Below are 143653 nucleotides of genomic sequence, written 5' to 3'. Positions count from 1 at the left end.
AAGAATCGGCCTGCCCTCCCCAGCCTTCGCGCCGGGAGGCGGCCACCCCCTCCTACCAACGTCACCTTAGCCGAACCCAGAAAAAAAGCCCCGCTCCGGCGGCGGGAACTCCCGTCCCCTCCATTCTCCCCTCACCCCGGTCCCTCGCCGGCGACGAATACGCCGTTCCTCGGCCCCGCGGCTCCATTCCTTTCTAAAGTCCCGCCGCTGGGGATCTTCCTCTGACTGACCGACCTGCCCGCCCCTTCTCAGGAGCTCCCGGTCACTTTGGGAGGTGCGCGCCGGAGTCCCCTGCGCAGTTTTTGAGGGGGCTCGGGCCCCCTCAGGCCCCATGGAGTCGCCGCCTATGGTGACCCCGTGGACCAGAGCACGCCAGGCACTCCTGTCTTCCACTGCCTCCCGCAGTTTGGTCAAACTCATGCTGGTAGCTTGGTGCTGGAGGAGACTCTTGAGAGTCCCATGGACTGCAAGAAGATCAAACCTCTCCATTCTGAAGGAAATCAGCCCTGAGTGCTCACGGGAAGGACAGGTCCTGAAGCTGAGGCTCCAAGGCTTTGGCCACCTCTGGAGAAGAGAAGACTCCCTGGAAAAGACCCTGATGTTGGGAAAGATGGAGGGCGCAAGGAGAAGGGGACGACAGAGGAGGAGATGGTTGGACAGTGTTCTCGAAGCGACCAGCATGAGTTTGACCAAACTGCGGGAGGCAGTGGAAGACAGGAGTGCCTGGTGTGCTCTGGTCCAGGGGGTCACGAAGAGTCGGACATGACTAAACGACTAAACAACAACATTACTTCCCTTTATCTGGACACTAGACTTCTGTTGTTGCAGCCATTTTTCTCTTTTTGCTTCTGAATCACATGCTTAACTCTTGTTCAGCTTGTGGTCCACCAAGACCCCTAGATCCTTTTCACATGTACTACTGTCAAGCCAGATATTCCCCCATCCTAAATTTGTGCAGCTGTCTCTTCCTGCCTAAGTGCAGAACCTTGCATTTGTCCCTGCTGAAATTCAGCTTCTTAGTTCGGGCCCAATTCTCCAGTCAGTTAAGGCAATATTGAATCTCGATTACCTTCTGTGGCATTAGCTACCCCTCTCATATACGGGCATAAAATTGATTTAAACAAATACATTCTCCTAGTCTAAAGCCTTTTAACAAGCCCTCTCTTAAACCAGAGAGTTTTATGAGCTCATTCAGAGAGGAAAGTGAATGCCTTTGGAAATATATTAAAGGGGATATGTAGAAAAACACCCTCGTCCTTTCCAGCTAAAGATAAATGGGGGTGCATTCCCCCTTACGAAGCACTAGGGGGCAATGCTTCTCTTTGCTGGGCTCCTAAATCGGAACTCGGTACCTATTAGAGATGTTCAAACCCCCTTGGTTCCTTTGCCTCCTTTTAAAAGGTGAAATTCCTTGTTAACAGAGATTTAAAAACTGGCATCTGTACAAATGGCAGGCAGATGTTACTGCTATTTCTCAGTTTTATTATTAATTCAACCTGTTAATCATCTTATACAGGGGGGGTCTCCTTGCCAGCGTTTGGCAACTGGGTGCCATTGAGATGCTTTGGACTACAGCTCCCATCAGCTGGGGCGCCCGGTTGCCAAAGGCTGGCTTAGATAGTTTACAAGCGAGTTCGAAACACCCAATCAGCAAATGGACTTGATTTGCTCCTCGCAAAGCAAGAGGGAGCGAGTGTCTCTGGTGCATGTGCAGAGTTCTCATGCAAACACACTCAAGGGTCCCTCGAACGCCTCCAGAAACAGAAGGAAGGGAGGCCAGTCTAAATGCAAAAGGGATCTTATCTAGCTAGTGTTATGTGCTGAGCTGAATCCTAGAACAATAGGATCCAGAATGCAGCAGTCTGATTGGTCCGCAGGAGCCATCCAATCCAGCTCCAGGTGGAAGTGAATCTGCAACCTGATTGGCCTGCAGGAGCAGCCAATCAGGCTTCTGGAGGAGGTGAATCCGCAACCTACAGGAGCAGCCAGGAATTAGCCTATCACGCAGGGCCCCCATTGTGTAAATAATGTATATATAGCTAGACGTTTAGGGGAAAGTTTCATTCATTGCAACTATGAACTGAATAGGTAAAGGAAAAGGGACCCCTGACCATTAGGTCCAGTCGTGGCCGACTCTGGGGTTGCAGCGCTCATCTCGCTTTACTGGCCGAGGGAGCCGGCGTACAGCTTCCGGGTCATGTGGCCAGCATGACTTAGCCGCTTCTGGAGAACCAGAGCAGCGCACAGAAACGCCGTTTACCTTCCCGCTGGAGTGGTACCTATTTATCTACTTGCACTTGGACATGTTTTCGAACTGCTAGGCTGGCAGGGGCAGGGACCGAGCAACAGGAGCTCACCCCGTCGCGGGGATTCGAACCGCCGACCTTCTGATCGGCAAGTCCTAGGTGTTAGGTTGTGGGTGAACATATCAGACAACACAGCGATTCTTCAAACAGCTCTTGTTTATTCAGAGGTCAGAACAGAACTGAACTGAAGGGTTCAGCCAGCCTGCGTATATAGAGCTCCAGTACAACGTAACTGTAACCACTTTCTGTAACTATCCAATCACTGAACGTCACTTTCGATCCCTTATTTGCATATGTGGACCTGAACTATCTACAGTATCCCCCTGCTGGCCCAGGGTGAGAACTTCAGTACATAACACTAGGCTCTGTGTTTAACCCACAGTGCCACCTGCGTCCCTATGAGCTGAATAAAGAGCATGAAATTCACACTTGACTCCGAGTATATTTCAGATAGTATTCAATCCCTTCCCGTGCTCTCGCACAATTTGAAAAAGAGTTCACCTTGCATGCTCCAACTTTCAAAATCTGGCACACACACAAACACACACCCACTGAGCTAGCCGCTGTGCCCTTCCTGGAAGCAGAGCCAGCTCTGCAGAATGGTTTGACGTTCCCGTTCAAGTCTCTAGCCCTCAGTGCTCGCCTGTCCTTTCCAAAGCCGGAAAAGGCATCAAAGGGTGCTGGTTTTTTTTTTTTGGGGGGGGGGGGTATTACAGTAGCAGTTGAGAGCTGGGATTCCACCGCAAGCTGCCATCCCTGCGTTGGCACGCCACTCATCGCCGGATCCAAATCGAATGAGACAGGCCAAAAGCCCCTCCGGGATGCTGAGTTTCTGACAGCTGCCAATCAATCACTCGAGCCTCCGCACCGAGATCTTCAGAGTCGCAGGCCGCTCCGTCCAATCGATGGTGCGCTAATTAAGACGCCGCGTTATCCATCTTCATCGGGGCCCAGCACCTGCCGCACAGACACAGATCCCTTCGTTAACAGCTCTGGGCCATCAGGAATTAATTTGCAGTGAGGGGTCTCCAGGCCTGGGACATCTGATGTGCAGCTAATCTCATGTCTCTCTCCCACCCTTGACTTGCCACCCAGCAATTTCCTACCACACTCCATCTCCTAGGGAAAGGCGCTTTCACATTCTCGCTACCCGTGTCCTAGGAGTCTCGCTTCCACACTCAAAGGGAAGGACTTCTGTACGTGCTCAGGGGAACTCAGACACAGGGGTTAGAGCAGAGGTCAGCAAACTTTTTCAGCAGGGGGCCAGTCCACTGTAACTCAGACCTTGTGGGGGGCCGGACTGTATTTTGAAAGAGGGGGAAATGAACGAATTCCTATGCCCCACAAATAACCCAGAGATGCATTTTAAATAAAAGCACACATTCTACGGAGATATCTGAGGGCTCCCTTGGACAAAAAACAAGGACACCAGCCAGGAATACCAGAGCAAAAGAGCAGCCAGTAGGCTTGGTCTTGATTGAAGACTATCGTGACAGGACTCCCACCTGCCACCAGGTGGAACAAGATGGAAGCCCTGAACAAGAGCACCCAAACTTTTATTAGTTACTAATAACTAACGTTATTAGGACGCGGGTGGCACTGTGGGTAAAACCTCAGTGCCTAGGACCTGCTGATCATAAGGTCGGCGGTTCGAATCCCCGTGGCGGGGTGAGCTCCCACTGTTCGATCCCAGCTCCTGCCCACCTAGCAGTTCAAAAGCACCCCTAAGTGCAAGTAGATAAATAGGGACCGCTTACTAGCGGGAAGGTAAACGGCGTTTCCGTGTGCAGCGCTGGTGCTGGCTCGCCAGCGCAGCCTAGTCACACTGGCCACATGACCCGGAAGTGTCTCCTGGCCTATAGAGCGAGATGAGCGCGCAACTCCAGAGTCGGACACGACTGGCCCGTACGGGCAGGAGTACCTTTACCTTTACCTTTTTAATCCCCCAAGCTACACCCCTAGAACTACATCACAACTACATCATGACTACATCATTGACACATCACAAAAAGGAGGGGTTGAGGGAGGAGTTGTGGAGGTAACCTGAGTGTCTTGTCACCTGGCTGGTTCCTCCTTTCCCCCTCCCCATGAGTCATTTCCAGAGGACAAAGGGGAGTTGGCAGTTTCCTGCCCCCAGAGGGAAGAGCTGATCATTGTCCTTTGTTCCCGTCCATGTTGAATCCACTCCCATATGCAAGTCTGTTGTGTCCTTGATGGTCTTCTGCCTGGGCAGGGCTCCTGAGTACGTGTTGGTACGATTAAGGGATTATGGCCGTCCTGTATCAAACCACCCCCCTTTGATAGTCCTTCCTTCATGGAGTAAAATAAAAGTGAACCGGTGTAAATCCGATGTATGGTTGATTTACTATGAATTTATAACAGAAACGTTGCGTATGTCGTGTGTGAGTGTGTCGTGTTTGTACAAACTGAATGATTGGGGGGGAGCATTTCATGCAACACTACTCATGTAAAAACACGCTGATTCCCAGACCATCCGTGGGCCGGATTGAGAAGGCGATTGGGCCGCATCCGGCTCCTGGGCCTTAGTTTGCCTACCCATGGGTTAGAGCGTCGAGCAAGGTCCTGGGAGAGATATGGGTTCAAATCACCCCCTCGTGAGCTTGGGCCAGTTGTTTGTTCACTGCCCAAGCCTCCCTTGCAGGACTATGGTACAGTTTAAATAATGGGCAGGCCAACTAAGGCCCGGGGGCCAGATCCGGTCCAATTGCCTTCTCAATCCAGCCCGCGGACGTCCGGGAATCAGCGTGTTTTTACATGAGTAGAATGTGTGCAATCACTGCAGATGGTGACAGCAGCCACGAAATTAAAAGACGCCTGCTTCTTGGGAGAAGGGCAATGACAGGCCTAGACAGCATCTTGAGAAGTAGAGACGTCACCTTGCCAACAAAGGTCCGTATAGTTAAAGCCATGGTTTTCCCAGTAGTGATGTATGGAAGTGAGAGCTGGACCATCAAGAAGGCTGATCGCCAAAGAATTGATGCTTTTGAATTATGGTGCTGGAGGAGACTCTTGAGAGTCCCATGGACTGCAAGAAGATCAAACCTCTTCATTCTGAAGGAAATCAGCCCTGAGTGCTCACTGGAAGGACAGATCGTGAAGCTGAGGCTCCAGTACTTTGGCCACCTCATGAGAAGAGAAGACTCCCTGGAGAAGACACTGATGCTGGGAGAGATGGAGGGCACAAGGAGAAGGGGGCGACAGAGGATGAGATGGTTGGATAGTGTTTTCGAGGTTACCAGCATGAGTTTGACCAAACTGCGGGAAGTAGTAGAGGACAGAGGTGCCTGGCGTGCTCTGGTCCAGGGGGTCACAAAGAGTCGGACACGACTAAACGACTAAACAACAACAAGAAGAAGAATGTGTGCTTTTATTTAAAATGCATCTCTGGGTTATTTGTGGGGCATAGGAATTGGTTCATTCCCCCCCAAAAAATATAGTCTGGCCCCCCACGAGGTCTGAGGGACAGTAGACCGGCCCCCTGCTGAAAGAGTTTGCTGACCCCTGGTTTAAATTAAGACGAAGCATGTTGCCGTGAGCTCCCAGAACAGCGGCATATCAGTGTAAAGATCCAGTTAATATTTCAGAGATTAAAAGAAGAACAAGATTTGTATCTTCACTGGGCTTCATTTTGGCCACCGCCAGATAGGGTTGCCAACTTTTGAATTGGCCTCTGCGCCTATGCCTTTCATGATTACTTGAATGTGGCTGTCTCTCTCCTTTAAAACACCAGCTTGAGCTCAAGGAATTTGACCAGTAATTGGAAGAAAGTTTATTTTTTTAAAAAATGCCGCCAGCTGAAAACATTTATGTTTCGAGAAACCTACCCAGATATTTAGAGAGTTGGTGTGAGTTTTAATCTGCTTCTCTTGTTATTTTAACTTTTCAAAGGCCTTAGGTCATTCTTGTTAATCTTTCTTTTTGATAAATTTATTGTCTTGCGTTCTCTGTAAACCGCTTTGAGGGTTTATTTTTTAAACAATCAAGCAGTGTATGAATTTTATGGAACGAATAAAAATTAATGTCTCCAGCCAGGTTCTCCGGGCAGGTTTTACTGGCTGATTTTTCCGCAGGTCATAGCCCTGAGAAAAGTTTCAGGAACTGGACGGGTTGTGGCAACAACTGAAGCAAGGGGTGGTATTAATTTATCATTCATTCATCGCATTTTTAGCCGACCTTTTTTCTCTAAGGTGTAGTCCATTGTTCTCCCCATGGAGGATGGATGGCGGCTAATGGATTGAGGTAGAATCGTGACAAGACAGAAATACTGTTTTGGAGGGACAGGAGGCGGGCGGATGTGGAGGACTCCCTGGTCTTGAATGGGGTAACTGTGTCCCTGAAGGACCAGGTGCACAGCCTGGGAGTCATTCTGGACTCACAGCTGCCCATGGAGTGCAGGTCAATTCTGTGTCCAGGGTAGCTGTCCACCAGCTCCCTCTGGTACGCAGGATGAGATCCTCCCTGCCTGCAGACTATCTCACCAGAGTGGTGCATGCTCTGGTTATCTCTCGCTTGGACTACTGCAATGCGCTCTACGTTGGGCTACCTTTGAAGGTGACCCGGAAACTACAATTAATCCAGAATGCGGCAGCTAGACTGGTGACTGGGGGCGCCCGCCAAGACCACATAACACCAGTCCTGAGACCTACATTGGCTCCCAGTACGTTTTCGAGCACAATTCAAAGTGTTGACCTTGAAAGCCCTAAAGGCCTCGGTCCAGTATACCTGAAGGAGCATCTCCACCCCCATTGTTCAGCCCAGACGCTGAGGTCCAGCTCCAAGGGCCTTCTGGCGGTTCCCTCGCTGCGAGAAGTGAGGTTACAGGGAACCAGGCAGAGGGCCTTCTTGGTGGTGGCGCCCGCCCTGTGTAACGCCCTCCCACCAGATGTCAAAGAAATAAACAACTACCTGACATTTAGAAGACACCTGAAGGCAGCCCTGTTCAGGGAAGTTTTTAATGTGTGACATTTTAATATATTTTTAATCTTCGTTGGAAGCCGCCCAGAGTGGCTGGGGAAACCCAGCCAGATGGGCGAGGTACAAATAACAAATTATTATATTATTATTATTTTCCTCATTTATGCTTACAACAACCCTGTGAGGTGGGGCAGGTTGAGAGGCAGTGCCTAGCACAAGGTCATCCAGTGAGCTTCAGGGATGTGCGGGGATTCGAACCCTGGTCTCCCAGGTCCTAGTCCAACCCTCTAACTAACTGCAATGCAACATTGCTTGTGATCCAAATACCACCACTAATACCAATTACTGAAGGCTCTTTATCACCTCCCGAACTCTTTGCCAATTTCCTCCATGGCTGCAGCTTTAAAAGCTCCCAATCTTGCTTCTGGTTTTTCCACCCCCACCCCCAATTTTTTTAAAAACAGCCCTAATGGTCTTACAGCTTGTTATCAACAGTTCGAAAAGCCTCTCCGCAGCCACAGTGTGTGAAATTGCAAGGTTTGTGCCGCACAGCAGCATGAGAGCAGGGAACGAGAGAGGCAGCTGTCCTGCCACTCTGAGATTTAACCTCGTGAGAACCCAGAATCGTAGGGTTGGGAGGGACACCCGAGGGTCATGGAGTCCAACCCCCTGCAATGCAGGAATCGCCGCTGAAAATCCCTGACAGATGGCCTTCTGACCTTAAAAATATCCAGTGCAAGACCCTTTTTTCATGCAGGGCAGGGATGAAACTATGGAACTCCCTGCCACAGGAGGCAGTGAGGGCAAGGCTTGTTTTTTCCAGGCAACTAAAGGTGCTTCACTAAAAGCACCTTTAGTTTGGGGAAAAGGGAAAGCTTATAAAAGAAGGAGCCATCCTTTGTTCTGGGCTTCTTCCTGCTTCTTCCATGGGGTGGGTGGAAGTTCTTTGGAATAAAAGTCAGGCCTACAGGCTGCTGTTTTGCTCCTCTGTTCCTGGCTGGTGTCTTTGTTTGACAATCCAAAGTGATCCTTGGAGATTTATAAAGAGACGTTGGACGGCCACCTGCCAGATGTTAGCCGCTTTGAGACTCCTTAGGTAAAGGAACCCCTGACCATTAGGTCCAGTTGTGACCGACTCTGGGGTTGCGACGCTCATCTCGCTTTATTGGCCGAGGGAGCCGGCGTACAGCTTCCGGGTCATGTGGCCAGCATGACTAAGCCGCTTCTGGCAAACCAGGGCAGCGCACGGAAACGCCATTTCCCTTCCCGCCAGAGTGGTACCTATTTATCTACTTACACTTCGACGTGCTTTCGAACTGCTAGGTTGGCAGGAGCAGGGACCGAGCAATGGGAGCTCACCCTGTCGCGGGGATTCGAACCGCCGACCTTCTGATCGGCAAGTCCTAGGCTCTGTGGTTTAACCCCCAGCGCCACCCGCATCCCTTGAGACTCCTTAGGGTAGCGATAAAGCGAGATATCAAACCCAAACTCTTCTATGTCCTCATGAAACCTCCATGTCCTGAAGCAGTCTACCTGGATCCCTCGGTTTTTAGGGGGTATTTGGCCCTGCGAGAACAGGACGCTGGACTAGATGGGCCTGATCCAGTCAACCCTCCTTCGGTCCTCACGTTTTCTCGCTTGCTCTCTCTCCTTCCTAGAATCATAGAATCATGACAAGGACTCTGCGCTTTTCTGACAAGGCGAAAGGTCAGCTGCCTGATTCGGTTTTCGCAGCGCGGAGAAATGGAGAAAAAGTGATGTGGCAGTGGGGAGCTTGGATTCCCACCCCCCTTTCTATCCCCCTGCAAGCACCCCACACCTCGCCAGCCTGCTCGGCTGATTCTCCTCCTCCTCCTCCTCCTCCTCTCTTTCCAACCCCCCACCCAACCCAAGACCCTATCCCTTGAGCCCCAGAACGGCTGCAAATGTCTCCGCAGGAACGTTGTTATTGTTGTAGGGTCTCTCCCCCCCCCCCCGCCCCGGTCCCCGTGATGGGAGGAAAACTGGCGGGGTTGCCTAGCAACCCCCAGGCTCAGAGCTGCCAGCCGAATGTGGGTCAGCGCAGAGTGGCCGGGGAAAGCGCATCCCGCGGTTGCTAGGAAACCGCCGGGCGCTCCTGCATCCTTCCTGCCGCCAGAGGGGGGAGCGGGGCGAGGGAGCCCCCGGTAGGTCCAGGTTGGGGGGCAAAGGGAGCCAGGTAGGGACCCCCATGGGCACCAGGGTGGGGTGGGGGGTGTCAGTTTATCATCTTGCGCAACTGCAAAGCGGGTACCAAAGTTGCTGATCCGAAGTTGCCTTCCCGGATCAAAAGGGAGTCGGGATAATTCTCCGCATCGTTTTCTGCCTCTCTCAAATAAAATAAAACAACCCGTATTTGCATTTTGCGTGTTTAATTTTATTTCAGTCGTCGTGTCTTCTTTCCTTCTTGTGCGTTATTAGAGCGTATGTCCTTTCTGAAATAAATCTTTTAAAAATAAATAAATTCAGAAGTTGGATGAAGGATGATTTAGCTGAGATTCCTTCCAACTCTTACGATTCTATGAAGGGCAGGAGGGGCGCCAAGGAGGAAAGTTCTTTAAGGAAAGGCTGTGTTGTTTTCTTCATCTGTATTTTAATGGATTTGGGAGGTTTTTTATATTGCTTTAATTCTACTGCAGTTTAATTAGCATTTAACGGTTATCTTTTACATGGCGGTGGAGGTGTAGTGATTTAGAATGTCAGGCCAGGGACTCCGCTCCACAGCTGCAAACAAAACGTTTTTATTTGTCTTTTTATTTCCTTTCATTTGTCTTTTTAGGGCAATATACAATGTGACAGTAGATGGCGATGGTGAGTCTTGTGGGAAATTCAATATACCCTTAAAAACGCGCTTTCTTTTCTTTTTTTCAGAACGTTTTTTATATGTACGTTTTGTAGATTCCACTGAGGACCTGGGAGACACCGGGGTTGAAATTCCCCCACTGAACCATGAAAGTCACAAGGTGTGACTTTGGGGCCAGTCGCTGCCTCTCAACCTAACCTACTTCACAGGGTTGTTGTGGGAAATAAATGATGACTATGAGCTTGGAAGTAGGGATGCGGGTGGCGCTGTGGGTTAAACCACAGAGCCTAGGACTTGCCGATCAGACGTTCGGCGGTTCGAATCCCTGCAATGGGGTGTGCTCCCGTTGCTCGGTCCCTGCTCCTGCCAACCTAGCAGTTCGAAAGCACGCCAAAGTGCAAGTAGATAAATAGGTACCACTCCGGTGGGAAGGTAAACGGCGTTTCCATGCACTGCTCTGGTTTCGCCAGAAGTGGCTTAGTCCTGCTGGCCACATGACCCGGAAAAACTGTCTACGGACAAACGCAAGCTCCCTCGGCCAGTAAAGCAAGATGAGCACCGCAACCCCAGAGTCGTTTGTGACTAGACTTAACTGTCAGGGGTCCCTTTACCTTAGGAGCTTGGAGAGTCCAGGCTTAAAATTCCCTCATCCAGCCATGGAAGGGCAGACCTGGAGCTGGGGCTACTGAGCATGCACAGAGTGTCTTCCCACAGTAGCCCAACGCAGCAAAGACAGCCAGGGTTAGAGAGAGAGACACTGACTCCTGGAAGACCTCACACCTCTGTGCCACCCCCCCCAAAAAAAAATCACCTTTGATTTTGGAAATCAATAGCATTCAGGAACATTTTCCTTCCATGATCTTCCAGGACATCCTCTCCCCATAGCTCCCCCTACTTGAGAGTAGGAATGGGGGCGGGGGGAGCATGAGGGGACGAGGTGTACCAGACAAGGGGCTGCGTTGTGAGTCTGAATTCGACAGCTGTGTCTCCTTCTCCCTCTGAGCACCTTAACAGATATTTTCATCAGCGTCTCCATGGCAACCGGCAGCACTCACATCTTCCATGACATTGCAGTTTCTTGCGCTCATGCTTCCTTGGAGAAGGATTGCGGGGATGGGGGGGGCGGCGAAGTGTCTGGGGGATGGGGACTCCTGAATCCAATCACAGAATCGGGGAATTGTAGAGTTGAAAGGGGGACTCCTGAGGGTCATCTAGTCCAACCCCCTGCAATGCAGGGATCGCCACTCCAGAATCCCTGACAGGCGGCCATCCAGCTTCGATTGGCACAGCAGTTTCCTATCACCTTATGGCCTTGGGGAGCCATGCCACCCGGAGCTGACAGAAGTACTGTTCTTGGGGGACAGGGGGCGGGCGGGTGTGGGGGACACCCTGGTCCTGAATGGGCCAGGTGCGCAACCTGGGAGACATTTTGGACTCTCGGCTGTCCATGGAGGCACAGGTCAATTCTGTGTCCAGGGCAGCTGTCTGCCAGCTCCATCTGGTATGCAGGATGAGACCCTCCCTGCCTGTTGACTGCCTCGCCAGAGTGGTGCATGCTCTGGTTATCTCCCGCTTGGACTACTGCAATGCGCTCTACGTGGGGCTACCTTTGAAGGTGACCCGGAAACTACAACTAATCCAGAATGCGACAGCTAGATTGGTGACTGGGAGCAGCCACCGGGACCACATAACACCGGTCTTGAAAGACCTACACTGGCTCCCAGTACATTTCCAAGCACAATTCAAAGTGTTGGTGCTGACCTTTAAAGCCCTAAAGGCCTCCGTCCTGTTTACCTGAAGGAACGTCTCCACCCCCATCATTCTGCCCAGACACTGAGGTTCAGCTCCGAGGCCCTTCTGGCTGCTCCCTCAGAAGCCAAGTTACAGGGAACCAGGCAGAGGGCCTTCTCAGTGGTGGTACCCGCCCTGTGGAAAACCCTCCCACCAGATGTCAAAGAGAAAAACAACTATATGACATTTAGAAGACATCTGAAGGCAGCCCTGTTCAGGGAAGCTTTTAATGTTTGATGTTTTATCGTGTTTTTAATATTGTGTTGGGAGCCGCCCAGAGTGGCTGGGGAAACCCAACCAGATGGGCGGGGTATATATAAGTTGTTGGTTGTTGTTGTTATTTGTTGTTGGAACTGGAGTCCCCAAAAAAGTTCTCAGATATCCCCTTCCAAGCACAGCCCGTCTCTCTCCACACACACACACACACACACAGACACATATACAGTGGTACCTTGGGATGTAAACGGGATCCGTTCTGGAGCCCTGTTCACATCCTGAATGGAATGTAAGAGGCAACAGCCTGTCTGCGCGTGCGCAGGTCGCGTTTTGTCCCTTCTGCGCATGCGCGAGCGGCGAAACCCGGAAGTAACACGCTCCATTACTTCCAGGTTGCCACGGAGCGCAACCCGAAAGCGCTCAACCTGAAGCACATTCAACCCGAGGTATGACTGTATATAGACGGCATAATTGGAAGTAATCACTTGTGGGCAGTGACTTTTCAGGGGGTTGGTCTAAATGACCGTTGGAGGTCCCTTCCAACTCTACACTTCTACGATTCCACTGGCAAAACCCAGCCGTAAGTGGAGCTCGGGGGTGTGGGGAGCGCTTACTCTGTGCCCGAGGAGAACTATAGCACCGTCAGAACCAGGGCGCCCATGAGCTCGCTAAGCGGCCTTTGCCGGGCTGAAAAATGCTTCCCCTGATGGGGAGAGACAGACAAGGCCCGGAGCAGCCAGGAAAACTATTCCGTGCCTCTCGCTGGCAGCTTGGAGGTGGCTGGCTTGCTGACAGCCCAAATCTCGACACTTCACGCAGGCACAAGTGCTCCTATTATTGCACCCTGACGTCTCCCACCTCCCGTTTGCCAAGCCCAGGTGTTGATTTATTCCAGCATGAATCCAGCCTTGAAAGCAGCGTATCCTGGCTCACGCCGGACTTCAGCTAAACGGAAATCCATATACCTATTTTGCCAAGCCGAAAACTGACCCCACTGGGCGCCTGAGAGCTGGAGAAACAACGGTTTAGTGAATCTGTTTGACCCAGAAGGTGGGAAGCAAATTCTGAGGTCAAGTGTGCACAGACGGCGGCTTTTGAAACCTCGCCGATGTAGAGCACGGGCTTCAGTCAATGGATTAACAAGGCCTCCCTGGTCTTTGGGCTCAGCGGCGGAGATTACAGAATGTTTATGAGCATCCCAACTTCTCAGAAAGAAGGTCGCTTTTTTAATAAGAAGAAAAAACTGTCAGCACACAAGTTGGAGGGGCAGAAGGACAGGAACTCAGTAGGTAGAGGAGGGAGCAAGCCGTGTGTTGTGTGAGCAGCTCACACCTTGATGCGTCGGTCAAGGTGGTAATAAAGGTGTTAGGATTGAGGGGTCAGTCTGGATGGCCCCCCGGGGTCCCTTCCCGACCTGCAACCCTGTTGGTGGTGAGGTTAGAATCTACAAGAGGAAACCTGGCGAAGCGGTTGTGATAAGAATTTTAACGTCTTAGATATATAATAAATGTTCATAAATGTACCAACCAAGCATGTACATAGATCAGCACAGGAAGAATGACCTGAAACCGATTTTGATTCCCAAACTGACCAAATGTTTTCTCTGCAAGGTGAAAGGAAAATGGAAAAGCCTCCCCATTGTCTTTTCCTTCACAAATCCTGTCTGTGTTTGAAGAGGGTGAGCTTGTGACCTGGCTCAGGAACTAAGTATTTATCATTAAAAAAAGACTGGCCAGGCTCCCCAGGGTATCCAATCAAGGGAGCATTAACAGGTGACCTGCCAGACACGAGATAAACAACAGATTTCTGGTAAACAACCCACTCGGATTTCTGTTGTAGACCACCCCTTTCTGTGATGTATGTATGATGTATGGGGGTGGTGGTCTTGAGCTCCAGGGCAGGGAATTTAAAATGTCTATATAAGGGTGGGCACACCTTGGTTCTGGGTCCTCCTCCTTTCCTGCAGGTGAGGGGAGCACCCTGTTGCAACAGATCAATAAAGATCAGGCTTACGAGCTGCTTTGCTTCTCAATATTCTCTGCTTGGCCTCTCTGACCGATGGAGAACCTACGAAGGACTCTATACGGGCTCTTGGATACTCCATAAGGGATAAAGGGCAGATTTTGTTTACAACACAGTCAGGCTGGTTGCTTTATGAAGAGACCGCTGGATCAGGCCAATGGCTTACCCAGTCCAGCATCAGTGCTCAGGCAGATGCCCAGCAGGAAAAATGAAATCAGGATCTGATCACAACCATAATATTCTCCCCACCTATGGTTTCAAGGCCACCAACCTAGATAGCTTTAAAAGAGGATTTGCCAATTTCATGTAGGAGGCTATCCAGGGCTACCACATTCCCTCCCTCCCCCCCCCCATTTATCAGATGAAAATAGCGGGATCCTATTTAATAATAATAATAATGATAATGTTACAGATAGGTAGCCGTGTTGGTCTGCCATAGTCAAAACAAAAAAATTCCTTCCAGTAGCACCTTAAAGACCAACTAAGTTAGTTCTTGGTATGAGCTTTCATGTGCATGCACACTTCTTCAGATACACATGTGTATCTGAAGAAGTGTGCATGCACACGAATGATAATGTTGTTATTTAGTCGTTTAGTCGTGTCCGCCTCTTCGTGACCCCCTGGACTAGAGCACGCCAGGCACTCCTGTCTTCCACTGCCTCCCGCAGTTTGGTCAAACTCATGCTGGTAGCTTCGAGAACATTATCAAACCATCTCGTCCTCTGTCGTCCCCTTCTCTTTGTGCCCTCCATCTTTCCCAACATCAGGGTCTTTTCCAGGGAGTCTTCTCTTCTCATGAGGCATCCAAAGTCTTGGAGCCTCAGCTTCAGGATCTGTCCTTCCAGTGAGCACTCAGGGCTGATTTCCTTCAGAATGGAGAGGTTTGATCTTCTTGCAGTCCATGGGACTCTCAAGAGTCTCCTCCAGCACCAGAATTCAAAAGCATCCATTCTTTGGCGATCAGCCTTCTTTATGGTCCAGCTCTCACTTCCATACATCACTAGTTGGAAAACCATGGCTTTAACTATACGGACCTTTGTCAGCAAGGTGATGTCTCTGCTAATAATATAATAATTATATTATAATATAATAGTAGTACTAGTAGCAGTAGTAGTACAACACACTGTCCATCTGACTGGGTGGCCCCAGCCACTCTGGGCGGCTTCCAACATATATATAAAATTATTGTAAAAGCTTCCCTGTGTCTTCTAAAGGTTGTACAGTGACTTATCTCCTTGGCTCGGGGCTCATGTAACAACTCCATGCCCTCCAACATTTCTCCCGTGAAAATAGGGATCTCGCCGCCTCCACAGTGCCCACCTTTTTCCCCTTCCACCAGAAAGCATCTTTCTCTCGCTCGCCGCGTCCTTCAGGAAATACGCCAAACTTCCAGCACAGAGAAAACAGTTGTAAATAATGCTGCAGGTCTGGAAAAATAAACTGCGCCAGTAAATCTGCCCGTCTGGGAGTCTATCGATGCTCACCTCTTTTTTCCCCCTGTTACAGACAGTAAATCATATTGACAGCTGAATAATAAGCAGCCGAGCGGCTATTAATGCAGACTGATAATTATTTGCTGCAAAAAAAAAAAAATAGACACACACACAAAAACCCCCAATTAGGCTTGATTGCTAGGGGCTTTTTTTTTTAAAGAAAGGTGGGCGGCGATCAATCATTTTTTACTTTTCAAAGGAACAAAGGAAGGTTCAGGTGACCGCCTCTGCGCCAAGGTAGGTTCGCGACCCGTTGTTTATTGGGGGGGGGGATGCTGAGTATATAGAGCCTGTACAACAGGGAGGAGAGGGAAATGGAGAAGGGCGATGACAGCCCTCTGTGGAAGGGGGTTGGGCTGGATGACCTTTGGGGGTCCCTTTCCAACTCTACAATTCTTGGAATACACCCATGAGCAACATTTCCACCCAGTTCAAATTCTGTACGATTCGATTAGAGCTCATCCAGACATTTGGAAGCCGGGTTTAAAAGGGATTGTTCTGCGGCCCTGTCCTCGGTGACAAAGCTCCCAGCATGCTCGGTTTGGGTTCCCACCCATCGGCATGGCTCACTCACTTGAGCCCGTAGCTGTCAACTTACAGATTTGAAAATAAGGGACCAGCAGCCTCGAGAATAAGGGATCAGCAGCCAAAATAAGGGATTTTCTGGCCAGAGGTATGTTCAACTTCTGAGCCCCTCCGAGCTAAAGGCAGAAAACCCAGCCAGCAGCCAAACAAAGCGTTATTGGGTGAGCAACGCAGCCAAGCAACACAGTTGGAGCCTCCCTCCTCCCTGGCTGGGAGGGAGAGGAGCTGCTTCCTTTGAAACCCGGGAAATTTAAGGGACATCATCAGTAAGGGACAGCAGCGGGATGCAGCGCTGGGATAAGGGAGTTTTCCGCCAAATAAGGGACGGTTGACAGCTATGCTTGAGCCACCTAGATCCACTTGCACCTGGCTGCTGGATTAGGGCAGTAGTCCTTCCTGTTCTCACAACGGCCAACCAGGTGCCCCAATGGTAGGGTAGCCATAAGTCCGGGATTTCCTGGACACGTTCTCTTGTGGGGGCGCAGCGTTCCCCTCTGGGTGGATTTTTGCAATTTACATGAAATGTCCGGGGGCTGTTATTTTTTATTTGGGGGGGGGGATTATGTGCTTTGGAATATGGCAACCCTAAAATGGGAAACCAGCAAGCATGACCCAACACAAGAGCGACTCTCCCCTCCTGTGGTTATGTATTGTTTGTAAGCAGCTTTGGAATTATTATTATTATTATTATTATTATTATTATTATTATTAGTACCCCGCCCATCAGGCGGGAGGCAGTGGAAGACAGGAGTGCCTGGCATGCTCTGGTCCATGGGGTCGCGAAAAGTCGGACACGACTAAACAACAACAACAATATCTATATATCTATATCTATCTATCTATCATCTATCATCTATCATCTATCATCTATCATCTATCATCTATCATCTATCATCTATCTATCTATCTATCTATATCTATCTATCTATCTATCTATCTATCTATCTATATTTCAAATACAGTGGTATCTCTGGTTGCAAATGCAATCAGTTATGGAGGCCCGTTCACAACATGAAAAGAGCAGAACCTGAAGAGCTGTATCTGTGCAGGTGCACGGTGCGATTTGGCGCTTCTGCGCATGCGCAAAGTGCGATTTAGCGCTTCTGCACATGCGCAAGCGGTGAAACCTGGAAGTAACCCTTTCCAGTACTTCTGGGTTGCCGCGGGACGTAACCTGAAAGAATGTAACATGAATCAAACGTAACATGAGGTATGACTTTTGACCCATGGAACAAATCTGTTGCCAACTTCCCAATCACACACAAACACGTTTAGCACCTGCCTCTCCAAAGCAAGCTGTCTCAGAAGGCAGCGGCCTCACCTTTACTGGAAAAATTTAAAGAGAGCTTGGATGACCACTTGTCAGAGATTCCTGCACTGCAGGTGTTATGTACTGAAGTTCTCACCCTGGGCCAGCAGGGGGAGACTGTAGATAGTTTTCACTCAGGTCCACATATGCAAATAAGGGATTGAAAGTGACGTTCAGTGATTGGATAGTTACAGGAAATGGTTACTGTTGAGTTCTAGTGGAGCTCTATATAAGCAGTCTGGCTGAACCCTTCAGTTCAGTTCTGTTCTGGCCTTTGAATAAACAAGAGCTGTTTGAAGAATCGCTGTGTCGTCTGATATGTTCACCCACAACTTAACAGCAGGGGGTTGGACTAGATGACCCTCGGGGTCCCTTCCGACCCTACAATTCTAGGATTCTAGCGTTAGCAAAGCTGGCTGTGTTTCAACGCAGCCCCCGCCCCCACCAAAAAGTAAAATCCCTTTTCCTACTCCAAATGCATAATTCCTCCTGGTCTCTCGGCAGCTTGATGAATAGGGGTCTTTATGGCCTGACCTTCCCTCTGTTTCTGCAGAAAGGACTCTTTCCTCAGATGCTCATCTGGGGTGGCAGGGCCATTTGCAGAGAACCTGTCCCTCGGGGGGGGGGGGGGGCAAAGAGAGAAGATGCTTCCATGATGTGGAGAGGGAGCTGGGCTGCGCAACCGCAGGGAGACAGGAGTTGTAGCAAACTGCAAAGCGGAGGCGTTTGAGGCAGGAGAAATGGACCCTGAATCGAAGTGGCGAATAAATTGTCCGCCGGGTCCTCTCCATCTCAAAGGCTCCAACGAAATACGCACAAATTGTCTGGGGTTGTGCTCTCAGTTTGAGAGGAAACAGAGGCTCAGACATTGGAAAATGTGGTGGTGTCAATTTATAGCTCACCTTTTTCAGCAAATAGCTTAAAGGGGCAGACAGGGTCCACCGCTCCCCATTTTTACCCCCCAAAACAACAGCCCTGTGAGGCAGATTGGGCTGAGAGGCAGCAACTGGGCCCTCAAGGCCACACAGAGAGCTTCATGGCTGTTGCGATTCCTGCATTTCAGGGGGTTGGACTAGATGGCCTTTGGGGGTCCCCTTCCAACTCTGCAATTATATGGTTCTATAACATAACCGGTAGGAGTTGGCGTCTGCATGCAGAAGGGAGGTTGCCGTTCACCCAAAACCGCTTCTAGGACCCACGTACCTACAGGACCGTCTCTCCTGGTATGCCCCACAGAGGACTTTAAGGTCCACAAATGACAACATTTTGGAGGTCCCAAGTTGCAAGGTGGTTAGATTGGTCTCAACCAGGGCCAGGGCCTTTTCAGTACTGGCCCCGACTTGGTGGAACGCTCTGTCACAGGAGACCAGGGCCCTGCGGGACTTGACATCTTTCCGCAGGGCCTGCAAGACAGAGCTGTTCCGCCTGGCCTTTGGTTTGGACTCAGTCTGACCCTTATGTTTCCCTCCCCTTACGGTCCTGATCTATGGGCTACAACTAAAATGAGGCTGCATTTTAAATTGCATTTTAACCTGTATTTTGAATTATTATGTTTTTATTGTAATTTTATTGGTGTTAGCTGCCCTGAGCCCAGCTCTATCTGGGGAAAGCGGGCCACAACTAATAATAACTATTGTTATTTATTATGCTCCAGTTTGCAAATGTGCCCCTGTGAGCCCAGCAAAGGCAAGCGATCCAAATATTTTGATTTAGACCTCCAGCATAAGAAAGAGTCCACCTTCACATGGTTTGTGCATGTTTTATGCAACGCTAAGGCTTTGGGAGTGTGTGAACTCAGGGATGCTTCTGACCATGTGCAAAGGGCTTCTCCTGTACGCTGAGAAACCGCACCCAGAGCCAGAATCTGGAAATCTGGAAAGAAGTCTTTCATTCAGAGCCCTTGAAGAAGAAAAGTGCTCAGAGGGAAGAAGAGTTAACAGAAGATCTAAGTTCCTCTAAGATCTCAGGTTCAGCAAAGCCACTGGACTCCCAATTTGAGCCTGAGCTGGCAAGCCCAGCATAGTTTATTGTCTTCCTTGGTCCTTTGGATTTATATTCCAGCTGCCAAATACAATGATTTTTCAGCTGTGATTCCTGCATTGCACGGGGTTGGACTAGATGACCCTCGGGGTCCCTTCCGACTCTACAGTTCTGTGATTCTATACAAATGCACCTGGCTAGTGGGAATTCTCTGCCTCCGGGGTCTTTTTCTCCCCTGAAAGTAGGTCAAATGCTTGCAGGGCAGCCAGGACCTTGCCAGCCAGATGCGGATCGCCACCACAAGCCACTCAGTGACCTGAATTTAAATGACAGGTGTCGGGGAAAGCGAGGGCTCAGTCTGACGATAGGCGGAGAAGGAGATAAGAGAAACTAGACCAGGCCAGGCACTTTGGAGAGACACGATCGTGGCAGGGTTTGTCCTCTTTCTTTTGTCGCAGGAATTTATGTATAGGTTGGGGGGGGTTGCCCCTCCAGCAGATATCATGCACATGCAGCCCACTACCAAAACCAGCACAATCGCTTTTGTGATTTGTCCCCGCAAAACACTTCATCACAGTTTCTTCCTATCTATTCAAAGGGCCTTTGGTGCACGATACCAAATGTAAGAATTCACTGATCAATGTATCTATGTACTGGCTCACTGGGGAAACTTCAGAACTTCATATAGACATGTATGTGAGCTCAGCTCCTCAGCAGCCCCTCTGCCTGAGTGATAATCCCTGGCATCCTGATACCTGAGTGCCAGACAGGTAACCATTCCAGAAAGAACAAACCCAGGTGAAGACAAAAGGGTGTGGTGAACTTGGCTGGGAAAGAGGGAAATGAAAATATCTCTTTTGTTACACTTGATGGGTGTTTGGAGGAGGGCAAGGGGAACCATGGGGCAGGGTCCAGGATGCTCAGATTACGGCCACCAGACCTCCGCTTTCATGATGTAACCATGATGTATGAGTGATGTAGTTTGGGGGGGGTAACATGGGGATTAGGGACGCGGGTGGTGCTGTGGGTTAAACCACAGAGCCTAGGACTTGCCAATCAGAAGGTTGGCGGTTTGAATCCCCGCGACGGGGTGAGCACCCGTTGCTTGGTCCCTGCTCCTGCCAACCTAGCAGTTCGAAAGCATGTCAAAGTGCAAGTAGATAAATAGGTACCGCTCCGGCAGGAAGGTAAACAGCGTTTCTGTGTGCTGCTCTGCTTCGCCAGAAGCGGCTTAGTCATGCTGGCCACATGACCCGGAAGCTGTACGCCGGCCAGTAAAGCGAGATGAGCACCGCAACCCCAGAGTCGGCCACGACTGGACCTAATGGTCAGGGGTCCCTTTATCTTTAACATGGGGATTAGCAGCTAATAAAAGTTTGGGTTCTCTTTTGTTTGGGGCTTCCATCTTGTTTCACCTTGTGCCAGATGGGAGTCCTGTCGCGACAGTCTTCAGTAAAGACCAAGCCTAGTGGCTGCTGTTTTGCTCTGGTGTTCCTGGCTGGGGTCCTTGTTTTTTGTCCAAGGGAGCCCTCAGATTTCTCCGTTAACACTTTCTAGAAACTGGAGTTTGGTTTGAAGAAGGAATCCGTCTATTTGTAGCCAGCCGGCCTTCCGCAGAAATTTTGAAGCTGAAAGGGAACCCAAAGGTCATTTAGCCCAAGCCACCTGCAGCACCCTCTTCTCCCAGTGGCCAACCAGCTTGCCAACCCAGCAAGCAGGATTCGACCACAAGAGCCCTTCCTGCGGTTTCCAGCAACTGCGATTCAGAAGCGCTGCTTTCCCCGACTGTGGAATCCAGCCTCCCTGAATTTGCAGCAAGGCAAGCGACAGTGTGGCTGAGCCCTTACTCAGAGTATGCCCTGTGGAGTTGAATGGAGCTTGCTGCCAGGTGTCTTAAGGTTAGGATTCCAATCCTGGGGCAGGATCCCACCAATGCAAGGATTTCTTCTTGCACATCAGGGATTTCTCCGTCCCCAGAGGAACCCCAGAACACATTTGGGGTTGGGGTTTGCAAGGTGAGGAAAGGGAGACGACCCCCATTGCACAAGCGGAAATATTTGCGCTGATGGGACGCATTTTTACAGCGCTACGTTGGACGCAATCCTGATTCTTCTCAGCATCACCCAGAGAGGGTAGCAACGCTGCGATAATGCCATTGCAGTAAAGGAAAGCAAAGGACTTCTGGCTCCTTTCCAGCTACGTGCGACAGAAGCAAGGCCATTTTTCTCAGTCGCACTTCATCAAGAGAGGCAGGTTTTAGTCACCAAACATCTCTGCTGCAATAAATCTGCGGCTGTTTAAGGCTCCGGGGGGTTCTCAGTCGCTTCGGCCTCCAGTCGTATTGATTTGGGTTCTGCTGCGTATATCTCTGCAGGAGCGGGGATGGAGATGCAGGATTAAATGGTTAATGACATAAGGAGAATAACTCTGCAGGATCAGGCCCATTCAGCCCAGCATCCTCTTCTCACCATGGCCAATCAGATGCCCATAATGGGAAGCTCAACATCAAAAAAACGAAGATCATGGCCACTGGTCCCATCACCTCCTGGCAAATAGAAGGGGAAGAAATGGAGGCAGTGAGAGATTTTACTTTCTTGGGCTCCATGATCCCTGCAGATGGTGACAGCAGCCACGAAATTAAAAGACGCCTGCTTCTTGGGAGAAAGGCGATGGCAAACCTAGACAGCATCTTAAAAAGCAGAGACATCACCTTGCCAACAAAGGTCCGTATAGTTAAAGCCATGGTTTTCCCAGTAGTGATGTATGGAAGTGAGAGCTGGACCATAAAGAAGGCTGATCGCCAAAGAATTGATGCTTTTGAATTCTGGTGCTGGAGGAGACTCTTGAGAGTCCCATGGATGGCAAGAAGATCAAATGCATCCATTCTTAAGGAAATCAGACCTGAGTACTCACTGGAAGGACAGATCCTGAAGCTGAGGCTCCAAGACTTTGGCCACCTCAGGAGAAGAGAAGACTCCCTGGAAAAGACCCTGGTGTTGGGAAAGATGGAGGGCGCAAGGAGAAGGGGACGTCGGAGGACGAGATGGTGGGACAGCGTTCTCGAAGCTACCAGCATGAGTTTGACCAAACTGTGGGAGGCAGTGGAAGACAGGAGGGCCTGGCCTGCTCTGGTCTAGGGGTCATGAAGAGGCGGACATGACTAAACAACAACAACAAATGGGATCCAAGCACAAGAACCCAACTGTGGTTTCTAGAAAACAGTATTCAGAAGCACTGCTAACCAGTAGCCATCAGTAGCCCTCTCCTCCATGAATTCATCCAATCCTCTTTTAAAGCCATCCTTCTTTGTGGCCATCACTGCCTCCTGTGGCAGGGAGTTCCAAAGTCTGCCTATGCACTGCGTGAAGAACTCTTTTCTTTGATCTGCCCTGAATCCGCTAACTTTGGGCTTCCTCAGATGTCTAGCGTCACAAGAGAAATTTTTTCTCCTATTTATTTTCTCTGCAACGTGCATCAACTTATAAAGTTCCATCATGCCACCTCCTACTCAACTTTTGATTTTTTTTTTATTCCTTTACTGTCTTCTGCTGAGTGCAACCACAGAGCCAGGGAACCAGGCAGAGGGCCTTTTCGGTGGTGGCGCCCGCCCTGTGGAACGCTCTCCCATCAGATGTCAAGGAAATAAAGAACTACCTGACTTTTAGAAGACTTCTGAAGGCAGCCCTGTTTAGGGAAGCTTTTAATGTTTGGTGTTTTATCATGTTTTTGATACTCTGTCGGAAGCCGCCCAGAGTGGCTTGGAATGCCCAGCCAGATGGGCAGGGTACAAATAAATAAATATTATCATCATCAGGGCCCTGCAGGATCTGATTTCTTTCCGCAGGGCCTGTAAGACAGAGTTGTTCCGCCTGGCCTTTGGCCTGGAATCAACTTGATTCCCTCCCCCTCTTTCCTTTTTCCTCCTGTGATGGAACTCCTATTTGGGGACTTCCCTGTCTTTTTTCTGGCCCACGTCGGACCAGTCTGGATAGTTGGCCTTGGTGAAGACTTGACGTTTTCATGCCCAAAAAAGTTTTTGATTTGAGTTTCTGCTGAAATGAGGCTGCATTTTAATGTTGTATTTTAATCTTGTTTTTAAGTTGTATCTTAATCAATTGTTTTACCGTATATCTGGTGTCAGCTGCTCTGAGCCCGGTCTTGGCTGGAGAGGGCGGGGTATAAACAAAATTTATTATTTATTATTATTATCATCATCATGATAATGATAAGCCAATGCAATTCTGGGCTGCATCAATAGGAGTATAGCATCTAGATCAAGGGACATAATAGTGCCACTGTATTCTGCTCTGGTCAGACCTCACCTGGAGTACTGTGTCCAGTTCTGGGCACCACAGTTCAAGAAGGACACTGACAAACTGGAACGTGTCCAGAGGAGGGCAACCAAAATGGTCAAAGGCCTGGAAAGGATGCCTTATGAGGAACGGCTAAGGGAGCTGGGCATGTTTAGCCTGGAGAAGAGGAGGTTAAGTGGTGATATGATAGCCATGTTCAAATATATAAAAGGATGTCATATAGAGGAGGGAGAAAGGTTGTTTTCTGCTGCTCCAGAGAAGCGGACACGGAGCAATGGATCCAAACTACAAGAAAGAAGATTCCACCTAAACATTCGGAAGAACTTCCTGACAGTAAGAGCTGTTCGACAGTGGAATTTGCTGCCAAGGAGTGTGGTGGAGTCTCCTTCTTTGGAGGTCTTTAAGCAGAGGCTTGACAACCATATGTCAGGAGTGCTCTGATGGTGTTTCCTGCTTGGCAGGGGGTTGGACTCAATGGCCCTTGTGGTCTCTTCCAACTCTATGATTCTATGATTCTATGATCATAATCAAATCATAGAGTTAAAAGGTACCCCGTGGGTCATCTAGCCCAACCCCCTGAAACGCAAGAATATTTTTGCCCAGCATGGGACTCGAACCCACAACCTTGAGATTAAGAGTCTCACGCTCTACTGACTGAGCTCATAAAGTCCTGTGCACGTTTTTTATAAGCCAACCCACGAAACCCCCGTCCCAAACAGCCGTATGTTTCTCCCAGCCTGGGCGCTGCCTTTCAGCAGCCGAGCTGAAACCTGGCAAGACAGAAGGGATTTTAAAACTATTTTTCAGAGTCCTCCATTACATTTATTATTTGTTTAAAGCTTGCTTCATAGAGGCTGGCTTTGATGCAACTGCTCCGTTGCCGCGCTGCCTTTGGGGACTGGCTAGAAAACCAAATAAATGATGGGCCACATTAACTCCTGGCACCGGGGAGGGGGGAGAGGGGGAAATGGGGGCAGCGGAGAACCCAGAGACTTTTCCTTGCCTTTCCACCACGCTGGAACCATCACGCCTGTCAGCCCAGCTAATTCATCCAGACTGCTTGCGTTTCAAAGCCAGCCAAGTCGAAGGAGGGCTGCCACCTCTGGGAACCCCCCTCTCCCGCTCCCCACAGACCCCCTGGGGCTCTCCACCTGTCACGGCAAAGCTTTCTGTGGGGCTCCGGCCCCCATAGCTGCCCCGTTGCCTTAGAATCACAAAGTCATAAGCGGAATCAGCGCAGGGGGGAGGATGCAACTTCAGTGCCCAAAGCAGGAATTATCCTTCGAAGCATCACGGGGTAGGAAGAGCCTAAAAGGGCCTGTGGACAACTTGGCGTGCGGTCCGTGCCAAGAAAACTCAGCCCCGGGTTCAAAATTCTGAGCAGAAGGAAAGAAAGCGAAGTCTCTGTGGCGGGGAGAGGAAGAGAAGCTGGAGACTGTATTTACAGCAAACTAATTTATTTATTGCAAACATGCGCCGGATTATGGAGAAAGCTAGAGAGTTCCAGAAAGACATCTACTTCTGCTTCATTGACTATGCAAAAGCTTTTGACTGTGTTGACCACAGCAAACTATGGCAAGTTCTTAAAGAAATGGGAGTGCCTGATCACCTCATCTGTCTCCTGAGAAATCTCTATGTGGGACAAGAAGCTACAGTTAGAACTGGATATGCAACAACTGATTGGTTCAAAATTGGGAAAGGAGTACGACAAGGCTGTATATTGTCTCCCTGCTTATTTAACTTATATGCAGAATTCATCATGCTAAAGGCTGGGCTGGATTAATCCCTAGCCAGAATTAAGATTGCTGGAAGAAATATCAACAACCTCAGATATGCAGATGACACAACCTTGATGGCAGAAAGTGAGGAGGAATTAAAGAACCTTTTAATGAGGGTGAAAGAGGAGAGCGCAAAATATGGTCTGAAGCTCAATATCAAAAAAATGAAGATCGTGGCCACTGGTCCCATCACCTCCTGGCAAATAGAAGGGGAAGAAATGGAGGCAGTGAGAGGTTTTACTTTCTTGGGCTCCATGATCACTGCAGATGGTGACAGCAGCCATGAAATTAAAAGACGCCTGCTTCTTTGGAAAAAAGCAATGACAAACCTAGACAGCATCCTAAAAAGCAGAGACATCACCTTGCCGACAAAGGTCCGTATAGTTAAAGCTATGGTTTTCCCAGTAGTGATGTATGGAAGTGAGAGCTGGACCATGAAGAAGGCTGATTGCCGAAGAATGGATGCTTTTGAATTCTGGTGCTGGAGGAGACTCTTGAGAGTACCATGGACTGCAAGAAGATCAAACCTCTCCATTCTGAAGGAAATCCGCCCTGAGTGCTCACTGGAAGGACAGATCCTGAAGCTGAGGCTCCAAGACTTTGGCCACCTCATGAGAAGAGAAGACTCCCTGGAAAAGACCCTGATGTTGGGAAAGATGGAGGGCACAAGGAGAAGGGGACGACAGAGGACAAGATGGTGGGACAGTGTTCTCGAAGCTACCAGCATGAGTTTGGCCAAACTGCGGGAGGCAGTGGAAGACAGGAGGGCCTGGCGTGCTCTGGTCCAGGGTGTCACGAAGAGTCGGACATGATTAAATTACTCGACAACAACAACAATTTATTCTACTTCTCTTTCCCATCACTGCATAATTCTCTCTGCTTCCAGTAATCTTGGGGAGACGTGATTGCCAGCAGGGTTTGTCTCCACTTGGGGAAAACGTGTTCACTTAGTTCCCCCCTCCCTACATCTCCCATTTTTCTCCAGAGAGAAGAGGCAGCTGGATTACGCCAAGTATCCCTCCGCCCATCCCAGCACCCTGTTCGCAGTGATCAGGTGGGATTGCTATGAGGAATTATAGAAAATATGGAGCAAGCCATTTGTGTCAGCAAGGAAAGCATTGCGTTGACTGGGTTTGAGCCATTTTGATATGATTTCTGATCAACCCACGCCTCTGCATCCCTGTCCTATTTCTCTTGCTTGACAGGCACGTATAAGCATTCTGAAACACAGGCCAGTTGCTTCATCAGGCATAAAGGTAAAGGGTAAAGGGACCCCTGACCATTAGGTCCAGTCGTGGCCGACTCTGGGGTTGTGGTGCTCATCTCGCTTTATTGGCCGAGGGAGCCGGCGTCCAGCTTCCGGGTCATGTGACCAACATGACTAAGCCACTTCTGAAGAAACCAGAGCAGCGCATGGAAACCCCGTTTACCTTCGTGCCGGAGCGGTACCTATTTATCTACTTGCACTTTGACATGCTTTCAAACTGCTAGGTTGGCAGGAGCAGGGACCGAGCAACGGGAGCTCACCCCGTCGCGGGGATTCGAACCGCCGACCTTCTGATCGGCAAGTCCTAGGCTCTGTGGTTTAACCCACAGGCATCCTGGGTCATAAATATGATAGTCAGCTTTGATGTAGCTATCGTTAGGTTTATTAATCTTAGGGCCGGGAAGAGAGTTCAGGAAGAGAGTTCACAAAGAGATGGTAAATACTACCCATCCTTCCTCTCTTGTTTATTGCTGTTTGTGACCTCCGGAGTTTCCTAAAAGCATTCCTCCTCGCTTCCTCTTTTATTTACTCTGAATTGCATATGCATGCTCAAGTAGGAAATAGTTTCTTTGTAGTTAAAAGAATTTCTTCTGATCTGACTTTGTCCCACGTGGGGTTTTTGAAATGCTCAAAGGAAATATGATTGGTTCTTACGAACACTGTGTAAAAAATTCTTTTGTGAGTAAAATGACCTGGGCTAAGGGGTAGAGAGAAATTATTCAAAGTGTTGGTGCTGACCTTGAAAGCCCTAAACGGCCTCAGTCCAGTATACCTGAAGGAGCGTCTCCACCCCCATTGTTCTACCCGGACACTGAGATCCAGCGCCGAGGGCCTTCTGGCGGTTCTTTCATTGCGAGAAGTGAAGTTACAGGGAACCAGGCAGAGGGCCTTCTTGGTGGTGGCGCCCGCCCTGTGGAACGCCCTCCCACCAGATGTCAAAGAGAAAAACAACTACTGGACTTTTAGAAGACATCTGAAGGCAGCCCTGTTTCGGGAAGCTTTTAATGCTTAATAGGTTATTGTATTTTAGTGTTTTGTTGGAAGCCACCCAGAGTGGCTGGGGAAACTCAGCCACATGGGCGGGGTATAAATAAATTATTATTATTATTATTATTATTATTATTATTATTATTGGCACCTCCTCCCAGAGTCTTGCTGGTCAAGCCTCATGTGTATTCTATTAATCAGAGTCCAATCCTTCCTTGTTTTGGGAACGCTACACTGTTGTCGTCAGAAGAGTCCTTCCGGATCACAGACGCTCCCAAGCGTCCCGATTTCCCAGGGACAGTCCCCGGAATCACAGACGCCGTCCCGGTTTCTGATTTGACCCCAGACTGTCTCTCTTACCCTTTCAGAGGGTCGTCCCTATTTTTCATCTGAGAAATGTCGTAGAGGCTGCAACATTCACCCGAGGAATGTTGGAGAGGATGGGCTCATTCCAAGGGCCGTCCAGCATCCTCTTCGCAGAGCGGCCAACCAGAGGCCTGTGGGGAACCAGCAAGCAGAATTCGAACGCAAGACTCCACGCCTGCAGCTTCCAGCAACTGGCATTCGGTTGGTAGAGCATGAGACTCTCATTCTCAGGGTCCTGGGTTGGGGGAAAGATTGCTGCATTGCAGGATGAGATTCTGTGATTCTGTAGAGTTGAGAAGCACTGCTGCCTTCTAGGCAAAATGTAGCCATTGTGGCTAGTAGTAGCCACCTTTAGCCCTCTCCTCCATGAATTTTTCAATTCTTCTGTTAAAGGCACCTGAGGAATGTGGAGAAAGGCAGTGACTAAGGGAGTGAGGGACACTTAATGAGGTTGACAGTGGTACCTTGGTTCTCAAATGCCTTGGTTCCCAAACACCGAAAAACCAGAAGTAAGTGTTCTGGTTTTCGAACTTTTTCGGAAGCCAAACATCCGATGCGGCTGTCGGCTATTGTTTCCGGGGCGCCTGCACCAATCAGAAGCCGTGCCTTGGTTTCTGAACATTTAGGAAGTCAAATGGACTTCCGGAACGGAAGTTATCTAGTTATCGCTAGTTATCTCCCGCTTGGACCACTGCAATGCGCTCTACGTGGGGCTACCTTTGAAGGTGACTCGGAAACTGCAATTAATCCAGAATGCGGCAGCCAGACTGGCGACTGGAAGAGGCTGCCGAGACCACACAACACCGGTCTTGAAAGACCTACATTGGCTCCTAGTACGTTTCCGAGCACAATTCAAAGTGTTGATGTTGACCTTTAAAGCCCTAAATGGCCTCAAAGGCCCAGTATACCCAAAGGAGCGTCTCCACCCCCATCATTCTGCCCGGACACTGAGGTCCAGCACCGAGGGACTTCTGGCAGTTCCCTCACTGCAAGAAGTGAGGTTACAGGGAACTAGGCAGAGGGCCTTCTCGGTGGTGGCGCTTGCCCTGTGGAATGCCCTCCCTGCAGATGTCAAGGCAATAAACAACTATTTTACTTTTAAAAGACAACAGAAGGCGGCCCTGTTTAGAGAAGTTTTTAATGTCTGATGCTGTATTGTTTTTAATATTCGGTTGGAAGCCGCCCAGAGTGACTGGGGAGACCCAGCCAGATGGGCAGGGTATAAATAATAAATTATTATTATTATTAAGTTTGCCGCTTTTGTTTTTGCTATCTATTTTGCATTTTTGTTTTAGACGCTTTTTCTGTTCATTTGTTTTTGTGACTGTGTGGAACCCAGTTGAACTACTGATTGACTGAATCTGCGACTGCAGAAATGGATAAATAAAACCCCATCCAAACAACGACTATCATCAGTGCAGGTAAGAAAAAGAACTATTTTTAATTTTTATCATCTACAATACTACCTTATTTATTTTATAGTACAGTACATTGATTATTGCTTTCGTTTTATGGCTCGACGGTCTCGTTAGATAATAAAATTCATGTTAGATGGCTGTTTTGGGGGTTATTTTTAAAAGTCTGGAACGGATTAATCCGTTTTGCATGACTTTCTATGGGAAAGCGCGCCTTGGTTTTGGAACAGACTTGTGGAACGGATTAAGTTTGAGAACCAAGGTACCACTGTACAGACATATACAGCGGGCTGTGTCACATGGCCAAACGGGGGCATGGCCTACTGCAATGAACCCGCCCCCATTTTGGTCACATGCACAGGGCTGCAGTGTTTGGGAAACTTAGGAGGCAGGGAGAGAGGATGCCATTTTTGTGGACAGTGCAAACTTTTTGCTGATTTGGTTCTCCTTTTATTGCCAGGCTTGAGCCAATGGAGTTTGGGTGGGTCATTATTAAGAAACAGCTTGGTTCATGTTATCCTTTACTCGTTCTGGAAAGAACCATAGCTGTCAACTTACAGATCTGAAAATAAGGGACCAGCAGCCTCAAAAATAAGGGATCAGCAGCCAAAATAAGGGATTTTCCAAGGGGCACAGCTATGTTCAACTTCTGAGCCCCTCCAAGCCAAAGGCAGACAGCCCAGCCAGCAGCCAAACAAAGCCTCAAGCGGTGGTTCCCACAGCGCAGCAACCTGGCAAAGGGGATGCAGCAAGGAAAACCACCGTCACCTCTCCGCTGGGAAGCGCTGAGCAAAGCTGAGTCCCCAGGCAACGTGGCCGATTTGATTGGCACAAGGCATGCAAGCTCCTCCTCCCAGTCGTTCTTAGACTCCTTATTGGGTGAGCAACACAGCCAAGCAACACAGTTGGAGCCTCCCTCCTCCCTGGCCGGCAGGGAGGGAGGGAGAGGAGCTGCTTCCTTTGAAACCCGGGAAATTTAAGGGACATCATCAATAAGGGACAGCAGCGGGACACGGCACTGAGATAAGGAACTTTCCCACCAAATAAGGGACGGTTGACAGCTATGGAAAGAAGCCACACAGACACAGACAGACACCCCTTTTTAGGGAGCTTCCCGTTGCCACCCTGTCCGTCGCTGGTTTCCAACTCTGTTTATTAGAAAATTGCGGAACACGGTTTAGAAAAACGGGAGCGAGCTTCGTAGAAAAGAAAAGTGGGGGTCCACGAATGAGAATCCAGTAGAAACAGCACATGGGTGAGACCTCGGCAGGCGCGGAGCCCAACTCTCCCACCCCGCGGGAGGCGTGAAGGAGGGTCTGGGGCAGGGGCTGCTGGCCCCACCCCTCAAATTGTGATGGTGTGATGGGCAGCACCATTGTGATGGGAGAGAGAGCAGAGGAGTGATGTGCAGTCCGGAAATTCAACCTGGGGAGGGAGAGAAAATAGGAAAAGGCCATTAGATCCCGTGATGCTCTAAAATAAATAATAATAACATTAATAATAATAACATTAATAATAATAACATTAATAATAATAATAATAATAATAATAATAATAATAATAATAATTTGTTATTTGTACCCTGCCCATCTGGCTGGGTTTCCCCAGCCACTCTGGGTGGCTTCCAACAGAACACTAAAATACAATGACCTATTAAACATTAAAAGCTTCCCTAAACAAGGCTGCCTTCAGATGTCTTCTAAAACTTTGGTAGTTATTTTTCTCTTTGACACCTGGTGGGAGGGTGTTCCACAGGGAGGGTGTCACCACTGAGAAGGCCCTCTGCTTGGTTCCCTGTAACTTGGCTTCTCGTAGCGAGGGAACTGCCAGAAGGCCCTCGGTGCTGGTCCACAATGTCCGGGCAGAACAATGCGGGCAAAAGTCACGGAAAGCAATTTTTGGGAGACAATGTGAAAATCTTCCCGTATTAAGAATCTGGACTCTCCCTCTCTCCTATAGAGGAGGTGCAATGAAGCTGAATGCTGAAATATTCAGGACAGGTAGCACAACGGAATTCTTCACGGAGCACAAACTATGGAACTCACTGCCACATGAGGCAGTGACGGCCACTGACCTGGATAGCTTTAGAAGAGAATTAGACATGTTCATAGAGGAAGCCGCTATGCTTCTGAACACGAGTTGCTGGAAACCGAAGAGGAGAGTGTGGGATGTGAAACACAAGAGCAGTCAAGTACAACCTTCCTAGAGGGAACATGTTTACGCATGGGGAGGAATGTTTGTCCTCTGCATGTGACTAGACGTGGGCGTGGCCTCTCTTTTTGACTACATGCATCGAAGAAGCAACATCTGCTTAGCCAAAGATGCTCTCTTGGCCTCCAGCCAAGAGAGGACAAAGGGACTGTCTCCTTAGGAGATAGTTTCCAGGTGTATGTTACTTTTCTAAGGTAAGTCTGCCTTCTGGAATCCAACTGTGAACAGAATGTGAGTGAGTAAACTCTTTTTATACTTTTATAGAAGACTGTGTCGTGTCTTATCTTTTATGAGGGAATAAGGGGGAAATACCAGAACAGTTATTATAGAGGCTTTAGCGAGCCTGAGCAAACGCATCCGCTGAGTTTAAAAAGGGGAATGTTACTCTGCTAAATTGTGAACTTGTTAACACAAGTTGGAAAGGCTATAATCAAACAATATATCGTCTCCTGCATCCCTGAACATTCCCACACGTTTTAGGTTTTCGTTGCTCTGAATCTAGATCCCAGAAGGCAGACTTAGCTTAGAAAAGTAACATACACCTGGAAACTATCCCATAAGGAGACAATCCCTCTGTCCTCTCTTGCCAAGAGAGCATCTTTGGCTAAGCAGATGTTGCTTCTTCGATGCATGTAGTCAAAAAGAGAGATGGCTGCCCTGCCCTGTGCTTTTGTCTTTAGCTGCACAGGTGAGGCCACGCCCACCTCTAGTCACATGCAGAGGAAGTCTGTCCCAGCCCAGAAGGAAACAGGAGGTTTACCTGCTGGCTGGACAAACATTCCTCCCCAGGTGTAAACATGTTCACTCTAGGAAGGTTGTACTTGACTGCTCTTGTGTTTCACATCCCACAAAAGCATGCAATGAAACCATTAAAAAGATAAAAAACAAGTTTCTTCGTAAGGGAGCCGTTCCACTCCCTTTTTTTGTTTCGGTCACCCTTTTCTGAGCCTTTGCCAACTCCACAATATCCTTCTTGAGATGAGGCGACCAGAACATTGCCCTCCATATTATTTTGGGCTACCACCAGCCCCAGCTGGCACTTGCCCCGAGGCATTGTGGGAAAAGAAACATGCCACGTAGCACAATATGGCCGACAGAATGGTCAAAGCGGCCCCCGTGCTTTCTACCCACAATGCCATGGGGTGAAGGAACTCCTGGGGCACTGCGTTCAGGGCAGGCTTCGCACTCGGCACCAGAATTGCCCTTCTGTGTTGCACGGCTGCAGAATCACAGAGAACCCAGGCAAACCGATGTGTCGCATTTCGAAAACGGGACCCAAACTCACCTCCCAGCCTCTTTGCGTGGCCCCCCCTGGCAGCCCCAGCTCAGCCCCCGATCCAGTCCACGAAGGCAGGACTTTACTCCTGCTGCTGATTCGCTGCCTGGCGAGAGGCCGGGAGGTTGGAGGGACGCGCAGGAGGGGTGAGCTGCAAGTCCTAGCTCCGATCTGAGGAAAGAAAAAGAGAGAGCGGTTGTTTTAAATCTGGGAGTGGGGTGGTTTAAGTCCCCCTGAGAGACTGTTCCTCGAAAGCCACTTGCCCAGAACTCCAGCACTGGCTACATCATCATCATCATCATCATCATCATCATAATAATAATATATTATTTATACCCCGCCCATCTGGCTGGGCTTCCCCAGCCACTCTGGGTGGCTTCCAACCAAGTATTAAAATACAGTAATACATCAAACATTAAAAGCTTCCCTAAGCAGGGCTGCCTTCAGATGTCTTCTAAAAGTCTCGTAGTTGTTGTTTGACATCTGGTGGGAGGGCGTTCCACAGGGTGGGTGCCACCACCAAGAAGGCCCTCTGCCTGGTTCCCTGTAACTTGGCTTCTTTCCATAGCTGTCAGGTATACTGGACCGAGGCCGTTTAGGGCTTTGGAGGTCAGCACCAACACTTTGAATTGTGCTTGGAAATATACTGGGAGCCAATGTAGGTCACAGAATTGACCTGCGCTTCCATGGACAGCGGTGAGTCCAAAATGACTCCCAGGCTGCGCACCTGGTCCTTCAGGGGCACAGTTACCCCATTCAGGACCAGGGAGTCCTCCACACCCGCCCGCCCCCTGTCCCCCAAAAACAGTACTTCTGTCTTGTCAGGATTCAACCTCAGTCTGTTACTCCTCGGTTAGGAAAAGGAACTTGGCACATGCCCAGAGTTGCCTTAGAAATGTAGAGTTGGACGGGACCCCCAAAGTCGTCTAGACCAACCCTCCTGCCATGCAGCAATCACGGCTGAAGATTTCCTGACAACTCGTAGAATTCTACCGTTCTGTGATTTGTTTGATTTGCTTCAACAAAATCCTTGAAAAACCAATGAATATATTTTAAAATAATTGTTTCCCCCAAAGGATTCTGGGAACTGCAGTTTACCCCCCACAGCGCTATGACTCCCACCCTTAACCAAACTAGAATTCCCAGGATTCTTGGAAGGTAAAATGATATGCTTTAAAAGCATGGCCATCCCATGCCAGCCTCAATGCAGTTTAGCTTTTAACGCGTTCTTCTCTCACGAGGCTCTCTTCTGTTATTTGGGTTATATGGGTAAGATTTAATAAAAAAATACTTTTTCCCTTTTTATTTTAAAGGCCCAAAGGCAGGAGAAGGAAAAGAGCTGCCTGGAGGCAGGCTTGAAACCAGCCCTGGTCTTCCATCCCTCAGTGAATAGAGATGGCTGAAACCTTTTCCATGCCTGCTATATTCAATTACCCTGCAATAGCCCGTCCGCTATTGATTTAGAAGCCAAGAGCGGGGTTGGTCTGGGCACTGAAACTCATATATATATGAGCAGCGAGCGCAATTCTCCACGTACTCTTCTTCATGTGGACAAAATGATGTCACCAACCCACAATGGGGAAAATAAACTCTGATGCTTGCAGAAGTACAATGGATGGATGGCGGCTAACAGATTGAGGTTGAATCCTGACAAGACAGAAGTACTGTTTTGGGGGGACAGGGGGCGGGTAGGTGTGGGGGACTCCCTGGTTCTGAATGGGGTAACTGTGCCCCTGAAGGAGCAGGTGTGCAGCCTGGGAGTCATTTTGGACTCACAGCTGTCCATGGAGGCACAGGTCCATTCTGTATCCGGGGCAGCTGTTCATCATCTCCATCTGGTACGCAGGATGAGACCCTACCTGACCGCAGACTGTCTCGCCAGGGTGGTGCATGCTCTAGTTATCTCCTGCTTGGACTACTGCAATGCGCTCTACATGGGGCTACCTTTGAAGTTGACCCGGAAACTGCAATTAATCCAGAATGCGGCAGCTAGACTGGTGACTGGGAGCGGCCGCCGGGACCACATAACACCGGTCCTGAGAGACCTACATTGGCTCCCAGTACATTTCCGAGCACAATTCAAAGTGTTGGTGCTGACCTTTAAAGCCATAAACAGCCTCGGTCCTGTATACCTGAAGGAGCGTCTCCACCTCCATCATTCTGCCTGGACGCTGAGGTCCAGCTCCGAGCGCCTTCTGGTGGTTCCCTCCCTGTGAGAAGTGAGGTTACAGGGAACCAGGCAGGGGGCCTTCTCGGTAGTGGCACCCGCCCTGTGGAACACCCTCCCACCAGATGTGAAGGAAATAAGCAGCTATCTTCTCTTTAAAAGACATCTGAAGGCAGCCCTGTTTAGGGAACTTTTAAATATTTAATGCTGTATTGTTTTTAACACTTTATTGGGAGCCGCCCAGAGTGGCTGGGGAAACTCAGCCAGATGGGCGGGGTATAAATTATTATTATTATTATTATTATTATTATTATTATTATTATTATTATTATTATTAATTACAACAGCATATTTTAGAGGGAGGAAACTGGGGGGTGGGGGTGGGGAGACCCTATAAATCAGGGGTAAGCAAACTAAGGCCCGGGGGCCGGATCCGGCCCAATCGCCTTCTAAATCCGGCCCGCAGACGGTCCAGGAATCAGCGTGTTTTTACATGAGTAGAATGTGTCCTTTTACTTAAAACGCATCTCTGGGTTATTTGTGGGGCATAGGAATTCGTTCTTTTTTTCCCTTCAAAAATATAGTCCGGCCCCCAGCAAGGTCGGAGGGACAGTGGACCGGCCCCCTGCTGAAAAAGTTTGCTGACACCTGCCCAAGAGGCTCAGTGGTTTAGACCACAGCGCCACCCATGCCCCTCTATCTTAAAATATCCGAAGGACTGTCACATGGAAAACGGACCTGAACCAATGGATTCAAATCATGAGAAAGGGGATTCTGACTACGCTATAGGAATGACTTTCTGCCAGCTGTTCGACGGTCAAATGCCCTCGGAAAGCGGCAGACTCTCCTTCACCGGAGATTTTTAAACAAGGGTTTTGGTGTCCGACTGCCAGGGATTATTTAGCTCTGATTCCTGCATCGCGGGGGGCTGGACTAGATGAGCCTCGGGTCCCCCCCAACTCAGCAGTTCTAAGATTCCAAAATGCATTATCATAGAATCATAGAGTTGGAAGAGACCCCAAGGGCCATCAAGTCCAACCCCCTGCCAAGCAGGAAACACCATCAGAGCACTCCTGACATATGGTTGTCAAGCCTCTGCTTGAAGACCTCCAAAGAAGGAGACTCCACCACACTCCTTGGCAGCAAATTCCACTGTCAAACAGCTCTTACTGTCAGGAAGTTCTTCCTAATGTTTAGGTGGAATCTTCTTTCTTGTAGTTTGGATCCATTGCTCCGTGTCCGCTTCTCTGGAGCAGCAGAAAACAACCTTTCTCCCTCCTCTATATGACATCCTTTTATATATTTGAACATGGCTATCATATCACCCCTTAACCTCCTCTTCTCCAGGCTAAACATGCCCAGCTCCCTTAGCCGTTCCTCAAAAGGCATCGTTTCCAGGCCTTTGACCATTTTGGTTGCCCTCCTCTGGACACGTTCCAGTTTGTCAGTGTCCTTCTTGAACTGTGGTGCCCAGAACTGGACACAGTACTCCAGGTGAGGTCTGACCAGAGCAGAATACAGTGGCACTATTACTTCCCTTGATCTAGATGCTATGCTCCTATTGATGCAGCCCAGAATTGCATTGGCTTTTTTAGCAGCTGCAGACTGCACAATCCTTTAGTCTGCATGCACAGACATGCCCCACTCTGAAATTCAACTTCGGAAGGCTCCAGGGGACTTGATATTGTTAAGAGAAGCGCTGAGATATTGCAAATGGAAATGTCGGCAACAGGATTTGGGCTGCGGATGCTGTTGTTCCAAAGAACTTTATTGGATTTCCCCCAGCCAAGGGTACATCCAGATTAAATTGGTGGAGAGGGAAAGAAGTAGCGTTGTCTATTATTATTGTTTTATTGCATTTCTGTCCCAACTTTTCCTCCGAGTAGCTCAAGGTGGTTTAACGTGGTTCTCCCCTCTCCGCATTTTATCCCCACAACACCCCTGCGAGGTAGACTGGACTGAGAAGCATCAGCCGGACCAAGGTGGTCAATTTCATGTCTGAGGGGGGTGGGATTCGAACCCTGGCCTCCCATGTCCTAGTCCAGGGGTCAGCAAACTTTTTCAGCAGGGGGCCGGTCCACTGTACCTCAGACCTTGTGGGGGGGCCGGACTATTTTTTTTTGGGGGGGGGGGGGAATGAACGAATTTCACCTTTGACTGGACTTAACCATCCAGGGGTCCTTTACCTTTACCTTTTATTTTAAGATATCTGTAGATATTGATGTTCCTCTGGCAGACAGATGTTGCAGGTTTGTGTGGCACATTCTAGCGCAGGATTCCAGTACCATACCCTCCAACATTTCTCTGACGAAAATAGGGACATCCTAAAGGAAAGCGGGGTATTCCCAGATCAAATCAGAAACCAGGACGGCTTCTGTAAATCTGGGACTGTCCCTGGCGGGTTTGGTATGATCTAGTTGAGATTCCTGCAATGCCAGGGGTTGGAATGGATGGCCTTTGGGGGTCCCTAACAACTCTTCAAATCTGTGATTCTGTTACTAGATGGGCCACTGGCCTGACTCATCAGGCTTTGCTTAGGTGCCTAGGATACTGTGGCTGTTTATAACAGGGGTCAGCAAGCTTTTCCAGCCGTGGGCCGGTCCACCGTCCCTCAGACCATGTGGTGGGCTGGACTATATTTTGGAGGGGGGAAAGAACAAATTCCTGTGCCCCACAAATAACCCAGAGATGCATTTTAAATAAAAGGACACATTCTACTCATGTAAAAACACGCTGATTCCTAGACCGTCCACAGGCCGGATTTAGAAGGCGATTGGGCCGCATCCGGACCCCGGGCCTTAGTTTACCTACCCATGTCCTAGTTCAGGGGTGGCAAAGTTTACCAGCCATGGGCTGGATCACTCCCACGGCGGTCGTCCGTGGGCTGGGGCGGTGCAGCGCAACACCGGAAATTGCACCTGCGGATGTTGATGGTGCCGGAAATCGCTTCTGCGCATGCCCAGACAGCGAAAATCACACCTGCACAGAAGCAATTTTTGGTGTCTGGACATGCGCAGACGTGATTTTCGGCGCTGCTCGGCGAGTCCCCACACCACGCTGGGCCGGTTTAGCACAGTGCACGGGGGACTCACCGAGCGGGCGACTCGGTTTGGGGGCGGCTCTTGGGCTAGTAAAACGGTCTTTGTGGGCCGCACCTGGCCCACGGGCCGCACGTTGCTGACCCCTGTCTTAGTCCCACGATCTGACCACTACGACACACAGGCGGGTTTTTTGTTGCCCAGAATAGCAAAACCCTTGCGCACTTGGGGAACATTAAAAATTTTAAAAACTCATCTGTAGAGAATTTACCCCCTTCCGCAGGACAAATACAACTCACCACAACAAATCGGGTTGAACAAAATTCTACGATTCTATGGCATTACTAAAAATATGGCATTTTCTGAAAAAACCATGGGACTGTTCCTAATAAATGCCTTTGGAAGATGGACGGAATAAGGCTTCGATTGCTAAATTTATGGGGCTCGGGCTGCTGCGAAAATGGATGGATGTGGGAAGCAAAAATAGGATTTGCGCTCGTGGAAGAAAAAGACCATCCCAGCCAAGGGGAACATCGTAAGAACATATAGGAAGAGTGTACACTATGGGATCAGATGAATGGCTCAGCTAGTCTAGCCTCCTCTTCTCACAGTGGTCAAATACACCTAAGAACTGAGGGATCCAGATAGACTGCGCCGAGACCTGGAGGTTCCATTAGAACCTAAGAAGAGTCTGGTTGCCAGCGCAGGCCAAAGGCCCACCTAGTCCAGCCTTCTGTTCTCGCAGTGGCCAACCAGATGCCCCAATGGGAAACCCACAGGATTCGAACACAAGACCCTCTGCCCCTCCTGTGGCTTCTGGCAACAGGGATGCAGAAGCATCGCTGCCTCTGACGATGGAAGCAGAGAACAGCCGTCCTGGCAAGCAGGGTGGATAAAAATCAATGTTGGTTTTTTTTAAAAAAAAATAATTGTATTTTTAAAAAAATGTAATCGGATTTTTTAAATTTTAATCAGTTTTTTTTAAAAAAAAAACAACCACAGATTTTTAAAATAAAATGGTTTCGGAGGGAAAAATCTTTCTAAAGATCATTTTCTATTTAATTTGCATTGTAGTCTAAAAGCTATTCATCAGGAAATCAGGATTTGTTTTAAGTTATCCTTGTGTGCTAAAACTCAGTCTAAGGTGTGTGTTTTTTAAACCACGTCAGTTAACAAACATGGATGCATACACTATAATGCTATTGCTTTTGTTAAATGTTTAAATTGTTATTAAGGAAATGGTTGGTTTTCTCCTTCCAATAAATTACAGCAGAAAAGTTGTCCAAATATAAACAGTGAACTTATTAAACCTCGCCATAATTTCATAATTATCTGGTCTATGTATTTTCAAATAGTATAACCAAATCAGTAATTTTTGATAGTGCCGTAAAAACTACTCTGAAAATTTATCGTTCCTTCATCTGGTTGTAAATATTAAGATTATACCAGCAAGAATGAATCTGTAAAAAGAAAAAAGATTTAAATCAAGTCTTACTGACTAGTGATTTAAATCATGATTTAAATCGATTTGATTTAAATCAAATCCACCCTGCTGGCAAGTAGCCTTTGATAAGCCCTTTCTTCCTCCATGGATTTGTTTGATCCTCTTTTTAAGCTGCCCAGGTTGGTGGCTATAGCTGTCTCCTGTGGCAATGAGTTCCGCAGTTCAACTACGCTCTGCAATATTCCTCTGCAGTGGTGGATGGGATGTGGGGAGAGAGAGAGAGAACTTCCCACCTCAGGCTCCGGTCTGGCCATGCCTTGTTCCCACTGGGGGCCCCCAAACGGAGCTCAGATCTTGACGTCCGTCCATTCGCCGCCATTCTTCCTCTCGCCAGCAGGTGGCATCAGCTGGGGATCTGTAGAGAACAGAGACAACCAGGTGGGGGGGGGGGTATTAGAGGAGAGGCCTTGGGTGCCCCCCCCCCCTTTGAAGGGTGCACCCGGACTTGCAGCTTCTCCCCCTTCGCACGGTAAAGAAACAGCACCTGATGAACTTCTGCCTGCCTTACAGACATTAAAGATTCAAGAGAGCTCTTCAAGCCAGAAAGCCACACAAACATCAAGTTTCTGGTCCATAAGCCCCGGGGATCTCTTCCCCCTCGTCTATCCTTCTCACTTCTTCCATCCCCGGCCAAAGAATCGCATCCCATTTTCTCTCTGCCCTGAGCCCACCCCAATTCTACACTTTGCAACAATTTCAATCAGCTGCAATCAGCTCCAATTTTCATTAAACTGCCTTGGCTGGGACGGGGCGATATGGGATGGGGGGGGGCAACTCCCATCTCTTGCAGGGGCGCAATTAGTGCCAGCACCGTCCGTTAAGAGTGTAATCTTCGACGCCTCCCTTTCCATGGAGACGCAGATTGCAGCTATAACAAAGGCGACTTTTTTTCATCTCCGCCAGGCTAAGCAGTTGGCTCCTTACCTCTCTCGCCCTGACCTAGCCACTGTGATCCATGCGACGGTCACCTCCAGACTGGATTATTGTAACTCGCTCTACGTGGGGCTGCCCTTGAGACTGACCCAGAAACTCCAGCGGGTGCAGAATGCCATGGCGAGACTCCTTACGGGGTCCTCGCTGCGAGATCACATTCATCCAGTGCTATACCAGCTGCACTGGCTCCCGGTGGAGTACAGGATCAGGTTTAAGGTGCTGGTTTTAACCTTAAAAGCCCTATACAGCCTAGGACCCTCGTACCTATGGGACCGCCTTTCCTGGTATGTTCCACGGAGGAACTTACGGTCTTCAAACAAAAGCATCTTGGAGATCCCAGGCCACAGAGAGGTTAGGCTGGCCTCAGCCAGAGCCAGGGCTTTTTCGGCTGTGGCTCCGATCCGGTGGAACGCTCTGTCACAAGAGACTAGGGCCCTGCGGGACTTGACATCTTTCCGCAGGGCCTGCAAGACAGAGCTGTTCCACCAGGCCTTTGGTCAGGGCACAGCCTAACTCTCTCCTTTGGCAATCTTCACAGAGCTCTGGCCCAGCGGTTACCATCAGTTTGGTTTGATTTGAGTTAATTTTATAATGAATGATTTTGGTATGTTGTACTATTTTATTGTTGTTAGCTGCCCTGATCCCGGCTTCGGCTGGGGAGGGCGGGATATAAAGAAATTATTATTATTATTATTATTATTATTATTATTATTATTACTTTTGGTGTGGCTTTCCCTCTCCACAAGCAGAACTGCATTGCTTCTAGAAATTCAGTTCTGTGAAATGCTCAGAGCAGCAACAGGTATTTAAAATCACAACGGAAAAGCAAAAACGTTCGGATTTTGAACCTGGTTTTCCCCCAAATGGAAATGTACAAATGCAAATGTTTGAGAGCCTTCGACTCGCAGGCCTCTCGTGAATAGTTTGGGCAGGATTCACGTATAAAACCTTGCACGCGGTCGGGTGCTCAAATTCCGGGTGCTGTTGCATGTCAGTCATAAAAAAAATATTGAAACCCAGTATCACTGCAGGTCGAATGCAGCCATCAAAAACTGAGTGAATGTCTTTACCACAGCAGCGCGTGGAAGGTCTGAAGAATGGGGGAAAGGAGGAGAAGGAAAGTGTAAAAGGAAAGGGAGCAGCCATATTCCACATCTCCAATTGCAGCGAGCCGTTCAAAACCACTTGCCTTGGGACCAGGGGAAGAGAGCCATTCAAAGAGGGCCAAATTTGGGCCAGAGTTTGCTGGTTGCCAACCCCCTGAACCAAGAAAGAATCATGTGGGAGGCAGTGTGACCTATCACCTGTCACAAGAGAGTGCCGGTCAGCAAGCACACAGTTCAAAGATGGAGTTAACTCGTTATTAGCAAAATATATATATCCACAGACTTGACTGAGTGTCAGGATTAATGAGCAGAGCAGCTCATTCCTCCATGAAAATCAGTTGCCAATACTAATAATAATAATAATAATAATAATAATAATAATAATAATAATAAATTTTATTTATATCCCGCCCTCCCCAGCCGAAGCCGGGCTCAGAGCGGCTAACAACAGTAAAACGATAAAACATTCTAAAATCATTTCATTATAAAATTAATTCCAATCAAATTAATGGCAACCATTGGGCTAGAGGTTCTGTGAGGATTGCCAAAGGAGGGAGTCAGACTGTGCCTTGGCCAAAGACCTGGTGGAACAGCTCCGTCTTGCAGGCCCTGTGGAAAGATGTCAAGTCCCGCAGGGTCCTAGTCTCTTGTGACAGAGCATTCCACCAGATCAGGGCCACAGCCGAAAAAGCCCTGGCTCTGGTTGAGGCCAGCCTAACCTCCCTGTGCCCGGGATCTCCAAGATATTTTTATTTAAGACTGTAAGGTCCTCCCTGGGACATACCAGGAGAGGCAGTCCCGTAGGTACGAGGGTCCTAGGCCATATAGGGCTTTAAAGGTTAAAACCAGCACCTTAAACCTGATCCTGTACTCCACCGGGAGCCAGTGCAGCTGGTAAAGCACTGGATGAATGTGATCCTGCGGCAAGGACCCCGTAAGGAGTCTCGCCGCGGCATTCTGCACCCGCTGGAGTTTCTGGGTCAGTCTCAAGGGCAGCCCCACGTAGAGCGAGTTACAATAATCCAGTCTGGAGGTGACCGTCGCATGGATCACAGTGGCTAGGTCAGGGCGAGAGAGGTAAGGAGCCAACTGCTTAGCTTGGCGGAGATGAAAAAATGCCGCCTTTGTTATAGCTGCAATCTGCGCCTCCATATAAAGGGAGGTGTTGAAGGTTACACCCAAACACTAATTGCGTCCCCGCAAGAGATGGGAGTTGCCCCCCCAATCCCATATCGTCCCGACCCAGCCAAAGGACCTCCCCAAAGCCTTCTAAGTCCCCTCCTCTCCGGGGCTTTCCCCAAGCAAGCAGAGACTGCGCCTGCATGAAGCCAACCTCTCCTCCGCTCTCTTCACGCCTCTTCTGGCTCTGGGATACAAGAGGGGAGGAGAGCTTCAAAAATGTACCAAAACGAAAACAAAGAGTGTTGGAGATGTGAAACAGAAGGTACGTTCTATCATATGTGGTGGGATTGTAAGAAGGTAAAATCCTACTGGGAAATGATATACAATGAATTGAAGAAAATGTTAAAAATAACTTTTGTAAAAAAACCAACCAGAAGCCTTTTTATTAGGTATTTTAGGTCAAGACATACCAAAAGAAAGGAGGACTTTATTTATGTATGCCACTTCAGCAGCATTCTTCATTCTTTTAAGAGGGATTTGAGGGAACTGGCCAGGAACGTACAATTTAATGTGAGACAGACTGAATTGTATAATAGTGAGAGACTCACACGAGCCTGCGACCAGCTATCTGCTGTGCATGTAAAAAGGAAAATGTAAACTCTGCTAAGTAAAGGAACTTGCTCTCCTGCCACCCTGAACATTCCTACATTCCCGACTCGCTTACCTTGCTCTTCTGCCCTGGACACCTCTCCCCCAGGCCCAGAGGGGTTGCTATGGAGGTCCACATTAGTCCGTGACCACCTCCTTCTCCGGGGAGACGGCGCCTCCTCGGCTCCCGTCTCCGAGGGGTGGCTCCTGGGGCCTTTCTCGCTGTCCTTGCCCAAAGCCACCACGCTGCAGTCCCTCCTCACCCGGGCGGCCCCCGAGCCGTCCGCGACCCCCCACCCCTCGGGTCTGGAGGCCGAGCAGGGCAGGCCGGCTCCGTGGGGCTGGTTCCCGTTGGTCTGCGAGTAGACGTTGCTGACTTTGGCTTTCTTGTGCTCCTCCTGCCCGCTGTAGACTTTGTACCGGATCATGAGGATGATGATGAAGACCAGGACGGAGGCCACGATGATGCCCCCGATGATGATGATCATGGTGCCCCCCAGGAACTGGGTGTGAAGCGAGTGGCACTGGGGGGCGTCCTGTGGGGTGCTGAACTGCACACAGCCCAGGCTGCGGGTGGCCGTCAGAGACGTCACCCCGTCGTTGTAGACCGCCAGAACGCACAAGTTGTAGTCCCGCCCGGAGGCCAGGTCCTTCACCAGGAAGGCTTTGCTGGACGAAGGGATCATTCTGAGATAGGGGGAGAGAGAGAGAAAAGGTGTTATCTGATGGACTATATGGAACTGGGGAAATGACTGGCAGAATCCGAGACCAGGGAGAAGAGTCGGTGGAAGAAGACTGGAAAAAGTTTAAAGACTATTTACAGAAACATTGCAAAATTAATGAATGTTAGAAGAATGTTGGAATGAAGTTACATGGCTATAGTAGAAATGTTATAAGGAATTAAGTATAAATAGATTAATAGAATATTAAAGGAAAAAAATAAGGTTAGTTTGTGTTAAGATAATTATAGGATAGAAAACAGAGGAAGAGGGAAAGGAATTGCTGAAATAAATTAATAGAAGTGGAATACGAAAAGGGAGGTGTGAGGAGGTCGTTGAAATATGTGAATGAAAGATAAGATATTGAAATTTCTTTTGATGTGTTTTAAATTGTTTCTGTTTTGTCTTGTCAGTTTATTGTTTTAGTGTTATGTAGTGTTTTTGTATTGTATCGTATTGGTTTCTTTTCTTTTCTTTGTAGTGTTTAAATTGTTGTAAAAGTAATAAATATTATTTTTTTAAAAAAAGAGAGAGAAAAGGAGTTATCAGGGCTCATCCAAACTTACCTTTTACCCCACGCCATCTAGGCACAGGTCCGCACCTTCCTGGTTTGTGGCCAAGCGTTGTATTATTATTATTATTATTATTATTATTATTATTATTATTATTAAAATTATTTTCAAAAATAGACAAACAAACAGACATTTGACAATCTCACATACATAAACACAAATGAGGAAAAAAGAAAATAATACACTCCTGAGCCAGTGTGGTGTAGTGGTCAAGAGCGATAGACTCGTGATCTGGGGAACCGGGTTCGCTTCCCTGCTGCTCCACATGCAGCTGCTGGGTGACCTTGGGCCAGTCACACTTCTCTGAAGTCTCTCATCCCCACTCACCTCACAGAGTGTTTGTTGTGGGGGAGGAAGGAAAAGGAGAATGTTAGCCGCTTTGAGACTCCTGAAGGGGAGTGAAAGGCGGGATATCAAATCCAAACTCCTCCTCCTCTTCTTCTTCTTCTTCTTCTTCTTCTTCTTCTTCTTCTTCCCTCTCCCACAGCTCGTAGTCTCTTAAACTTAGAGCTCTTATTGTATATTGCATCTTATATATCTTAACGTTAATGTTCTTAATACAGTGGTACCTCTGGTTGCGAAAGGGATCCGTTCTGGAGCGCCATTCACAACATGAGCAGAACATAACCCGCGTCTGCGCATGCACGTGTTGCGATTTGCCACTTCTGCACATGCGCGTGATGTCATTTTGAGCGTCTGCACATGCGTGAAAGGCAAAACCTGGAAGTAACGCGTTCTGTTACTTCCGGGTTGCCGCAAGACGCAACCTGAAAACACACAACCTGAAGCAACTTTAACCCAAGGTATGACCGTATAGGTAAATTTTTCTTATTTCCTTTTACAAGCTTAATCCATACATACCAACATTTTGTCCTTAGACCAGTGTTTAGTCATGTACTCTACATAGCATTTCCATTCTGCCTTCAGTTTCTGATTTGTCTGGTACCTTATGGCTGCTGTTAGTCTCGCCATATCAATAAATTAAGATAATTTACAAATCCAGTCCTCTTTTGTGGGTATGGTGTTTCCGTTTCAATTCTTTGCAAGTACAGTGGTACCTTGGGTTATATACGCTTCAGGTTACATACGCTTGAGGTTACAGACTCCGCTAACCCAGAAATAGTGCTTCAGGTTAAGAACTTTGCTTCAGGATGATCAGAAATCGCACGGCGGCAGCAGAAGGAGGCCCCATTAACTAAAGTGGTGCTTCAGGTTAAAAACAGTTTCAGGTTAAGTACGGACCTCCTGAACAAATTAAGTACTTAACCTGAGGTACCACTATACAAGTCTAGCTGCAGCTATTGCATACAAAATAACCCTTTCTTATCATCATCTTCTTCTTGTTGTTGTTACACCATCACTTTCCCCAGGAAAACCTGCTCTTTAATGCTGAATTGGAGCAAAAGGCAATTCAAGTTTTTCTGCAGGTTGCCCAGAGAGTTAAAGAGCGGCTGACTGGAAAACTCAGGAACCAAGAGGACAAAAACTTTACAAAAGAACGGGAAAAATTTATAACTTATCTAAGAGACCACTGTAAGCAGATGGAAACATTGGCAGGATTTTTATTTCACTTGCAGTGTAACAATTACCATGGATAATATAGATTGATATAGTTACAGATAGGTAGCCGTGTTGGTCTGCCATAGTCAAAACAAAAAAATTCCTTCCAGTAGCACCTTAAAGACCAACTAAGTTAGTTCTTGGTATGAGCTTTCGTGTGCATGCACACTTCTTCAGATACACTGAAACAGAAGTTGCCAGATCTTTCTATATAGTGAGAAGGTGGGGAGGGGTATTACTCAGAAGGGTGGTGGGAATGGGTGATTGGCAGATAGCTGAGATGAGCAACATCCCACCACCCTTCTGAGTAATACCCCTCCCCACCTTCTCACTATATAGAAGGATCTGGCAACTTCTGTTTCAGTGTATCTGAAGAAGTGTGCATGCACACGAAAGCTCATACCAAGAACTAACTTAGTTGGTCTTTAAGGTGCTACTGGAAGGATTTTTTTTTTTGTTTTGACCATGGATAATATAGATTGATATAAAAGTTAAGAGTTTGGAAAAAGATGCGGTTTTAAATGTTTAAAATGGGACTCCAGGGGTGGGGTGGGGGGGGAGTCCTGAGATTCAGAGAAATCTCAGTATATTGTTATATATTTGGAGGGCCAAGTTTGGCCGTGCCTGCCCTAAGAGGAAGGCACGCTTGGCAAATCCGCACCGGGATCAACTCCCACCCGGAAACCTATGTCCCCACTGTGGAAGGACGTGTGGATCCAGAGTCGGCCTCCACAGTCACTTACGGACTCACTGTTCAAACCGCGTTTATGGAAGACAATCTTGCTCAGCTACAAGGGATCGCAGAAGAAGACGCTTTTTCTCTTAGCTGCAGAATTCCCAAGTGCTACAACCTTTCCTCCTTGCAGAGTCTCTCCATAACCCTCGATCAGTTTAGCCACCCCTTCATGAACCTGTGCCGGGGGTGAGACAAGCTAGAGCCATCAACATCTCTCTAAGTTTAAATGTTTTAAAGTTATATTTTAATCTGGTTTTCCAAGTTGTATTTCAATCAATTTGTTTTTATATCGGTTGTTAGCCGCCCTGAGCCAGGTCTTGGCTGGGGAGAGCGGGGTATAAATACAAAATTTTATTGTTATTATATTATTATTATAAGCCTCATGCATCTTGTTGCAGGTAAAGGGTAAAGGGACCCCTGACCATTAGGTCCAGTCGTGGCCGACTCTGGGTTGTGGCGCTCATCTCGTTTACTGGCTGAGGGAGCCGGTGTACAGCTTCCAGGTCATGTGGCCAGCATGACTAAGCCGCTTCTGGCGAACCAGAGCAGCACACGGAAACACCGTTTACCTTCCCACCAGAGCGGTACCTATTTATCTACTTGCACTTTGACGTGCTTTCGAACTGCTAGGTTGGCAGGAGCTGGGACCGAGCAACGGGAGCTCACCCCGTCACGGGGATTCGAACTGCCAACCTTCTGATCGGCAAGCCCTAGGCTCTGTGGTTTAACCCACAGTGCCACCCGCGTCCCATCTTGTGGCAGAGAGATCCACAAATCCATTGTACCCTGCTCAAAGGGAGAGTTCCCTTTTCACTCTCCTGCCAGGATGCCCGCATTGGTGTCTCACTTCACAAAAGAGGAGAGGAATGACTTCTCCCTGGACATTTTCCAACTCCACAATGCCCTTTTCTGAGGCCGGGCGACCAGGTCTCCCCCATTTCTGGCCTGCCTCCCTCCCCACCGCCTCGCATCAACACAGCCTCTGGAGTTCTGCGTTCCCACGCCTGCAACCGGGATTTGGAGAGGCGCGCAGGCAACATGGCTGCGTTCCGCATCGTAAGTAGGTCACTTAACATTAGCCGTTTCTTTCCGGCCAGCCAGGCAGACAGGCTAGTTCTGGGCCATCTGCCAGGGCGCAGGGGGAAGGGGAGGCATGGCTACCCAGGGGACAGGTTCTGACAGCCTCTCTGCCTCCTTGCAAATAAGAGGAGCAACTCAGCAGCTTCGAGGGGGGATGCGTGCAGGAAGGAGGAAAAACAGAAGAGGACGACGGTGCAGGGAGGTGGGGTGGAATATTCCACGAAAGTCTGGGCAGAGGCACCCTGTTTGCTCAGCGGAAGAGCGCACCTGCCTTGCATGCAGAATGCCCAGGGCCCAAACCCCTCTGGCAGCCTCTAGCTCCTGGTCTGAAATCCTAGGCAATTCTCTCAGTTCCTGCAGCCGCTACTGGAACAACAGAGTGGCATGCTCTAAGGTCGCGTCCCCTGTTCCTCTCAACTGTTAATGGAGAAATCTGAGGGCTCCCTTGGACAAAAAAACAAGGACCCCAGCCAGGAATACCAGAGCAAAACAGCAGCCAGTAGGCTTGGTCTTTACTGAAGACTGTCGCGACAGGACTCCCATCTGCCACAAGGTGGAACAAGGTGGAAGCCCAGAACAAAAGAGAACCCAAACTTTTATTAGCTGGGTGGCGCTGTGGGTTAAACCACTGAGCCTAGGGCTTGCCGATCAGAAGGTCGGTGGTTTGAATCCCTGCGACGGGGTGAGCTCCCGTTGCTCGGTCCCTGCTCCTGCCAACCTAGCAGTTCGAAAGCACGTCAAAGTGCAAGTAGATAAATAGGTACCGCTCCGGCAGGAAGGTAAATGGCGTTTCCATGCACTGCTCTGGTTCGCCAGAAGCGGCTTAGTCATGCTGGCCACATGACCCAGAAGCTGTACACCGGCTCCCTCGGCCAATAAAGCGAGATGAGCACCGCAACCCCAGAGTCGGCCACGACTGGACCTAACGGTCAGGGGTCCCTTTACCTTTACCTAACCCCCATTTCACACACCACCCCCAAACTACATCACTCATCCAACATGTTTACATCATGGAAGGGGAGGTCTGGTGGCCGTAATCTGAGCATCCTGGACCCTGCCCCATGGTTCCCCTTGCCCTCCACCAAACACCCATCAAGTGGAACAAAAGAGATATTTACATTTCCCTGTTTCCCAGCCAAGTGAATCGCACCCTTTGGTCTTCATCTAGGTTTGTTCTTTCTGGAATGGCTACCTGTCTGGCACTCAGGATGCCAGGAGGGGTCAAGTTCACTGCATGTATGGTGTTAAAGGAAAATGTTATGAAAATGATGTATAGATGGTACTTAACCTCTGTAAAACTAGCAAAGAGCTACCATAAAAGTGATAATCTATGTTGGAAATGCAAAGAAAAAGAAGGTGAGAGACTTCTGGGAAAAGATTTATAATGAATTGAAAAAAATGTTGAAAAATACATTTATCAAGAAACCAGAAGCCTTTCTACTTGGAATAACAGGTTTGGAATTGCCCAAGAAAGATGTCAGATTGTTTTTGTATGCCACAACGGCAGCTAGAATTTTGTTGGCCAAAAATTGGAAATTACAAGACGTACCAACAGTGGAGGAATGGCAGGTGAAGATGATGGGCTTTTGGGAGCTAGCCGACCTGACCAGAAGAGTCCGGGACCAGAAGGAGGAGGAGTACCAGGAGGAATGGAAGAAAATTAAAGACTATTTATCTAAATATGCTAAGATAAATCTAAATAGAATTGCTTGCAAGTATCAGATTGGCCTAGGATTTAAATATGGGATGTTATAGAATAATGTGTTTAAAGTTAAAATGAAAAGAAAGAAAGATGTTAGTTGACTATGTAAATTTTATGTGAAAATAGTTTTGGAAAACTGCTACAATGATATATATGGAAACTCAGCCAGGGGGATTTGAGGAAGTCACCTAACAATGTTAACAAAAGAGGAATTACAAGAAAGAAACCACAAGAAAGATGATTCCACCTAAACATTAGGAAGAACTTCCTGACAGTGAGAGCTGTTCGACAGTGGAATTTGCTGCCAAGGAGTGTGGCGGAGTCTCCTTCTTTCGTTAAAGCTACCCATATTTGCTGGCCATCCCTGCCTCCTGTGGCAGAGAGTTCCACAGGTTAACTAAACGTTAACCTTCCTTTTCTCTGACCTGAATCTTGCAACGTAAAATCCAGGAGTTCTGGTGTCACAAGCGAGGGAGAAAGGGGGCTCTTTTTTTCCATTCCAGGCATATCCAGCTGAGAAACGACTGAGTTGTCAGCGTCACGGAATCGCTCCATCACTCTCAAAGGAGACGGAACGAGCCACCTGTTGGGTCTCTGACTGAGTCACTGTTCCTGTCAGGAGGCACATCCAGACAGGTGACTCACACAGACAGAGGGGGTGGGACGCTCTGGGGAGAAGTTGTTTTCGTCCTCACACACATCAGAAGCAACCAGTTTCGGGTTTTAAGGGTGACGAGGGACCGATAATTTCAACGCAGGGTAGATCAATCCCAACGCCGCCGTCTGAAGTTCTGGGAATGCTACCTGAAATCACTCCATGCTGGGGGTCATTAGAAAAGAAATTGAAAATAAAACTGCCAATAACATAATGACTAATTCAGCCAGCTAGCCCTGGTGATTATCTAATGCTTATTAGATGGATTTCCCCTAAATTGATTTCTGAACTTTGAATTTTATTGTTATTCGTGTTTTTATACTGTATTTTATGCTGCTTTTGCAATAAATTTGTTGTTAGCTGCTCTGAGCCTGGTTTTTGAACCAGAAGGGCAGGGTACAAATAAAAATTATTATTATTATTATTATTAATACTACTATTATACAAATTTCCGGTGCGACTGCATTTGGAGAACTTTGCACATAATTCTGGTCGCCTCCCCTCAGAAAGGATATTCTAGAGTTGGGAACGTTTCAGAAAAGGGCGACCAAAATGATGGAGGGAGTGGAGTGATTCCTCTGTGAAGAACAGTTGTAGTATTAGGGACTTTTTAGTTTAGATAAAAGGAGAAAGGGGCGAAAAGATGGAAGTTTATTAAATCATGGCTGGAGCAGAGAAAGAGAGGTATTTTTCTCCCTCTCTCCTCTAGAGGAGGCGCAATGAAGCTGAATGCTGAAATATTCAGGACAGGTAGTACAAAGGAAATCTTCACAGAGTACGAACTATGGAACTCATTGCCACAGGAGGCAGTGATGGCCACCAACCTGGATAGCTTTAGAAGAGAATTAGACATGTTCATAGAGGGGGCAGCTATGCTTCTGAACACGAGTTGCTGGAAACCGAAGAGGAGAGTGTGGGATGGGAAACACAAGAGCAGTCAAGTACAACCTTCCTAGAGGGAACATGTTTACACATGGGGAGGAATGTTTGTCCAGCCAGCAGGTCAACTTCCTGTTTCCTTCTGGGCTGGGACAGACTTCCTCTGCATGGGACTAGAGGTGGGCGTGGCCTCACCTGTGCAGGTAACGACAAATGCACAGGGCAGGGCAGCCATCTCTCTCTTTGACTACATGCATCAAAGAAGCAACATCTGCTTAGCCAAAGATGCTCTCTTGGCCTCCAGCCCAGAGAGGACAAAGGGACTGTCTCCTTATGAGGTAGTTTCCAGGTGTGTGTTACTTTTCTAAGCTAAGTCTGCCTTCTGGGATCCGACTGTGAACAGAATGATGTGTGAGTAAACTCTTTTTATACTTTTATAGAAGGCTGTGCCGTGTCTTATCTTTTATGAGGGAATAAGGGGGAAATACCAGAACAGTTACTATAGAGGCTTTAGCGAGCCTGAGCAAATGCATCCGCTGCGAGTTTAAAAAGGGGAATGTTACTCTGCTAAATTGTGAACTTGTTTACACAAGTTGGAAAGGCTGTAATCAAACAATATATCCTCTCCTGCATCCCTGAACATTCCCACAGAGAAGGCACTTGTGTTCAAATCTGGTATAAGGGTTTCCCACTACAGTGGTACTTTGGGTTACATACGCTTCAGGTTACAGACGCTTCAGGTTACAGACTCTGCTAACCCAGAAATAGTACCTCTGGTTAAGAACTTTGCTTTAGGATGAGAACAGAAATCGTGCTCCGGCGGCGTGGCAGCAGGAGGAGACCCCATTAGCTAAAGTGGTGCTTCAGGTTAAGAACAGTTTCAGATTAAGAACGGACCTCCGGAACGAATTAAGTACTTAACCTGAGGTACCACTGTAGATGGGCCATTGACTCGCTCAAGTACCCAGGGCTCTTCTTATGGAACCTCCAGGTCCAGAGACAGTCTATCAACATTCCTAGATTCTTAAATGTAGTAGGCCACTGGATGCTGGACCAGATGGGTCCTTGGTGTGATCCAACGGCCTTTTCTTATCTTCTTATCTTATCTTAAGCTCCCACTATACGTTTTCTCTGTTCCTGCAGAGCTGCCTTCATAATTTAATAAGCCTCCGCCGGGTGCTCCCTGCCTGCCCCGATCAATGCCGCCTTCTCTCGGAAGGAGCAAGGAGACCCTGTTCCAATTAGTTTATTTAAGAGCCGGGCTATTATCAGGACCGATTGCAGCAGCTGCTTGTCTCTGATACGCTCTGCTCTCTCTCGGCTGCTGAAATCTGCTTTTTTTGTGGGGCATCTGTTTTATTTATGCTTATTCCTCTTCTAATGTTTAGCGTCCTATTGTTTCCCCCCAGCTGTCTCTCTAAGTCACCTTGAAGACTTTTTGCACGCTGTCAGGAATAAGGGGAGCAGGCTCCACAACTTGGCCAGGAGGAAAGCGCCTTTGGGAGAGTCAACGTGGAAAGCTAGGGAGATCCTTCGTGCTGAATCAGAACACTGGTCCATAAAGCCCAATACTGGCAACACAGACTGGCAGAAGATGTCCAGGATTTCAGGAAGGAGCCTGTGCTGGTCCCATGGTTTTCCGTGAGGTGTGGTCTGAGTCCAGTCTGAGGTCGAGGGTGCAATATTGAGGCCGTCCATCAAAGCTGAAGCTAGGTCCAAGGCAGGGAGTCGGGCGAGGTCAGGAGATCCAGCAGGACAGGGTTCAGGCAGGAACTGGCTACCAACAATGTTGCTCCCGCAACTTGGGACTGGGGCTGGCTGGCTTTTATCTGCCCCGAGGCACAGGGCGGCCCCGGTCCACAGATGACTCGCCTCTCCTGGCCTGGAGGCGAGCACTCCTCCTGCGGGAACTTAGTTCCCTCCGCCTCTCTGCCCTGAGCCTCTGCAGCTCAGGAGAGGCTGGAGGGTTACCAGACCCAGAGGCGACCTCAGCTTCCCCTGACGGGGCTGAGAGTGGAGCACCTGCAGGCAATGGGTCCTCCATCACCTCAGGAGCCAGAGCAGACTCAGCTGGTGCCTGCACCTGAGGATCCAGCACAGGTGAGGACCCTTCAGGCTCAGGCCCCAGCCCCGGCTCAGCTGGTTCTGGAGGCGGGGACTCCTGTGCAGGCTGGGATTCCTCAGGTTCAGCCTCCAAGTCCGAATCCCAGGCCATCACAGAGCCTCTGCCATCGTTACCTGGAGATTCCAGCAGGAATTGAACTTGGAATCTTGCAAGACAGATTCTCTGCCACTGAGCCACCGGTGCCCTGTGTGTGATTGTGCACGTGTGTTCAGCAATTTTCCAGAAGCCGCGATCAAATTCCGTGCCTAAATCCAGCACCGTGATGAAGCTTGATACGGTGACCTGCATTAAAATCATGCAAATCAAGGCCCTGATTGCCTTTGCATGAATTATCCTTCCTTTTCTTCTCGGCTTCTTTGCATAATTCATTCTGCCTCCGAAGCGCTAGGAGAAGGAGAACCGCAGTCTCCTGACCCCCAACCACGAAGCTTACATAAACAGCTCCTCCTCAGGGCTTCCGAGATTCAAAGCCTGCCTCTGCAAACCTAGGGACTAGAAGCTTCGTGTTGTTGTTTTTAAAGGGACAGAGATCCTTCGGAAACTGAATTGCTGCATTTGCCCCTCAAATCTTGGCATATGCCACCAGCATAAGAACATGGGTACAGCCTATATGGTCCGTATAGTGAAAGCTCTGGTTTTCCCAGTAGTGATGTATGGAAGTGAGAGCTGGACCACAAAGAAGGCTGATCGCCGAAGAATTGATGCTTTTGAATTCTGGTGCTGGAGGAGACTCTTGAGGGTCCCATGGACTGCAAGAAGATCAAACCTCTCCATTCTGAATGAAATCAGCCCTGAGTGTTCAGTGGAAGGACAGATCCTGATGCTGAGGCTCCAAGACTTTGGCCGCCTCATGAGAAGAGAAGACTCCCTGGAAAAGACCCTGATGTTGGGAAAGATGGAGGGCTCAAGGAGAAGGGGATGGCAGAGGACGAGATGGTGGGACAGTGTTCTCGAAGCTACCAGCATGAGTTTGACCAAACTGGGGGAGGCAGTGGAAGACAGGAGTGCCTGGCGTGCTCTGGTCCAGGGGGCCACGAAGAGTCAGACACGACTAAACGACTAAACAACAACAACAACAAGAGCCGGTATGCTGGACAAGATCTACCCATCCTGGAAGAATGGCAGATGAAGGTGATGGACTATATGGAACTAGCGGAGATGACTGGCAGAATCCGAGACCAGGGAGAAGAGTCGGTGGAAGAAGATTGGAAAAAGTTTAAAGTCTACCTACAGAAATACTGTAAAATTAATGAATGTTAGAATGATGTTGGATAAGAAGTTAAGTGGTTTTTAGCTATAATGCTATAAGGAATATGAAAAAATGGATTATTAATAGGTTAAAATTTAAGGTTAAGATATTTTAAGATTAAAGATTAGGATAAACAAAGAGGGAAAGGATTTGCTGAATTAACAAATTGAATTGGAATACAAAAAGGGAGGTGTGAGGAGGTCCAGGAAACAAGCAAACGAAAGATAAGTAAGGAAAGATGGAATTGTTTTTAACTATTTTTATTTTGTATTTTTCTTTTTTCTTTTTTCATTTTGTAATATTTTGAAAATCTTAATAAATATCTTTAAAAAAAAAAAAAGAGCCTGTATGCTGGATCAGGCCAATCTTGTCCAGTATCCTGCTCTCGCAGTGGCCAAATACCCCTAAGGACCAAGAGATCCAGATAGACTGCCTCAATGCCTGGAGGCTCCGTAAGAACCTAAGAAGAGTCTGATTGCTAGCTCAGGCCAAGGGCCCGTCTAGTCCAACGTCCTTTTCCAGTGGCAGAGTTGGTTAGAGCGTGGTGCTGATAACGCCAAGGTTGCAGGTTCAATCCCTGCATGTGTGGGATGTAATACCACCGAAGCAGTCAAATGCAACATTTCCTGTTTGCCCAGGATGGACACGCAGGGGAATGTTGCTGCAGCCAGAAGGGCTTCCTGCCACACCTGGTTCGGAGCATTCTTCCTCTGCATGTAACTCACTCTACGTGGGGCTGCCCTTGAGACTGACCCAGAAACTCCAGCGGGTGCAGAATGCTGCGGCGAGACTCCTCACAGGGTCTCTGCCATGGGAGCATATTCACCCAGTGCTTTTCCAGCTGCACTGGCTCCCGGTGGAATACAGGATGAGGGATAAATACGCTTCAGGATAAGTATTTTCAGGTTGTGCTCCGCAGCAACCCGGAAGTAACGGAGCACGTTACTTCCGGGTTTTGCTGCTCGCACATTCGCAGATGGTCAAAATGATGTCACGCGCATGCGCGGAAGCACAGTTGCTTCAGGATGCAAACGGGGCTCCGGAACAGATCCCATTCGCATCCTGAGGTACCTGGAAACTATCTCATAAGGAGACAGTCCCTTTGTCCTCTCTGGGCTGGAGGCCAAGACAGCATCTTTGGCTAAGCAAATGTTGCTTCTTCGACAAAAATAGTCAGAGAGAGAGAGGTGGTGGCCAGTCCTATGCGTTTGTTACCTGCACAGGTGAGGCCCCGCCCACCTCTAGTCCCATGCAGAGGAAGTCTGTCCCAGCCCAGAAGGAAACAGGAAGTTTACCTGCTGGCTGGACAAACATTCCTCCCCATGTGTAAACATGTTCCCTCTAGGAAGGTTGTACTTGACTGCTCTCGTGCTTCACACCCCACACTTCCAACTCTACAATTCTATGATTCTATATGATTATTTCAGTGGCCAAATACCCCAAAGAACCGGGGGATCTAGAGAGACTGCCTCATGACCTGCAGGTTCCGTAAGGAAATTTTCAAAAGCCTGGCTGCTGGATCAGGCCACTGGCTGTTCTCACAGGGGCCAAATTGATGCCCCAAAGGGAAGCAGGATACGACCACACCCTCCTCTCCTGCAATTCAGAAGCATCACACAGCATAGCCCTGTCCACAGTTCTTGGCATTTGCTGGATCCTTTCAGTGCTGACCGAAGCCAAAAATCCAGCTCGCTGACCGCACAACCTGCCCTTCCCCTCCGGCAAGGATAAACCATCACAAACACGGAGATGTCTTTGAGATGAAAAGGACCCCGGAGCTCCCCCGCTACCGGATTTCCACTGATCGCAGCGTGGTTCCCCTGCTCCAGCAGCTTATGAATTATTCTCCTTCAGCCTCCAGAGGGGAGGATTTCAGAAGGTAAAACAGCAACTTTATCTGAGACCGACTTCAAAAGGCTGGAGCTGGACACCCAAAGCATGACGGGTACTCGCTGCTCTCGTTCGCAGGCTGCCGCGGTCGGCGGAGCCAAGGTGAAATCGCGCACGGCGGAAAGGGGAAAGCTGTGTTTCGGGGAAACTCAGCCAGCGTGGGGCACCCACAGGTTCTGACTGCGTGGCAGTTTTTTCGCCAGCAACGGCTTCTGTGCCTCTAAGCAGAAAAACCTGACCTTCTGCTGATGGCAAGAAGGGGCAAGGGCTTTCCTCTATGTTGCAAAAAGTGTCACCTCGAATAAGATTCGGGATAGGTAAAAGAAGCAACCTGTTCATGCAGTGCAAAGTTAAACCGTGGAACTCACTGCCACAGGACGCAGTGTAGGAATGATCGCTGGGTTGCGGGGCACACTCCCGCCAGCGGGCAGCCTCAGCTGTCTGCATGTGTGACCTTGGGGTGTGGAGCACACTCCCCCTCACAGATAAGGCCACAGCTGTCTGAACATCTTGCCCTCTGTCTAACCTTTTGCAGTCTCAGTAGTCTGCCATGTCCTATCTGTGACCCTTGTCTCTGAGACCTTTCACCAGTGCAAGGGGGAAATGATGCGGTGGAAACAGGTGCCAAAATAACTTTGTACCTCCCCACAATCTCGGGACTGGAAGATGTGCAAGGGTCACAGCCCCAAAACGTACCGTATTTTTCGCTCCATAAGGCGCACCGGACCATAGGGCACACCTAGTTTTTAGAGGGGGGAATCAAGAAAAAAAATCTGCTTCTCTCAAAGCCGCTGAGGCTGCCGGGGGAAGCCCGGGTTCCCTCCACCCCAGCCCCCAAGTGCAAAGAAGCCAAGACAATTTTCGCGGCGATTCGAACCACCGACCTTCTGATCGGCAAGTCCTAGGCTCTGTGGTTTAACCCAGTGTTTCCCAACCTTTTTTGGGCAAAGGCACACTTGTTTCATGAAAAAAATCTCGAGGCACACCACCATGCCAGATGGGGAAAGGTCACTTTTTACTTATGTAAAAAAAAATAAAAAAATAGTAACAGCATAGAAGGTAATGGTTATCTCTTTGATGTCTGATGGGAGGGCATTCCACAGGGCGGGCGCCACTACCGAGAAGGCCCTCTGCCTGGTTCCCTGTAACCTCACTTTTCACAGTGAGGGAATTGCCAGAAGGCCCTTGGCACTGGATCTCAGTGTCTGGGCTGAACGATGGTGGCGGAGACGCTACTTCAGGTATACTGGACCGAAACCGCTTAGGGCTTTAAAGGTCAGCACCAACACTTTGAATTGTGCTTGGAAAGGTACTGGGAGCCAATGTAGGTCTTTCAAGACTGTCGTTACGTGGTCTCGGCGGCAGGTAGCAGCGCTCACAGCTTACGGACTGCACCGTGTAACAGGTGTCTGGCCCAGCAGCCCAAGGCGGACAAGCCACTGAAACAGGCATTCAGAATCCATTCATTTCATAAAACCTGCAGGGCTCAATCTCTGTGTTTGTGTATGTGTGTGTTTCTGTTTTGCCCAAGGGTCTGGGGGTGGGAGAGAGCTCTTTAGCATGATGCTTTTAAAACAATTAAATTATCAACAAACAAACCTGATGATACGAATAGCAACGTCAGGTGCTACCGGGGGGGGGGGAGAAGGGGGCCTACTCGGAAGTAAATACTGTTGGGAAACTGCCAGGGAGATATTGTCCATCATGGCCCCAAGCCGGCTGCCGAACGTCCATCGATCTCCCGTAGCCAGGCAGAATGGCAAGGTAGTCAGACACAAAGCCAGATTGGTTGCCAGAGGTTTTTCACAGGTACCAGGACAGGATTACCACGAGACCTACTCACCCACAGTCAAATATGAGAGCATTCGGCTGATGCTCAAGATTGCTGCGGAGGAGAAACTGCATGTTTCCCACCACGACATAAATACAGCTTTTTTGTACGGGATTTTGAACGAAGAGCTGTTTATGCTTCCACCTGACGGGATGCAGATACAGAAGGGAATGGTCTGTAAACTGCGGAAATCCTTATATGGTCTCAAGCAGAGTGAGTTTTGTGTTCTATTCTACATGCGGGGGTTGGGGGGGCGGGGAAGGCAAGAAAAGGAGCTGAGCTCTAACTATAGGCTCCCACGCTTGAGCAGGCCCGACTCGGTGGGGCGGACCACCCTCTCTCCTGGAGGAGGAGGAGGAAGAGGAGGAGGAGATTCCCATCCACGGCGTGGCCTCCCGCGCTCCTGAACGGGAAATCTCTGCAGCCCAAGACTCTCCGCGAGGCAGCTCCTCCCTTCCTGCCTTGAGCCGCCGCCAGCCGCGCCCCCCTCCCCAGTTATCTGCTGCCTGCCAAGCCCCGCCCCTCTTCATTGTCCTCCCCTTCTGTTTATTCCCCTTCCTCCATCCCTCGCTTTTTTTCCTCTCTTTCCTTTTTTTAAAAAAATATTTTCTCTTCCCCTTCTTTTTTTCCACCCTTTCTTTTTTCTCTTTCTCCCCCCCCCTCCCCGCCCTCCTAGGTTAAAGGATTTGAGCAATGGGTCTGGAGGTGGAGCTCATCGGAGGATTAGCCCGCCTCGCCCGCCTCCCTCCCACGGCACACTAGGCAACGTCCGGCGGCACACTAGTGTGCCGCGGAACACCGGTTGGGAAACACTGGTTTAACCTACAGCACCACCCGCGTCCCTTAGTCAGGTAGTCGGGCTCTAAGGTGCTACTAGACAATTTATTATTATTATTATTATTTTGACTATGTGAACAGCGTCTCACATCAAATGCGACTCTATGAATGAAAAACAGAGGTGCTATATAGGTACCTTTGTTATCCATGAAAATCTTTCGGTAAAAGCGTACACACACACACACACACAAATATATACAGTGGTGCCTCGCAAGACGAAATTAATTCGTTCCGCGATTTTTTTTTTGTCTTGCGATTTTTTCCGTCTTGTGAAGCACGGTGTCGGGAAAGTTTTGGAAAAGCTTCAAAAACCTCAAAAAAGGCTACCACACCGCGTGCTATGAGTTGCTCCTCGGAGTCAAGTCGCAACTGTATTAACGGTGTTAAGAAAAAGGAAACAAACTTGCAAGATGTTTCCGTCTTGCGAAGCAAGCCGATAGGGAAAATCGTCTTGCGAAGCAGCTCAAAAAACAAAAAACCCTTTCGTCTAGCGAGTTTTCCATCTTGCGAGACATTCGTCTTGCGAGGTACCACTGTATATATATATATATATATCCTCTCCTAATGTCTAAATCCTCTCACTTGTATGCTGCCTCTCCTCATTTAACTGCCAGAGATCTTGCTCGACTCTCAACAAGAACGGCCGCTTTCGGAGACCCCGCGATGCTCACCTGTACACTAAGGTATCGTCCGAGGAGCTGTTGTATTGGATCTGGTACATCCGAATCCCGGGCACGTGCCACTGTGGGTACCAGCGGATCAGCACCGAGGAGGCCGACACCTCCGAGGCCGCCACCCCCTTGTCCTGAGAGGCCCCCGTTTCGTTGGCACCGGCGGGGAGGGCGCCCTTAGCCGGAGTCAAGATATCCGAGGGCCCTGCCGCCTCGGGGAGCTTGGGGGCTGTGCCGTTGGCGAGGTGCGGCAAAGGGTTGACCACCAGCTCGATGGACGTGGTGGCCTCGCCGGCAGCGTTGGAGGCGATGCAGGTAAAGGCCCCGGTGTCCTGGACGGTGGCAATGAGCACCTCAAGCGTGCCATTCTCGTAGGAGGTCGTCCGCGAGGTGTTGGCCACCACTTTGCCTTCCGGCGAGACCCAGTGGATGGAGGGCTCAGGGTCGCCCACGCCGCGGCACCGCAGAACCGCCTCCTCGCCTTCCGTCACCACCAGCCGGCCGGTGTAGCGGGTGATGACCGGCGGCTCGCAGATGAACTCCTCCTCCGGGATGGTCCAGAAGTATTTCCCCAGCAGGTCCGGCGGAGAGGCGCAGGTCTCCAAGTCGTCCTCGCGGGTGAGCCTCCGCAGCCACAGCAGCTCGCAGTTGCAGTGCAGGGGGTTGCCGCCGAAGCTGAGGACCAGAGAGGACAGAGGAGACCCCTTGGATTTGGCGTAGACGGGGATGCGGAGGAAAAGAGGGTCTGGGGGGATCTTCTTCAGCTTGTTGGACGTCATGTCCAATCGGGCCAGCTTCAGGAGGTTGGTGAATACCCCCTCGGGGACGTAGTCAATCAAGTTGTGGTCCAAGTTGAGGGAGTTGACGTTGTTGAGCCGGCGGATGGTGTCCCAAGGGACCTGCACCAGGTTGTTGTAGGAGAGGTCCAGGTCTTCCAGGGTGCCAGCGAAGTCGTCGAAAGCTCCAGGAGAGATGTCCTGGAGCTGGTTGTTGCTGAGGATGAGGTGTCGCAGGTTGGGCAGCCCCTTCAGCTGCTCGGCGCCGATCAACAGCAGGCGGTTGTTGTCCAGGTGTAGCGCGCGGAGGCTGCGGAGGTCGGCGAAGGCGTAGGGCAGGATCTGGCTGATGGTGTTGCGGGAGAGGGTGAGGTGGACCAAGCTGGTCATGTTGGAGAAGTCCTTGCGGCGGACGACGGTGATGAAGTTGTCCGTCAGGCGCAGCTCCACCGTCCGCCGGTCGATGACGGTGGGCACAAAGAGGAGGCCGGTCCGGGTGCAGAGGATGGCCAGGGAGGGAGAGAGGTTCTGGCACATGCAGCGCTTGGGGCACAGCTGGGCACGGGCCAGGCTGGTGCTGAGCACCACCAGGACGCAGAGCAGGAGCCGCTCCATGGTGCTGCCGTCAGAGGGAGGAACTGCGGAGAAAACAGAGGGGGGGAGGGGAGAAGTTAGAAGGGGTCGTCACCATGGCAGCTCACAGGACTTTAGAAGGAAGGGAGTTCAGCTGGGTCGCATAATTAATAAATAATAATAATAATTTATTATTATTTATACCCCGCCCATCTGGCTGGGTTTCCCCAGCCACTCTGGGTGACTTCCAACAGAAAACTAAAATACAATAACCTATTAAACATTAAAAGCTTCCCTAAACAGAGCTGCCTTCAGATGTCTTCTAAAAGTTTGGTAGTTATTTTTCTCTTTGAAATCTGGTGGGAGGGCTTTCCACAGGGCAGGTGCCACCACCGAGAAGGCCCTCTCCCTGGTTCCCTGTAATTTAGCTTCTCGCAGCTAGGGAACCGCCAGAAGGCCCTTGGAGCTGGACCTCAGTGTCCGGGCAGAACGATGGGGTGGAGATGCTCCTTTAGCTATACTGGGCCTTTGAGGCCGTTTAGGGCTTTCAAGGTCAGCACCAACACTTTGAATTGTGCTCGGAAATGGACTGAGAGCCAACACCAATCTTATATATAACAGTGCTATAAAAACTTCCCTAAACAGGGCTGCCTTCAAATGTCTTCTAAAAGTCAGACAGTTGTTTATTTCCTTGACGTCTGATGGGAAAGTGTTCCACAGGGCAGGTGCCACCACCGAGAAGGCCCTCTGCCTGGTTCCCTGCAACCTCACTTCTCGCAGTGAGGGAACCGCCAGAAGGCCCCCGGAGCTGGACCTCAGTTTCCGGGCTGAGCGATGGGGGTGGAGATGCTCCTTCAGTATTCCAGAATTTTAGGGGTCTAAGGGTCCCCCAAGAATCATCTATTCCAACCTCCTGCAATGCATGAATCACAGCTATAGGTTCCCTCATAGATGGCACTCAACCTCTGCTTAACAACCTCCAATGATTTGTAGAATCGTGTGGTTTGAAGGGACCCCAAGCGTCATCTAGTCGGACTCTTTGTAATGTGTGAATCAAAGCCAAAGAATCCTCGTATTTACGGGACTGCCTCTCCTGGTCTGCCCCGCAGAGGACCTTAAGGTCCATGAATCCATGAATAATCATAGTTTAGAGGTCCCGGGCCCTAAGGAACTCAGACTATCCTCCACCAGGGCCAGGGCCTTCTCAGTGGTGGCTCCGACCTGGTGGAACGCTCTGCCCCATGAGACTAGAGCCCTTCAGGATTTAACCTCCTTCTGCCAGGCCTGTAAGACAGAGCTATTCCGCCTGGCTTTCAACTTGAACTTAGCTTGATCTTTTATTCCCCTTCCTTCCCTCCCCCTCCCCTTTTTATGAAGATTACCCGCTCTGAGACCCCACAGCTAATTCTCCCCTGGTCTCCTCACTGGCCCAAACAGGACTAATGTAGCCAGCTAGCCCTGGTGATCATCTAATGCTTATTGGATGGATTTCCCCCCTAAATTGATTTTTGAATTCTGAATTTATTGTTATTCACGTTTTATACTGTATTTTATACTGTTTTTCCTTGCATCAATTAAGTGTTTTAAATTTGTTCTTAGCCGCCCTGAGCCCAGTTTTCTGAACTGGGAAGGGCGGGGCATAAATAATAATTATTATTTATTATTATTATTTATTATTATTATTATTATTATTATTATTATTATTATTATTATTATCCAGCCACGCTCTGCTTAAAAACCTCCAACTAATCATAGAATTGCACAGCTGACAGGGACCCAAAGGCCATCTATTCAACCCACTGCAAAGCAAGCAGCACAGCTTATCACAGTCAGGCCAAAAACTGGGAGTCTCTCAGTGGAAAATAGCCCCAAATCTTACACCAGGTGCTTGTTATCACTCACTCTGGAATTTAGCTATAAGGGATAATTTGAGGTTTCAGCAGGGACTAGAAAATGCATGCACTTTTTATACAATTGAATATACAGTGAGATTTTCGAGCCAACCCTCATCACAGCCTGGCAAAAATATTCCCCACTTGGCCTTTGTTATTTTAACTCATGAGCAACTGTACTCGTCCTACATCCCTGTTTGACAGCTTTGTTTTTCATTTTCAAAATTTTCACCTGTTGTTATAACCCTTCTCTCTGTTTTATACACGTTACAAAAGGAAACTTCAGAACTTTACCGAAAACGTTTTAAAAGAGAGAAGAACCCAGCTGATTCATAGAGTTGAAAGGGATTCAAAGGGTCATTTTCATTTATTGTTTCTGTTTATTATTATTTGTATTCCAGCCTTCACCCACAGATCTCAGGGCCCTTTTCAGGAGCATAAAAATACAAGATAAAAACACAAAATACAGAATCAGTTTCGAAAACAGCACTTTGAATTGGGCCCGGAAACTAATCGGCAGCCAGTGCGGTCAGGTCAGGATCGGTGCAATATGCTCAGACCGTCTTGACCCGGTGAGCAACCTGGCCGCTGAATTCTGCACCAGCTGAAGTCTTCAGGGGCAGCCCCATGTATAACGCATTGCAGTAATCTAACCAGAGCATGGACAACAGAAGTTAAACTATCCTTGTCCAGATAAGGGCGCACCTGGGACACCAGCCAAAGCTGACGGAAGGCCACTGAGGCCATCTGAGCCTCAAGCGACAGCAAAGGGTCCAGGACAGGGGTCAGCAAACTTATCGCGCCTCCGGCCGGTGTCTCCAGCGCCGATTGCACGGCGGGCCGGATGGTAGGGGAGCGCATGCCCATACGTGTGCGCACACGTTATTCTCGGTGCACTTCCGGGTCGGAGGAGCACAGGAAATAGCTTGTGTGCATGTGCACGGGCCCCCTCCAACCCGGATGTGCACCGGAAATAATGCCTGCGCATGCACAAATATTGCTTGCTCATGCGCACAAGCTATTTCCAGTGCACATCTGGGTCGGAAGTGAGCAGCCATGCAGCGGCCGTAAGAGCGGGCGGCAGGGGTCACCGAGGGCCGGATAAACAAGTCCTTATCTGGCTTGCGGGCCTTAGTTTGGGGACCCCGGTCCAGGAGGACCCCCAAGCTAAGCACCTGCTCTTTCAGAGGGAGTGTGTAACCCCATCAAGAACAGGAGACCTCCCATTCATGTGATAGGGAAAGTTATCCCTGCTATTTACAGTGGCACCTTGGTTCTCAAACGCCTTGGCACTCAGACAACTTGGAACCCAAACACTGCAAACCCGGAAGTAAGTGTTCCAGTTTGCGATCTTCTTTCTGAAGCCGAACGTGCTCCGTTTTGAGTGCCAAGCTTCTGTTTTGAGTGTTACGCTTCCGATTTGAGAGTTACGCTTCCGATTTGAGTGCCACGCTTCCGTTTTGAGTGTTACGCGGAGCTCTGTCTGTTTTTGCTATTAATTTTGCAGTTTTGTTCTCGCAGCTCTTTTTTTTGTGATTGTGTGGAACCCTGTTTTATTGCTTTCATTTTATGGATCAATGGTCTTGTTAGATAGCAAAATTCATGTTAAATTGCTGTTTTAGGGGTTGTTTTTAAAAGTCTGGAACAGATTAATCCGTTTTGCATTACTTTCTATGGGAAAGTGTGGCTTGGTTTTGGAATGCTTTGGTTTTGGAACGGATTGAGTTTGAGAACCAAGTTACCACTGTAGTCGGAACCTCGTTTCTTACTCCACCTTCCACGTGGCAGATATTTGAAGGCAGCTGGCGCTGTGGGTTAAACCACAGAGCCTAGGAGTTGCCGATCAGAAGGTCAGCGGTTTGAATCCCCATGACGGGGTGAGCTCCCATTGCTCGGTCCCTGCTCCTGCCAACCTAGCAGTTTGAAAGCACGTCAAAGTGCAAGTAGATAAATAGGTACCGCTCCGGCGGGAAGGTAAACGGCGTTTCCGTGCGCTGCTCTGGTTTGCCAGAAGCGGCTTAGTCCTGCTGGCCACATGACCCTGAAGCTGTACGCCGGCTCCCTCGGCCAGTAAAGCGAGATGGCTTAGTCATGCTGGCCACATGACACGGAAAAACTGTCTGCAGACAAACATTGGCTCCCTGTGCCAGTAAAGTGAGATGAGCGCTGCAACCCCAGAGTCGGTCACGACTGGACCTAATGGTCAGGGGTCCCTTTACCTTCACCTATCCCAGCCATTCTTGGGCTCTATGATCATTGCAGATTGTGACAGCAGTCACGAAATTAAAAGACGCCTGCTTCTTGGGAGAAAAGCAATGACAAACCTAGACAGCATCTTAAAAAGTAGAGACATCACCTTGCCAACAAAGGTCCGTATAGTAAAAGCTATGGTGTTCCCAGTAGTGATGTATGGAAGTGAGAGCTGGACCATCAAGAAGGCTGATCACCAAAGAATGGATGCTTTTGAATTCTGGTGCTGGAGGAGACTCTTGAGAGTCCCATGGACTGCAAGAAGATCAAACGTATCCATTCTTAAGGAAATCAGCCTTGAGTGCTCACTGGAAGGACAGATCCTGAAGCTGAGGCTCTAATACTTTGGCCACCTCATGAGAAGAGAAGACTCCCTGGAAAAGACCCTGATGTTGGGAAAGATGGAGGGCACAAGGAGAAGGGGACGACAGAGGACGAGATGGTTGGATGGTGTTCTTGAAGCTACCAGCATGAGTTTGATCAAACTGTGGGAGGCAGTGGAAGACAGGAGGGCCTGGCGTGCTCTGGTCCAGGGGGTCACGAAGAGGCAGACACGACTAAACGACTAAACAAAATCCCAGCCATCTTCTGCCCCAGCCACACCCTGGAGCGTTCTGCATGCCAAGCAGGGAGAAAGGCAGAGAAGGGGCGGGAGCGGCGTTCCTGCACTTTCATCCCAGACATCCATTTAGCAGCTCTCTATTTCTTTTTCCCAAGAATCTGCGTAATCCTTTTCTAAAGCCATGGGAGCCAGAGGCCATCAACACATCTTGTCATAATGGAATCCCGTAACTTAATTACGCGTCGGGTGGAGAAATCCTTCTTTATGCCTGTCCTGAACTCCGCCCGTTGCTTCAGCTCTGCCGCGTGACCCGGAGGTCTAGCATTATCAAAGAGGGAGAGAGGAAAATTCCTTCTACTCCACATCATTTACAATTCGACAAAGCTCTCATCTCCAGCGTTTTATATCTTTCCACACACACACACACACACACACAAACCTGGCGCTTCCTCTAGCCTGCTTTTCTGAATTGCTAAATTGGATTTCAAGATTCACTCCTATTGACACGGCTCTCCATTCAAAACGTTTGTTTATCCCGCAACGCTCATTCCTCTCATCCCATCTGCAGGGCCTTGACATCATTGGCAACGCTTTTCAAAGCGGCAAACAGCGGAGCGCAAACAGAGGCACGGAACAATCGCCAGGTGTGACCTTCGCTGATCGATTCCCCGACACGCCCCTCCCGCAACACCCAGTGCAATTGTTCAGCTGCCTTCCCCGCCCGCCATAAACTCCTCCTTTATGGAGCTCCCCAGTTAACAGCTCCAATTTCTAAGCAGCTCAAATGAACTGGAGATGATGCTTCTTGGGCCTGGGAGGGTGTGAGGCAGGAGGCCGACAGCAGGGGGAGCCAGAGCCAATGAGTGGAAGGGCCCCGTCGTTCTGCCTGGACACTGAGGTCCAGCTTCGAGAGCCTTCTGGCAGTTCCCTCATTGCGAGAAGTGAGGTTACAAGGAACCAGACACAGGGCCTTCTCGGTAGTGGCGCCTGCCCTTGGAACGCCCTCCCAACAGATGTGAAGGAAATAAGCAGCTATCTTCTCTTTAAAAGACATCTGAAGGCAGCCCTGTTTAGGGAAGTTTTTACTATTTAATGCTGTATTGTTTTTAACACTCGATTGGAAGCTGCCCAGAGTGGCTGGGGAAACTCAGCCAGATGGGCGGGGTATAAATAATAAATTATATTATTATTATTATTATTATTATTATTATTATTATTATTATTTACATAAGAGCCAAGGCTCCATAATTAATAATAATAATAATAATAATAATAATAATAATAATAATAATAATAAAACAAATTTTTATTTATACCCCGCCCTCCCCGGCCAGAGCCGGACTCAGGGCAGCTAACATCAGTAAAATTACAGTAAAAAGCATAATGGGAGGGGGGAACCCAATTTAAATGCAATTTAAAATGCAGCCTCATTTTAAAAGAAGCCCATAAATCAAAACCATAAGGGGAGGGAAACATAAGGGTCAGACTGAGTCCAAACCAAAGGCCAGGCAGAACAGCTCTGTCTTGCAGGCCCTGCGGAAAGATATCAAGTCCCGCAGGGCCCTGGTCTCTTGTGACAGAGCGTTCCACCAAGTCGGGGCCAGTACTGAAAAGGCCCTGGCCCTAGTTGAGACCAATCTAACCACCTTGCGACCTGGGACCTCCAAAATGTTGTCATTTGTGGACCTTAAGGTCCTCCGCGGGGCATACCATCAAGTCCAGCGTCCTGTTCTCAGGGTGGCGAAATACCCCTAATGTCAGAGACTGGCTGGATGAAGAAGACAGGAGGGAGGACACAGAAGATGATAACTTAGATCCCGGGTCGTGGTGGTGGGGACATGGTGGAGCAGTCTGGGGAAGGAATGAGCTAGGATCATAAATTTTGTAGTTAGAAGGGACCCATGGGGTCATCTAGTCCAACCCCCTGCAAGACAGGAATCTCGGCTAACGCATCCATGACTGATGGCCATCCGATCTCTGCTTTAAAATCTCCAAGCAAGGAGAGTCCCCCACTTCCCAAGGGAGTCCATTCCACTGCCAAACAGCTGGGAGGTGCTAGAAGCAAGGGGACTGAGCGATGGGTTCAGGAGAAGGAGAGTCTTCCAAGACAGGGCTAGAGGCTGAGAGTCACAGCGGTGTTAGAATTCCTGCTCCGTGATTGCAGTCATGGGATTGCTGTCTGTCACATGTCGGTGTATGTTTTGACTCCACCAAGTGGGAAGTGACGGAGACAGGATGTTTGTGTTACTGTGTTCCGTGAAGTGGGAAAATTGTCCTTTGTTCTTTTTCTCTTTGCTGTCTGATGCTAGAGAGAGAGAGAGCCATGTTGCAGTGCTCGTGTATGTTTATATTGATGCTTTTGAATACTGGTGCTGGAGGAGACTCTTGAGAGTCCCATGGACTGCAAGAAGATCCAACCTCTCCATTCTGAAGGAAATCAGCCCTGAGTGCTCACTGGAAGGACAGATCCTGAAGCTGAGGCTCCAAGACTTTGGCCACCTCATGAGAAGAGAAGACTCCCTGGAAAAGACCCTGATGTTGGGAAAGATGGAGGGCACAAGGAGAAGGGGGCGACAGAGGACGAGATGGCTGGACAGTGTTCTTGAAGCGACCAGCATGAGTTGGACCAAACTGCGGGAGGCAGTGGAAGACAGGAGTGCCTGGCATGCTCTGGTCCAGGGGGTCACGAAGAGTCGGACACGACTAAACGACTAAACAACACCAACAGCAAAGTAGATTAGCCAAAATGCTGAGTTGCTGAGGTCTGTCACACACATGGTGCGCAGACTCTACCGGAACACTTAGGATCCCTAAGTGTGCCAGTGTCAGTTGGCATCGGTCGCTGTGATGTTCAGGCTAAAGAAAACTTTTGAAGCTCCTGAACGATCGACCAGGAGGGAGAGAACATGCCAGTCGGCCATGTGTCTCTGCCAGGGTCCTACTCGAGTGTAGGCTGAACTCCTGACAAGTGGGAGCGTAGACTCAGACAGAGAGGATTTGGCCCTGCTACACAGCAGTAGGGCAGTCCCAGTCCTGCTGGCTCTCCTCCCTCTCTGGCACCCCATTCGAGTCCTGCACCTTGCTGAGCAAAGGGCCAGGCAGGCCCAGAGGAGGAGCCCACCATCTCGTGCCTCTAGAGCCAGTGACTAGAAGGGAAAGGGCAGGGCCAGTGGTCATCTTCAGTGCCCAGAAGAGAAACCTCTTTCAACATATTAGAATCATAGAATGGTAGAGTCGTGAGGGACTCCCAGGCCTCATTTAGTCCACCCACCCCCCCCCCCCCCGCAAAGCCAAATTCCTGCCCACAGCCATCCCCATAGCTGTCAACCGTCCCTTATTTGACAGGAAAGTCCCTTATCCCAGCACCGTGTCCCGCTGCTGTCCCTTATTGATGATGTCCCTTAAATTTCCCGGGTTTCAAAGGAAGCAGCTCCTCTCCCTCCCTCCCCCCCTCCCTGCCGGCCAGGGAGGAGGGAGGCTCCAACTGTGTTGCTTGTCTGTGTTGCTCACCCAATAAGGAGCCTCAGAACGACTGGGGGGTGGAGCTTGCATGCCTTGTGCCGATCAAATCGGCCACATTGCCTGGGGATTCGCCTTTGCTCAGCGCTTCCCAGCGGAGAGGTGACGGTGGTTTTCCTTGCTGCATCCCCTTTGCCGGGTTGCTGCGCTGTGGGAACCACCGCTTGAAGCTTCGTTTGGCTGCTGGCTGGGCTTTCTGCCTTTGGCTTGGAGGGGCTCAGAAGTCAAACATACCTGTGCCCCTTGGGAAATCCCTTATTTTGGCTGCTGGTGCCTTATTTTCGAGGCTGCTGGTCCCTTATTTTCAAATCTGTAAGTTGACAGCTATGGCCATCCCTGGGTGGACTCGAACCAGCAACCTCCTGGTTAATAGCCAGACACACTGAGCCACTAAAAGTGGATATCAAAGCCAAGGGTCCTGGCAAACCAGCAGCTCCAGAAGTTTCTAAGGAGGCCGCTTGCCTGAACGTACCTCAAGTTCATTTCTTTTCTTTTCGGGTTTTATCTGATTCGGTCGCAAATTGGCAAAGCGCAATTTCCCTGCAAATCTACGCGTTCCCGCGCCTTAATTGGATAACCCATTTGTCTCTTTCCACGATAACAAAAACAGATTATCCAAAAGCGGCTCCGACTTCGCAAATAGGTATATAAATAACCCCAAGGAAATTTAAAGGACACCCAAGCTCACAGAGGCTTTATCCCAGCTGCTGGAATAGTTGTGGTTAAGGACGTAGGAAGGACCTGCCTGCTGGATCAGACCCAAGGGGGCCCATCTAGGACAGTATTCTGTCCTCACAGGGGCCAGCCCAGATGCCCATTATGGGAAACCTGCAAGCAGGAACCGAGTGCGAGAGCAGCTCTTCTCAGTTGCGATTCCCAGCAACTGCCCTTCAGAGGCATACAGTTTCGGACGGTGGAGGAATAATATAGCCGTCACGGCAAGTGAGGTAGAAATTCTGAAACATCCATTATCAGAGGCCACGTTTCACGTACAGAAGGGTACCCTGCCTGGCCGCAAAACTGGTGAGAGTTGGTTTTAGCAGGAGCCTAACGCTGAATGCAAGGGACACAGGTGGCGCTGTGGGTTAAACCACAGAGCCTCTTGGGCTTGCCGATCAGAAGGTTGGTGGTTCGAATCCCCGTGACGGGGTGAGCTCCCATTACTCGGTCCCTGCTCCTGCCAACCTAGCAGTTCAAAAGCACGTCAAAGTGCAAGTAGATAAATAGGTACCGCTCTGGCGGGAAGGTAAACGGCATTTCCGTGCGCTGCTCTGGTTCGCCAGAAGCGGCTTAGTCAATCTGGCCATATGACCTGGAAGCTGTACGCCGGCTCCCTCAGCCAGTAAAGCGAGATGAGCACCGCAACCCCAGAGTCGGTCACGACTGGACCTAATGGTCAGGGGTCCCTTTACCTTTACCTGCGACAAGATGCATGAGGCTTATAATAATAATATAATAACAATAAAAAAAATTATTTATACCCCGCCCTCTCCAGCCAAGACCTGGCTCAGGGCGGCTAACAACCGATATAAAAACAAATTGATTGAAATACAACTTAGAAAACCAGATTAAAATATAACTTTAAAACATTAAAACTTAGTAGAGATGTTGATGGCTCTAGCTTGTCTCACCCCCGGTACAGGTGCATGAAGGGGTGGCTAAACTGATCGAGGGTTATGGAGAGACTCTGCAAGGAGGAAAGGTTGTAGCACTTGGGAATTCTGTAGCTAAGAGAAAAAGCGTCTTCTTCTGCGATCCCTTGTAGCTGAGCAAGATTGTCTTCCATAAGCATGGTTTGAACAGTGAGTCCGTAAGTGACTGTGGAGGCCGATTCTGGACCCACACGTCCTTCCACAGTGGGGACATTGGTTTCCTGGCCGGAGTTGATCACAGTGAGGGTTTGCCAAGCGTGCCTTCCTCTTAGGTTGAGTAAGTAAAACTTGGGTTGAGTAAGGTGGAATCTAGACACATAATTGTGGGGAACCCAGTTTTATTGCTTTCACTTTATGGATCAATGGTCTCCCTAGATAGTAAAATTCATGTTAAATTGTTGTTTTAGGGGTTGTTTTTAAAAGTCTAGAACGGATTACTCCATTTTGCATTGCTTTCAATGGGAAAGCGCAGCTTGGTTTTGGAACGCTTTGGTTTCGGAACGGACTTCCGGAACGGATTGAGTTTTAGAACCAAGGTACCACTGTATTCTGTTGGGAGCCACCCAGAACGGGCGGGGTATAAATAAAATTCGTCGTTGTTGTTTCCAACAACTGGTATCCACTTCCCAGCATCTAAGCAGGCCTTGAAAGTCTCTCCCAAGCCACAACATCATTAAAAATATCCGCCATCGCGTAACAACAAACACCAAGCCAGCGAACATCCAGCGAGATTACTATTTCATGACCAAACAGGCAGAGAACAAACACAAGAGGAGGAATCTAGCAAATACCCATTATCGATTTAATTAATCTCAAATTACCCAATATCAAATATTTATTTATTTATTTTTAAAGATCAAACTCTGCTCCCCGACGATGTCTAAGTACACAGAACGGCATTTGCAGGCTCGGTGACACTTGACTGCCTTTCCCTCTGCATTCTCCTCCTAGTCAAAGTTTTATTTATTTACGCCTCGTTTGATTTTCTTCAAAAATGCAATTACAGAGAAAGGTTTGTTCCACCCCCTCGTTCCTTTGGAAGTCCTACCCATCCCCTGTATCCGAGATCATCAGCTGTATGGTTACACACACTTTTCATAAATATGTACAGTGGTACCTCAGGTTACATACGCTTCAGGTTACAGACTCTGCTAACCCAGAAATAGTGCTTCAGGTTAAGAACTTTGCTTCAGGATGAGAACAGAAATCGTGCTCCAGCGGCGCGGTCGCAGCAGGAGGCCCCATTAGTTAAAGTGGTGCTTCAGGTTAAGAACAGTTTCAGGTTAAGTACGAACCTCCAGAACGAATTAAGTACTTAACCTGAGGTACCACTGTACTTTTATTTAAAATGCATCTGTGGGTTATTTGTGGGGCATAGGAATTCATTCATACAGTGGTACCCCGGGTTACAGATTCTTCAGGTTACATACGCTTCAGGTTACAGACTCCGCTAACCCAGAAATATTACCTTGGGTTAAGAACTTTGCTTCAGGATGAGAACAGAAGTACTTAACCTGAGGTACCACTGTATTCTGTACCCTGTGTCTTTTGAAGAAGCCGTTCTAGTATGCCAAGAATTAACCATATTTATCTTTATTTATTGCAATTAGATCCTATCTCCAAAGAGCTCAAGGGGACATGGACCTCCCTCTCCGCACCCCTCATTTAATCCCACAACGACCCTGTGAGGAAGGCTAGGCGGAGAGGCAGCGATTTCATGGCCGAGTGGGGCAACTTGAACCCTAGTGTCCGGAGGTGGAGTCAGGCATGGGTCAGCAACAGAACAATAAAACGCCCAATGTCCATGAAGTTAACTCTTTATTTAAAGCAACTGAACAGCTCGGTCCTAGTGGTCACAGCAGCCCTTCCCAGTAGCCTTTGCCGCAATGAGGCAGTTGGGGGGACTGGAAGTCCTTGCCTTCCCACTGCTCTCTAAGACTCCTCCTCCCCGGGGTCGTTCCCAGTCCGAGACTTCTTTGCCTTGTCTGCCTATGCTCCACCCTCTTCATATCTCATAGAATCATAGAATCCTAGAGTTGGAATAGACCACAAGGGCCATCGAGTCCAACCCCCTGCCAAGCAGGAAACAGCATCAGAGCACTCCTGACAAATGGTTGTCAAGCCTCTGCTTAAAGACCTCCAAAGAAGGAGACTCCACCACACTCCTTGGCAGCAAATTCCACTGTCAAACAGCTCTCACTGTCAGGAAGTTCTTCCTAATGTTTAGGTGGAATCTTCTTTCTTGTAGTTTGGATCCATTGCTCCGTGTCCGCTTCTCTGGAGCAGCAGAAAACAACCTTTCTCCCTCCTCTATATGACATCCTTTTATATATTTGAACATGGCTATCATATCACCCCTTAACCTCCCCTTCTCCAGGCTAAACATGCCCATATCTCTTCTGGTTCTGGATGACCAGCGGGGATGGGAGCCGGTCGCAGCAAGAGGGAGAGACTCCCTGGATCATAGCTGTCAACCGTCCCTTATTTGGTGGGAAAGTCCCTTATCCCAGTGCCGTCTCCCGCTGCTGTCCCTTACTGATGATGTCCCTTAAATTTCCCGGGTTTCAAAGGAAGCAGCTCCTCTCCCTCCCTCCCTGCCGGCCAGGGAGGAGGGAGGCTCCAACTGTGTTGCTTGGCTGCGTTGCTCACCCAATAAGGAGTCTAAGAACGACTGGGGGGTGGAGCTTGCATGCCTTGTGCCAATCAAATCAGCCGCGTAGCCTGGGGACTCGCCTTTGCTCAGCGCTTCCCAGCGGAGAGGAGACGGTGGTTTTCCTTTCTGCATCCCCTTTGCCGGGTTGCAGCGCTGTGGGAACCACCGCTTGAGGCTTCGTTTGGCTGCTGGCTGGGCTTTCTGCCTTTGGCTCGGAGGGGCTCAGAAGTTGAACACACCTGTGCCCCTTGGAAAATCCCTTATTTTGGCTGCTGATCCCTTATTTTCGAGGCTGCTGGTCCCTTACTTTCAAATCTGTAAGCTGACAGCTATGCCCTGGATTCTTCAGCAGAGATGCTTCATCTGTCTCCTGGCCCCTCAGCCTCTTCCTGCTCACTGAACCCTACTGCCCCTTTGGCTTCCAACACCTCCTGCTCCCTCTTCTCCCTCTGATCCTTCATCGCCATCCCACCACCAACCCCCTGGCTCTGAGCCTTCTTCCCCTGGGGGTTCCCCAGCTCTCCCAACACTCCTCTGCATCCAGCCAGTCTCTCCCAGGAACACTCTAACCACTGCACCACACTGCCTCTCTCTGTTACTTTATCATGCCTTCTTCCAAGCCTCTTATGCAGCCTGTACAGATTCTCCAAGGATGGGCAGCCCCTGGGCCCCTGGACAGGGAACAGCCTTACACAGAGGAAAACCACTGGTCCATCTCACTCAGTACTGTCTACACTGACTGGTAGCAGCTGGTCGCAGGCAGGGGTCTCTCCCAACTCTACCTGGAGAAGTCTGGGGTTGAACGCAGGACATTTTGCATGCAAGCCAAGTGCTCTACAGCCCTCACCACCACCCCAGATTACAATTCCCATCCCCCTGGACGTTTACCAAGGTGGATGGGAGATACAGGTTTTCCCCAACTCTGATTCCAGCCCAACAGGGATGCCAGGCCATAGCTGTCAACTGTCCCTTATTTGGCGGGAAAGTCCCTTATCCCAGGGCCATGTCCCACTGCTGTCCCTTACTGATGATGTCCCTTAAATTTCCCGGGTTTCAAAGGAAGCAGCTCCTCTCCCTCCCTCCCTCCCTGCCAGCCAGGGAGGAGGGAGGCTCCAACTGTGTTGCTTGGCTGCGTTGCTCAACCAATAAGGAGTCTAAGAATGACTGGGGGTGGAGCTTGCATGCCTTGTGCCAATCAAATTGGCCGCCTTGCCTGGGGACTCGCCTTTGCTCAGCGCTTCCCAGCGGAGAGGTGACGGTGGTTTTCCTTGCTGCATCCCCTTTGCCGGGTTGCTGCGCTGTGGGAACCACCGCTTGAGGCTTCGTTTGGCTGCTGGCTGGGCTTTCTGCCTTTGGCTTGGAGGGGCTCAGAAGTTGAACATACCTGTGCCCCTTGGAAAATCCCTTATTTTGGCTGCTGATCCCTTATTTTTGAGGCTGCTGGTCCCTTATTTTCAAATCTGTAAGTTGACAGCTATGTGCCAGGCTCTCTCCAATATTTCGCGTAACAAGAGTCAGGTGGCAACGGTCCCAGACAATATTAGTTCTCTCGCAATGCACAGATGCCATCTTTGCACGAGTCGATAAGAGCAAGATTGATTCACATTCGCGGCCCCGGCATCCATCGTCTAAATTCATATGAATCATGTGGAGATTCTCCGGTGTCATGTACCATTAGCACTTTGAGACGGCTTTTTTCGGTAGCCTGGCCTGTGATGAAAAATTACGCCCTTTTCCAAACATACTCCCAAATCTCCGAACAACTATGGCTACTCCCTACTCAGGTCTCCAACGCAGGAGACATTTTCTACAGAAGGAAGGAAGCACACACTCCATGCACCAATAGGGTTGCCAAACTTCCAGGCCTGACCCAGAGCGCTTGAATTTACGGATGAGCAAATATATATATATACATGAAAGAATGATTCCACACAGCTTGCAAGATTTTGCTCAGTGGGAGCTAGCTGCAAATTACAGCATAGACTCTGAAGGTCTGCCCTTCTCTACTACCCTCTTCCAATTAATTTCCATCACCACTGGGGGTCCTCATGACATCACCAGGGGCTGCCCCCCTAGGTCTCAGGTTTGGTACCTGAAATATGAGAATCTGGGCAGTGGCAGACTTGGGGCTCTGAAATTCCAGCAACGTGCAATGCCCAACCTGCAACGCCTCCCATCTTTTGGTCCTTCGCTCTGGCGCAACCAGCGTAGGGAAGCAAAATCTGGGTGTTTGGGATCGGGAACAAAAGCCAGGTGATGTCCTGAATAAATCGGGAGATTTGAGGGGTCTGGGAGGCCACCACAGCACTCTCTTGACTTGGCACCCAGTGAAGGCAAACCAGTCACACTCCCCAAAATCCACATCTTGAAAGACCTACAATGGCGCCCAGTACGTTTCCGAGCACAATTCAAAGTGTTGCTGCTGACCTTTAAAGCCCTAAATGGCCTCAAAGGCCCAAAATACCTGAAGGAGCGTCTCCACCCCCATCGTTCAGCCCGGACACTGAGGTCCAGCTCTGAGGGCCTTCTGGCAGTTCCCTCATTGCAAGAAGTGAGGTTGCAGGGAACCAGGCAGAGGGCCTTCTCGGTAGTGGCGCCCGCCCTGTGGAACGCCCTCCCATCAAATGTCAAGGAAATAAGCAGCTATCTTATTTTTAAAAGACATCTGAAGGCAGCCCTGTTTAGGGAAGTTTTTAATGTTTGATGCTGTATTGTTTTGAACACTTGATTGGGAGCCGCCCAGAGTGGCTGGGGAAGAGCAGAAGAGGAGGAGTTTGGATTTGATATCCTGCTTTATCACTACCCGAAGGAGTCTCAAAGCGGCTAACATTCTCCTTTCCCTTCCTCCCCCACAGCAAACACTCTGTGAGGTGGGTGAGGCTGAGAGACTTCAGAGAAGTGTGACTCGCCCAAGGTCACCCAGCAGCTGCATGTGGAGGAGCAGGGAAGCGAACCCGGTTCACCAGATTACGAGTCCACCGCTCTTAACCACTACACCACACTGACTCTCAGTGGGGAGACTCAGCCAGATGCGCAAGGTATAAATAATAAATTATTATTTTAATAATAATAATAATAATAATAATAATAATAATAATAATAATAAATAAAAAAAATTAGACCGAGGGGATGGTGGCACTCCAAACTCCCGGTTTAGACTGAGGAGGAGAACATGAAAGAGACAACAGTGGAAGCTGCTGCAAGTATCTATCTTGCTTTTGTTACCTGCAACGAGGACGATAGGCCAAGGTTTTCGCAGAAAGGAGGGGAAGGCTTGAATCTGCCTGTGGGCAGGTGATGCCCAACAGTGAGTGGCACCCTCATCTCTCCCCCCGCCACAGCGGGGGCTGAGTCACCAGCTCTCTTCGTGAAGAGGCCTCCCCCTTCCTGCCTTGGCCTCCCTCCTTCGCCGTCGCCACTGGCGATGCAACGCACCACAAGGATGCAAAAGAAAGAAAGAGGGCAGGGAGCCACGTGAGGAGAGCATCTGGAACAAAAGGCACAGGCATTCGCATGCCAAGGCCGCCGTCAATCGCACAACCGCACCGAGACCCTGGGCTAGGAGGTCCCGGCAGGTGAACCGGGCTCTGCACAAGCCCCAGAAAATCTGGATCCAACGATGCAATGAAGCTGAAGGTGTGGGAATGTTCAGGGATGCAGGAGAGGATATACTGTCTGATTATAGCCTTTCCAACTTGTGTAAACAAGTTCACAATTTAGCAGAGTAACATTCCCCTTTTTAAACTCACAGCGGATGCGTTTGCTCAGGCTCGCTAAAGCCTCTATAATAACTGTTCTGGTATTTCCCCCTTATTCCCTCATAAAAGATAAGACAAGACACAGTCTTCTATAAAAGTATAAAAAGAGTTTACTCACTCACATTCTGTTCACAATCAGATCCCAGAAGGCAGACTTAGCTTAGAAAAGTAACATACACCGGGAAACTATCTCATAAGGAGACAGTCCCTTTGTCCTCTCTGGCTGGAGGCCAAGAGAGCATCTTTGGCTAAGCAGATGTTGCTTCTTCAATGCATGTAGTAAAAAAGAGAGAGATGGCTGCCCTGCCCTGTGCTGTTGTCGTTACCTGCACAGGTGAGGCCACGCCCACCTCTAGTCCCATGCCGAGGAAGTCTGTCCCAGCCCAGAAGGAAACAGGAAGTTGACCTGCTGGCTGGACAAACATTCCTCCCCATGTGCAAACATGTTCACTCTAGGAAGGTTGTACTTGACTGCTCTTGTGTTTCACATCCCACAGAAGGGAGGAAGGAATTCTTTACGCAGCATGTAATTAAACTGAGGAACTCCCTCCCACAGGAGACAGGGGTGGCCAAAAGCTTGGACCTCTTAAAAAGGGGATTTGACACATTTATGGAGAGCTATCAAAGGTTATGCTCTGCTCTCACTGATGTTTCTGCATCCTGCTTGCTGGTTTCCCCAAAGGCATCTAGTTGGCCACTGTGAAAACAGGATGCTGGACTAAACAGGCCCCCTTTGGCCTGATCCAGCGGACACTTTTTATGCAGGTTAAATGAACTTACACCCTCCTGCCTATTTTTGCGCAATTTATTCGTCTCAAGGTGGGCAAGCCGCTAGCTGCTGGAATTCCTGTTAGTCCCCATGGCCAGCTTTTTGAGACCGCTCCCAAGCTTATTTTGGCAATCATCACCTTGCCAACAAAGGTCCGTATAGTTAAAGCTCTGGTTTTCCCAGTTTTGATGTATGGAAGCAAGAGCTGGACCATCAAGAAGGCTGATCGCCGAAGAATGGATGCTTTTGAATTCTGGTGCTGGAGGAGACTCTTGAGAGTCCCATGGACTGCAAGAAGATCCAACCTCTCCATTCTGAAGGAAATCAGCCCTGAGTGCTCACTGGAAGGACAGATCCTGAAGCTGAGGCTCCAAGACTTTGGCCACCTCATGAGAAGAGAAGACTCCCTGGAAAAGACCCTGATGTTGGGAAAGATGGAGGGCACAAGGAGAAGGGGACAACGGAGGACGAGATGGTGGGACTGTGTTCTCAAAGCTACGAACATGAGTTTGACCAAACTGCGGGAGGCAGTGGAAGACAGGAGGGCCTGGCGTGCTCTGGTCCAGGGGGTCACGAAGAGTCGAACTAAACAACAAGAACTGTTAGCCAAGGGAAGCCAAATCTCATCACTTGACTTGCCTCAGGCTCCAGACAAGCAAAGGAAGTTCTATTGTACTTTTGGGTGGTGGGTACTTAACACATATTACGCTAATCTTGTACCAAGGACTTGTCTGGACATGTTTGCCAAGGTTAAACTAGTGTAACCCCTGTCTACCCCTCCCCTTTTGTGACATGTCAGTGATGCAGCAATGATGCTGTACGAACTGTATTCTGGGATATGGTGGGGAAGTTTTAAAAGTCCTTGTCACCCCATCCTCGGGGTTCAAAAATCCTCTTTGAGCCTGTTGCGCAATAAACTTTGGTCTACAGCTATTTGCTCCGGTTGGTGGCTGGACTCCTTCCTTTATTCCGCAGGGACCCGCGGGCTCTGCCCAACCAGCTGGGGGACTGAGCAGCCTCACACCTAGATTTTTCCGTAACAGGTGGGAGCCAAACTTGTTGAGCTTCTTGGGGGTGCCCAGTGATCTACCGGTGATCTACCACAGACGTCCAGTGATATACCGGTAGATCACGATCTACCTGTTGGACATGCCTGATCTAGTCCAACCCCTTCAATAGCAGAAATATGCAGCTGTTCTTTATGGGAATCGAACCTGTGACCTTGGCGTTAGCAGCACGCTCTAACCAACTGAGCTATCCAGCTGGATCTTTTTAAAACAAAGTAGAACAAGAGATGTGGGACGCAGGTGGCGCTGTGGGTAAAAGCCTCAGCGCCTAGGGCTTGCCGATCGAAAGGTCGGCGGTTCGAATCCCTGCGGCGGGGTGCGCTCCCGTCGTTCGGTCCCAGCGCCTGCCAACCTAGCAGTTCGAAAGCACCCCCGGGTGCAAGTAGATAAATAGGGACCACTTACCAGCGGGAAGGTAAACGGCGTTTCCGTGTGCGGCTCTGGCTCGCCAGAGCAGCGATGTCACGCTGGCCACGTGACCCGGAAGTGTCTCCGGACAGCGCTGGCCCCCGGCCTCTTGAGTGAGATGGGCGCACAACCCTAGAGTCTGGCAAGACTGGCCCGTATGGGCAGGGGTACCTTTACCTTAGAACAAGAGATTCTCAAGTTTCTGAATTCCCCAACCGACAGCGCAAGGGCACATGCGGAGAACCTCACCAGAAAATAACTGCAATATCTGGGAGCAAGGCACAGGATTTATAGATCATATTGTGAGAGCGCTGGCAGGCGTAAGCTCAGCAAACCCTCCTGAGTGCTTGGGGGAGGCTGCGCGTTGAAATCCTTGCAGATATCAATGACACAAGCATCTGCTTTTGGCGCCACTGCTATCTGACGTGACATATTTAATGAGGACTAGCTCCCCTGAGGGGCTGAGGAAACACTGGAGATGGCCTGCGGAGATGGGGGGAATGTCACCCGGAGGCTGCTGGGACCCTGCACCCACAAGGCCAATCACGCAGCCAAAAGTGGCCTCCATCTGGGCTTTTTAGCCCCAGAACCTGTTTCAGCCAGAGGGCTGAACCCCAGAATGGATGAAGCCGCCGGAGCAATAAAGGCTGTCAGCCGATTAAATAATTTCCAGCAGATTCATGTCGAGATTCTTCCACGCAATCGCCCAATATTTCATATTTTGGCGCATTACCAAAGCTCAATCTAGCTAATGTGAAGTGTTGACTGAAAAAGCAATATCCTTCCGAAACAAAAAACCTACTTTGTTTTTAAATAGCCTCTTTCGTTATTCCATTGGGGGCTTCTAGATGAAGCAGGGGAAGGGGGAAAAAGAGAGCAGCATTTCGATTTCCCCCAGAAAGGGGCAAATCTAGATTTAAAAAGGATGAATTCAGGCTGGAATTTTGACGTCAAGGACATCAGGAACTTGCACACACGAGATATATTTAAGGAGGGATGCAAGCCTATCCTGAGGGGCCCAGGACCGCTGAAAGATTCAGGACGGAGAAAATAAAGCCCTTTTTTATGCAGCTTGCACACCAACTTTCACAGCCGTAGAAAAGGATTAGACAAATTCATGGAGGGCTATCAATGGCTAGTAGCCAGGATCCACAGTTGAAGGCAGCAATGCTTCTGAAAGCCAGCTGCTGAAATACACAGGAGGGGACAGGGCTCTGTGTTCGAATCCTGCTTTCAGACTTTGGGGCATCTGGATGGTCACTGTAAGAACAGGTTGCTGGACTATGATTCCTGCATCGACTATGCAGATTTCTGCAGCACTAGAATTCCCGCATTTTAGGCGGGTTGGACTAGATGGCCTTCGGGGGTCCCTTCCAACTCCTTGGCCTGATCCAGCAACCCCACACAAAACACCCCCTCGAAAGCCACCGCTCCCCGCACACCGCATTAGAGTAATGGAGGAAAAATTAGGAGGGAATTAAAGCCCCACAAATTAACATCTGTCTTCGCTGGAAATGACAGCCTATCGATTAGAGGCTGCTCCCCAACATGTTATGTCGATAAGCAGCGTTCTCACATGCTCAAGCCACTTCGCAAAGACATTATATCAGCAAGCTTAACAACAACCCTGCAGAGTAGGTCAGCCTCGAGGTCCACTTTGGGCAGGCGGGAAAGCAAAGAAAATTTTTAAAAATGGATTGCTTGCCTAAAGCTGCCGAAAGATATAATAGCTGGCGAGGCATGAAAACCCAGGGTCTCTGCCCTGGCTTTGTAGTATGTGGGAGCCTCTGAGCATGTGCAAAGAGCTTTTGCAAAATGACCATAACCTCCACACACAAACACACTTCCAACTCTACAAATCTATGGTTCTGTGATCCTGTGGTTCCTTCTCGCCTGAAATGAAACGATAATTATGAGAGTCGGAATAAGCCTTGGGTTAGGCTCCTGGCTGAAGGCTGAGTTTCTGGAGGTGGTTGGAGGATGGATGGCGGCTAACGGATCGAGGTTGGATCCTGACAAGAGAGAAGTACTGTTTTTGGGGGACGGGGCGGGCAGGTGTGGAGGACTCCCTGGTCCTGAATGGGGCAACTGTGCCCCTGAAGGACCAGGTGCGCAGCCTGGGAGTCATTCTGGACTCACAGCTGTCCATGGAGGTGCAGGTCAATTCTGTGTCCAGGGCGGCTGTCTGCCAGCTCCATCTGGTACGCAGGATGAGACCCTACCTGCCTGCGGACAGTCTTGCCAGAGTGGTGCATGCTCTGGTTATCTCTCGCTTGGACTACTGCAATGCTCTCTATGTGGGGCTACCTTTGAAGGTGACCCGGAAACTGCAATTAATCCAGAATGCGGCAGCTAGACTGGTGACTGGGAGCGGCCGCCGGGACCACATAACACCTGTCTTGAAAGACCTACATTAGCTCCCAGTACGTTTCCGAGCACAATTCAAAGTGTTGGTGCTGACCTTTAAAGCCCTAAACAGCCCCGGTCCTGTATACCTGAAGGAGCGTCTCCACCCCCATCATTCTGCCCAGACACTGAGGTCCAGATCCGAGGGCCTTGTGGTGGTTCCCTCACTGCGAGAAGCCAAGTTACAGGGAACCAGGCAGAGGGCCTTCTCGGTAGTGGCGCCTTCCCTGTGGAACACCCTCCCACCAGATGTCAAAGAGAAGAACAACTACCAGACTTTTAGAAGACATCTGAAGGCAGCTCTGTTTAGGGAAGCTTTTAATGTTTGATGTATTACGGTATTTTAATATTTTATTGGAAGTCGCCCAGAGTGGCTGGGGAAGCCCAGCCAGATGGGTGGAGTATAAATAAATTATTATTATTATTATTATTATTATTATTATTATTATTATTATTATTATTCCCCACACACACCAGGGAGAGAAAGACAATTGAGATGGAGCACCTCTGAGCTGTCCCTGTCTCATCTTGAGTCTGCTCTTTGCAGTTGAACTCCTTGCTGCAATCTGCAAAGCTGACTCTGTTAAAATAAGGGGCACTAAGAGTGCAGAGGTCAAAGCCACAATCTCATCGGGTCCAGACATGCAGCGGTTAATAGATCTTCCCATCTGAGTGTCTAAGGCAGAGAGAGATATTTCCAGAAGGGAAAATTACTTTGGTGCTGCTCTTCCGCATAGTTTGTTACAATTAAGAGCAACGAGGTAGGGAATTAAATCTGGGGGTGGATGGCAAGCTACCTCCAGCCATCACCAGCTAATTAATAAATGAAGAGCATAATTAGGAGCTATTTTGCTTTCGCTGACGGCCTGGGAATCAAAAAGTTCAATAGAAGTTCAAGCAAAGAGGCAGATTTCTCCCTTTGTTAAGTCGATTTGCTCCAGCCTGCACACGCAAACGTTTTCTAAAATGATGGAATTCAAGACCACTGGGGAAAAGGATAATTATGGTCACATAAAAAAAAAAGTTGAGATTTCAACTCTGGGAAAACCGCCAAGCAGTCTGGAGGAAGAATATCAGGAGATCTTAAACCAGGGTTCAAGTATACCTTCTTGGTACTGGCCAATATCCAAAAAAGGACGTCTGTGAGTGGCTGTGTGAATGACCTTTATTGTAGAAAGACGGTCCCTCAGTGTGTCTTTCTATCTCTAACAAACACCAGTGCCGGATTTACATATAAGCTAAACAAGCTATAGCTTGGGCCCCCGCTTTCTTGGGGGGCCCCAAAAAAATTAAAAGGAAAAAACTGGATGCACATTTCCAAAATATAAGATAAAATAAAACCTACATACAGCAACCGTGCTTTGTGTTGTGTAGGCTCCTATTTTGTGATGCGCAAATGGCTTTATTGGGTCCATCAATTACCATATAACATATGTTCAACACAAAAAACAGCGACAATTTGTTGTTGACAAAGGACAGCTGGACATATAAAGGGCCCCATTACCTTCAGTAGCTTAGGGCCTCGTCAAACCTAAATCCGGCCCTGACACATATACACACATACCCATCAAAATCCAGTATGAAATTTTGCAGAGGCTAAGGAGTTAAGGGGACGTGGGTGGCGCTGTGGGTTAAACCACGGAGCCTAGGACTTGCTGATCAGAAGGTCGGTGAATCGAATCCCCGCGACGGGGTGAGCTCCCGTTGCTCGGTCCCTGCTCCTGCCAACCTAGCAGTTCGAAAGCATCGCAAAGTGCAAGTAGATAAATAGGTACCGCTCCGGCGGGAAGGTAAACGGCGTTTCCGTGTGCTGCTCTGGTTCGCCAGAAGCGGCTCAGTCATGCTGGCCACATGACCCAGAAGCTGTACGCCGGCTCCCTCGGCCAGTAAAGCAAGATGAGCGCCCCAACCCCAGAGTCGGTCTCGACTGGACCTAATGGTCAGGGGTCCCTTTACCTTTACTAAGGAGTTAAGAGAGAATGTTTTCATCACAGTTCATGAGGACTAGGAACTTCAGTGGAAGGAAAAGGCAGAGAGGTTGGATTTTGCCTTGAGCTCTCTGTCCCAGCAGCCCCCGAACCTGAGACAAAGGGGTTGAGGTTCCACACTATGGGGGCACACTGGCTTGTATTTTCATGCAGTAACACAAACTTTTCCCACCTTCTCCTGTGTCCCAAGATGCATCACCTGGAGGAGCTAGATTTCTGGGGGCAGGGAGCTCCTTTTCACAGAACAAAAACCCAGGGAGGACATGAGTTCACCGTCAGCAACACTGCATTGCAGGGGGGTTGGACTAGATCGCCTTTGGGGTGCCTTCTAGCCTTACAGTTCCAATACTCTGTTATCCTAACACAGAACCGTGGCCAGTTCTGCTTGCTGCTAGCCTGTTTTTGCAAGGCGCAGCAATTTTGCAAACCCATTTGCCGCATCCGTGCATGCAAACCATTATTAGGAGTCGTGTCTAGAGTGGACTTTGGGGGGAGGGTTTGGAAGTGCAGTCACTCCCCTCCCCATGGCAAAAAGGGGTCGTGTGGGGCAACAGTCACACAGTGCTCTGGGAGGAGCGGCCGCACCCTGGCTCTTTCGCAAGCGAGGAACAAGTTCCAGATGGTGCAAGGCAGCTGCGAGGGATGGAAGAGACAGCCCTGAGATAGAAGAGAACCACAAAATTGTAGGGTTCGAAGGGAACCCCAAATGCCATCCAGACCAACCCCCTGCAATGCAGAGATCACAGCAAAAGACTACATGACAGATGACTATCCAAGCCCCAACTGCAGCAGCCATTACTATTCTTACTATTGGGACGCGGGTGGCGCTGTGGGTTAAACCACAGAGCCTAGGACTTGCCTATCAGAAGGTCGGCAGTTCGAATCCTGAGCTCCCGTTGCTCGGTCCCTGCTCCTGCCAACCTAGCAACTCGAAAGCATGTCAAAGTGCAAGTAGATAAATAGGTCCCACTCCGGCGGGAAGGTATATGGCATTTCCGTGTGCTGCTCTGGTTCGCCAGAAGCGGCTTAGTCATGCTGGCCACATGACCCGGAAGCTGTACGCCGGCTCCCTCGGCCAGTAAAGTGAGATGAGCACCGCAACCCCAGAGTCGGCCACGACTGGACCTAATGGTCAGGGGTCCCTTTACCTTACAGGGACTCACCTGAGGTTGTTAGCACCCAGACATATAGGGAGAGGTAATATTTCAGGTATTCTGGGCCCAATTCATATAGAGGGCTTTATAGGTCATAACCAGCACTTTGAATTGTACCCGGAAACAGACCAGTACCCAGTGAAGTTCTTTTATAGAATCATAGGAAGGGATCCCAAAAGCCTCAGTCTGCTCTTTTCCAGGCTAAACATACCCATCTCCTTCAACCGCTCCTCATAAGGCTTGGTTTCTGGACCCTTGATCATCTTAGTTTCTCTCCTCTGCACACGTTCTAGCTTATCAACATCCTTATATTGTGGTGCCCAGAATCAGACACAGAACTCCAAGTATGGTCTGACCAAGGCAGAATAGAGTGGGACTATTACGCTGTGGGTTAAACCACAGAGCCAACGGCTTGCCGATCAGAAGGTCAGCAGTTCGAATCCCTGCGACGGGGTGAGCTCCCATTCCTCAGTCCCAGCTCCTGCCAACCTAGCAGTTCGAAAGCACATCAATGGTCAGGGGTCCCTTTACCTTTACCTATACTGGGAGCACGTCAAAGTGCAAGTAGATAAATAGGTACCGCTCTGGCGGGAAGGTAAACGGCGTTTCCGTGCGCAGCTCTGGTTCGCCAGAAGCGGCTTAGTCATGCTGGCCACATGACCCGGAAGCTGTACGCCGGCTCCCTCGGCCAGTAAAGTGAGATGAGCGCTGCAACCCCAGAGTCGGCCACGACTGGACCTAATGGTCAGGGGTCCCTTTACCTTTTATTACTTCCCTTGACCTGGACACTAGACTTCGCTTGATGTAGCCTAAAATAGCATTAGATATTTTTATTTTTATTTTTGCTGCAGCTGCATCACACTCTTGACACATGTTAAGCTTGTGGTCTCCTCAGACCCCTAGATCCTTTTCACATGTACTACTGGGAAACCAGGTGTCCCCCATCTTATACTGGTGCAGCTGGTTCTTCCTGCTTAAGTTCAGAACCTGACATTTGTCCCTACTGAAATTCATTCTATCAGTTTGGGCCCAGTTCTTCAATCTGTAAAGGTCATTTTGAATAGTGATTCTGTCTTCTGCGGCATTAGCTACCCCTCCCAGTTCATTGTCACCTGCAGATTTGATGAGCATCCCCTCAATTCTTTCATCCAAGTCATTTATAAAGACGTTGAACAACAACAGGCCCAGGACAGAACCCTGCAGCACCCCACTGGTCACTTTCTCCAGGAAAACAAGGAAGCATTAATGAGTATCCTTTGGGTTTGGCCAGTCAACCAGCTACAAAACCACTTAACAGTTACCTCATTCAACCCACATTTTACCAGCTTCCTTGTGAGAAAATCATGGGGCACTTTGTCAAAAGCCTTACAGAAATCAAGATACACTATGTCCACAGCATTTCCCTGATCCACCAAGCTTGTAACTATCAAAATAAAAGAAATGAGATTCGTCTGGCATGACTTGTTTTCGATAAAGACCCATGCTGGGTCTTAATAATCACAGCTCCTTTCCGAAATGTTCAAAGACTCACTGTTTAATTATCCATTCTAGGAACTTTTATGGTGCTGGAGGAGATTCTTGAGAGTCCCATGGACTGCAAGAAGATCAAACCTCTCCATTCTGAAGGAAATCAGCCCTGAGTGCTCCCTGGAAGGACAGATCCTGAAGCTGAGGCTCCAAGACTTTGGCCACCTCATGAGAAGAGAAGACTCCCTGGAAAAGACCCTGATGTTGGGAAAGATGGAGGGCACAAGGAGAAGGGGACGACAGAGGATGAGATGTTGGGACAGTGTTCTTGAAGCTACCAGTATGAGTTTGACCAAACTGCGGGAGGCAGTGGAAGACAGGAGGGCCTGGCGTGCTCTGGTCCATGGGGTCACGAAGAGTCGGACACGACTAAACGACTAAACAACAACAACAAAAAGGACCTTTTCTGGTATTGACACCAAGCTGACAAGTCAGTAGCTCCCTGAGTCTCCTTTTTTCCCCCTTTTGAAGATGGAGGCAACATTTACCTGCCTCCAGTCTGCAGGGACCTCGTGTATTCCCCAAGAATTCTCAAATATTATACACAGAGGCTCCGAGATTATATCCGCAAGCTTCTTTATTACCCATGGGTGCAGCTCATCAGACCCTGGTGATTTGAATTCACTTAAAGTAGCTTGGTAGTAACCAATAGCATGGAGAAAGTCTTTCTTAAGACAGGAACGCGTAGCTACCCAAGGAAGCTGAATGCTGGAAGATTTGAGCCCGATAAAGGGAAATCCTCCACACAGCTGAACACAGCTGAACCTTTAAAAGGGAATAAGACAAATTCAGGGAGGAGGAGAGGACTATTGATGGCTACCAACCATGATGACTATACCCTGCCTCTACTGTCAAAGGCAGAAATACTTCTTAAGATCAGCAGCTGGAAACAGCTGGGGGGAGAGGAGAGAATGCAATGCTGGACTAGGTGGCCTTCTTCCCTGATCCAGCAAGCTCTTCTTATGTCTTTATTCAACATGCCCCCTGTTGTTGTCGTTTAGTCGTGTCCGCCTCTTTGTGACCCCCTGGACCAGAGCACTCCAGGCACTCCTGTCTTCCCCTGCCTCCCGCAGTTTGGTCAAACTCATGTTTGTAGCTTCGGGAACACTGTCCCACCATCTCGTCCTCTGTCGTCCCCTTCTCCTTGTGCCCTCCATCTTTCCCAACATCAGGGTCTTTTCCAGGGAGTCTTCTCTTCTCATGAGGTGGCCAAAGTCTTGGAGCCTCAGCTTCAGGATCTGTCCTTCCTGTGAGCACTCAGGGCTGATTTCCTTCAGAATGGAGAGGTTTGATCTTCTTGCAGTCCATGGGACTCTCAAGAGTCTCCTCCAGCACCAGAATTCAAAAGCATCCATTCTTCGGCGATCAGCCTTCTTGGGGGTTTAGCTCTCACTTCCATACATCACTACTGGGAAAACCATAGCTTGAACTATATGGAGAAGAGAAAAGAAGACTCCCTGGGAAAGACCCTGATGTTGGGAAAGATGGAGGGCACAAGGAGAAGGGGACGACAGAGGATGAGATGCTGTCTAGGTTTGTCATCACTTTTCTCCCAAGGAGCAGGCATCTTTTAATTTCATGACTGCTGTCACCGTCTGCAGTGATCATGGAGCCCAAGAAAGTGAAATCTCTCACTGCCTCCATTTCTTCATGTAACCGATCCCATTCGGAGGTCTGCCTGCCGCTTTCTGGAGGAGCTGGAGCTCCTGAACACTTTTCAAAGACAGCCCACCTCCGAGCGTGTTGTAGTAGCCCAACCGGGAGGTAACTAAGGCATGCGTCACCATGGCCAGATCCAACATCTGCTCGGGTGGGCGGGCAGGCAGGGGGCAAGCCCTATGAACGTGGCGCTTTGGCGCATCTGGGACCAAACGCCAACCCACGTCGAGGGCACCCCATTGAGCCAGGCCAAGGCTGGGGCTCATCGTGGAGGGAGAGAGCTGAGTCAACTGGCATTAAGGCCCACTGGTCTCCTCCTCCTCCTCCCCTGGTAGCAAATTGCTTTTGCCAGGATCCCAGCGCTTCGTTTGGGAGGCTGGAAGCCTGCCCTTTCCCCCACCCGCACCCCCACCTGCTGTCATTAATTTCAGAGCCAACAGCAATCATTATGAGCAATGCCTCCAGCTACAGACGGCCTGTTCTGATGACTCGAGCCTTGCGGGCAAAAGCGAGATGAGGGGAGGCTGAAGGGGGGTGGAATGACACACAATTAGGTTCAGAATTAGGGCACACCGCTCCTTCCTTTTTTTTTTTTTTTTTTTTTTTTTTTTGCACTTTAGGCCTCCTCCTCCTCCTATTTGGGAGCTGTGAGGGATTAAAGGCCACCTGACCAATCATAGAATTGTAGACGTGGAAATGTTGCAGGAATTTATGTCTAGGTTGGGGGGGGTTTGCCCCTCCAGCAGATATCATGCACATGCAGCCCACTACCAAAACCAGCACAATCACTTTTGTGATTTGTCCCCGCAAAACACTTCATCACAGTTTCTTCCTATCTATTCAAAGGGCCTTTGCTGCACAATACCAAATGTAACAATTCACTGATAAATGTATCTCTGTACTGGCTCATTGGGAAAACGTCAGATATTCATACAGACAGGTGAGCTCAGCTACTCAGCAGCCCCTCTGCCTGAGGGATAATCCCTGGCATCCTGATACCTGAGTGCCAGACAGGTAGCCATTCCAGAAATACCAAACCGAGATGAAGACCAAAGGGTGGGATTAACTTGGCTAGGAAACAGGGAAATGTAAATATCTCTTTTGTTACATTTGATGGGTGTTTGGTGGAGGGCAAGGGGAACCATGGGGCAGGGTCCAGAGTGCTCAGATTCCTGCCACCAGACCTCCCCTTTCATGATGTATGGGGGGGTGTAACATGGGGATGCTCTGGTCCATGGGGTCACGAAGAGTCGGACACGACTAAACAACAACAACAACAACAACATGGAGATTGTTATGTACTGAAGTTCTCACCCTGGGCCAGCAGGGGGATACTGTAGATAGTTATGCAAATGAAGGATTGGAAGTGACGTTCAGTGATTGGATTGATACTGTAGATAGTTATGCAAATGAAGTGACGTTCAGTGATCTGATAGTTTTAGAATGTTGTTACGGTAACAAGGTACTGGAGCTCTATATAAGCAGGCTGGCTGAACCCTTCAGCTCAGTTCAGTTCTGGCCTCAGAATAAAGAAGAGCTGTTTGAAGAATCGCTGTGTCGTCTGATATGTTTGCCCACAACTTAACAGGGATTAGCAGCTAATAAAAGTTTGGGTTCTCTTTTGTTCGGGGCTTCCATCTTGTTCCACCTTGTGGCAGGTGGGAGTCCTGTCGTGACAGCCTTCAATCAAGACCAAGCCTACTGGCTGCTATTTTGCTCTGGTATTCCTGGCTGGAGTCCTTGTGTTTTTGTTTTGTTTTTTGTCTAAGGGAGCCCTCAGATTTCTTCGTTAACAGAAAAAACACCCAAAGGTCATCTAGCCCAACCCCCTGCAATGCAGGGGGCGTTTGGATGGGGCATTTGGAGCAGCGGCTCCTCCGGATGACCTGTTTATTGAGCATTCGGCCTGATTTCCTTGCACCATGTCCAGCCTTCATGACTCATTTGTTCTAATTTAATCATATAATTGAAGAGGTGGAAGGGTCTCCCGGGGGTCATCTAGTCCAACCCCCTGGAATGCAGGAATCACAGTGACTGCATCCCTGGCAAGCGGCTATCTAGCCTCCAATGAAAAAGATTACACCAACTTCCTAAGGGATCTGTTTCCCTCTCAAACGGCTCTTGCTGTTTAGTCGGGATAATCATCATCATCATCATCATCATCATCCCATCTGGCTGGATTTCCCCAGCCACTCTGGGCAGCTCCCAACAGATTAAAAACAGAATAAAACATCAAACATTAAAAGCTTCCCTAAACAGGGCTGCCTTCAGATGTCTTCTAAAAGGCAGATAGTTGTTTGTTTCCTTGACATCTGGTGGGAGGGAGTTCCACAGGGCAGAGGGGTTACCAAATGCATGACTGAGTTGAAGGTTGGCGCTCCGAGGTCGAATCTAGGTGGCACCCTCCAGCTGCTGCTGAACTACAATTCCCATCAGCCCCAGCGTGCACGGCCAGTCGCCATGGGAGTTGTAGTCCGTACACCCAGAGCACCCGTACACCTGTAGCAACACCCAGAGGGCCAAAAGTTCACTGCGCCCTATCTAATCCAACCTCCCTCTCTCCCCCAAACTATTTGGGGGCTTCAGAGAGTAGATGCGAATTTAATTGGTTATTACTGACAATTGTCAGTTTATCTACCCAGGGCAGCTGTTGAGAACGTAGATTTGAAGCGAATCACTTTGCCTGCCTCCTTTAAAATTTTATGCGCCAGATGTCAAGGCCTGTTGGTGAATATTTAGTTTGCCACTTTTGATGTGCGGTTGGCTGATAACTTCAGAAGCGCTGACCTTAACGTGCCCTTCATTTATTTTTATTTTATTTGTACAGGTTTGCTGTGTTGCATTAAGGAACTGATGAAGACCTCATGAGAAAGGGAGCTGGTTTGGCTCACGCTGAAACACCTTGCGTAAAATGTGGCCTGTCCCAGATCTGTTAACAGGGTGCTTGAATAAATATATGATATTTCTTCTGCTGCAATAAAGAGTTCTGTATTCTCTCTGCATTTTTGGTCTTTCGTTGATGAGGTAACTCGAGCAAGTAAGCCAAGCTGCAAGACGGGGGGGGGGGATAAAGCACGGGTCTCTCTTTGGGTCTGTTGTGCAAAATGAGGCACAGACATTGTTCAGAGCTCCGCTGAGGAAAACAACTTGCGGGTAACTGAATCCATAATGCATACGCTACACTCGGATTTCTGCTCAGAGAAAGTCCAAATTCGCTCCGCTCCAACTAATTTATGCAGAACAGCATTAATTTACATGACGTATTAATATTGCAAGGCTTTGGGCTTGTTTGTTTGTTTGTTGCAGAATTTATTTAGCTCACATTAGCAAGTGAAACAAGGGCATGGGACAAGGGGGGGGGGAGGCAGGAGAAGCAAACACCCCCCCCCAAAAAAGAGGGTTCAAAACATCCCACCCCTTTACCACTTGAATGTTTCTGCCTGCCTCTTGCAGAATGACTATTTCTGGTGCAGAGTCAAAATGGGGGCTGGGGGGGGGGACACAAACACTTTGGGGGAAAGTTCACATGTTCTGCGAAAAAAGTTCCAAGTCCGTCCTCAGTGCAGACCCCTAAACGTCTTTCTGCCTTTCTTGAGGACTAGAGACTTGAGAAAGGAAAGGAAAGAGAAACAAATGGATATTCCCTATCCACTCCATGGGTAGCCAGCCCTTTGGATATTCTGGACTACAATTCCCATCAGCCTGTGGCTAATTGTCAGGGTGATGGGAGCCCCCCACAACATCTGGAGAGGATCGCTACTGGATACCCCAGATTCCCAACTCGTGGTGTGCTGCAGATGTTTGGGTTGTGTCCCTATACAAGTGCTTCTCATACTTGGGTCTCTGGCTTTTTTTGGACTACAACTCCCATCATCACTAGCTAGCAAGAGCAGTGGTCATGGATGATGGGAATTGTAGTCCCCAGACAGCTGGAGAAAGCAAGTTTGGGAAACGCTTCCCTATACCCTCTTGTCCCTGTCAGAGGAAAGAACCAGGCAGCCTCTTCCCTTAATCCATCATTTGCCAACCTGGCGCCCTCCAGTTGTGGTGTGCTACAACTCCCAGCAGTTTATAGGAGTTGTTGCCCAGAACATCTGGATGGCACCAGATTAGCAAAGTCTGTCTTAAACTAGCTGCTCAACAGCGTACATTCCCGAAATACTTACAGCCCAAGATTCTTGCCCTCTGCTTGCAGGAAATTTCGGGTGGGGGTTGGGAATTGCAGGCCCCTTCGCCCTGGCTTTTGACACTTGGGGCGTATATTTTTAGGACCTGCCTGGTTTTTGTGATTGCAAGTTTATTATTATTTATTTGTTGGTTGCATTTATATCCTTTTTCTCCCGTGAGTTCAAGGTGATGTAATATATGGTTCTCCTCTTTATTTAACAACCCTGTGCAGGAGGGGTCAGCTGAGAGGCAGTGATTGCACACACACACACACAGTCACAGCCACTCATGTCTTGTGGGAGATATGAACCCTGGTCTCTCAGCTCCTATTCCAACACGCCAACCACTACACCCCACTGTTTTAAACTGTTTTAAATATTGTGTTTTATCGTTGCAACCCATCCTGAGACTTTAGGAAGAAGGGTGGGATAATAATAATAATAATAATAATAATAATAATAATAATACAAAAGTCACCAGGTCCCAAATGGCTGAAATTTAAAAAATAAATAAATCAGTGTTTGTGGGAGAAATAGAGTTGGAGATGGAAACCTGGGCTCAGGAACGGGGGGGGGGGGGACCCTTTCAGTCACTTGCCACACCTTATATCACACAGATATAGAGACAGCACGCTCCTGAAATCTCGTAAATTTCCTTAATCTCGCTTCATTGGCTCAGCTCTCCTAGCAACTCCGGCAAGAGTGGGCAGCGAATTTCGGGGTGCCAGGAAGGGCAAGGCGCAAAAACGCACACATACACACACGTCACTCCCACACTGCAAGGGTTTTGGGGGTTCACCCCACGCAGTGGGGGGGGGGGCAGTACAATTTCAAAGTCCGGAGGAAGCGATGTATTTCCTTCTAGCTTGTTTTAGAAGGGGGCAAAGCAACTTCTCTCTGTGAGCGCCCGCTGGGCGAGGCAGCCACAAGAAGGGGAGATCATATTATTATGAATCACTGTGCGCTCCCATCTCCTCGCTCAAAGGGCTTTGAAGGAATGATCTCACAACAAAACCCAAGAGTTCAATAATTAAAAAACCCCATTTTACGGCGGGGGAGGGGGTGATCTCTAAAGCATCTTAATCACTCCTCTTTGTTAAGAAGACAGTCGCTGTAAAGCACTTGGGCATGCAAATTACATCCCATAGTAATCGATAGCAATATCATCCTCGGGAGCCAAGGGTTTGATGGCCATTTGGAGAGTTCTTATTTGTGTCTAATTTTCTTTTATTTTAATCTCCACTGATCCATCTCCTTAGTGTGTGAGACACACACCCATAGTGAAAGAGTAGATTAGAATAATTCTGTTTTTAATGAACAGGGCAGGAAGGGGGGGGTGGACTGCGAAAAGAAAATCAAGGCGACAGGAAGGGATGAGGTGGTATAGGACTTCCCCATCACTTCCCATGACCCTTGCAAGGATTACTGAGCAGTGATGGGGAAAGGCACTCTGCACATGGCTCTATTTCTTCTTCCTCACCTTCCAGATTTTTTTTTTAATGGCCAAAGTCGGGCGAGGCCTCAGTGGGCACAGGAATTCAGTGGCAAAGCAAATGCACTCTGCACATGCTCAGAAAAACCACCTTTATCTGGTTAAAATCCTGATTCTTCCTCCAACTCCTCAAAAAATAAAAACCAAATCTATCACAAATCCACCACCCCCCCTCCAAAAAAAGTGTTTCTAGCCGATGGATGCAACTGAGAGCTCTTTAGCAACATTGATTTCTATTTGTGCAAGATTTTGTAAGACCCATAAGGCAGAGCATGCTACAAATATATATTTATTTTTATTTTTATTTTTTTACAACCTTGTCTCCAGAGCCAATACCCCCACCCAGCTCCCTCGGGATCTCAGACAGGTCGCCTTGCGCCCCAAATCTCCGGAAGAGTCTCTGGGTGCCAAGAAGCCCCGACAGCCCAGCGACGTACCTACCTTGTTCTGCAGCTCCAGGGACCCATAGGCGTTGGGGTTCACTCCCCACGGCGGCCGGCTCCTAGGGCAGCTGCTCCACCATCCATCCCAGTTCCTCCAAGTCCCTAGAACTGGGAGCCCGGCTCCCATCGGGGAAACCGGTGTGCCCGTTCGGAGGAGAGCGCTGCACCGCCAGGGACGCCAGGCAGCGTGCCCATTGGCACCCCGGTTGGCCAAAATCCCCTGCGATGAAATAAGATCTGTAGAGCTACAGAGCGGGGAGAGGGGAGCTCGAAGCCCACCGCCCCAGCCTCGCTGCCTTCTGCCAGGCTCCCGGTGCAAAAGATGGGCTGAAGGTCCCCAGGCAGCGGTCTTCTCGCCACCGCTGCGCCAGGAGAGGTGCCCGCCGCTTCACATCCTGAAACGATGCTGTCCGGAACAAAGAGGAAAGGATCTTCCTGGGTTCACCTTTCGGAAGCGATCCTCAAGCCCTGGGAGCCATCCGACGGAGGGGATCCTTCTGCTTTCCTTCAGCTGGTCTCCAATGAGGAAGATGGAGATGGGGGAAGGGATCTCTTTCTCTCTCTCTTTCTCTCGATCTCTCTCTCTCCACCAGGGCGTGGAGCTTGCAAAACTGCCCAGAGGTTTCTCTTCGCAAAGGCAGCGGCCATCCAGCGGACCCCAGAAAACACCTTTTTTTCTCGTTAGCTTAGCAGCCCCGGATAGCAGAGAAGATATACGCGCACGTTTAATGGATAATAAAATCAACCAGCGGCGACCACCATCTCTCCCGTCTGCAATCCCTCAGCGGCGGCGGCGGACAAAGAGTTAATGTTGCACGGGGTGCGCGTCCCCCGGGGGGCTCTCCTGTCCTCTGCCCCCCCCTCCCCACAGCGCCGCTCCTCTATCGCCCTTGCAGATCTCTCTAGAAGCCAAAGAGGGCGGCTTGGGCGCTGCCGGGCAAAAGGACTGCTCCGCTGGGGGATGGGCGGCCCACGCCCACCGTGGGCATCGCAGCTTGGAGCGGGGTGGGGGGATACAGCGGCGAGCCCCTCTCCGCCGGGCGCTGCATGTGAAGAAAGCCCCCCGAGGAGGGAAGAGGGGAAAAAGCCCGGCGGTTCTAGGGCTCGAGGTCGGCGGGGCAAGAGCGGAGCATCCGCAGAGAATGGAGGATGCAGGTTGCCAGGCGATGGGTACCAGATGCGGGGGATGGAGAGAGGGATGCAGGGAGCGCGCCGGCAGGATGGCCCCGCCGAGGGCAGATGGAGAGTGCCGGAGCCGGCAGCCTGCAAGACCCGGCGCGGGCTCCCTGGCCCAGGATGCCCGGCGCCAGCAGCCGCGCCTTCAGGGAGCGCCTCCTTCTGGCTTGCGCCGGCGAACAAGCAGGGCGGCTTCTGGGCTCCGGACCAGGCACCGGGCGCCCCGCCCCGCCGGCTCTTAAAGGCGCAGCAGAAGCCCCACCCAGGTTAGGGGGCTTGGTGCCCCTGATGGTGGCTGGCTCGCTGGCACGCTCACACGCACCCATCACTGGCACCCAGGGCAGGCGGGTTGCTGCGTTCCTTCTCCCTAAGGTCCCATACCCCTTCATGGATCACTGCCTTGCCGTGGCGAAGGGGCTTGAATAACTCAGAGACGCTATGAGCTCTGCCGTGCAGGGCCACCCAAGACGGACAGGTCATAGTGGAGAGTTTTGACCAAACGTGATCCACCTGGAGCAGGAACCGGCAAGCCACTGCAGTATCCCTGCCAAGAGACATCACCTTGCCAACAAAGGTCCGTATAGTTCAAGCTATGGTTTTCCCAGTACAGTGGTACCTCGGATTAAGTACTTAATTCATTCCGGAGGTCTGTTCTTAACCTGAAACTGTTCTTAACCTGAAGCATCACTTTAGCTTATGGGGCCTCGTGCTGCCGCCGCGCCACCAGAGCCCGATTTCTGTTCTTATCCTGAAGCAAAGTTCTTAACCTGAAACACTATTTCTGGGTTAGCGGAGTCTGTAACCTGAAGCGTATGTAACCTGAAGCATATGTAACCCGGGGTACCATTGTAGTGATGTCTGGAAGTGAGAGCTGGACCGTAAAGAAGGCTGATCGCCGAAGAATGGATGCTTTTGAATTCTGGTGCTGGAGGAGACTCTTGAGAGTCCCATGGACTGCAAGAAGATCAAACCTCTCCATTCTGAAGGAAATCAGCCCTGAGTGCTCCCTGGAAGGACAGATCCTGAAGCTGAGGCTCCAAGACTTTGGCCACCTCATGAGAAGAGAAGACTCCCTGGAAAAGACCCTGATGTTGGGAAAGATGGAGGGCACAAGAAGAAGGGGATGACAGAGGACGAGATGGTGGGACAGTGTTCTCGAAGCTACCAGCATGAGTTTGATCAAACTGCGGGAGGCAGTGGAAGACAGGAGGGCCTGGCGTGCTCTGGTCCAGGGGGTCACGAAGTTGGACACGACTAAACAACAACAACAAAGGTCCCAGAGCGGGTTATTCAAACACAACGTTAGAATAATAGAACAGGAGGGACCTTTAGGGTCATCTAATCCAACCCCCTGCAATGCAAGAATCTCAACACATGGTCTCCCATCCAGACCGGACCCTGCTTAGCTTTGCAAATGTGCTAGCATTAGGATCAATAGGAACAATTTAACTTACATAAGAACATGATATAAGTAGATAGATCAGCGTCCTGGTCTCACTGCAGCCAACCATACAGAGATACCTTTGAGCAGAACATGAGCACAAGAACCTGCAGCCATTGAAATATCTCACCTTTTCCTCCAAAGAGCTCAAGGGAGCAGGCATGGGTCTCCTCATTTAAGAGGCACAAATACAAGATGGGTGACACCTGGCTTGAGAGCAGTACATGTGAAAAGGATCTAGGAGTCTTGGTTGACCACAAACTTGACATGAGCCAACAGTGTGACGCGGCAGCTAAAAAAGCCAATGCAATTCTGGGCCTCATCAATAGGAGTATAGCATCTAGATCAAGGGAAGTAATAGTGCCACTGTATTCTGCTCTGGTCAGACCTCACCTGGAGTACTGTGTCCAGTTCTGGGCACCACAGTTCAAGAAGGACACTGACAAACTGGGACGTGTCCAGAGGAGGGCAACCAAAATGGTCAAAGGCCTGGAAACGATGCCTTATGAGGAACGGCTAAGGGAGCTGGGCATGTTTAGCCTGGAGAAGAGGAGGTTAAAGGGTGATATGATAGCCATGTTCAAATATATAAAAGGATGTCATATAGAGGAGGGAGAAAGGTTGTTTTCTGCCGCTCCAGAGAAGCGGACACGGAGCAATGGATCCAAACTACAAGAAAGAAGATTCCACCTAAACATTAGGAAGAACTTCCTGACAGTAAGAGCTGTTCGACAGTGGAATTTGCTGCCAAGGAGTGTGGTGGAGTCTCCTTCTTTGGAGGTCTTTAAGCAGAGGCTTGACAACCATATGTCAGGAGTGCTCTGATGGTGTTTCCTGCTTGGCAGGGGGTTGGACTCGATGGCCCTTGTGGTCTCTTCCAACTCTATAATTCTATGATTCTATGATTAATCCCCACAACGACCCTCTTCTAACCCTCAAGGTCACCTCCGGAGAGTTTCATGGTTGAGTGGCGGGATTCGAACTCTGGCCTCTCCCAGGCCCTAGTCCAACACTTGAACCACTACACTGCCTCTTTCTATGCAAAAGTTCACCCAGGCTAGGCTTGCCATTCCTGACATGTCTTGGTTTTTGGGTGTGAAAATGGCATCAGGAAAGGGTTCTGCCAAATTGGCAAAATGTCAGGGGAAACCCAGATGTCTGTCAACGCAATGGAAAAAGCAGCGGAAACAGCTTCAAACAGGGGTCAGAAAACTTTTTCAGCAGGGGGCGGGTCCACTGTCCCTCAGACCTTGTGGGGGGCCGGACTATTTTGGGATGGGGGAGAACGAATTTCTATGCCCCACAAATAACCCAGAGATGCATTTTAAATAAAAGGGCACATTCTACTCATGTAAAAACACCCTGAATCCCGGACATTCCACGGACTGGATTTAGAAGGCTATTGGGCTGGATCTGGCCCCCCGGGCCTTAGTTTGCCTACCCACAGCTTAAAATCACAATTTTCGGTGGAGGTCTCCCCCCAAAAGCTCAAAATGTTGGTGGTTTCCTAAAATAAAAGAAGAAAAAGCTCAACAGTTTTCCAACTCTGCAATTCTATGATTCTAACTTTCAGCCCTGAGATCTGAGGCGTCCTCTCCCTGCCCTCTACTCTAGGGCAAGAGATTTATAAGCAGCGTATTTTCCCCAGCATCTCCTTCCAGGAGTGCAGGATGAGGCCTCTCCTGCCCGCCCTCCTGCTTTTCTTCCCAATGTGAAGTAACTCAGCCATGGCAGTAACCCAGTTTTGGGGTTGGTTTTGGGGAGTCAGCACTTCAAGCCAGGATTAAGCCTGGCCGCCTGGCTCAGCAAATATATTAATAGATCCTCTCCCTTCCTCCCCCCCCAGCACCTCCTGGCTGAAACCTGTATGTGGCACAGAAATGGGAAAGAGGGTGGTGATTCTGTGTAGCTCAGAAGCTTGCTAGCATAAACACAGTGGGTCCTATCGGAAGCATCCCATTTTATTTGGGCATTGAAACCTGCAGCGTCCTAAAGGCGTCATCACGTGGGGATGAAGAAATTGCAAAACGTTGAGTGCTCTCATAAGCACGGCTAAGGGGGGGGTCTGTCTTCTGCCTCCCCCTGTGCGGGAATATTCATCAGAATCAGGGATCGGCTTAGCTTAGCTCAGCAGGGAAGCAGGCTTCGCTTGCAGAAAGTCCCAGGAATATTCCTTAATCGTAAAAAGGATCTCTGGGGTGGGAGCTCATAAGAAAATAAAAAGAGCATGATGGATTAGACCATAGGTAGGTAAACTAATGGGACGCGGGTGGTGCTGTGGGTTAAACCACTGAGCCTAGGATTTGCCGATCAGAAGGTCGGCGGTTCGAATCCCCGCGACGGGGTGAGCTCCCGTTGCTCGGTCCTTGCTCCTGCCAACCTAGCAGTTCGAAAGCATGTCAAAGTGCAAGTAGATAAATAGGTACTGCTCCAGCGCGAAGGTAAATGGCGTTTCCGTGCACTGCTCTGGTTCACCAGAAGCGGCTTAGTCCTGCTGGCCACATGACCCGGAAGCTGTACACCGGCTCCCTCGGCCAGTAAAGCGAGATGAGTGCCGCAACCCCAGAGTCGGTCACGACTGGACCTAATGGTCGGGGTCCCATTACCTTTACCTTAGGCAAACTAAGGCCCGGGGGCCGGATCTGGCCCAATTGCCTTCTCAATCCGGCCCATGGACGGTCCAGGAATCAGCATGTTTTTACAAGAGTAGAATGTGCCCTTTTATTTAAAATGCATCTCTGGGTTATTTGTGGGGCATAGGAATTCATTCTTTTTCCCCCAAAATATAGTCCGGCCCCCCACAAGGTGTGAGGGACAGTGGACCGGCCCCCTGCTGAAAAAGTTTGCTGACCCCTGGATTAGACCAAGACCCACCTAGTCCAGCATCCTCTTATCACTGTGGCTGCAAGAAACCAGAAAGCAGGATTTGAGCCCAAGAGCAACTCTGCTCTCCTGCGATTTCCTGCACCCAGAATTCAGAAGTATCGCTGTCTCTGACCATGGAGGCAGAACAGAGCCATCCTGGCTAGGAGCCATCGACAGCCATCCCCACCATGAATTTTTCTCCTCCTCCATGAAAGCCATCCATGGCCAATCAATACTGTGGCAGTGAGTTCCATAGTTTAAGTACGCTCTGTGTGAAGAAGTACTGGGAAGTGACAGGAGAGCCGGTCTCCTGATAGCTGGGGACCTCTCTCTGTTGCTTGAAATGAGATCCCCAGCACAGATTGCTTCTCCAGATGAGAGGAAGGCAATTTGCATCTGAGCTGAATGGGAGAAGCTGAGCAGAGAAGTTCTTGCAGGAAAGTTAGCAGGAACTGGGCGGGGGGGGGGGGTGTTTCAATATATTGCTCCCTGAGAAATCTGCAAGAATGCTTCTTTGCTTCCAATACACTCTGCATGCATATTGGGAAACAAAGGGAAAAAAATATTTTTTTATCAAGCTCTCTTATTGTAAAGAAGCCAAATTCTGTATATTCTGGACAGATAAACGATAGGATTTATTCACGCAGTGCATAGCTAAAGTGAGGGATTTCCTCCCACAGCAGACTGTGTTGGACTAGGATGCTGGACTAAGTGGGTTTAGGTTCTTATCCACCCTGCTATTCAGATCTGGGGACCGTATACCAGCATCCTTCATCTTGTCTCTCTGTGTTAATGAATTTTCCCTGCCATCATCTCAAAGAACAGGAAGTGGAGGAGAGTTTGCATATGGACGCACTCCCACTCAAAGCTGCAAATAAAGTTTTGTCTAATTTTTGCACTGGGGGAAAAAAAAGATCGCACAGCGTTATGCACAGTGAAAACAAAAAAAATTCCTTCCAGTAGCACCTTAAAGACCAACTAAGTTAGTTCTTGGTATGAGCTTTCGTGTGCATGCACACTTCTTCAGATACACATGTGTGCATGCATACGAAAGCTCATACCAAGAACTAACTTAGTTGGTCTTTAAGGTGCTACTGGAAGGAATTTTTTTTGTTTTGACTATGGCAGACCAACACGGCTACCTATCTGTAACATGCACAGTGAAGTGATGGTAAGTGCAAGGCGATTGGGCCAGTGGTGAATGCGTTTGTTCCGAAGCTTCTGCCAGATGGGGACACCTCCAGCGCTGCTTTGACCTGTGTCGTTTAACAGAAAATTGCTAGTCTTTGCCATTCATTAACAGTGTGGCATAGTGGTTAGAGCGCTGGACTAGAGACCCAGGAGACAGCAGACTCCGAATCCTCACTCACCTGTAAAGCTCACCTTGGGCCAGTCAGCCGAACCTACCTCACAGGGATGTTGTGAAGCTCAAATGGGCAGGGAGAGAAGTGTGTGCTAACACCGTGAGTTCCTTTGAGAAATGTAATAGATAGATATATGGAACTTGCCGAACTGACCGGGAGACTCCGAGACCAGAGAGAAGAGACGGTGGAAGAAGACTGGAAGAAGTTTAAGGAATGTTTGAAAAAATAAGTTAATATTTAAATCTGAGAAGTGGATATAGGCTGTAGGGTTAGAAGTAGAAGACAGGGTAGTTTAAAATAGTATTATTTGTAAGTGATAAAACGTGAAGTTGTTTTAAGTGTGATTAAAAAAAAGATGGTTAGAAATTATGATATATGTAAACTGCTAAAGGGGACACGGGTGGCGCTGTGGGTTAAACCACAGAGCCCAGGAGTTGCTGATCAGAAGGTCGGTGGTTCGAATCCCCGCAACGGGGTGAGCTCGCGTCGCTCGGTCCCTGCTCCTGCCAACCTAGCAGTTCGAAAGCACGTCAAAGTGCAAGTAGATAAATAGGTACCGCTCTGGCGGGAAGGTAAATGGCGTTTCCGTGCACTGCTCTGGTTCGCCAGAAGTGGCTTAGTCCTGCTGGCCACATGACCCGGAAGCTGTACACCGGCTCCCTCGGCCAATAAAGCGAGATGAGCGCCGCAACCCCAGAGTCGGCCACAACTGGACCTAACGGTCAGGGGTCCCTTTACCTTTTTTAAACTGCTAAAAGATGAAAAAGAAAATCAGATAGGTGGGACTTGGGGAAGCCCACTTAATGTTTAGAAAAATGAGGATATGACAAGAATTTGTTCGTACTGTTTGTCTTTTCTGTATGTGTTTTTTATTTGTGTTATAAAATGAATAAAAAAATTGGGGTGGGGAATGTAATAGATACATACGTACTACAACTCCCATCAGCCCTGGGACACCCCCTCCTTTCTGCCTCCCAGCCTCTTCTCCCTCCTCCCCTCCCTTTTCCTAGCCAGGGAAATAATTGCTAAGTTCTAAAGAGATCTCCCTCCTCTTCCCCTTGCCCTCCCTCCCTCCCAATTTAATATCGGCAGCTGCACCAAGCTGGCCTCTGGGAGAGGAGTCCGTGAGTGGGATTAATAACCCAGCATCCATAGCAAGGCGCATGAGATGGGTTGTCTGGGAAATGTGGTGCATTGAGGGCAAGGGGTGGGGAGAGAGAGAGAAACGGAGGCTGGCTCCATGAGACCCAAATAATCCTGTATAAAGCATGTCTGATTAGGAAGCTCGGGGAGATGGGAATAATAGGCCTGTCAGTTGCTCTTAATAAAACAGGTACTCTGCGGGGGGAAATGTGCCTGTTCTGCGCAAATTTCTGGCTAGTTAGTCCTGGGGCATTTGAGAGGTTTAACTTTGCAAGCGAGGTTCTGCTGGCGTCCCAGGCTGACACACTTTCTGCCTCACAAGCTCCTCCGCTCCATTCTGCTCATGCGCTTTGTTCATGCTCAGATGCACTGTCATCTTTGTTACTGCATTACATGCCTTCGCACTGGAGGCAGGTTCTGGGGCGATGCCTCTGTTGAATGCTGGACTCATGTTGTTGTTGTTTAGTCATTTAGTCGTGTCCGCCTCTTCGTGGCCCCCTGGACCAGAGCACGCCAGGCACTCCTGTCTTCCACTGCCTCCCACACTTTGGTCAAACTCATGTTCGTAGCTTTGAGAACACTGTTCCACCATCTCATCCTCTGTCATCCCCTTCTCCTTGTGCCCTCCATCTTTCCCAACATCAGGGTCTTTTCCAGGGAGTCTTCTCTTTTCATGAGGTGGCCAAAGTCTTGGAGCCTCAGCTTCAGGATCTGTCCTTCCAGTGAGCACTCAGGGCTGGTTTCCTTCAGAATGGAGAGGTTTGATCTTCTTGCAGTCCATGGGACTCTCCAGAGTCTCCTCCAGCACCAGAATTCAAAGGCATCCATTCTTCGGCGATCTGCCTTCTTTATGGTCCAGCTCTCACTTCCATACATCACTACTGGGAAAACCATGGCTTTAACTATACGGACCTTTGTTGGCAATGTGATGTCTCTACATTTTAAGATGCTGTCTAGGTTTGTCATTGCTTTTCTCCAAGAAGCAGGAGTCTTTTAATTTCGTGACTGCTGTCACCATCTGCAGTGATCATGGAGCCCAAGAAAGTGAAATCTCTCACTGCCTCCATTTCTTCCCCTTCTATTTGCCAGGAGGTGATGGGACCAGTGGCCATGATCTTCGGTTTTTTGATGTTGAGCTGCAGACCATATTTTGCGCTCTCCTCTTTCACCCTCAATAAAAGGTTCTTTAATTCCTCCTCACTTTCTGCCATCAAGGTTGTGTCATCTGCATATCTGAGGTTGTTGATATTTCTTCCGGTGATCTTAATTCCGGCTTGGGATTCATCCAGCCCAGCCTTTCGCATGATGAATTGTGCATATAAGTTAAATAAGCAGGGGGACAATATACAGCCTTGTCGTACTCCTTTCCCAATTTTGAACCAATCAGTTGTTCCATATCCAGTTGTAACTGTAGCTTCTTGTCCCACATAGAGATTTCTCAGGAGACAGATGAGGTGATCAGGCACTCCCATTTCTTTAAGAACTTGCCATAGTTTGCTGTGGTCAACACAGTCAAAGGCTTTTGCATAGTCAATGAAGCAGAAGTAGATGTCGCTGGACTCATACAACCACATAATTGTAGAGTCGGAAGAGTCCTCAATCTATTCCAGCCCATCTTCGCTTCCAGATCTTTGTTTCATTTGTTTTTGTTAAAATCTGCAAAACTCAATAAAAAAATATTTAATCAAACACAGTCAACATTATCTCAAAAACAAAACAGGATATAAATCCCCAACCATTTCCCCCCTCTCCACGACTTCCCTCAACTTCATTTTCTGGTTCCTTGAATATTTGCTTCCCCTGCTTGTTTTATTCTACCTTAATATGCAGTCTTTAACCTAAGTATTATTATATTCTTAACATTTTTATACCCTACTTATTTTCACTTTTCGTCTTGCACTTTGCTATTTTCCCATTTTAATTTCTATGCTGTTAATTGTAAATGTTTACTGAGTCCACATCTTTACAGTTTTTCTGTTGGTGCAACATAAATGGTTCTCTGTCTTTTTTTAAAAAATAAATAAATCTCTATTATCCTTGTCTCTAAGTTTTGCAGTTACCTTCACCATTTCTGCATATTCCATCAGTTTTTCTTGCCATTCTTCTTTTGTTGGCATCTTGGCTTCCAGACCTGTGGTCACTTTGATCACCCTCCTCTGCCCACATTTCAGCTTGTCAATGCCCTACTTAAACTGTGGTGTCCACACGACTCCAGATAGGGTCTGGTCAGAGCGGTGCCATTACAGTGGTACCTTGGTTCTCAAACTTAATCCATTCCGGAAGTCCGTTCCAAAACCAAAGCGTTCCAAAACCAAGCCACGCTTTCCCATAGAAAGCAATGAAAAATGGATTAATCCGTTCCAGACTTTTTAAAAACAACCCCTAAAACAGCAACTGAACATGAATTTTTGTGATCTAACGAGACCATTGATCCATAAAATGAAAGCAATAAACAATGTACTGCAGTCACACAATCAATCAATCAATTAGTAGCTGAACTGGGTTCCACACAAACACAAAAACAAAACAAAAAGAGCCGCAAAAACAAAAAAGCAAAATAAATAGCAAAAACAGAGAGACCTCAGCGTAACACTCAAAACGGAAGTGTGGCACTCAAGTCGGAAGCGTAACACTCAAAACGGAGCACGTTCGGCTTCCAGAAAAAAGTTCACAAACCGGAACACTTACTTCCGAATTTGCAGTGTTTGGGTTCCAAGTTGTTTGAGTACCAAGGCGTTTGAGAACCAAGGGACCACTGTACTTCTGTGTACAGTGGTACCTCTGGTTGCGAACGGGATCCGTTCCAGAGCCCCGTTCGCAACATGAGCAGAACGCAACCCGCTTCTGCGCATGCGCGTGACGTCACTTTGAGCGCCTGCGCATGCGCGAGCGGCGAAACCCAGAAGTAACCCTTTCCCGTACTTCCAGGTCGCTGCGGGACGCAACCTGAAAAGATTTAACCTGAAGCAAAGGTAACGAGAGGTATGACTGTATGTGGATACCGTCATTTACTATGGCGCCACCTACTGGTGGGCTCCCAGCCTTGTACCCTATGACCCCTGCCTGTGACCTTCCTGAGTCACCACCATTCAGGGTAGAAGGTGCTGGGGCAGATTCTGGTCTGAGTTAATATAACGCAGCTTGCTTCATATGCTCAACATCTTCTGCAACATCCTATTTTCCCAGGGCACCTGGCCGGGGGCTCCCTCCAGCAGGCTGGATCCTTGTAGTGAGGGTTTCTTCAAGCCTTGAATTTCGAAGACCGTGACTCGGCAGCGCTGCCTTTGAGGCCAACTGACAAGGAAGACGACGAACCCTCTTAATTCGGGATAACGTTTTGGGGCTGGCAGGCATACGCATGTTTTTGCTCGACATAACAAATTAAAATATGGAGAGTTATTCTTCCCCCTTCGCGTTGTCTTATGCTTTATATTATAATAAAAAAAAAAGCGCCGCCCAACCCCGGGCGCTTTCCGTCGAGTTATAAATTAAATGCATTTTTAAAAGATGTGTACACTCACATCATGCAAATGTGTGAATGGGAGATTACACAAATAAATTCAATGATGGCTTCAAGATGCAGATTTAACACCAGGGCCGTCCTGTAAATGGCGAGGATTAAAGGGATCTTTCTGCGCACAGACAGGCGCGCGCAGAGGCGTTCCAAGTGTATTGTGACGGTGTCCAAGCCGCTGTTTTTCAAATCCAAAAGCTTTGTAATTCCCAGGGAATCGGGCGCCACAGTCATCTCCACAGCCAGGGGTTCCACCACAGCACAGCCACTGTTAAGGCAGAGTGCAAGAATGGCTAAGTTAGCCGCTTAACTGTTGAAGTCGCAAGGACTGGCACAAATGCATGAGAAATAAAAGAAATGACAGTGTCATTTCCATTCCACCCGACCCTGCTGAGGCTCTCCCAGAGCCTCAAATTCATTATTTGAGGAGGAGGGTGTGGGATGTGCCAATCTCCGCTGCTTGATTTCTCAAGCAAAGAGGTGCCGGGGCTCAACGCTCCGGGAAAGTCAAGGTTTCTGCTTCAGAAGATGCCCCCTCCCTTCCTAATCCCAGATGTGCAGTGGAGCTCCAGCTAAGCTTAATATTGTCTAAGCAGGGCTGTCCGGGATTTCAGGCATATGGGATGGGCCAGATTGAGGTTTGATGAAACTACAACTAATCCAGAATGCGGCAGCTAGACTGGGGACTGGGAGCAGCCACCGAGACCACAGAACACCAGTCCTGAAAGACCGACACTGGCTCCCAGGATGTTTCCGAGCACAATTCAAAGTGTTGGTGCTGACCTTGAAAGCCCTAAATGGCCTCGGTCCTGTATACCTGAAGGAGCATCTCCACCTCCATCGTCCAGCCCAGAAACTGAGGTTCAGCTCCGAGGGCCTTCTGACGGTTCCCTCCCTGCGAGAAGTGAGGTTACAGGCAACCAGGCAGAGGGCCTTCTTGGTGGTGGCGCCCACCCTGTGGAACGCCCTCCCATCAGATGTCAAGGAAATAAACAACTATTAAACGACATCTGAAGGCAGCCCTGTTTAGGGAAGCTTTTAATGTTTAACAGACCACTGTACTTTAATATTTTGTTGGAAGCCGCCCCGAGTGGCTGGGGAAACCCAGCCAGATGGGCAGGGTATAAATAATATGTTGTTGTTGTTGTTGTATGATGAGGCCCTAAGCTACTGGAGGTAATGAGGCCCCTTTCTATGTCCAGCTGTCCTTTGTCAACAACAAATTGTCACTGTTTTTTGTTGTTGAATATATGCTATATGTTAATTTATGGACCTCATAGGTGTCTCAAGCCATTTGCACATCACAAAATAAGAACTTACACAACACAAAACACTGTTGCTGTACGTAGGTTTTTATTTGTTTTTTATCTTATATTTTGGAAATGTACATCCAGGGTTTTTTTCCCCTTTAATTTTTTTTTTGGGGGGGGGAGCCAAGAAAGTGGGGCCCTAAACTAAAGCTTGTTTAGCTTATACGTAAATCCGGCACTGCCCACAAGTGAGCTATGGCCCTCTCTCACAGAGAGACTAGCTATAGAATGAGAAGGAACCATAGAATCACAGAACTGTAGAATTGGAAGGGACCCCAAGGGTCATCTAGTCCAACCCCCTGCAGTGCAGAAAGAAATTCGAGCACACGTGCTGCTGAAAAGCCCTTTCATTTCTTACTGCTTTACATTTTCTAGCAATCAAGCCCTGCCGTTCCAGCTGCCAAGCCCTCGACGCTAATTAAAACCTGGATGGCTCTTCTTCCAGGAGGATTTTCTCTACTAGAATCCTGTTACTTTGCATACCACCAAAGTCTCACTTTTCTGCCTGCTATAACGCAATTATCTCCACTGGAAAGAAACATTGATGGGGCATCAGAAGCAAAGTGGAATGATGCGCGGATGCTCCAGCACAAATCCAACACTCATGTGTTGCATGCATAACGCGTAGCAAACCTGCACCTGCAAGACCAAACCATTAGCTAAAGTGGTGCTTCAGGTTAAGAACAGTTTCAGGTTAAGAACAGACCTCCAGAACGATTTAAGTTCTTAACCCGAGGTAGCACTGTATAGCCTCTCCTACTTTTAAACCACAGAGCCTAGGACTTGCCGATCAGAAGGTCGGCGGTTCGAATCCCCGCGACGGGGTGAGCTCCCGTTGCTCGGTCCCAGCTCCTGCCAACCTAGCAGTTCAAAAGCACGTCAAAGTGCAAGTAGATAAATAGGTACCACTCTGGTGGGAAGGTAAACGGTGTTTCCATGTGCTGCTCTGGTTCGCCAGAAGCGGCTTAGTCATGCTGGCCACATGACCCAGAAGCTGTACGCCGGCTCCCTCGGCCAGTAAAGCGAGATGAGCGCCGCAACCCCAGAGTCGTCCACGACTGGACCTAACGGTCAGGGGTCCCTTTACCTTTACCTTTACTTTCCTAAACATTTCCACATACTTATATTCTTATAATGAAACATCAAGCAACCATTCAGGACTATCAGCTGAACAAGAGGTTGGCTGTTGAGCATCCATAAAACTACCTGATAAGAGATAAAAATTCCTGTCTTTTAGAATAATTGAAATTACCTGTGGTTTTTAAAAGCTTCTCTTGCAAAGGTCTTACAAGACTTTTTGAGAGCACAGTACAGGAAGGGTGGGGGAAGGGAAGCAGCATCCAGAAAACAAATGACAGAATGGGGTATGTGGGGGGCAAACTGCTGGCGCTCTCTGCCCCTTACAAGGGGGTGTTATGGGTCTTCGCATCTCTGCCACATAGCCAGGAGCTGTGTAAAGGATCAGTTGCATGCATCTAACAGCTGTTTTTCAGAAAATGTAAGTTTGCAGATTCTCTCCTGTTTGGCAGGGGGAGAGCAAAAATGAAATCAAGTGTGCCAACCCAGCCCATTGTTAAATGCAAATAATGGTGTCAGGACACAAATTAAGAATGGAAGGAATATTTAAGCGATAAAGCGGACAGTGGTGGGAAGTAGGGGGAGGAGAGGTGGGGAAATGTTGTTAAAAAGGTGTAGTCATAGGTAAAGGTAAAGGGACCCCTGACCATTAGGTCCAGTCGTGACCGACTCTGGGGTTGCGGCGCTCATCTCCCTTTACTGGCCAAGGGAGCCGGCGTCCAGCTTCCGGGTCATGTGGCCAGCAGGACTAAGCCGCTTCTGGCGAACCAGAGCAGCGCACGGAAACGCCGTTTACCTTCCCGCCGGAGTGGTACCTATTTATCTACTTGCACTTTGACTTGCTTTCAAACTGCTAGGTTGGCAGGAGCAGGGACCGAGCAACGGGAGCTCACCCCGTCGCGGGGATTTGAACCGCCGACCTTCTGATCAGCAAGTCCTAGGCTCTGTGGTTTAACCCACAGCGCCACCCATGTCCCACGACGTAGGTGTATCATAGGTATATCAGCACTCAAATCTGAAATGTTAAATTGTGTTATTAGTGTTATTGTGGTTTTTGTTGCATGTTATTTTTTGTGGTGGTTTTTTGTATTGTTTAGGGAAGCTTTTAATGTTTGATGTATTATAGTATTTTAATTTTTTTTGGAAGCCGCCCAGAGTGGCTGGGGAAGCCCAGCCAGATGGGCAGGGTATAAATAATAAATTATTATTATTATTATTATTATTATTATTATTATTATTATTATTACAACAATGGTGTCAGTAGTGGGATACGGAAGGAAGGAAGGAAGGAAGGAAGGAAGGAAGGAAGGAAGGAAGGAAGGAAGGAAGGAAGGAATCTGGAACACAGATCCTGTTCTTCTGCTGCCCGTCGAGAATGGCTGAACCTGGCAGAGCCAAGACAAATCTGGGAATGTGTGCGATTTGCAGACACCTTCTCCTGCTGGTTTTGCTGACAGATCTGAAAATGCCTGAGGAAGCCCGAGGCGTTTCGAAGGCATACCTGGCAGGGGAGCAGATCAGAAAAACTTCCGCTCCATGCCACTCAAAAAAGAGGTTAGGCGGAAGAGACAGCTGTCAACAGCTGCCAAGTCTTCCCAAGCACAAGTTGCCCTAGAAACCTGCAAGAAGCGTCTCTCTCTGGGTTTCCGAGGAGGAATCCGCCCCGTGACAGGGCTTTGCTCCTTGATCTCAGCCTGATAGGGAAGAGGAGATGAAAGGTTCATTACCACCTCAGCAAATTTGAAAGAAGATTAACCCCTTTGGAGTTTCTGAGTCTCCATCCCTGTTGCCAGGAAGACTTAACAGATACTAAGAAGAGTGTTGCAAGGAGCAGGGAGTTTTACAGAAACTTTACTCCCCAAATTGACTTTGGCGATCATTCGTAGCCGAGTAGGATTGTCTTCCATGAACACGGTGAATCCGTAAGTGACTGTGGAGGCCGATTCTGGATCCACACATCCTTCCACAGTGGGGACATTGGTTTCCGGGCGGGAGTTGATCATGGTGTGGATTTGCCAAGCGTGCCTTCCTCTTAGCGCGTTCCTCCCTTGCGTCCTGAGTTCAAGTGTCTTCAAAGCCCATGACGCCTTTGGTAAAGGCTTTCTCCAACTGGAGCGCTCGCAGGCCAGTGTTTCCCAGTTGTCAGTGTTTATAGAAATGGGATGTTTTGCCGCTATACTTCTGGAAGTTTGTTTGGGATTTGTGTGATGTGAAACACAAGTGCAGTCAAGTACAACCTTCCTAGAGTGAACATGTTTACACATGGGGAGGAATGTTTGTCCAGCCAGCAGGTAAACTTCCTGTTTCCTTTTGGGCTGGGACAGACTTCCTCTGCATGTGACTAGAGGTGGGCGTGGCCTCACCTGTGCAGGTAAGGACAAAAGCACAGGACAGGGCAGCCATCTCTCTCTCTTTGACTACATGCATTGAAGAAACAACATCTGCTTAGCCAAAGATGCTCTCTTGGCCTCTAGCCCAGAGAGGACAAAGGGACTGTCTCCTTATGAGATAGCTTCCAGGTATATCTTATTTTTCTAAGCTAAGTCTGCCTTCTGGGATCCAACTGTGAACAGAATGATGTGTGAGTAAACCTTTTTATACTTTTATAGAAGACCGTGTCGTGTCTTAATTTTTATGAGGGAATAAGGGGGAAATAAAAGGGACGCGGGTGGCGCTGTGGGTTAAACCACAGAGCATAGGACTTGCCAATCGGAAGGTCGGCGGTTCGAATCCCCGCAACGGGGTGAGCTCCCGTTTCTCGGTCCCAGCTCCTGCCAACATAGCAGTTTGAAAGCACATCAAATGCAAGTAGATCAATAGGTACCACTCTGGCGGGAAGGTGAACGGCATTTCCGTGCGCTGCTCTGGCTCACCAGAAGTGGCTTAGTCATGCTGGCCACATGACCTGGAAGCTGTATGCCGGCTCCCTCAGTCAATAAAGCGAGATGAGCGCCGCAACCCCAGAGTCGGCCACGACTGGGCCTAATGGTCAGGGGTCCCTTTACCTTTAAGGGGGAAATACCAGAAGAGTTATTATAGAGGCTTTAGTGAGCCAGAGCAAACGCATCCGCTGCGAGTTTAAAGAGGGGAATGTTACTCTGCTAAATTGTGAACTTGTTAACACAAGTTGGAAAGGCTAGAATCAAACAATATATCCTCTCCTGCATCCCTGAACATTCCCACATTTTAATAGTCTTTAATAAAGCTGATGGGGAAATAGTAAACGCCTTAAAAAAAACAACCGTAAGCAGTATTTGCAGGGTCAGGGCAGAAGGGGCCCAACTAGTCCAGCATCCTCTTCTCACAGCGGCCAACCTGATGCCTGTGGGAAACCCACAAGCAGGATTCGAACACAAGACCTCTGCCCCCCTTCTCCTGATTTCCAGCAACTGGTATTCAGAAGCTTTGCTGTCTCCAACTGTGGAGGGCAGCGCATAGCCATCATGACTGGCAGCCATTGATATCTCTCTCCTCCTCCAAGAATTTGTTCAATCCCCCTTTAAAACCATCCAAGAGGGTGACCATCACTTTCCTCCTGTGGCAATGAGTTCCATAGATTAACAATGCGCTGCTCGGTCAAGGACCTCCTTTTCTCTTCCAGCATTGAGCTTGATTGGAGGTCCATCTGTTCTCATGTCCTAGGCCGGCATGTTTGCTAAACGGCTTGGGAATCTTTTCTCAGCTACTACTTTTATACTGGAGCCCACGAAAGACATTGGTGCCTCCTCAACGGAGACGCTTTGCGATAAATTTTTTAAAAGAAGCACCAGCTACAAATCATATACACATCGGTAAAAATTGTGGTCTGTGTGGGTGGCAAGAGTTTGGGGGGTGGGAAAGCAAGCTCCCCCCCCCCTCCCCGAGGGAACGCTGTCTCAGAATTAAGTTTACTGCTGTCGGTTTCACTAAAACAATGAATAATCTACTGTTACTCACTGGATGTGCTGCGTTTACATATATTTTACGGAAATGCGGCGAGAGAAACCAGGCCTCGTCTTGCGAGCCCAGTTTCTTTAATAGCTAGCGAGGCATCCGATCTGTTCGTCTGTTCATTTATATACCGGGTTTCCACTTTAAAGAAATGCCAAAAGCAGCAGACAATATTGAAAAGCAAATAAATCAGGGGAGGCGAAGGCGTGCTGCAAAATGGAAAACAGGGCTGGGGCAAGAGGCAGAGGGGGGAGTTGGGATGGAGGGGGAGCAGAGAGACAGTGGCGGGTGACTCCTTTGCGGGGTGCAAGCCTGGGCAGTGTGTCTGGGGGTCCCGGGCTGCCCAGACGACAAGACCCCCCCCTCTCAGCTTTGCTGAGGTGGTCCTAAGAAAAGCAGAGCAAGACACTGGGAGCCTGCTAGGCTGCAGGAGTTGAATGCCCTCCAACATTTCTCCAATGAAAATATTCTATAATTATTATTATTATTAATACCCCGCCCATCTGGCTGGGCGGCTTCAAACAAAATATTAAAATACAGTAATGCATAAAAGCTTCCCGAAACAGGGCTGCCTTCAGATGTCTTCTAAAAGTCAGGTAGTTGTTTATTTCTTTGACATCTGTTGGGAGGGCGTTCCACAGGGCAGGTGCCACCACTGAGAAGGCCCTCTGCCTGGTTCCCTGTAACTTGGTCCCGGGCTGCCCAGACGACAAGACCCCCCCTCTCAGCTTTGCTGAGGTGGTCCTAAGAAAAGCAGAGCAAGACACTGGGAGCCAGCTAGGCTGCAGGAGTTGAATGCCCTCCAACATTTCTCCAATGAAAATATTCTATAATTATTATTATTATTAATACCCCGCCCATCTGGCTGGGCGGCTTCAAACAAAATATTAAAATACAGTAATGCATAAAAGCTTCCCGAAACAGGGCTGCCTTCAGATGTCTTCTAAAAGTCAGGTAGTTGTTTATTTCTTTGACATCTGTTGGGAGGGCGTTCCACAGGGCAGGTGCCACCACTGAGAAGGCCCTCTGCCTGGTTCCCTGTAACTTGGTCCCGGGCTGCCCAGACGACAAGACCCCCCCTCTCAGCTTTGCTGAGGTGGTCCTAAGGAAAGCAGAGCAAGACACTGGGAGCCAGCTAGGCTGCAGGAGTTGAATGCCCTCCAACATTTCTCCAATGAAAATATTCTAGAATTATTATTATTATTAATACCCCGCCCATCTGGCTGGGCGGCTTCAAACAAAATATTAAAATACAGTAATGCATAAAAGCTTCCCGAAACAGGGCTGCCTTCAGATGTCTTCTAAAAGTCAGGTAGTTGTTTATTTCTTTGACATCTGTTGGGAGGGCGTTCCACAGGGCAGGTGCCACCACTGAGAAGGCCCTCTGCCTGGTTCCCTGTAACTTGGCTTCTTGCAGCGAGGGAACCGCCAGAAGGCCCTCGGCACTGGACCTCAGTGTCCGGGTAGATAAGAATAAGAATATTATTACGTATTATTATTATTATTATTATTATTATTATTATTATACCCCACTCATCGACTGGGTTGGCCCCAGTCACTCTGGCCAGCTTCCAACATATATAAAAACATAATAAAACATTAAACATTAAGAAATTTCCCTATGCAAGGCTGCCTTCAGTTGTCTTCTAAAGGTTGTATCGTTATATCATCTCCTTGGCTTGGGCGGGGTGGCGGTCACATAATTCCACACCCTCCAACATTTCTCCAATGAAAATGGGAACATTCTGTTCAATTATTATTATTATTATTATTATTATTATTATTATTATTAATGCCCCACTCATTGACTGGGTTGCCCAGTCACTCTGGCCAGCTTCCAACATACCGTGGATGCTCAGGATCCGTGCAGGATGCACGTTCGCAACTCGCAGCTGCATGTCACAATTTGGCACTTCTGCGCATGCGCAAAGTGCGCTTTAGTGCTTCTGCGCATGTGTGACCCCCGAAACCCGGAAATAACCCATTCCAGTACTTCCGGGTTTCGGTGGGTCCGTAACCCAAAAAAACGCAACCTGAAGCGTCTGTAACCCGAGGTATGACTGTATATAAAAACTTAACAAAACATTAAACATTAAGAAATTTCCCTATGCAAGGCTGCCTTCAGTTGCCTTCTAAAGGTTGCATAGTTACTTATCTCCTTGGCTTTGGGGGGTGTCACATAATTCCACACCTCCTGCATTTCTCCGATGAAAATAGGGATGTCCTAGGGAAAGGTGTGACATTCTGGGATCTAATCAGAAACCGGGGCGACTTCTGTAAATCCAGGGCTGTACCTGAAAAATAGGGATGCTTGGAGGGTCTGGAGCTACTGGAAGGAGGTGTACAAGGCGCTATCCAACCATCTTAGGGATGGTTTGTGTATTTGTGTAGGGTTTACTCCTGAGGCTTTTCTTCTCCCAAAGATGTCCTAAAGGGCAACAGAGGTTTAGGGTCAGAGTCTTCCTTCTCCTAGATCAGAGATGAGCAACCTGCCTCTCACTTCCCTCTAAAGCAGGTGCAGAAACTGCCATCTTGACTGTTGGACCATTTGTTGTTAGTCGTTTAGTCGTGTCCGACTCTTCGTGACCCCCTGGACAAGAGCACGCCAGGCTCTGTCCTTCCCGTGAGCACTCAGGGCTGATTTCCTTCAGAATGGAGAGGTTGGATCTTCTTGCAGTCCATGGGACTCTCAAGAGCCTCCTCCAGCACCAGAATTCAAAAGCATCAATTCTTCAGCCTTCTTTATGGTCCAGCTCTCACTTCCATACATCACTAATGGGAAAACCATAGCTTTAACTATACCAGGGGTCTGCAACCTTTAAGACAAAAAGAGCCACTTGGACCCGTTTCCGAAGAAAAAACAACAACTGGGAGCCGCAAAACCATTGCGACATTTAAAACAAATATATCTCCGGAGCCGCTATCTGACAGCGGGCGGGAAGGTGACATCGAGACAGTGCGTGACTAACGCACGCACCACCCCCATGCGACGTCACAGCCAGTACAGCGCCCGCCACAGTGGGGAGTGTCGGGGCGCACAATGCGCCTCCTCCCCTCGCTAGTATCCGCCCCGGAGCTGCGGCAAAGGTGTAAAAGAGCCACAGACCCCTGAACTATACGGACCTTTGTTGGCAAGGTGATGTCTCTGCTTTTTAGGATGCTGTCTAGGTATGTCATTGCTTTTCTCCCAAGAAGCAGGCGTCTTTTAATTTTGTGACTGCTGTCACCATAGCACTGTTGGACCAACTTTTCCCTTTTTTTAAGGGAAATTCCCTTATTCCGAATAGGATTCCTCGCAAGAAAAGGGAAAAGTTGACAGCTATGTGTTGGACCCCCTCTTGATCTCGTCTGCTCCATCTCCCCATCTTTGCATGCAGGGAAAGTCACTAACTCAGGGGTCAGCAAACGTTTTCAGCAGGGGGCCGGTCCACTGTCCCTCAGACCTTGTGGGGGGCCGGACTATATTTTTCTTGGGGGAATGAACAAACTCCTATGCCCCACAAATAACCAAGAGATGCATTTTAAATACAGTGGTACCTCAGGTTACACACGCATCAGGTTACAAACACTTCTATGGCACAGAGCAAGTTATTTTGTCATGCTAAATTGGGGTACTTAACTAGCCAGCCAAAAGCATGACCTAGACCAGGCATCCCCAAACTCGGCTACAAGTCCCATCATCCCTAGCTAACAAGGCCAGTGGTCAGGGATGATGGGAATTGTAGTCCCAAAACATATGGAGGGCCGAGTTTGGGGATGCCTGACCTAGACAAAGAGACTGCCTTGGCAAGCTTGCTCTCATATCTTCTAATCCCCTCCCTCCCCAAACCAATATACAGGATCTTGAGAACGGGAAGGGGATCAGGGCATCATCCAGACTGACCCCCCGCTCCACCTAACTCACAAAAATACAGTGGTACCTCTGGTTACAGACGCTTCAGGTTACAGATTCCACTAACCCAGAAATAGTACCTCGGGTTAAGAACTTTGCTTCAGGATGAGAACAGAAATTGGGTGGCGGCGGCAGCAGGAGGCCCCATTAGCTAAAGTGGTGCTTCAGGTAAAGAACAGTTTCAGGTTAAGAACGGACCTCCGGAACGAATTAAGTTCTTAACCTAAGGTACTACTGTAAAAGGACACATTCTACTCATGTAAACACACAGATTCCCAGACCATCCGTGGGCCGGATTGAGAAGGCGATTGGGCTGGATGTGGCCCCCGGGCCCATGCACTAACTCAGTGAGGGTTTGAGACCCATCAGCTCCCCTCACCTGGTTTAGCCGGCCAGTCGAAGCTGTTCCCAGGCTTCTCATAAACAGGCAGCCCTGTTTAGGGGAGTTTTTAATGTTTGGTGTATTACTGTATTTTAATATTTGGTTGGAAGCCACCCAGAGTGGCTGGGGAAGCCCAGCCAGGTGGGCGGGGTATAAATTGTTGTTGTTGTTGTTGTTATTGTTATTATGTTATATTATTATATTGTTATTATTATTATAAAGACCTCTGAGTCTTCTCTCCTCCGGGCTAAACATCCCCAACTCCCCCATCCGTCACTCACCTTTACCCCCCCCCCCTGAAAAAACAGAAGACCCCAGAACTAGCTGTGAATTTAGCTGTGCTTCCTGCTTGGCAGGGGGTTGGACTAGATGACCCTCGGGGTCCCTCACAACTCTACAATTCTATGATCCTATGAATGTTTCCCGCTAATGGGGCTGGAACATTTGAGGAAGGGGCCAAATTTTGCCGGACAGAAGAGCGAGGTGCAAGTGCAATAAATAAGCATCGTCCCGGTTCTTTGGAGGGCAGCCGAGCCTAGCGGTTAGAGCACGGCCAAGCGTAATCCATTTTCTGTTCCGGTTGCCGGGCTCACATTGCCTTACCACCCCCGTTCTCTCTAACCCCCCGCCCTTTCGTCTCGTACACGTGTTCTGTCTCTTTACATTACAACCGATCCAATCAGCCCCAACCTCTGCTAATTTTTTATTTCTTTATTTTTTCCCCCCCTGCACACACATTTGCATATAGATTGAATTCTGCACCTCCCGCGAAGTCCAGCTCGCGACGGAGCCAGCCAGACTGGGGCTTGTCAAGTCGCAAAGAACAGGCAGCCTCATTAACGGCGGCTTACCCCAAAGCGGGGGCTGCGGGGGGAGTCGCTGTGGGGAGACAAAACCAGGCTATGCAACAGAGTAAAAGAGTCTATTAATCACAGAGCAGAATGAGTCCCACGGCTGGCTCCAGGGAGTCCCCAGGCCATCAGAGTCGTGCACTTTCATGAGAAGTGAAGGAGAGCCTGTCTGCTGGATCAGGCCAAAGGCCTATCTAGTCCAACAACCTCTTCTCCCTCTTTTTTTAAAAAAAATAAATACCGTATTTTTTTCACCATAGCACTCACTTTTTTCCTCCTAAAAAGTAAGGGGAAATGTCTGTGCGTGTTATGGACGGAATGCCTACGGGTGGCATGCCTACGGATTTTCCTCCTCTAAAAACTGTGTTATGGTCGGGTGCGTGTTATAGAGCGGAAAATACGGTAAATTTTTTTTTTACTTTATTTACAACATAGTCCACAACAACTCATGCATACAAACAAACCCACCACCATTGACAATTTAATTTGTCAACAGAAAAAGAGCAACAGCTCTTTTTAGCCAGAGATGCTAAGGGACTATCGCCATATTGGGATAGATTCCACATGTATATACTTCTGTAACTAAGTCTGCCTTCAGGGATCCAACTGTGAACTGAATGTGTGAGTAAACGTCTTTTATAATACTTTACACAAGATTGTGCTGTGTCTACTCTTTTTAAGGGGGAGATGAAGGGAGACAAAGGGATTACCAGGAATCCTAATATTACCAGGAATCCTAATATTGAGAAGCTTAAACAAGCTTGCAGCAAGCTAACCGCTGTGTGTTTAAAATGGGAATGCACTTTGCTAATTAAAGAACCTTTTAATGAGGGTGAAAGAGGAGAGCGCAAAATATGGTCGGAAGCTCAACATCAAAAAAACGAAGATCGTGGCCACTGGGCCCATCACCTCCTGGCAAATAGAAGGGGAAGAAATGAAGGAAGTGAGAGATTTTACTTTCTTGGGCTCCATGATCACTGCAGATGGTGACAGCAGCCACAAAATTAAAAGACGGCTGCTTCTGGGGAGAAAAGCAATGACAAACCTAGACAGCATCTTAAAAAGCAGAGACATCACTTTGCCGACAAAGGTCCATATAGTTAAAAGTATGGTTTTCCTAGTAGTGATGTATGGAAGTGAGAGCTGGACCATAAAGAAGGCTGATTGCCAAAGAATTGGTGCTTTTGAATTCTGGTGCTGGAGGAGACTCTTGAAACTACCCCAAAAGGAGCACAATGTGGCCTCCGCCAGAGGTACGACTCCTCCCCTAAAAACCCATAGGTAAAGGTAAAGGGACCCCTGACCATTAGGTCCAGTCATGGCCGACTCTGGGGTTGCGGCGCTCATCTCCCTTTACTGGCCAAGGGAGCCGGCGTCCAGCTTCCGGGTCATGTGGCCAGCATGACTAAGCTGCTTCTGGCGAACCAGAGCAGCGCACGGAAATGCCGTTTACCTTCCCGCCGGAGTGGGACCTATTTATCTACTTGCACTTTGACATGCTTTCAAACTGCTAGGTTGGCTGGAGCAGGGACCGAACAACGGGAGCTCACCCCGTCGTGGGGATTCAAACCGCCGACCTTCTGATCGGCAAGTCCTAGGCCCTGTGGTTTAACCCACAGCGCCACCCGTGTCCCAAAAACCCATAAATATACCCTATATTATAAAGACTCCAAAGTCTCCACTGGCCCCCATTTCAAGGAAACAGAACCCTAGGTATAGACCCTGGAAGTGTCCCTATTTTCCAGGGCCAGTCTTGGATTTACAGAAGCCTTCCCAGTTTTTTACTTGATTCTGGGATGTCCCGCTTTCCCTTAAGCCGTCCCTCTTTTCATCTGAGAAATGTTGGAGGGTATGGAGTTATGCAAGCCAAGGAAATAAGTCACTGTGCAACCTTTAGAAGACATCTGAAGGCAGCCCTGTATAGGGAAGTTTGCTAATGCCTAATGTTTTATTACGTTTTTATATATGCTGGGAAGCTGCCCAGAGTGGCTGGGGCATAAATAATAAAATTATTATTATTGAAAAGGTTGCCCCTATTCTCATGAGAGAAATGTTGGAGGGTACATAGGTAAGTGCCTGGAACTGCTGGAATCTTACACTATTCAGACTTCCTTTTGTCTGTTCTGAGTCTTCCAACATTCAGATTCATAGGATGACCACAAGTTCCATTTTGGAAGCTGCTTTTGGACGCATCATCGATGGCAAAGGAAAACCTGGGGCACTTATTATCTAAAGTAGATGTTTTGGACTACAATTCCCATCATCTCCAGCTGGCAGTTCTCTTGCCCTGCGGCATTGTGGGAAAAGAAACAAACAAACCACATAGGCATGATGGCCAACCGAAAGGCAAATTCTGGGCAAACTGCTGCCCCGAGGCATTGTGGGTAAAAAAGAAAGAAGCCATGTGACACAAGGTGGCCAATAGAAAGGCAAAGCCGGCACTGTATCTTCTACCCACAATGCCATGGGATGAAGGAACCGCTGGGCCATTGCATTCTGGGGAAACTGCTGCATTGTGGGTAAAAAAAAAGTGACACAAGTTGGCCAACAGAAAAGCAAAGCCACCTCCATGCATTCTACCCACAATGCCGCAGGATGCCTAGAATTCCTGGGCCATTGAATTCTGGGAAAACGAAGATGGCAGCTACATCAGATGGCAGCCAGCTCAACCCTGGAGCCAACCCCGGCTGGAAGAGTGTGCGGTTGGCAGGCCAGAATTAAATCAGCCCAGAAATTATTCTGCCGCAGCCAATTATCGCTCACTAGAGCCGAGAGCTACAGGGATGCGAGATTAATTAAAACTACTCATCCCGCTTATTTGTTATTTTCTCAGCGCAGACAACAGCAGCAGCGTGAGAGGCTACGGGGCCCGTCTGCGTGCCAAACAGCAGCCAGGAGAGGCCCCAAGTAATCTTGGCTACCAGCCATGTTGGCTAGGCTCTGCCTTCGCAGTTGGAGGCAGCCATGCTTCTGAACTCCACTTGCTGGAAACTGCAGGAGGGAGGAGAGGGCTCGAGTGCGGATCCTGTTGCGGGTTTCCCACCTGGTTGGCCACTGTCAGAAGGATGCTGGACGAGATAGGCTATCAGCCTGATCCAGAAGACTCTTCTTATGGTCTTAGAAGGGCTCTGGGGGAAAAATTGCATTCTCTGAAATCCCAGAGATGTTTCCCTCCAGCAGGAAGAGTCACACTTCCCTGGAAATTCAGCAGCGATGCTACTGGCCACAGGTCTTCCACCCGCTTCGCAGGGAGGGCGTTCTTCACCAGCCACAAAACCTCAGCACAGCAGCCTGTGATGGCAAGAGGCCATTTCTTTGCAGAAGCTGGCAGAGCGCTCCAGAGGTTTTTTGGCTTTGCCCAGAGAAGAAGCGTAAAAGTATTTCAAAGTAAAACAAAATACCGTAAACAAGAACAGAATCGGAGGATGGAAGAGTGAAGGGCAAACCAGCCAGACATGCACCCATTCCCCAGACCCACTGGCCTCAATGCATTTGGAGGGTGAAAGTCTACCACATGGGTAGGCAAACTAAGGTCCATGGGCCGGATCCGGCCCAATTGCCTTCTAAATCCAGTCCGCGGACAGTCCTGGATTCAGCGTGTTTTTACATGAGTAGAATGTGTGCATTTATTTAAAATGCATCTCTGGGTTATTTGTGGGGCATAGGAATTCGTTCATTTCCCCCAAAAAATATAGTCCAGCCCCCCACAAGGTCTGAGGGACAGTGGACTGGCTCCCTGCTGAAAAGGTTTGCTGACCCCTGGTCTACCAGCACAGTGAGGAAACTGCTGCGCTTGCAGAGGCTTCCCCAAAGATTCAGAGCCCTATATGGGTATGATAAACAGCTAGAACTGGATATGGAACAACTAATTGGTTCAAAATTGGGAAAGGAGTATGACAAGGCTGTATATTGTCTCCCTGCTTCTTTAACTTATATGCAGAATGCATCATGCGAAAGGCTGGGCTGGATGAATCCCAAGCCGGACTTAAGATTGCCAGAAGAAATATCAAGAACCTCAGATATGCAGATGACACAACCTTGATGGCAGAAAGTGAGGAGGAATTAAAGAACCTTTTAATGAGGGTGAAAGAGGAGAGCTCAAAATATGGTCAGAAGCTCAACATCAAAAAAACGAAGATCATGGCCACTGGTCCCATCACCTCCTGGCAAATAGAAGGGGAAGAAATGGAGGCAGTGAGGGATTTTACTTTCTTGGGCTCCATGAAAGGTCCGTATAGTTCAAGCTATGGTTTTCCCAGTAGTGGTGTATGGAAGTGAGAGCTGGACCATAAAGAAGGCTGATCGTCGAAGAATTGATGCTTTTGAATTCTGGTGCTGGAGGAGACTCTTGAGAATCCCATGGACTGCAAGAAGATAAGAGCTCTCCATTCTGAAGGAAATCAGCCCTGAGTGCTCACTGGAAGGACAGATCCTGAAGCTGGGGCTCCAAGACTTTGGCCACCTCATGAGAAGAGAAGACTCCCTGGAAAAGACCCTGATGTTGGGAAAGATGGAGGGCACAAGGAGAAGGGGACGACAGAGGACGAGATGGCGGGACAGTGTTCTCGAAGCTATCAGCATGAGTTTGACCAAACTGTGGGAGGCAGTGGAAGACAGGAGTGCCTGGCATGCTCTGGTCCCGGGGGTCGCGAAGAGGCGGACACGACTAAACAACAACAATGGGGATGATAAAGCAGGCTCTCTGCTAAGAGAAAAAGAAGAGGCTGCTGGATCAGGCCAGGGGGCCACCTTGTCCAGCATCCTGTTCTCAAAGTGGCCAACTACACCTTAAGGACCTAGGAATCTAGATAGACTGCCTCTGGAGCTGGAGGTTCCATAAGAAAAGTCTTGTTGCTGGATCAGGCCAAAGGCCACCCTAGTCCAGTGCCCTCTTTTCACAGTGGCCAGCCAGATGTTCATTAGGGTAAAGGTAAAGGGACCCCTGACCATTAGGTCCAATCGTGGCCAACTCTGGGGTTGCGGTGCTCATCTCGCTTTACTGGCCGAGGGAGCCAGCGTACAACTTCTGGGTCATGTGGCCAGCATGACTAAGCCGCTTCTGGCGAACCAGAGCAGCGCACGGAAACGCCGTTTACCTTCCCGCCGGAGCGGTACCTATTTATCTACTTGCACTTTGACGTGGTTTTGAACTGCTAGGTGGGCAGGAGCAGGGACCGAGCAACGGGAGCTCACCCCGTCGTGGGGATTCGAACTGCCGACCTTCTGATCGGCAAGTCCTAGGCTCTGTGCTTTAACCCACAGCGCCACCCGCGTCCCATTAGGGTTCATTAGGGGAACCCCCACAAACAGAACCTCCGCAGGGATTGGGGTTAGCTGTGATTCCCGCATTGCAGGGGTTGGACGAGGTGAGCTGGGGATCCCTTCGAACTCTACAGTCCTATGATCCTATGAGGTTGTTGATGTGCCACAGGGAAGCATCGCTCCAGAGACCGTCTCCATTGCAAAGGCACATAACGCAATAAGTCTACGATTCTACGTCACTCGGCCTGATTGTGGTGAGGTTGGAGAAGGAAGGGGGCAGCAGTTTTTTGCTGCAGGAAGGGCAAGATCCTTGAAACAGAAGCAGCCCCCCACCCCAGCTCCCTATGATACTGCTGGTTAAATTTGTCTGGAAGGTGCCAGACGGATGCACCCAGAACGGCAAAATGAGAGAGGCAGCCACTTCGCTCCCCACCCTTGGGCTGCTGTTGTGGCTGCCAGCCGTTTAAATTTATTTATCTATTTAAAACCTTTTTATCCTGCCTTTCAATACCAGATTATCAGGCAGCCGGAGTAAAACAAATAGAGCGTGCAATCCAACAGTAAATTAAAACAGCGACAGGCATCTCTGGAGGAGCAAAAGGTTAAGAAGCCTAAGGAAACACCAGGGTGTTATTTGACCCAGTGTCCAGTATAAAGGTAAAGGGACCCCTGACCATTAGGTCCAGTTGCGGACGACTCTGGGTTTGTGGCGCTCATCTCGCTTTACTGGCCGAGGGAGCCGGCGTACAGCTTCCGGGTCATGTGGCCAGCATGACTAAGCCACTTCTGGTGAACCAGAGCAGCGCACGAAAATGCCATTTACCTTCCTGCCGGAGTGGTACCTATTTATCTACTTGCACTTTGACATGCTCCCAGTACAGTGGTACCTCTAGATATGAACGGGATCTGTTCCAGAGCCCCGTTCACATCTAGAGGTAAACGTATCTAGCGACGGCACGTCTGCGCACGCGTGCGCCGTTTTTTGTCGCTTCTGCGCATGCGCGTGATGTCATTTTTGAGCGTCTGTGCATGCGCAAGCAGCAAACCCGGAAGTAACACGCTCCATTACTTCCGGATTGCCGCGGAGCGCAACTCGAACACACTCAACTCGAAGCGTATTTAACCCAAGGTATGACTGTATAGGAGGATTTAAAAGGAGCTGCTTCTTCACAAACCGCACAGTTAAACCGTGGAACTCCCTGCCACAAGAGGCAGTTAAGGCCAACAGCTTGGAACACTTTAAAGAGGGCAAGGGAAGTTAATGCAGGACAAGGCAGTCAATTGCTACTAGCTATGGACAGCTGCACTCAGGTCCGAGTTCTAGGCATCTGGTTGGTCAGACTGGCTGGGGGTTGGACTAGATGACCCCTTGGGTTCCCTCCCAACTCTACAATTCTATGATTCTGTAAACCTGGGGCCTGATCCAGCAGAAGCTTGAATTCCTGACTTCACCTAGAATCTTGCATTGCAAAACTCAGAGTCCGTGCCCCCACACATTTCCAGGGAATTCACGCTTCCTGGGTATTTTAATATTTTTGCCTTCATTTTGGGAGGCGGGAAGCTCTCAGGTTTCTCTGTGGTGAAAGACTGTTTTGCAAACCCACCTTCCACAAGTTTATTCCGCTAGACAAAGTCCATGTCAATTACGTTAAAAAATGTACCTAAATCCAAATAGTATTTTTTTTTAAAAAAACCTCCATAATATGATGTTTAGAGAACCAGTGTGGTGTAGCAGTTCGATCGGTCAGACTAGGACGCAGGAGACCGGCATTCATATCAGCCGTTAAACTCACCGGGTGACCTTGAGCCAGTCAAGTTGGCATCTCTTAGCCTAACCTACCTCATAGCGTTGTTGTGGGATCATAGAATCATAGAATCCTAGAGTTGGAATAGACCACAAGGGCCATCGAGTCCAACCCCCTGCCAAGCAGGAAACACCATCAGAGCACTCCTGACATATGGTTGTCAAGCCTCTGCTTAAAGACCTCCAAAGAAGGAGACCCCACCACACTCCTTGGCAGCAAATTCCACTGTCAAACAGCTCTTACTGTCAGGAAGTTCTTCCTAATGTTGAGGTGGAATCTTCTTTCTTGTAGTTTGGATCCATTGCTCCCTGTCCGCTTCTCTGGAGCAGCAGAAAACAACCTTTCTCCCTCCTCTATGTGACATCCTTTTATATATTTGAATCATGTATATGCCACCTTGAACTCCTTGAGGGGGGTAAGGGGGATATAAATGCAATACAGTGGTACCTCAGGTTAAGAACTTAATTTGCTCCAGAGGTCCGTTCTTAACCTGAAAATGTTCTTAACCTGAGGTACCACTTTAGCTAATGGGGCCTCCCGCTGCCGCCACACAATTTCTGTTCTCATCCTGAAGCAAAGTTCTTAACCCGAGGTACTAGGACCTATGTACCTACGGGACCGCCTCTCCTGGTATGCCCTGCGGAGGACCTTAAGGTCCACAAATGACAACATTTTGGAAGTCCCAATTTGCAAGGTGATTAGATTGGTCTCAACTAGGGCCAGGGCCTTTTCAGTACTGGCCCCGACTTGGTGGAACACTCTGTCACAAGAGACCAGGGCCCTGCGGGACTTGACATCTTTCCGCAGGGCCTGCAAGACAGAGCTGTTCTGCCTGGCCTTTGGTTTGGACTCAGTCTGACCCTTATGTTTCCCTCCCCTTATGGTTTTGATCTATGGGCTACTTTTAAAATGAGGCTGCATTTTACAGGTAAATTGCATTTTAACCTGTATTTTAAATTGGGTTTTTTTCCTAGTATGTTTTTACTGTAATTTTACTGGTGTTAGCCACCCTGAGCCCGGTTCTGGCCAGGGAGGGCGGGGTATAAATAAAAATTGTTATTGTTATTGTTATTGTTATTTCTGGGTTAGCGGAGTCTGTAACCTGAAGCATCTGTAACCCGAGGTACCACTGTAAATAAATAATACAAAATAAGGTGGGGTGGGAATCAGAAGTACAATCTGCTGGCTTGAGGGCTACACAGAACACTGCAAACCCATCTGATGAAGAGCTCTGTCTAGCTCTGAAGCCAGCACACGATGCTCCAGACCAGAGAGACTGGGAGGACTTGGCTTTGCCCTTCCAAAGTTTTGTTCTGTTTTGTTTAATCTCTTTAGGGGTTTTCTTGCACCACCCACCAGAGAGAACTGCAGGAGACTCTCTCACTTGAGCCTGACCCTTTAAATTCTTTCCAACCTGCCACCTCCGTTCATGTCTAGCGTCTCTGCGGAAGACCTGGGGCTCTTCCGAAATGAGCTGCACCCACCTCACCCGTGTTTTCCTGGGCCTTCCATCCCTGGGTGTCCTCAGCAACACCCTTTCCTATTTATTCGTGTTTGCACTGACGTGCAACCCAGCTTTTGCCATTCCCCGGGTGCGATTTCTCCCTCTGCCCAAAAATATTAGCCTGGGAAGAAAAGGAAGCCGGCTCATGCAGAACACTGGACCATCTACCTCAATGTTGTCTGCACCGGCCGGCAGTTGCTCTCCAGGGTTATAGATGGTGCGCAGCCTGGGAGTCATTCTGGACTCACGGTTGTCCATGGAGGCGCTGGTCAGTTCTGTGCCCAGGGCAGCTGTTTATCAGCTCCATCTGGAACGCAGGATGAGACCCTCCCTGCCCACGGACTGTCTCACCAGAGTGGTGCATGCTCTGGTTATCTCCCGCTTGGATTACTGCAGTGTGTTCTATGTGGGGCTACCTTTGAAGGTGACCCGGAAACTACAACTAATCCAGAATGCGGCAGCTAGACTGGTGACTGGAAGCAGCTGCCGAGACCACATAACACCACTCTTGAAAGACCTACACTGGATCCAAGTACATTTCCAAGCACAATTCAAAGTGTTGGTGCTGACCTTTAAAGCCCTAAACGGCCTCGGTCCTGTATACCTGAAGGAGCGTCTCCACCCCCATTGTTCAGCCCAGACACTGAGATCCAGCGCCGAGGGCCTTCTGGCGGTTCCCTCCCTGCGAGAAGTGAGGTTACAGGGAACCAGGCAGAGGGCCTTCTTGGTGGTGGCACCCACCCTGTGGAACGCCCTCCCACCATTTGCCAAGTTGAAAAATAACTACCAAACTTTTAGAAGACATCTGAAGGCAGCCCTGTTTAGGGAAGTTTTAATATTTAATGCTGTATTGTTTTTAACACTCGATTGGGAGCTGCCCAGAGTGGCTGGGGAAACTCAGCCAGATGGGCGGGGTATAAATTATTATTATTATTATTATTATTATTATTATTATTATTATTATTATTATTGATGGGGTAGGTTTGTCTCTCCCTCAGCCCTGCCTGGAGACACCAGGATTTGAACCTGTGGCCTTCTACATTCAAAGCAGATGTTCTTTCGCCTAGCTACCTTCCTCTCCTAAAAAACTGCTTGACACCCAGGATCTCTCCAATTCCATCCTTTTCCTTCCTATCCCCACAGCAACCTCCCCTCCCTCCCCACACGTGCCAATGTTCTCCCCCATGCGCAAATGTTACGCACTCGGCTGCCAGGAGACGGGGGTCTGGTTAAAAAATCATGAGGCTCTTTTGAAATAATAATGAGGTTTTAAAGTATAATAATACCTTGGTGTGCTCTTTTTCTCTGCCTTCTGGGGTTCTAACCTTTGCGGAGGAGGGGAAGCGATGTAGAGTTTGCGCTTATTCGTGTTTTTCGCCCGCAGGAAGGCGGCCTGTGTGTGCGTGCACGCCAAAGCCCTCTCCCATTTTAGGGACCCGGTTTTATCAACCAGTACAGAGAAAGGGGCTGGCATCCGGGAAGTTTTAAGAGATGTTGTGCATGAGAAATGCAAAGACCCCCCTCAACTGGAGCTCGTTTTGGGGGGATGTCCTCAGTTGCGGTCATTGTCCGGGGCTAGATTAACTATTAAGCAAAATAAGCTCACGCACCAAGGAAAGGGGGCAAGACAGAAATTTTCCATTGTCAGGTTTTTAACACTCATGGTCACAGATTGCTCAGCTGAGCGTTCCTTTTCTCAGCTGAAGTCTATTAAAAATCCAACAGAACAACGAGGCAACAAGGCAGGCTGGATGCCTTAACTCTACTAAGTATAGAAGCAGATGTGTGGCGTAAGATTGGTTTTTTGAGGATCTGATCAAAGGCTTTGCAACCAGAAAAAGGAAGAGAAAAATGTTGTGAATGTAAAGTAGAAGCATACCAAAATAAACATCGTTTTGCTGTAGGTTTTGTTTCATTCTGAAAAGTACAGTTTTATTTTACAGCTTCTCATTGTTAAAAATTCGAAGTAGATCTTCTATATGGAGGCACTGAAATCTTTTCAGTGATTAGGGTCTTGATCTGGCCCTGTTGCTGTCTTACAAAGAGACTTGTTAGATTCTAAGCCTCGTTGGCTAACAGGACACGGGGCATCATCCATCCACAACTGCCGCGCTCTTTTAACAAAGGATCCCCACCCAAGGCACAAAAATATAACGGGACAGCGTGCCCACCTTAATGCCCACAGCAGGGGCACCTCAGCTGCCTGGTCTGCCAGCGAGAGGGGCCGTGGTCCTAGGAGCACTGCATCCCCAGCGTTCTTGGTGCCAGCGCACGAGCCATCGCTCTCAATTAATGCAAAATATGTCTGCGTGTGAGCGCAGTGTGGGGCCGGGAACATGATCTGACAGGTGCCCCCCTCTGGAACGTCTCTCTAAATGGCACTGCCTACGTGCAGCTCTAGAGAGGGGCGACCCGGGTCCCCGCGCATCTGGGCATCTGAGGAGAGGAAACAGCAAAAGGCATTTCAAAGGACAGCCAATCCCACGCAGAGCTACTTCGGAACTGACAGTTCCATCCATTATTAAAATGGGCTCGGGAGGGAAATGGCCCCTTTCTTAATAAGAGAGGCTTCCTCTCGCCCTTTCACTCTGGGTGAGAAATCCACGTGCAAGATTCACATGGTGCACACTGTCAGGAGGTACCTTGCACCCCCCAAAAAAAGAAATTGGCAAAAAGCAGAGACATCACCTTGCCAACAAAGGTCCGTATAGTAAAAGCTCCAGTTTTCCCAGTAGTGAGGTATGGAAGTGAGAGCTGGACCATCAAGAAGGCTGATCGCCGAAGAATGGATGCTTTTGAATTCTGGTGCTGGAGGAGACTCTGGAGAGTCCCATGGACTGCAAGAAGATCCAACCTCTCCATTCTGAAGGAAATCAGCCCTGAGTGCTCACTGGAAGGACAGGTCCTGAGGCTCCAAGACTTTGGCCACCTCAGGAGAAGAGAAGACTCCCTGGAAAAGACCCTGATGTTGGGAAAGATGGAGGGCACAAGGAGAAGGGGGCGACAGAGGACGAGATGGTGGGACAGTGTTCTCGAAGCTACCAGCATGAGTTTGACCAAACTGCAGGAGGCAGTGGAAGACAGGAGTGCCTGGTGTGCTCTGGTCCAGGGGGTCACGAAGAGGCGGACACGACTAAACGACTAAACAACAACAACAAAAGCCCTGGTGCAGGGGGTCTTGCTCCATTGGCCTAGTGGAAAAGCTTGCACAGGCGTAAGGTTTGTAACGGTGTGATGCTGAACTTCGCCCTACCTGCGCACAGGTAGAGAGGAGAGAAAGTTCTGCCCCAGAGTTTGGGTTTCCTCGTACCCCTTCAAAGTCTGGCATCGAGTGGGGAGTCATCGGACGACAGCAGTCTTCAGACCTGGCCCCCTAAAAACAAAAACAGAAAATTATTCCCTCTGCTGCCCGTCATCATCAAGCTTATTTCTATGCAGCTTTCCCAAATTATGCGCTAATTGTCGGAGCCTCCGTATGACCGAGCTGAAATGGCTACTCCTCCGACGGTGATTAACGACCTAAGCCTTTGAATGAGACTTCAGGCACGCTCTCCATTGCGCAGAGAACTCAGGCAGCAGCAAAAGGAGCCAGAAATATGTGCTACATTGCTACTTTATTTCTAACTACGCAAGACAGAAAAGAATATGCATCTGCTCTCTGTGAGAGACAGAAAACAACAAGACACAAAAACAGGAAACCACTAACTTCAACATCCGTCTGCCGTGAGACTTCCAGCAGTCTGGAATGTCAACAGAGTCTTGTGACTCCAAGAACTGCGCAGTGGCATAACAGAAAGCTAACATCCTCCCCCTTTCTGTGAACACCACTGGGCAGTGTGTCAGTACAAACCCAGTTTCTGTACATAGCTACAGTCTTGATCCCTTGGAACAACCTTGGACAATAAATCAGCAGGCATTTCATTACCTGGCATGTAGGACACTGTTACGAGTCCTTTCTGAACACATTCTCTAGCATGTTGCAGCTTCAATTGCAGGTGCTTCGTGCTTTGCTTACAACCTTCAGAAGTCAGCAAAGCCAAACAAGCTTTGTTGTCTTGATAAACCTGGACTGGACACTTAACTGGAATTTTCATGTCTTTACACAATTGTAATAACCATTCACAATCCACGAGTGAATAAGACAGTGCATTCAGTTCAGCTTCACAAGAACTTAAGCTTACTGTTGTTTGCTTCTTGCACGACCAAATAGACCCTGGTTGTACATGTAGCAAACTCCAGACGTCCAGCTTAGTCTTGTGATTCCAAGAACTGCACGGTGGCATAACAGAAACCTAACACAAAGTATCACAGCAAATATATCAAGGACCGGGACAAGTTCAAGGTGTCACTATTAGTATATAAAGCCCTTAACAACTTGGCATCAATTTACCTGCCTTCCCCTCTGGCACGGTTGCAGGTGCCACATAATCCCCGTCCCGCATTTGTGAGAAATCTATCGTTGAGTGTGGCAGTGCCTAAACTTTGGAACTCCTTGCCTCTTGATATCACTGTACTGTTTTTGGCACCTGCAAAAAACACTACGGGACACGGGTGGCGCTGTGGGTTAAACCACAGAGCCTAGGGCTTGCCGATCAGAAGGTCGGCGGTTCGAATCCCCGCGACGGGGTGAGCTCCCGTTGCTCGGTCCCTGCTCCTGCCAACCTAGTAGTTTGAAAGCACGTCAAAGTGCAAGTAGATAAATAGGTACCTCTTCAGTGGGAAGGTAAATGGCATTTCCGTGCGCTGCTCTGGTTCGCCAGAAGCGGCTTAGTCCTGCTGGCCACATGACCCGGAAGCTGTACGCCGGCTCCCTCGGCCAATAAAGCGAGATGAGCACCGCAACCCCAGAGTCGGCCACGACTGGACCTAATGGTCAGGGGTCCCTTTACCTTTTACTAAAAACACTACTGCCCTGTCCCCCAATGTTTATAAAGTTGGTGCAAGTTTTAGTCTGTTTTTTGCCCATTTTTATTTTTTACTTTTCAAAAGTCTTTAAATTGTGGCTGCAATTTTTTCATATGGATGGTTTCATCGCTTTATCCTTTTTGTAAACCGCTCTGAGGGCTTGTTGTTTTGTTGCGATCAAGCAGTGTATAATTTTTTACGAAGTAAGAAAATAAATAACACAGGCACAAAACAAAACATATCGAACGTAAGGCAGGTATTTGAAATCCACATCAGCCCTCCAGCAAACGTTGCTATTAGAATTCCCCTAAACAAAAGGAAAAGATTTCTTCACTGCACACAAAATCCACAGTTGGCTAACAAACCTTTCCATAGTTGATCCAGTTATCATTATTATTAATTACATTTCTATACCTCCGAGGATCCCAGGACGGTTTGCAATACAGTATAAAAACACAAAAATGCATAGCATGGTGGGAAACAAATACAATTACACTCACCCCCAAACCACTAAGCAAGCAATAGGCGAAAAATAAATAAAAACCCACCCGAAACATCAATATTCATACGTTTCAGTTTTAAACCCCATTTAATTCAAAGTCTGCAAAGCAGCAGAATTAGAGTAAGGAAACCAGAGGAGAAGTCATTAATCTCCATCAGCTCCACTGGCAAGTCCTCCCACTGCTTCCACTAAGTAGAGGGGGCAGACTTCGGGTTTGCGAGATACACTTCGCTTTCTCCTTAAAAAAACACCCCAGGGCCCCCACTAATCAGACCAAGGTGCAAATCTGGGGAGGTGGGCAGGGAAGTGGAGTCTGTGACCTAATGAGTCGCCAGAGCTGTAAGCACAGCTACAAATCTACGTCCGAGTTACTCTAGATCAAGAGTTGTAAAGGCCCCTTCAGAGCTGTTGTTTTTCTTCCAGGGATAAACCTGCAGCATGGATCGTTCACACATCACACTGTTCTATGGGCTGTTCTGCACAGTGGCGTAGCAAGGTCAGGTGGTACCCGGTGCAGAAAATTTCTTGTCACCCTCCCACACAAACACACACACACACACACACACACACACACACACGGAAGTCTCGTTGGACTCCAAAGACACTGCAAACTACTTGTTGTTGTTTAGTCGTGTCCGACTCTTTGTGACCCCCTGGACCAGAGCACGCCAGGCACTCCTGTCTTCCACTGCCTCCCACAGCTTGGTCAAACTCATGTTGGTAACTTTGAGAACACTGTCCCACCGTCTCGTCCTCTGTCGTCCCCTTCTCCTTGTGCCCTCCATCTTTCCCAACATCAGGGTCTTTTCCAGGGAGTCTTCTCTTCTCCTGAGGTGGCCAAAGTCTTGGAGCCTCAGCTTCAGGATCTGTCCTTCCAGTGAGCACTCAGGGCTGATTTCCTTCAGAATGGAGAGGTTGGATCTTCTTGCAGTCCATGGGACTCTCAAGAGTCTCCTCCAGCACCACAATTCAAAAGCATCCATTCTTCGGCGATCAGCCTTCTTTATGGTCCAGCTCTCTCTGCTGGGAAAACCATAGCTTTAACTATACTGGCTGTGATCTACCCATTGCCATTGCCTGGAGTTGTTGCCTGAAGAATTGACCAAAGTTTGTTGAGTGTGTTTTTTTTAGGGTAGGGTGGGCCAAAATTGTTGAGCTTTTGTGTGTGTGTGTGTGTGTGTGTGTGTGTGTGTGTTTAACATATCATTTCCAACCATCACATAACATAACTTCTTATCTTACACATTGTTTTAGACTTCCGTCAACACCTCTGATGATTTTCCGTACTTTATCGCTTATTCTGCGTTTCTTAATATATCTATTACTCTTAATTATTATCAACTAATAATTCTCCTCGTAGTCTTCCTTGCAATATTTCCCCTTACAAAACGTCTTGCAGTCCTACTAGCGTAATCTGTTCATTACTATTACTTTCCAAATAGTTCATATATTTACTCCAGCCTTCTAAGAATCTCTGGTCCCGCAGGTTTCGAATCCTTCCTGTTAATTTATCCAATTCTGCATAGTCCATCAATTTCATCCGCCATTCTTCTTTCGTCAGTAGGCTGTTGAGCTTTTTGGGGGGGGTTGCAGGGTTTGGGTCCTGATTCGAGGGAGCTTCTGTTTCTCTCCTTCCCTCCACCCTTGGCTTGTTTGTTTGCTCGCCATCCTTCCCGTCATCTCCCTGCCCGCCTCCTCCAGCACCCCAGGGGCACAGGGCTGTCAAACAAAGAGGGAAGTCCACTGGCAAAGCGGCGCAACTCACCCGCTTCCCCCGACACCTCGGGGTAGGCAACAGTCGTGGGTAGGCGACGCACCAAATGTCACCCCCCTCTGTGATGACACCCGGAGCAGATCACCTCCACCTTAGAATCATAGAAGAGTTGGAATAGACCCCAAGGGCCATCGAGTCCAACCCCCTGCCAAGCAGGAAACACCATCAGAGCACTCCTGACATATGGTTGTCAAGCCTCTGCTTAAAGACCTCCAAAGAAGGAGACTCCACCACACTCCTTGGCAGCAAATTCCACTGTCAAACAGCTCTCACTGTCAGGAAGTTCTTCCTAATGTTTAGGTGGAATCTTCTTTCTTGTAGTTTGGATCCATTGCTCCGTGTCCGCTTCTCTGGAGCAGCAGAAAACAACCTTTCTCCCTCCTCTGTTTGCTCCACCCCTGGTTCTGCAATGCTTGAGATCGTAAGAAGAAACTGCTGGATCAAGCCAATGCCCAATGTAGTCCAGTAACCTGTTCTCGCATCATGAGAAACCTGCAATCAGCTCTCTCTCCCCTCCTGCCGTTTCCAGCAACTGGGATTCCGAAGCATCGCTGCCTCTGGACACCCAAATACCTGTAGGATTCTGGCAAGCAGGATCCGATCTCAAGAGCAACTCTCCCCTCCTCTGGTTTCCAGATTGTGGAGGCAGAAAGCAGAGACATCATGGCTGGTAGTCGTCTCCCCCTCCATGAATTGCCCCAATCCTCTTCTAAAACCGTTATAGCTTGGCGGCCAACCCTGCCTCCAGTGGCAGTGAGTTCCATAGTTTCTTTTTGGGAGCAAACTGCAGCATGTCATTGAACAAATAAATACTGAATTAGCAGTGGATTTTGTGGGAATGTTCAGGGATGCAGGAGAGGATATATTGTTTGATTATAGCCTATCCAACTTGTGTTAACAAGTTCACAATTGAGCAGAGTAACATTCCCCCTTTTTAAACTCACAGCGGATGCGTTTGCTCAGGCTCGCTAAAGCCTCTAGAATAACTGTTCTGGTATTTCCCCCTTATTCCTTCATAAAAGATAAGACATGACACAGTCTTGTATAAAAAGAGTTTACTCACATTCTGTTCACAATCGGATCCCAGAAGGCAGACTTAGCCTCATTAGGGAAAGCACGCCTCGGTTTACGAACTGTTTTGGTTTAAGAACGGACTTCCGGAATGGATTAAGTTCGTAAACCGAGGTACCACTGTAAACAACTACTTGACTTTTATAAAACATCTGAAAGAAGCCCTGTTTAGGGAAGTTTTTAATGTTTGATGTTTTTTGTGTTTTTAATATTCTGTTGGGAGTTGCCCAGAGTGGCTGGGGAGACCCAGACAGATGGGTGGGGTATAAATAATAAATTAGTAGTAGAAGTAAAGGTAAAGGGACCCCTGCCTGTTAAGTCCAGTCGCGGACGACTCTGGGGTTGCGGCGCTCATCTCGCTTTATTGGCCGAGGGAGCCGGCGTTTGTCCACAGACAATTTTTTCGGGTTAAGTGGCTAGCATGACTAAGCCGCTTCTGGCGAACCAGAGCAGCGCATGGAAACGCCGTTTACCTTCCCGCCAGAGCGGTACCTATTTATCTACTTGCACTTTGACATGTCTTCGAACTGCTAGGTTGGCAGGAGCAGGGACCAAGCAACGGGAACTCACCCCGTCACGGGGATTCGAACCGCCGACCTTATAGCCTTTCATAAGCAAGAGGCTCCAGGAATTGATGCTTTAGCTGAGATTCCTGCATTGCAGGTTGAGAGGCTCCTTGGCGTGGTTTTTCTACAATTCTATGAACTGGCAGTGGGCCAGGTCTCCTACCTGGGCATCACCTGGCATTGCCAACCCCTCACCCCAGCCTTGCAGAGGCCTATATCTGATGGACGCAGGGACCAGCCCTTTTTCCCATGCGCCAGCGGCTTCGCCCCCTCTCTTCTCCCCATTCCTGTTTCCCTCCACTCGCCCTAGTGCCGCAAAGAGGTTCTGGGGCTACGCCCCGGGCATGTAGGCACGACATGAGTCGGAAGAGCTACCAGCTGGCTCAGCCGTTCTGTGCAGCTGGCTGGCTCGGCGACCCACGTTGGTGCATTGAAGAAGGGGGCGGGCGGGCACCAGAGTTCACACCTGTCAAGAGAAGCAAGTGCGAGGCAGGCAGTTGCAGCAAACTCGACCGTGGCTTTCTGCCAGCTCCCCTTGCCTCCGGGCTGCAGGATTCGTAGCGGAGCTCCTTGCATGGGCAGTGGGGGTGTGGGGAGCTGCTGGTGCCAAGGGTCTGCCGCCCCTGTGTATTTGCAGATGTTCCAGCAGGCTGAAGCAGGAAGAGGAGACCTTGGTGCTCGGCCGCAAACAGCTGGCAGCCTGGAAGGGTGCCAGGTCCGTTTAGTTTTCCCTTTAATGAGCTAGCCGGAAGGTCAAGTATGAGTCAGAATCGGCAGAGCCAGGCTGGGGGTGAAGGGAGGAGGAGGAGGGGGCTGGAGGCAGCTCTGATTTGCATCAGAGCTGCCTCCAGCCTTGGAGCATCGTTGCCTCGGGAAGCCGTTTGGGATTAATAGGTTTTGATCTTCCGAGGCTCCCAGGGTGGTGTGTGTGGTTCTCCTCCTCCCTGTGAGGTAGGCCAGGCTGAGAGATGGCGGCTGGTCCAAGGTCACCCAGACCCAAGGTCAATCAATTTATTACTATTAGGATATGAACCCCTTAAGAACTTGGGAATGGTTGACCTCCCGGATCGCCTTACCCAGCCGCTGCAAAATATATATACAGTGGTACCTCAGGTTACATACGCTTCAGGTTACAGACTCCGCTAACCCAGAAATATTACCTCGGGTTAAGAACTTTGCTTCAGGATGAGAACAGAAATCGTGCTCCGGCGGCACAGCGGCAGCAGGAGGCCCCATTAGCTAAAGTGGTGCTTCAGGTTAAGAACAGTTTCAGGTTAACAACGGACCTCCGGAACGAATTAAGTACTTAACCTCAGGTACCACTGTATATATATTTGTTTAGACAAGCCCCCCCAGATGCTTCAAAAGTTGATGTGTGTGAGTTTTAATCTGCTTTTAAAGGTAAAGGGACCCCTGACCATTAGGTCCAGTCGTGACCAACTCTGGGGTTGTGGCGCTCATCTTGCCTTATTGGCCGAGGGAGCCAATGTTTGTCCACAAACAGTTTTTCCGGGTCATGTGGCCAGCATGACTAAGCCGCTTGAACCAGAGCAGCGCACGGAAACACTGTTTACCTTCCCGCCGGAGCGGTACCTATTTATCTACTTGCACTTTGACGTGCTCCCAGTATAGGTAAAGCTAAAGGGACCGCTGACCATTAAGGTCCAGTCATGGCCGACTCTGGGGTTGCGGCGCTCATCTCGCTTTATTGGCCAAGGGAGCCGGCGTACAGCTTCTGGGTCATGTGGCCAGCAGGACTAAGCCGCTTCTGGCGAACCAGAGCAGCGCATGGAAATGCCGTTTACCTTCCCGCCGGAGCGGTACCTATTTATCTACTTGCACTTTGAGGTGCTTTCGAACTGCCAGGTTGGCAGGAGCAGGGACCGAACAACGGGAGCTCACCCCGTCGCGGGGATTCAAACCGCTGACCTTCTGACTGGCAAGCCCTAGGCTCTGTGGTTTAACCCACAGCGCATTAGTACGGTATACTTGGCAGGGGGTTGGACTCGATGGCCCTTGTGGTCTATTCCAACTCTATGATTTTATGATTCTATGATTCTATATGAACCCCTTAAGAACTTGGGAATGGTTGACCTCCCAGATCGCCTTACCCCGAGATCGCCCATAATCCCCATTCTGTATTTGTAAGAACTCCATCACTTAGTGTTTCAACAGCACCTGCACTTTGGAACTCCCTGCCTTTTGATGTCAAGCCTTCACTGTCCCCTTTTCAGCCGCTGCCAAAAAAAAAAAAATGTTTCGACAAGCCCACCCAGATTCTTCAAAAGTTGAGTTTTAATCTGTTTTTAAAAGGTAAAGGTACCCCTGCCCGTACGGGCCAGTCTTGCCAGACTCTGGGGTTTTGCGCTCATCTCACTCAAGAGGCCGGGGGCCAGCGCTGTCCGCAGACACTTCCGGGTCACGTGGCCAGCGTGACAAGCTGCATCTGGCGAGCCAGAGCCGCACACGGAACGCCGTTTACCTTCCCGCTGGTAAGCGGTCCCTATTTATCTACTTGCACCTGGAGGTGCTTTCGAACTGCTAGGTTGGCAGGCGCTGGGACCGAACGACGGGAGCGCACCCCGCCGCGGGGATTCGAACCGCCGACCTTTCGAGCGGCAAGCCCTAGGCGCTGAGGCTTTTACCCACAGCGCCACCCGCGTCCCTAATCTGCTTTTAGTCTATTGTTATTTTAGCTGTCTGTCTTAACTTATTGTTGTTCGCTTTTCTTACCGATAATTTTCTCATTTGATCTGTATGAGGGTTGGAGTTGGGTCTTTTTACAACCTAGTGGTATGTAAATTTTATGAAATAAAATAAACTTTCCCACCCAACAGTAGGGGGTGCTGCAGAGCAATATATATATATATATAGCCACAACAGAGTAACCCAGAGCATGTGCAGAGTGCCTTTTCCTCCCCCTTCAACAAGCACCGCAGCCTGCTTTGCTGGGGGGCGCAGGTGGGCTTGTGTGAGACCTCGGGTTTCCGGCCAGCCGCCTCCAACCTGCTGCCCTCTGGATCTTTGGAACTACAACTCCCAGCACCCCATGGCAGCTCACCATGATGGAAAGACAGAAAGCAAGTGAGGTTGACACGGGGAGGCAGTGAGGATGGAAGAGAGCGTGAGTGACATCTGGAAATTTGTCAGCGACATCTTTGGGGATCTCATTTACGCTTCCCGCAAGGCATGTCAGCTTTTCTGATCTCTGCACCCTTCCACTGACACGCCGGGTTCTTCTAATTAACTGCAGAGACTGCAAGGCGGCAGAGACAAGACAGAGCAAGGGGTGCGTGGCAGAGTTTCGTGGGTGACCTCAGCGTGCTTGAAGCAGCATGTAGCAGAAACTACCCCCTAAAGAAGTGCTGGGGTCCAGTCGCTGTCTCTCAGCTTAGCCTCCTTCGCAGGGCTGTTGTGGGCATTAAATGAGGGCTAGGACTCGGGAGAGGCTTGGGTTCGAATTCCCACTCAGCCATGAAGCTCGCCGGGTGAGCTTGGGAGCCAGTCCCTGTCTCTCAGCCCTACCTCACAGGGTTGTTGTGAGAAGGAGCAGAACCACGTGCACCACCTCAAACGCCTTGGAGGAAAACGTGGTACACAGACGCAACATCAAAAAAACTATGATCATGGCCACTGGGAACATCACCTACTGGCAAATAGAAGGGGAAGAAATGGAGGCAGTGAGAGATTTCACTTTCTTGGGCTCCATGATCACTGCAGGTGGTGACAGCAGTAACGAAATTAAAAGACGCCTGCTCCTTGGGAGAAAAGCAATGACAAACCTAGACAGCATCTTAAAAAGCAGAGACATCACCTTGCCAACCAAGGTCCATCTAGTTAAAGCCATGGTTTTCCCAGTAGTGATGTATGGAAGTGAGAGCTGGACCATAAAGAAGGCTGATCGCCAGAGAATGGATGCTTTTGAATTATGGTGCCGGTGGGGACTCTTGAGAGTCCCATGGACTGCAAGAAGATCAAACATCCCCATTCTGAAGGAAATCAGCCCTGAGTGCTCACTGGAAGGACAGATCCTGAAGCTGAGGCTCCAAGACTTTGGCCACCTCATGAGAAGAGAAGACTCCCTGGAAAAGACCCTGATGTTGGGAAAGATGGAGGGCACAAGGAGAAGGGGACGACAGAGGACGAGATGGTTGGACAGTGTTCTGGAAGCTACCAGCCTGAGTTTGACCAAAGTGCGGGAGGCAGTGGAAGACAGGAGTGCCTGGCGTGCTCTGGTCCAGGGGGTCAAGAAGAGTCGGACACGACTAAACGACTAAACAACAACAATTTCGAGAGACAACAGAGGGTGCCTTCTCTCCTGGGTGCAAGCCTGGGCACTGTGGCTGGAGGTCCTGGGCTGCCCAGAGGACGACCCTCCCCCCCCCCATTGGCCTGGCTGATGTGGTCCAAAAGTAAGCAGAGCAAAACGTTGGCATCTCTTTGGCTGCAGGGGTTGCCAGAAGGAGGTGTTCAAGGTGCCATTCAATCGCCGTAGGGACTCCGCTCCAAATATGTCTTGGGTTTACTAGTGAGCCTTTTCTTCCCACAAAGATGTCCTGCAAGGCAGTAGAGACTTGGGACCAGAGTTTTCCTTCTCCTAGATCCGGCATCCCCAAACTCAGCCCTCCAGATGTTTTGGGACTACAGTTCCCATCTTCCCTGACCACTGGTCCTGTTAGCTAAGGATGATGGGAGTTGTAGTCCCAAAACATCTGGAGGGCTGAGTTTGGGGGTGCCTTTCCTAGATGGCTTCCCTTCCCAGGTGAATGAGCCCTATCCCCCTGTCAACCTTCCTCTACAGCACATGCACTAATTGCCTTCTTGACTGTTGGACCCACTATTCGTATAATAGTATAAAGGTAAAGGGACCCCTGATCATTAAGGTCCAGTCGTGGCCGACTCTGGGGTTGCGGCGCTCATCTTGCTTTATTGGCCAAGGGAGCCAGCGTACAGCTTCCGGGTCATGTGGCCAGCAGGACTAAGCCGCTTCTGGAGAACCAAAGCAGCGCACGGAAACGCCGTTTACCTTCCCGCCGGAGCGGTACCTATTTATCTACTTGCACTTTGACTTGCTTTTGAGCTGCTAGGTTGGCAGGAGCAGGGACTGAGCAACGGGAGCTCACTCCATCGTGGGGATTCAAACCGCCGACCTTCTGATCAACAAGCCCAAGGCTCAGTGGTTTAACCCACAAATGTAATAAATAAAATAGGGAGATGCTGGATATGTCCTTTTTCTCACACCAAGGATGGATTCGTGAGTCGTCCACTATTACCAGGGGCAAAAGCATCTCTCCTCCATCGATGGCTCAAATGCCAGGAAAGGCCATTGTCCTTTTGGCTAAAAACAGAACAACAACAGAAAGCCCCTGGTCCACAAAACGCGGTTCAGGAGAGGCAGGCGCCGAAACGACAGGCTGTGAGCATTGCGCGACGCTGCCTCAGTGCTCATGCATGCATCTTGACACACACGTGCGTCAAAGACAGGATGTGTTCCGCTTCCTGCTCAGAGATATCACTGTGTGTGAGAGCTGGACCCTGAAGGCTGACAGGGCTAGGGTGGGATGCAGATGGAATTCTAATAAGCGATCTTCAAAAGGGCAAATACAGGGAAGGTGGCTTTCAAGGAAGAAGGACCAGAAACACCCCACTAAATATGAATGCTTGGAGGGGGCTTTTAATAATAATAATAATAATAATAATAATAATAATAATAATAATAATAATAATAATAATAATAATATCTTTATTGTCATTGCCCCCTCTCGGGGACAACGAAATTACTTGACTGCTCCATAAAAACACTAATTAAAACAATACAGTATAGTACAGCAAGGAAGATTAGATGACTATCAAAGTCCAGGCTTCCCATTCAGGGCCGAGATCGCTCTGGAGAAGAAGCTGTTCTTAAGACGGCTCGTTCTTGTCTTCATCGTCCTGTATCTCCGTCCCGACGGCAGGAGCTCGAAGAGGCAGTGACCAGGATGCGATGGATCTTTTACTATGTCCAGTGCCTTCCTATGGCACCTTGTGGCATAAATATGCTCTAAGGTGGAGAGTGGGCAGCCAACAATGCTCTCCGCTGCCTTGACAACTCTGCACAACCCCACCCTGTCCTGGGTAGTACAGCTTCCGTACCACACACATAAGCCATAAGTGAGCACACTCTCAATGGCACAGTGATAGAAGGCAAGCAGCAGTTTCTGCGGAAGATGGTTTTTCCTTAGAATTCTCAAAAAGTACAGTCTCTGCTGCGCCTTCTTCACAAGCCCCCTTGTATTGACACTCCAGGACAGATCCTCTTGTAATTCAATGCCCAAAAATCTGAAATTTTAACAAAGGCTTGGCTTCCCTTTACCCCACCTGTAAAATGGGTTTGTGGTACCTTCATTAAAAGAACCAGACAAGCATACAGTGGTACCTGGGGTTAAGCACTTAATTCGTTCTGGAGGTCCGTTCTTAACCTGAAACTGTTCTTAACCTGAGGTTAAACTGATGGGGCCTCCTGCTGCCGCCGCGTGATTTCCGTTCTCATCCTGAAGCAAAGTTCTTAACCCGAAGTACTATTTCTGGGTTAGTGGAGTCTGTAACCTGAAGTGTCTGTAACCCGAGGTACCACTGTATTTTTGTGAGTTAGGTGGAGCGGGGGGTCAGTCTGGACGATGCCCTGAGCCCCTTCCAGTTCTCGGGATCCTGTATTGGTTTGGGGAGGGAGGGGATTGGAAGATATGAGAGCAAGCTTGTCAAGGCAGTCTCTTTGTCTAGGTCAGGCATCCTCAAACTCGGCTCTCCATATGTTTTGGGACTACAATTCCCATCATCCCTGACCATTGGTCCTGTTAGCTAAGGATGATGGGACTTGTAGTCCCAAAACATCTGTAGGGCCGAGTTTGGGGGTGCCTGGTCTAGGTCATGCTTTTGGCTGGCTAGTTAAGTACCATAATTTAGCATGACAAAATAACTTGCTCTGTGCCATAGAACAAATGGGTGGGCCTTTCCCCCAACCAGCTGCCAGGTGTAACTAATCCAGAATGCGGCAGCTAGACTGGTGACTGGGAGTGGCCGCTGAGACCATATAACACCATTCTTGGAAGACCTACACTGGCTTCCAATACATTGCCGAGCACAATTCAAAGTGTCGGTGCTAACCTTGAAAGCCCTAAATGGCCTCAAGGAGAAGGGGAAACCAGTATACCTGAAGGAGCGTCTCCACCCCCATCGTTCTGCCCAGACACTAAGGTCCAGATCCAAGGGCCTTCTGGCGGTTCCCTCACTGTGAGAAGCCAAGTTCCAGGGAACCAGGCAGAGGGCCTTCTTAGTGGTGGCACCTGCCCTGTGGAACGCCCTCCCACCAGATGTCAAAGAGAAGAACAACTACCAGACTTTTAGAAGAGATCTGAAGGCAGCCCTGTTTAGGGAAGTTTTTAATGTTTAATAGTTTATTGGTTATTGGTAATAGGTTATTGTATTTTAGTGTTCTGTTGGAAGCCACCCAGAGTTGCTGGGGAAAGCCAGCCAGATGGGTGGGGTATAAATAATAAATTATTATTATTATTATTATTATTATTATTATTGATCTCTTTTTTTTTCCCACCGTCCGGGCGCTCGGCCCGGCCCGAGGCCCCGCCGGCGGGGAACCTCGCGACTGCGGAGCAGGGGAGCTAAGGCGGAGCCCCCGCTTCCCCAGCCTTGTCCCCTGCGCAACGAGGCCGCTCGAGTCTTTGAACCGCCGCCCCGGAGGGCGCCAGGTACCCGAATATTATTGATCTCTAGCAGGCAGGCAAGCCCCGATAAGAAGTAATGACCATCCGGCAGTTTTATATACATTTATTTTCAACAAAGCACATCCAGAAACTCCTGCAGCCAATCAGAAGCCGTGGAAGCCCCGCCGGACATTCAGGTTCCAAAAGAATGTTCGCAAACCAGAACAATCACTTCCGGGTTTGCGGCGTTCGGGAGCCAAAACATCCGAGTTTCCATGGCGTTCGGGATCCAAGGTATGACTGTACTAGATTCTAAACCTCAGATACAAGATCGCAGGCTTGGTAGGGACCCCTGGATATCATCCAGACTGACCCCCCCCTCTCACCAATCCTATGTCAATATCAAGTCAAATGGAATAGCATCAGGACAGAGAGTGCAGTGAGCTCACACGCGCCATTCATTTTTGGAGGCAGGATACCTGCCAATCTCAGTTGCTGGGGAGACAGCTGCTGTTGTACTCAAGTCTTGTTTGGCAGCTGTCCAGAACAGACAACTCCTTGGTTACTGCGAGAGGCTAATGTGCTGGAGTAAACGGTTCCATGTGGCCCTGATCCTTCAACTGAGGTTCCTATGTGCCACTCATGCCTGTTTGGGCTGGTCCACATAATACCTTTACATCAGATCCAAAGCACATGGCTTCACTCAGAGACTCATGGAAACTCTAGTTTGCTGCGGGTGCTGGGAATTATAGCGTTGTTGTGGAAAACTACAGTTCCCAAGATTCTTTGGGGGAACCGTGTGCTTTAAAT

The 143653-nt window shown here is 49.1% G+C and overlaps 1 protein-coding gene across 1 annotated transcript; it reads right to left on the bottom strand.

The window, feature by feature from the left end:
• Positions 1–30718: 30718 nt before the first annotated feature.
• On the bottom strand, positions 30719–96164 carry LOC114603117 (leucine-rich repeat and fibronectin type III domain-containing protein 1-like protein). Its single transcript, XM_077932401.1, has 6 exons — positions 94808–96164; positions 60096–61509; positions 43666–44276; positions 40014–40135; positions 33081–33242; positions 30719–31009 (listed from the first exon to the last, which is right to left on the bottom strand). The coding sequence occupies exons 2-4, from the start codon at positions 61484–61486 to the stop codon at positions 40068–40070; spliced, it is 2070 nt and encodes a 689-aa protein (XP_077788527.1). The 5' UTR covers positions 61487–61509; positions 94808–96164; the 3' UTR covers positions 30719–31009; positions 33081–33242; positions 40014–40067.
• Between the last annotated feature and the right edge of the window lie 47489 nt (positions 96165–143653).

The sequence above is a fragment of the Podarcis muralis genome, chromosome 7, assembly GCF_964188315.1.
Source record: "Podarcis muralis chromosome 7, rPodMur119.hap1.1, whole genome shotgun sequence".
Lineage (NCBI taxonomy): Eukaryota > Metazoa > Chordata > Lepidosauria > Squamata > Lacertidae > Podarcis > Podarcis muralis.
This window is presented reverse-complemented; position numbering and strand designations above follow the sequence as displayed.

Bases quoted from the DNA above. Each gene is read 5' to 3' on its own strand.
- LOC114603117 (XM_077932401.1), bottom strand. From the start codon at position 61,486: ATGGAGCGGCTCCTGCTCTGCGTCCTGGTGGTGCTCAGCACCAGCCTG. The intron at 44,277-60,095 runs GTGAGCATCGCG...CCCCTATCTCAG, and splicing joins GACGATACCTTAGTGTACAG to AATGATCCCTTCGTCCAGCA. The intron at 40,136-43,665 runs GTAAGCGAGTCG...TGTTCTCTACAG, and splicing joins GTCCAGGGCAGAAGAGCAAG to ATCCCCAGCTGATGCCACCT.